At 47.8% G+C, this 104191-nt stretch overlaps 3 protein-coding genes across 10 annotated transcripts in view; 1 reads left to right on the top strand and 2 right to left on the bottom strand.

Moving 5' to 3' along the window:
- Positions 1-6280: 6280 nt before the first annotated feature.
- Positions 6281-66982, bottom strand: HNF4A (hepatocyte nuclear factor 4 alpha). Of its 7 annotated transcripts, none has more exons than XM_072801124.1 (10): positions 66788-66982; positions 27884-28058; positions 26490-26584; positions 21468-21574; positions 20581-20736; positions 17051-17138; positions 15769-15924; positions 13464-13730; positions 10502-10654; positions 6281-9440 (listed from the first exon to the last, which is right to left on the bottom strand). In XM_072801124.1, the coding sequence occupies exons 1-10, from the start codon at positions 66834-66836 to the stop codon at positions 9298-9300; spliced, it is 1389 nt and encodes a 462-aa protein (XP_072657225.1). In that variant the 5' UTR covers positions 66837-66982; the 3' UTR covers positions 6281-9297. The 7 variants fall into 7 exon arrangements, with proteins under 7 accessions (XP_072657225.1, XP_072657226.1, XP_072657227.1 ...); XM_072801125.1 differs by lacking the exon at positions 66788-66982 and adding an exon at positions 42192-42782; XM_072801126.1 differs by lacking the exon at positions 66788-66982 and adding an exon at positions 40920-41055.
- A 7560-nt stretch (positions 66983-74542) lies between these two features.
- On the bottom strand, positions 74543-84547 carry R3HDML (R3H domain containing like). The gene is made up of 5 exons (XM_072801127.1): positions 84263-84547; positions 81408-81526; positions 81157-81289; positions 79538-79653; positions 74543-75733 (listed from the first exon to the last, which is right to left on the bottom strand). Exons 1-5 carry the CDS (start codon positions 84518-84520, stop codon positions 75601-75603), a joined length of 759 nt encoding a protein of 252 aa, XP_072657228.1. The 5' UTR covers positions 84521-84547; the 3' UTR covers positions 74543-75600.
- A 15669-nt stretch (positions 84548-100216) lies between these two features.
- Positions 100217-104191, top strand: part of FITM2 (fat storage inducing transmembrane protein 2) — a 6557-nt gene continuing 2582 nt past the window's right edge. For both annotated transcript variants that reach the window (XR_012018621.1, XM_072801118.1), the window contains exons 1-2: positions 100217-100451; positions 102931-104191. The exon at positions 102931-104191 is cut by the window's right edge. Coding sequence is in view for 1 of the 2 variants with exons in the window: in XM_072801118.1 (XP_072657219.1) it covers positions 100279-100451; positions 102931-103546 (789 nt within the window). In the remaining variant the exon portion in view is untranslated. The remainder of the gene's footprint in view (positions 100452-102930) is intronic.

The following is a 104191-nucleotide window of genomic DNA, read 5'->3' as shown; positions in this document are numbered from 1 at the left end:
AAACTTAACTCTCTTTAATGCAGGGTTCTGCAACTTTTGACAAGTGTATATGGCCATGTAACCACCACCAGAGTCAAGATACAGCACATTTCTATGACCCAAGCCCCCTCCTCTAGGAAGCTTTTTTCTTTTTTTGAAGATTTTATTTACTTATTCATGAGAGACACAGAGAGGCAGAGACATAAACAGAGGGAGAAGCAGGCTCCCTGTGGGGAGCCCAATGCTAGACTCTATCTCAGGACCCCAGGATCACGACCTGAGCCAAAGGCAGACCCTTAACTACTGAGCCACACAGGTGTCCCTTCTCTAAGCTCTTTTGTATTAGACACTCCACCCCTGCCCTACCCCTGGCAACCGCAGTACCTGACTCAACAATTTTGTCTTTTCCAGCATATCGTATAGATGGAATCCTCTTGCATGTAGCTTTTGGGGTCCTACATGTCACACTCAGAATAATGCATTTGAGATCCAGTTTGCTCGAATCGGCAGTTTGCTCCTTTTCTTGCTGAGCAATATTTCTATTTGGCTTTTAAATTCCATCTATGCTTATGACTTGGACTTCTTCTCTCCAGCCCAACTTTGCCTTGAGCTCTAGGCTTATATATCCAATGATTTCTCAGATGTTTCATTGGCATCTCAAACAAAACATCCCCAACGCACTCTTTCAAACTCAGATCTACATCCCCCCAAGTCTATACTGTCCCAGATGTACAGCTCCCCAAATCTATAGTTCCCCAAATCTACAGCTACCTAAATCTATAGTTCTCCAAGTCTATAGGCCCCCAATTCTACAGGTCCCTAAATCTGCAGCCCCCAGGTCTATAGTTTCCCTCAATCTACAGCTCCTCCAAATCTATAGCCCCAAAACTACAGCCCCTCAAAAATTTAAAAAAATTTTTTTTATTTATTCATGAGAGACACACAGAGAGAGAGGCAGGAGAGGCAGAGGGAGAAGCAGGGTCCATGCAGGGAGCCCAACGTGGGACTCAATCCCAGGTCTCCAGGATCACACCCTGGGCTGCAGGCGGCGCTAAACCACTGCGCCACCGGGGCTGCAGCCCCTCAAATTTACAGACACCCAAACCTACACCTCTGCAAATCTGCAGTTTCCTCATATCTATAGCTCCCCCAAATCTATAGTCCCTAAATCTACAGATGCCCAGACCTACAGCTCCCTAAATCTACAATCCCTCCAAATCTACAGCTGCTGAAATGTATAGCCCCCAAACTGTAGCCCCTCTCAAATCTGTAGCTCCTCAAATCTACAGACTCCCCAAATGTTAGACCCCCAAATCTGTAGCCCCCAACTCTACAGTTACTCAAACCGTAGCTCTCCCAGTCTTCCTCATTTCAATAATCAGGACCGCCCGTCCACCAAGCTACTTCTCTTCTTTGTTTCACACATCCCACCCATTAGCAAGCTCTTGGCAGTGCTATTTCCCTGAATCCCAATCTGGCCAACTCAGCCCTTCCACCACCTGTACTCCTCTTCAGTGTCATATAATGCATTATACCAGATTTAGTGGCTTGAAACAACACTCACTATCTCAGTATCCAGCCAAAAGTCCAGGCATGGCAGGACGGGGTTCTCTGCCCGAGGTCTTACGAGATTGTATTCCTACCTGAAGGGTTTGGGGAAGGATCCACTTCTAGGCTCCTTCACGTTGTTGCCTGAATTCGGTTCCTCGTGGCTATAGGATTGAGGTCACCATATCCCAGCTGGCTGTAAGCTGGGCATCGCTCTCAATTTCTAGAGTCTGTGTGCATTCCTTGCCATGGCGGGGACCCCCTCCATGGAGAATCTCCCCTACCTCAAATCCCTCTCACAATCCTCATTTCATTTGCCAGAAAGACAGCAGCTGCTTTTAAGGCCTCAGCTGTTTAGGGCAGACCCACCAGGGATAATCTACTGGTCACAAAATCTAGTTTGGGACCTTCATTACATCTGTAGAATCTCTGCATAGAAGAACCTGGATTAGTTCCTGATTGAATAATTAAGAAACAGTGTATATAGACCAGGGGGAAGGAGTCTTGGGATCCCCTTAGAATGCTGCCCACCACCCCGTGCTTGTCCAAGCTGCCATTCTAACTCCCCTGGACCACTGCACACACCACCTCTGGGCCTTGCTGCTTCCACTCTTGCTCCATATTGTCTGTTCTCTATACAGTAGAGAGTGACCTTTTAGGAACACAGTCAGATTGCATCACCTACCTGTTTAAAAAATTTTGAGCTTCCCATTGTACCTAAAATAAAATCCAAGATCTTTCTCATGGCTTAGAAGGCCCGACCTGGTCCTGCTCTTCCCACCTCTCAGACTTCATCTCCTAATTCTCTCTAGCTGCATTGACCCTTTTGCTCATCCTCCAGTGTGCTCAGCTGCTTCCCACCTGGGCTTTCACACCTGCAGTCCCTGCACCTGGCAGGCCTTCCCTGCCCATCCCCAGCTCTGTGTGATTGGCCCCTTCTCACCCTCCAGACCTCAGTCCAGAATCCCCTCCCAGCCTGATACGATCCCATCCCCAGTCCTGTCAAATTGTCCTGTTTTGAGATCTTTATTTTATATGCACACTTTCATATTACCTTGCTTCACTTTTAAAGAACTGGGCTGTTTCACTGACGGTCTGACACTCGACTGTCCGAAATCAGCTTCATGTATCTATTCACTGGAACTCTGTCTGTTCCCCGCAGAAAGCTAACTTCATGGAGTCGGGGGCTCCATCTTGCTCACGTGTGCACAGCACATGGTAGGCACCCACTAAGTACGTGTTGAGTGAGTGAATGAAAGGACATGAGTGTTTTCTGGATTGGCTCCCTCCCCTCCATCTCTGCTCTCCATCACCCTCTGTCCTCTGGTCCCTCCCACCTTCACTGATCTCCCTGCCTATACTTGCATCTCTTCCAATCTCTCCTCCATGAAGCTGCCAGAATGATCCTTTAAAAATACAGATCTGGGATGCCTGGGTGGCTCAGTGGTTGAGCATCTGCCTTCAGCTCAGGTCATGATCCTAAGGTCCCTGGATGGAGTCCCACATTGGGCTCCCCTCGGGGAGCCGGCTTCTCCCTCTGCCTAAGTCTCTGCCTCTCCCTGTATGTCTTTCAGGAATAAATAAATAAATATTTTTTAAAAATTTAAAAGATAAAAATACAGATCTTGGAGTGCCTGTATGGCTCAGGGGATTAGGTGTCCGACTCTTGATTTCAGCTCAGGTCATGATCTCAGGATTGTGGGATTGAACACCGCATCAGGCTCTGAACTCAGCCTGGAGTTTGCTGGTCTTTCTCCCTCCGCTCACTCCACACCTCCCTCCCCTCACTCTCTCAAATATATAAATAAATAAAATCTTCTTTTTAAAAAAAAAAAAAAACAGATCTGGCCAAAGCCTTCTTCTGATTGCCAATCGCCAGTGGTTTCCTGTTTCCCCAGAAGAAATTCTGTTTGCCAGCGGGTGAGCGACCATAGTGCACATGCACATCGCGGTGTGGGATGAGGACTTCAGTGGCCTGCTGAGTGATTTTAGGGATACGTAGGGACAACATTAGGGGGTGTGTACGATGCCTGTGGTGGGTAAAGTGGTCCCTGCCCTTCCTTCCACCTACAGGCTGCACTTCCTGCTGCCAGCTAAGCTCTGGCTCCTAACCTTGAATGTGCTTCTGTCTTTTCTCTGCCTTCCAGCCCCGAATCCTTCTCCTGCAAGAGCATGCCAACCACTTTCCCCACCACAGCAGTCACTCCCGCAAACTACCATCTCACTGCCCATCAGTCTCACTCCTTTGGCTCTTAGTATTCAATTGCTTGTTTTTTCCCCTCTACAAAGGAAAATTTTAAGTTCCAAGACCTAGGCACCTTGTGGTATTGCTTCATCATAACCCCCAGGATGCTTTGGCGCGAGGCTTTGCCCATTGACTATTCTGTGTCCACCATGCAGTGACAGAGTCATCGACGTCCTCCCGATTCCGTCAAGGTGGCCCCTGGTGTCAGACAACTGGCAGTTTGAATCAAAGCTATCGCATCAGTTATCGCAAAGGGCAAGTCCTTTCCTCATTTCTAAAATAGAATGACAAGATGCCCAATTCAGGGGGTTATTGTGAGGATTAAGTCCTGTCCAGCAAAGTCTGGTGAAGAGGAAGGAGTCAAATGTTGTCCTTGGAATCGGGATTTGGTTTTTAGTTCCACCATCATCAATCCCAGGATTCTGGGATTCTGGTCTCTTAGGTCACATCTTGGAATTTACATATGACACTCTGATTTGAGAAATGTAGATCAAAGATGATCTGGGTTCTATGAAAGAGGAAGTGGGGCATCCCCATCAATTTGGGGTGATGGGTCATTCACACTTCATGGTTTCCCTATGGATCCTCACGCAGCCTATCACCTTCCACTTCTCATCCTCACTCTGAGCAGTGGGGTGCTATTTGGAACAATGGGATAAAAAGCTTTGAGCATCATGGCTTTGGAAGCAACCTCTGCAAGTGGGGGTGGGCAGTTCCCAATTCTCAGTGAGGCCACATGGGTTGGTAGAAGCCGTATGGATTCCAGTTCTGGCTCAACTGCTCCCTAGCTATGCACCTTAGGACAAGTTCCTTCACCTCCCTGAATCTTGGTTTCATCAACTCTAAATCGAGAATGATGGGATTTGCTGTTTGTCACCCAAGCTGATGTTGTTTTGCAACTGAAATGGAAATCAAACTGGAAGCTCTGGCCGCCCACACTGAGATTTGAGATTAACTGGGGCAAAGGGCTGATGAGGTGGAGGAGCCAAGGCCAGAGGGATTTATGGCAGCCCAGGGTTTATGGTTTTGATATGGATTTATTAAGCACAGTCTGGGGCTGCAGTAGCCTCCTCTGGCCTCTAACCCCCTTGTCCATGCTGGCTGCCACATGGACAAGGCTTCTGTTGCAACATTATGGAAAACATTTCCTGGAGCTCAGGAGGTGAGGGAGGAGATGAGGGAAGGCAGGAGCGGGCCCCAGGGATCTGCCTGCAGCTAATGGGTGCTCTTGAGGCTGGAGAACTTGATTAGCTTCTCATCAGAAATGGTCTGGAGAGTTCACACTGAGCCCCTGGTGGTGGGCACCTCATACCCAACAGCCTTAAACAGTTACTGTGGACTCATTCAATTTAATCCTAACAACACTCCCGGAGGGAGTTATCATTCCCAGTTTACAGATGAGGCTCAGAGGAGTGAGGGACCTGATCAAGGTCACACTGATCTGCGACTCCCAGACCAGAACTGCTGTCCCCTCCCTTGGGGCAGCTGAAAGGGTTGCCCTGCTCCACCTTCATCCTTGAGTACCCCCACTCTGGCATCCAGAGTCCAGCCACCCAGCAGGCCCTACCCCCCATCACTGAATGCCGCGGTGTGCTTTCCCCAGGGGAAATGCCTTGATTTGTAGCTCTCACCTGTTCTTGTGGTGGAAACGCTCCCACCGCCACCATCAGTGTCACATTGCCACACATGAGGCTAAGAAGGGAACCTAACAATTGGCTCTCCAGTATAGCCCTGAGTGAATACGAGGTTGTGGTGTGTGGTGGCCATGGCATGAGCCCATCTATCTAGTTTATCAGGGGAAAGGACCAAGGTGGCTATAGACCTGGCTAGAAATTCTTGAGTGCGTTCTTGCCTCTGTTCATTTTTATAACACTTGCCTTTATGGGGTGTCTGGGTGGCTCAGTCAGTTAAACAACTGCCTTCAGCTCAGGTCATGGTCCCAGAGTCCTGGGATTGAGCCCTGCAACCTCAGGCTCCCAACTCATTGGGAAGCCTTCTTCTCCCTCTCCTCCCTGCTCGTGCTCTCCCTGCTATTTCTGTCTCTCTCTTTCAAATAAATAAAATTTTAAAAAAATGAAAAGACAACACTTGTCTTTATGAAATTTCCCCATGCCTACTCATCCCGTATTGCTGGCAGTTGGTCCAGGTCCCTGGAAATGATCCAGGATAGGGCTCCATCTTGGACCCTCTTGCCAGTCTCCCAGATCTTTCCATCACTCTCCCACCACATCCCTCTGCTCTTCAAGAGGGAGGATTGACTTTCACTCTCTCTACATAGTGAGCCCTTGGAATCAGGGATCAGAGTTAGAGTCCCGCTTCTACCTCTACTCTGAGCCTGTTTTCTTGACTATAAAGGCGGGCAGAAGGCAAGGAAAATAATGTCTAACCTGCTTACCTCTTGATGTGAGATTAAAAAGTAATAATTTTGCACACTGTCAAGGACCAGCTGACTATTCTCATTCTTACTTCTAACACCTGACAAGGAAGAAAGGACACCCATCCAAGGACTTAGAAAACATATGTGCCATTTATTTTGCTTTATAAACTTTTGTTAAAACACACAAGAGTAAGAAATATTTTTTTGTTTTTTGTTTTTTGTTGTTTTTTTGTTTTGTTTTGCTTCCTTGCCCCATTGGGTGGCAGTGACGGGCTCAGGGGTTAGCACAGGAGCCGGTGCATTCACACCTGCAGGAAGCAGCCTGCTTCCGGAATTGCTTGGTATAAATTTCACAATTCATCCCAATCAGGGAAAATCACAGAACAATTTGGCAAAAGTAATTGGCTTGGTCATCACAAAAAAACCAGGAGCATCTGTTTCCTAGCCTTCTCTGTCCATGCTGCAGGGAGTCATATGGATTCTGGAAGCTCCTGAGAGCTGCCCAGAGAAGAGGCTGTCTCGGGGAAGAACTGTAGGGTCCATGTTCACCCTCCCAATCCTTGTTTAATTCTCCAGATTTTATATTTTAGGACCAGAACTCATGTGCTGTAAGAAAAAGAGAGAAAGAGAGGGAGAGAGAGAGAGAGAGAGAGAGAACTTTCCAATGCCATGTCCTCAGAATTAGAAAACTAAATTGCTCTTTGTTTTGTGCTTTGTACATTACAATAAAATTATTAAAATCGAATGGATTTCTCCTCCTGGATGGGTTAATTTGGGGTTGAGGACTGAGCCCCTGACCCAGAAGGCTGCTACCGTTAAAAGCCACCCCTACCCTACTCCAACCTCCAGAAAATTCTTATTCAACTTCACTCTCACAACAGAGGGCTGAGCAACACTGGAGGCTGGAGGAGCAAAGAGTGGAAATGACCAAAATGACAGAATGATTCCAGCTTCCTCACCTCGCCCCAGATGAGTCTGGTCTCCCTGACTGGGATTTCTGGGGACTTGGAGTAAGGGATGACTGGGGAAGGCTTGGGAGCTCTGAGCAGGAAAGTCTCTCCTGGGCCTGGGGACTTGGTGAAGCAGCATGGCCAGGCTGCTCCTGGGACCACTGGACATGGAGAGGTCTCTCTTGGACATACTGCCCTCAAACCGCCTTATGTGCCTCTTTCACAAAAAGGAGCGATCACTAATAGTGGAATTTGGGGGTACTGGGTCTTGCCCCTGTCCACTCAGAAGGGTCAGCCTAGGGTGTCTAACTGTTCACTCTCCTCCCTCAGCACAGCTTTGGCCCCAGGACACATCTCTTTCATTCCCACTGGTTAGTGGCATTTTCCAGAATTTTCCCAAAGCCACCAAAATTCTGCATGGATGATGTACTAGCTGTTACATCGTGGGGCTTAGTATTTCCAGAGCAGTGCTCAAACCCAGGTCTCATCTCTCCCTGGCCCACCAGAACTATCCCACTTCTGGACTGCCAGCACACATCACCCAAGAATGAGACTCCTGCTACCCCTCCCCCAGGCTTGGGGAGTGAGGAGAGAAAAGGGGTCCAGCAGTTATGAATTCTCCTACTCTTCAGCAGACAGGATGCTGGACCCTACCTGGACGTTAGTATAACTCCAAGCCAATTTTAGTCCAAGATGTTGGCAGGGCCCTGGGAAGAATAAGACTTTGGCTTCTGAGGCTGGTGACGGGGGCAGGAAGTCCCTCAACCGATCACAGGGAAGACAGAGGGGCCCTTTTCAGCCCCCGAGGTTAAGAGCTCCTGTTCTGACCCAGGCACCCCAGGATCAAATCCTGACTCAGCCCCTTATCAGCTGTGCTAGTTGCAGGAAAATCGTGTAACCACTTAGATTTCAATTTCTTCTTCCGCAACAGTCTCTGGGTAATAGGACAAAGGAGATGTTGCATGTCAAGTGCCTTAACACAACGCCAGAAAAGAGGCAGAGTTTGAGATCGGCCCTGGGGTGGGGGTAGAGGACAGATGTGGGGGTTCCTCCTCCCTAACCTCCTTCTGAGCTGAGCATGCACCCATCCATTCTCATCTCCAGGTCTCCTCACTCTCACCTGGATCACATCCTCAGCCCCCATCTGTCCTCCCCAATCCCCCCACCCCCACCCCCTGCATGTCCTCCCAGCTGCTCTCGGCCTAGGAGCCCAAACCTCAGTGCCTCAGTCTGGCATTCAAGACCTCTGTGCTGTTCCAGCCAGCCTGGTCTTTCCATCGCCTCCCTCTCAGGCCCTTCTTCCAACCTGAGGTCTTGCCAGACTGTTTGCCCTTTGTTGGAAAGTCCTTTGTCACCTGCTCTACCAGCTGGAATCCGGCCCTTTCTGAAAGGCCTAGTGTAGACTCTGCCCCTTTCCCAGTGGTTTCTCTGACCACCTCAGCCCCTCCAAGTTCAGCTGTCCACCTGGGATTGTCCTCCTGCTGATAGCCTGTGGGGAGCATCACCCCTGAAGACCCCGCCCAATTCCCTAAGAAGGGAGGAGCCACGCATCAGAGGTGGAATGGTGTCTTCCTTCTCAACAATCTCCCACGTGGTGCCTCATCCAGCTAGTGCTGTAAGAATGCTTCTGGAATGACTGGGGGATTGTTTGCAAGTCTTCGGCAGCCTCTGGAGAGGTGGCTATGGAGAAATTAGGATGGCTGAGAGGAAGGTGAGGTGGCAGGTACAGGGAGCATTGGAGGGGGTTGGCAGCAGAACAGGGAAGGGTCCGATGCCCTGGTCTGACCCAGCCTGGAAGGGGTCTGTGTTGGGGACTAGGACAGTACTTGGAAAAAGGAGTACCGGTCTGAAGGGGAAGGTTTAAGTGAGGTCCCCTGTTGTCTCCAGACAGCTGTCCTTCGGGGCTGAAGCAATTGGCAGTAGGTATGATGAAGGGGAAGGCAGTGGCTTCAGTGAGAGAAGTTGTCCAGAAGATTTTCCAGCTGGGGTCTCTGCAAGTCAAAGCCCCATCATCCAGAGCAGGGGGTGGAGGACAGCAATGGGATGCGGCCCACAGCCCGAGTTCTTGGTCTCCTGGCCTTTCCACTGCTGCCCTGAGACTGGCCTTGTTGTCATGGCTTCCTTCACTGTGAACAAGTGACCACTGGGGCTCTTGGAGGGGGCTAGGGCCAGCAGAGCCCCTGACCCCCAGCGGCTTGCTAGATGACTTCCTGCTTGGTGATGGTCGGCTGGGGGATGGCGGAGGGGGGCTTGACGATTGTGGCAATGGCTCCTGGCAGGAGCTTGTAGGGCTCAGACCCTGAGCCACCTGGCGGCGAGGGCTGTGGAGTCTCAGGGGTGGCTGGAGGGACAGAGAGACAGACAGAGACCACTGAGAATTCCAGCACTTTGGGGAGTAAGTTTCTTTCCCCACCTCTGACTTAGTTTCCTCTTCTGTAAAATGAGAGAATTAAACTAGACAATCTCTAAGGTCTCCTACGGCTCAAACCTTCTGAGTCCCAGATCAGGAAATCTAAGTTTGATGAGGTCTAGAAGGCTGTGGCTGGGCCAGGTGTGGTCAGAGACTTCTGCCCAGGTCCTACCAACCCCTACCTCCCCCACCATGTAACATGGAGATCTGGACTGCTTCTCCCTAACCAGGGCCCAATTCTGACTCTCTTCAAGGACAATGGGACATGTGACAACAATATCCTTTCTTGGAGAGAAGGAGCAGCAGCTGATGAGACTCAAGGGTCTGGCCAACTGGCTCCAAAAATATCATTCCTTTGATATTTAGGTAGATGAATAATAGAAACTAATTGGCCTCACAGCATCACGTATTTGAAAGTTAACTTTGACCATGACCCACTTGGCCAACTTTATTCGATGGACAACTTCTCCAAAGAAAAATCTTAATGAAACACAATCTCTTTTTAGTGGATCACCTTATCCCAATGATAATCCTACTTTTTAGAGAACTTTGTCCAATGCCAAACTCACTCTTGTGAGATTTCACTTCAGAGGACTATCTTGACCAGTGGCCATCCTCACCCAGTGAGTAGTCTCACCCAATTGTCTAACGGATAGTCTTACCTAATCTGGCAGTCTTACTTCAAAGAACAATTTTACCTGATAGGCAACATCACCAATTGAAATTCTTATCCCAATGGACATCTTCACCCAATGGATCCCTTATCCCAAGGACAGCTTCATTCAGTAGAGGCTGTTAATTACCTCACTGAATAAATGGCCTCACTGAACAAATAGCCTTATCAAATGGACAATCTCACTCCTCTTCCTTATCCTCCCTGGAATACAGAGACCTGTTATATCCCAGGTCCCATCCTCTAGATCCATCCTTCTCCTGGCTCCTCTCTTGGGCCCCAATCTCATCCTTTGCTGAGTAGAGTTCAAATTGCCCACCTGCCTGCCCCCTGGGTCGGGGCCACTCACACATCTGTCCATTGCTGAGGTGAGAGGGCATCGTGTTGGCAACAATGACATTTGTGCCCATGTGTTCCTGCATCAGATGAGGATGCAGGGGATGATGGGCATGAGGTGCATCACTGGAGGACCCTGTAGATAGAGAAGGAGTCAATCAGGATGGAAAGTCTAAGATAAAGACCACGGGCCTGGGGGCACATCTTCCTCGGGTGTGGCCAATCAATCTGTGCATCCAATATTGACAATGCTTGTTGGCTACCTATTTCTGGGTTAGTAAACTGGGGCTTACCATTCCTATCCATAGGTTTTATGAGGGTATTGAGACAAACCAAAAGAACAAAAGTTTAAAGAAAGAAGGAGTGTGTAAAAGCTGTGAGATCTAAATATTAAAATGAGTAGTGTATCAATTAAATATTAATATAATTGATTTAATCAATGGCTCTCAAAGCTCCTTGGCATGCATGTCCTTCAAGCATTTGGTACCAACTCACCTTTAGCCTTGTTCCCCTCCCCACACCTCTGCTTCAGTTAAACTAACCTATTCATAGCCCCTAAGTGTTCCCTGTCCTTCCCTATCTCTGCTTTTGCTCATATGTTCCTTCCACAAGAGATGCTTTCTCCACACCCCCATGTCCACCAGTCCAAATTCCAGCTCAGAGAGTTCCACCTCTGGGAAATCTTTCCTGATTCTCCAGGAGGAAATAAACCTCTTCTTCCTTGGAATTCCTATTGTAATTTATCCCTAACCTAACTTTTGGGAACATCTACTTTTCTGTCCATGAATATTAAAATTACAGATGTACTTTTCTTCCTTTTGAGGGCCTAGCAAAGTGTCTAGGACTCAGTAACTACTTCAAAAAAGCATCAGAATAATAACACCATATAAAGTATAGTTTGGTAATAGCCATGGTCACTGGTGTGCCATGATGGGATTTTAAGGCTTCCAAGAGGCCTCTAAAGTTTCGATGACAGCTATCAATTATTGAGCATCTAATATGTGCTGGGTACTGTTTTATAGCACTTTTCTGATTTGAAATAATTGAATTCTCTTAACAGTCCTATAAGGTGGGTATTGTTATCATTATTGTCCCATTCTACAGATGAGATTACAGGGCCCAGAGAGATTAATTATTTTATCCAAGTTTATTGGCAACAGAGCACAAGCTCCATACTTTTTTTTTTTTTTAAAGAGCTTACTTTAAAGTAATCTGCACACCCACTGTGGGGCTTGAACTCACAACCCTGAGATCAAGAGTCACACGCTCTTCCGACTGAGCCAGCCAGGCACTCATGTCCTAATCTTGATCTCAGTGACATTTGATTCATAATTCAGAGTCAAAGTAAAAGTGAAGTGAGTTAGTAGTTCTCAACTGGGGAAGGTGTGGGGCTGTCAGGGGACATCTGACAGTATCCGAAGGCATTTTTGGCTGTCACTCCTATGGGAGTGGTAGTGGCATCACATGGGTAAAGGCCAGGGATGGGGCTAAACAGTGTACACAACAGCCCCCACAATAAAAGGATTATCCAGTCCCAAATATCTGCTGAGAGGGGCCTTAGCCATACCATCACCAGTGACCGCATCACCTCCAAAATCCTGAGTTCAAGTATGTTCATTTAGATCCTGACTCATATCCTTCTAGCCTACTTCATCTAGTACTATCACTGTAAAAATTCTTCACCCTACTGCCGCTTCAATTCACTGACCCCCATTTCTTAATGTCTATCACCACGGTCCCTAATTGCTAGAGCACCACAGAGCTGCCTTCTGTCCTGAGCTTCGAGCTTGTGCTCAAGCAACAGACTCAAACATGAAAGATATCCAGGGGGATATCTACAGTCATCTCGAGCTTTGCCAAAGTCTAAATGGTCTCTTGGTTCATCTCCACGACCACCGCCATCTCAGCCTCAACCTGTTTTCCCTCTGTCTTCCTCAGTTCAGTAAGTTACTCTGTGATCATGCCTGTCACTCAAAGCAAAAAAGTGGGTTTCATCCCTGACTCTTCCCTTCCCCCGCTCCCCATATCAGATCTATCACCAAATCCTGTGTGTTCTTCCTCTGCACAGATGATCCAGTTTATCTAGGCATGTCTTCACCTCAGCCTCCACTGTCCTACCCCCGCCTGGTGCCAATAACATTCTCAGGGGTCTCCTGCCTCTCCTGTGGTCCTCTGAAATTTACTTTCTAGCTAACAATCAGAGTAGTTTGTTGAAAACAGGAGTCTGATTTTCAGTCTTCTTATGAAGGTTGCAATGAAAATGAAATCCAGATTTCTGACCGTGGCCTACAAGGCTTTCCGCTCATGATTTTAGTGCCTGCCCAGATCCATCTTCATCTCACGCCAGCCCCATCTCACGACCTTATCCTTTTTTCTTGAATACACAAACCTCTCCTGCCTCAGGGCTTTTGCATGAGTTACTTCTGACTGCGCCTGGACCATTTTTCTCTTGGTTTTTAAATGTTCTATTTTCTTTCACCCAGCACAAAAGTCACCACTTCAGAGAGGCCTGTCTCTGTTGGCCAAACTATTAAAATAGGCCCCTTTTTACTAAAATAGTGTAAAATAGAGTTACACTCTATCCTATTACCTGCTTATTTCAAAACTGTAGTTATTCCCTTTATTGTATACTTAGTTACTGCTGGTTCCCATAAGCCCTATGCACATGCGCACGCACACACACACACATGCACACACACTCACATGAAACCTCCAGGAAGGCACAGTTCTTATTCTCTGCTCAATCTGCAGCACTTAGAGCCATGACTGGCACACATGAGGCTCTCAGTGCCTGAATAAATGGACCATCATCCCCATTCTTGATGAAGAAACTGAGGCTCAGGTAGGTTAAGGGATCTGGCCAAAGCCACAGAGGAAGGAGGTGACAGAGGCTGAGAGGTGAGCCTAGGTGTGAGGCTTCTCTCTTGCCAGGGAGCCCCGCCCACCTCTCAGCCCCTCCTGGGCCTGGCACGGACCTCCCAGCAACATCTCCTGCAGCAGGTTGTCGATCTTGGCCATGCCGAAGAGCTTGATGAACTGGATCTGCTCGATCATCTGCCAGGTGATGCTTTGCAGGGTGGGCAGCAGGAGCAGCAGCTCACCGAAGCGGCCTCGGGAGTCATACTGGCGGTCGTTGATGTAGTCCTCCAGGCTCACCTGCACCTGCGAGCGCAGCCGCTTGATCTTGCCCGGGTCGCTCAGCCCCTTGGCATCTGCAACGGGAGGGCATGGGCAACCTCCTCATTACTCACAGGGAAGATGAGGCAGGGAGCAGGGAAAGGATTTGGCCCAGGTCATACATCCAGTTGTTGGCAGATCTGTGATGGGGATTTGGGGCTCCTGATCACAGCTGAGATCCCACTGACCAGACCTCAGCACACCTGCTTCTGCTGGCTTAGAAGAGTCTCCCCGTTTCCCTCCTCCCTTGCCTGTGTCATCTTGGGGTCTCAACAGGTTTCACCTCCTCCAGGAAGCCTTCTCTGTTCCATCCTCTCATTCTTGCTTTATGAGTGTCCATCATGTCCTAGATTTCTGCAGCTCTCTGTCACTACTGGCCACACAGGATGTAACTGTCTCTTCCACTAGACTGTGAGCTCTGGATGGACAGGCATGTCTTATTGTCATTTTAAACCCACCACCTAGCACCATGCATGATCAATATTTGTTGAGTAGATAACTACATACAGGGATGGTTACATGGATAGAAAGAGGAATCAATGGGAAAAAAATCAATACATAATCAATACATAGATCCTTAACCTAGAAGGGGATTCAAGTGATTGTCCAATAGTTAAACTCAGTCTTCATCGAGGTAACGCATTTACTTCTTCTTTTATGGACAAAGTAAGTGGTAGAAGAAGAATTTCACCCACACTTCCAGTCCAGGGCTCCCTGCACTGAGCCACATTTGTGCATGCCTTCATTCTGTCAACAAACATGTATGGAGCATCATCTACATGCCAGGCCCTATACTGGGTCACCTGCTGTTCCAAGCCAGGTTGCTGACCCTGACTCAGCATCAATAATTCTCCCCATCTTACTGAACAATTACTATCTGTCCAGCTCCATGCTGAGCACTACAGGGGATACAGCATGGGTCAGGCTCTCAAGGAAACTGGAACCAGAAATCTTATTCTTCAAGAAATGGAGAACAGTGTGTGGTAGGTAAGAATATAGGCTTGGGAGCTAGATAGTCTGAAGTTCAAATCCAAGCTCTGCCATTTCCTGGTTGTGTGACCTTGGGCAAATTAATCAATTTCCCTGTGCCTGTTTTCCTGTCTGCGAAATGGAGATAGTAACGATTCCTACCTCATAGGTACCATGCTGTAAGTGACATAATCCACATAATGTATTTAGAATGGTGCCTTAGTGAGTGTTCCATAAACTATGGTCATCTCCCTCTTCATTACTATAATTACCGGAGGTCCTCTCCACATAAATGGAGCCTAGTACTAAGGGAGGGCAGGGCCTGGCACATGTAGGTCCCCTCTAATATGTTAGGAGGAAAGGAAGTAACCAAGCAAGGCTTTGGAGTCCAGCCATCTTGATATTGTGAAATGAAATCAGGCTTTGCACAAAGACATAGCTAAAAAGGCATTCTGTAAAACTGCGGGTGGAGAGTCAGTAGATGGAATGGAGAGAGGAGAGGCAACAACATAGACAATCAGTAGAAACACTAAAATCACAGTGAAAATACAGGAAGAAGATGGGAGAGAAAAGATGGGAATGGTGACAGAGAAAAGGGAAATCCTCAACCAGGGCAGGAGGAAATATATGATTGAGAATAGCTAAATCCAGAAAGAGAAGACTTAGCATTTTATGTAGAGCCCGAAGAAACACTTAGAAGACTCAGAAATGGTTCCCCCATGGGAGTAGGCTTTAGCAGGGAAAGTGGGGTGGGGGGACTGTTTGCATTTTAAGTATGTGCAGATCTTATTTTGATAAAAATGTTTTGGGAGTAAGAAGAAAAGATGAAAGGAAAGAAAAGAAAGAAGATAGGAGGTAAGGAGAGGATAGGAAGGAGGAGGGGACAAAAGGTAAAGGGGGGAAAGAACAGAACAAAGCCTTTGGAGTCTGTATGCCTTGTCAAGTCACATCATCCCTCTGAACCTAGGTCTTCCTCATCTGTTAAGTAGCTCACACAAACGGCCTCTCCCAGTTGAGCCTGGGAATGCAGGGTACTTAACCCAGTAGGAGAAGTTTGACAGAGGGTCTGGAGCATCAGGGGTGGGTGAGGGGTGTAGACTGTACCTGGGTCAAAGAAGATGATGGCTTTGAGGCAGGCATACTCATTGTCATCGATCTGTAGCTCCTGGAAGGGCAGCACCAACTCGTCGAGGATGCGCATGGACACCCGGCTCATTTCGGCCAGCTCTGGGCAGTGGCGAGGGACGATGTAGTCATTGCCTGGGTGGGTTGGGAAGGAAAGGGGATGACAATGCCATCTTGGATGTACTCTTCTCCCCAGCTTTGGACAGGCCCTGCCCTTTGCAGTTGCAATGCCACTGGTGCCCATGGGAGAGGGCCCCATGGGGATTGTCATGCCCATTTTTCAGATGAGGAAATGGAGCCCAGACTAAAGGAATGAGTTGCTTGAAGTCATTGGACTGGGCCTGGAGTCTGGTTTTCTAGGAACCTTTCACAACCCGTTCTCTAATACAACCTGTAAGACTAGTGACATTCAAGGGCCACTTGGGAGGCACCAGTGCATCAAGGTTAAAGGCTCAGATTCTAGAACTAGACTGCCTGGGGTTGAAATCCAGTTCTAAAAAAAAAGAAAAGAAAAGAAAAGAAATCCAGTTCTACCATAACTAACCATATATATTTGGATAAATTGCTTTCTGTGCCTCAATCTTTTCATCTGTAAAATGGGGATAAATAATAGAGCTTACCTCATAGGGTTGTTATATTAAAAGAGTAATGTTTGCAAAGTACTCAGACTAGTATCTGGCCCGTAGTGTGATCTCTATAAGCATTTATTCTTTTTAAAGATTTTTACTTATTTATTCGTGAGAGGAGAGATAGAGAGCGTGAGACAGGCAGAGGGAGAAGCAGGCTCCATTCCAAGCAGGGAGCCTGAGAGCCTGATGTGGGACTCAATCCCAGGTCTCCAAGACCACACCCTGGGCTGAAGGCGACACAAACCGCTGAGCCACCCGGGCTGCCCATCTATAAGCATTTAAAATAATACATAAACATGCCATGGAAGCATAAATGACATAGGCTGGGGGGGGGAGGTTGTGCCTCTCCTGGTGGCCTCTTGCCCCTGCTCCAGAAAGCAGACTAGAGTGCACGGACAATTCCATGGATAACCCCAACTGTGCTCTAACTGTAATGCTAGAGAATTTCCATTCCTTGCATCCACATTTCCTTGCATCTGAGGAGAGGATCCAGTTGGGAGCACTGAGAATGGCCATTCTTGATCTCTCTCCCTCTTCCCTGCATGCCACCTTGGAAATCTCCTGTGCCTGGGTGCATCTCCCCTGGGGCATGCCCTCCTCGGAGCCCTGGCTGGGGCAGGCAGGCTCCTTACCTAGAAGCAGAACATCCTTGAACACCATGGATCGCTTGGTGGCTCCGAGTAACAGGTGCTCACCGGCATGGGCTCTGAGCAGGGCCACCTGGAATAGAGAAGGGATGGTGTCCAGCAGCTGCATCCCTGCAAAGGTGTCTGCACCCCCTGGGAAGTTGCTCCTAGCCAACCTTGGACAAGTCGGCTTAATGCCTCCCTTGCCTTTACCTGCCTGATCAATAAAATGGGCATCAGAAAACTGCTGCCTTCCTCCCATAATCAATAAAACCTGGAAAAGATTCAGCAGGAACCTGGAAGGGCAAAGAACATTTACTCCGAGCTCACTTTATCTGTGAACTGCTACATCCTTGGGCAAGTTGCTTCTTCCCTCTGGGCCTCATTTCTGTGCCTAATGAAACTTAACAACATTCTCAGTGTATTTTTTTTTAGCAGAGGTTCAACGCCTTTCATCAGACTCTCAAAAGAGTCTATGAGCCAGAAAGTTCTAAATCTGTGGCCTCGGGCAGCCCTGGTGGCCAAGTGGTTTAGCGCCACCTTCAGCCCGGAGCAAGATCCTGGAGACAGGGGGATCAAGTCCCACATCAGGCTCCCTACAGGGAGCCTGCTTCTCCCTCTGCCTGTGTCTCTACCTCTCTCTCTGTGTCTTTCATGAATAAATAAATAAAATCTTTAAAATAAATAAATAAAACTGTGGCCTTGAATTCCTACCCATGGGCCACCAGCTACAGAAGATTATGAAGAGTACTTTATAAAATGCAGATTCTTAGGCCCTGCTCCGAAAGATTCTGAGTCTGTGTGTACAGAGGTGGGCCCAAGGATCTGCATTTCATAAGCTCCCCAGTTGATTCTGATGTGCAGTTGGGTCTGGGAAATCATTGCTCTGGAAGGTCTCCAGGGCACCTGCTCACTTGACATTTTAAGATTCTAGGGTTTGGAGAGCTAATTCCAAGAATTTGAACATGGATGTTGGTTTCCAAGGCCAAGGTATGAGCGCTGGTCCTTGGCAAGGGATGAGCTTGACGTATCCCTTCCCTGCAGAGAAGACAAAGTGGCTTTGGCAGCCTGAAGTCCCAGGCAGGGGCCCAGCCAGGATGACACTGTCTGTCCTTTCTGAACCATCATCTTTGGTGCTTGCATCAGGCCAAAGGATGGCAAACATAGCAGCTGGTGAAAAGTAGTAGCAGACCGGTAGCCTCAAGGATCCTGTCTGCAACATCGGGTGAGAGAATTTTGGAGATCTTTTGGCAGGCTAACCTAGGAAGTAGAAGTGCTTTTGTTCATTCTATTCATCTGATTGTTCATTCTTTTGGTCGTCAAATGTTAAGCGGCTACTAGGTGACAGACACTTCTTAGGAAGGAAGCATTAGAAGGAGGGATGGAGAGAGGAAAGGAGGGGGATGAGAGTCATGGAATAAAGAGCAACGGGACAAGAGGGGCTACATTAGATGTCTCTCTAAGGAGGAGACATTGTCGAGGGCACGAAAGGTAGTTGGCATATAGTAAACATTCAGTAAATATTTATTTGAATGAAGAAAGGAAGGAATGGGTGAATAGATAAATGAATGAAAAAAAAAAGATAAATGAATGAATGGACAAACTCATTAACTCTCTCTCCAGATCCAGCCCCTCCTGGGCAGTCACCTGCCCTTCATCTATTCTCCCCAGGTTATACCTTGTGAGGATGACAAGAAAGAGGAGAATGGCAAAGAGCCTTGCAGATGAGAGACCACTTTCCATGACCAGGACAAGCGAGGCCAAGGACACTTAATGCTGAGCACTTCCCACTCACCAGGCACTGTGGGAGGGCTTTCATCTCAAACCCAGGGGCAGAAGCCTGGGAACCAAATCCCCACCTGTGGCTGCCTTGCTCTGCCACCTGGGGTGGATCCCTTTCCCTCTCTAGACCTCAGCCCTTTTATTCGATGCTACTCAGCCTCCTAGGTTTCCATGGATGGAGGTGAGGCCCAAAACAAATCAAGAATCAAACAAACTTGGAAGATGGTTTCTGGGGCAACTATCTTGGGCAAGATGGGCTCCTTATACACCATGAATGGGGAGCTGGGAACCCTCCTGACATGGCGGCTATTCCAGGGGTGGACAGGCGGGGTGGGGGTGTTAATGATTGCCCTGTGTTGCTGGCCACCCATCACTGCTCTCTAAGAATGCTCTGAGCCCCAGCCAGGGAGGTTTGGGTGGGAAATTGAGGTTAACAATTGCTCAGCTTGGGGGTATCTTATTGCCCTGCTGAGCCCCTGGGAAGGAACAGAAGGGATTAAATATTAATACAGACTCTCCAGCAGAGGAGACCAGGGCCAGGACACAAGGAGCAAGGGGAAAGGCAGGGGCAGCTTGGCTGACATCCCCGGCCTGTCATCCCTCCCAAAGCAGCGAAGGATCCATAGGACAAAGCCTCTGATCCAGGGACCAGCCAAACCAGTGAGAGGGACCAACCAAACCAGCGTTTCCACAGCATGCACCACCATAGGATGCCAACAGGTGTTCCAAAAGAGTCTGGGGGTTACCGGAGTTTGAGAAGCCCTGGGTCCCACAAAGTTCAGCAGCTTCCTGGCCTGAAGGAAGAAACCTGAATTGTCTAATATACATCACCAGGGTGTTGTGTACATGTTCAAAGGCACTGATGGGTCTGGGGTGCTGTCCATCAGCGCCCCTGAGCTTCCATCTGAGCTGAGAGGGTGACCCAGTCCAGCAACCCTTTGCCAGACAGGAGAGGCCTACGAGGTGCCTGGTCAGGAGTGATCATTTGCAGTATCTTGGAAACTTATCTGTCCTCAAACGTGCACCTCCGTTGCCCCAGTCTCTTTCCCTGTCCCCAGGACGTTTTTTGATTCCAAAGAAGATACTTTGGGAAATAAAATGCAGAGTCAAACCATCTTGGTGGGATACAAGAGTGAAAGTGACATTTAGGGAGGCCAGCTGTGGCCTGGGCCACAATGTCGGTGCTCTATTAGATGATTAATGCATTTCAAATGGTGATGTCCTTCATTTTTTCTGAAACAGATATTTTAATTCCCACTTTACAGATAAGAAAACAGAGGCTCGGGGAGAGGAAGCAATTTCAGTCTCAGAACCAAGGCTCAAACTCAAATCTAATGATCCCTGGCTCAGGGGTCCCTGTCAACATGCCTCAAGGAGAGCTGTGTGGTGCAGGAGTGCAGTGGCTGGGTGCCTGGACTTTGGAGCTTGCCGATCAAAGTACACTTGTATGCACAGTGTTCTAATCCCAGCTGTGCTGGATACTAGCTGTGTGACCTTGAGCAAGTTACTTAACCTCTCTGCGCCCCAATTGCATCACCTGTAAGATGGGAATGACAATAGCACCTAACTCATAGGGCTGCTGGCTGGATTAAATGAGTTAATATTTGAATAGTGATTTAAAATCTCTGGGCACACATGAGCTCCATGTGTGTTCTGTTAAATCAAATCAAATCAATCCAAGGCTGTACCCTAAGTGGGCCGCAGGACCCACCTGCCCAGTGCTCCCCCTGCCTGCAGACCATGTCTTCTCTCACCTGGTCATCCAGCGGGAGCTCACAGAAAGCAGGAATGTACTTGGCCCACTCAACGAGCACCAGCAGCTGCTCCTTCATGGACTCACACACGTCTGCGATGCTGGCGATCTTCTTCGCCCGAATGTCTCCGTTGATCCCAGAGACAGGGGAGGTGATCTGGGGGGAGTGAAGGACAATGCTGGGGATGGCCAGGCCCTCCTTACAGTCTCTGTCCCCTGCACAGAGCCCCCCCGCCCCCAGTAGTTTCCCTGTCTGGAAAAGGGGAGATGGACTGTGGATGCCTCCCAGTTCAGGAGGAAGCTCAGGGGCAAATGAAGAGAAGAAATGATGCCAAAGAAGGCAGATATGAGGAAAGAAGGCTCCCCCTGGGCCTCCACCTGCTTTCTGCACCCACCTCCTCCTCTCCTAGCTCCTTAGAACCCCAAGAACCCCTCAGCCTTATAGGAGAAGCAGGGGGATAAATCATCATTCTTGTCTGACAGGTGAAGAAACCACAACCCAGAGAGGTGCTGTGACTCGCCCAAGATCACATAGCAAGGGATAGCCTGAGCCCCTCTTTGTGGGGCGGTCCCCAATTTATGGGGACAATCTGTATGCTTGTCCACTAATCTTTTCTCTCGGGGCTAAACTGATCTCAGGCCCTCAATGGAAGCAAGCTCTGCTGGGCCTGCAGATGCATGCAAAAGGATGAACTAGAAAGTGCCACAGAGTGCTAGACCTGGGTTCAAGTACTGTCTTTGGTACTAAGCTGGCTCAGTTTCCCTTCTGTGATATCCCAGGGCCCCTCCAGCTGTTGCTCTAGGGCCTGGCTAGGGAGGACAGGGGTGGAGGTGAGACCCCTCTCTGGTGTGGGGGATCGCCAGGTGGGTAGAGGGTCATCCCGATACCTGCTGGGACAGGACCTCGGCCTGCAGCAATGCATTGATGGAGGGCAGGCTGCTGTCCTCATAGCTTGACCGGCGAGTGCTGATCCGGTCCCGCTCATTTTGCACAGCTGTGAGGAGGCAGAGAGAGGTGAGGAGGGAGGACAGGGATGGAGTGGAAGGGAGGGGAGACTGCTCCCTTCCTGACTGCTGAGGAGTGGATGAGGTGTGAGGGGAGAGAGTCTGACCCACAAGGAGTACTGCAGGGCTGATCTGGAGTAAAGGAAACACGTTTGGAGGTGGGAGTGTGGGGGGGTACAGTTCAGGGGGGCAGAGCCTGGACGTAGGACTAAGGGGAGATGGATTACGACCCAGGGCATGGAGGAACCTTCTAAGCACCAGAACTGCCCTCAACACAGTGGGGTGCAGCAGGAGTGATCCACCTGTCCCTGGAGGGACGCAACACAGTGATGCCTTGGCAGAGGGTTCAAGATGGGTCTTGAGTATTGAGTAAGAGATCTGTCTAGATGACAGATTCTTAAGTTCTGTTTTGGAAAAGGGTCCCTTTTGTTCTAGATGAAAGTGTGTAAAACAAGCAAAATGAACTGCTCTGGGTGACACAGATCTGGCCCGGGTGTTCCTGAACAGGAGACAGAAGGCCCGGAGAAGGGGATCTGGAGGTCCCACCTGCCCTGACACTCATCCATCAGCAGGAGCTGCATCTGCTCTGGGCCAACCCTCTCAGAGACAGCAAGAAAAAGCCCCAGCTCCCTCCTGCCCTGCTTCGGGCTCTCCCCCAGGAGCTCAGAGCTGCAGGCCTCCACCTACTAGGGCCCCACTCCTGCCTGTGCATCCCCGTCCACGTCAGTCCTGGCCTAAGATATAAGACGGACTTTCTGCTGCCCTGGCCCCGTCTCCTGGAGTCCAAGAGGCCTCACTGTGGGACGAGGCTTTGCTGAGGCCGGTAGGAGGGAGGGCGAGGCAGCACGAGCCCGGGGTACCTGTCTGGAACTGGCCACTCGCTCTCCGTGTGCTGGTACGAATCACATCCTCTCTCAGGGCCTGTTTCCCCGCCTACAAGCATGCCCCTCTCTCTCTCAGGGGCCACCCCTGCTCACGTCCACCTGCTGTCTGGAATCCCCCCCCCCAACTCCGGGCTGGGCCCCGCTGCCTCTTCGCAGGAACTGCCAGGCTCCTTGCTTCTGGCCTCGCCCTGACCGTCTTGGCAGCTCTCTGAAGACAACGGGACCTGCTAAAACTGATCGAAGTCACATCCCCCCACTGCTCAAGACCAGGGAGGCCCCATCTCATGCTGAGTGACATCACAACCCCTCACCATGGGCCTTCCTGTCTCATCCCACTCTGTCCCCCAAACTACCACTGCTCCACTGCTGGGAGGTCTGCTCCCCCCACCGCTTAGCTGCTTCTTCACTCGGCCTGGCTCCACGCAGACGGCACCTGCTCAGAGTCAGGCCCTCTGACCACCCTGCCTGATGCAGCATTCCCTCCCTTGTGCTCTGCCCCCGATTTATCCTGCTTTCCTTTTCTTCTGGGCCCTTATCATAGAATCTCTTGTTCATTCTTTTCCTCTCTGTCTTCCGATGGGAAGGAATGCTCCAGAAACCTAGAACTCCGTTTCTGCTCACTGCTGTAGCCCCAGCGACTAGAAGGGAGCTGGGCACACAGTAGGTGCTCAAGAAATGTCTGCTGCGTGCATGAAAGAAGCTCTGATTCCCAGGTGGGCCTGAGGCCCTGTTTCTCGATGGCACATCCACAGGGCAGCCACTCAGCTTTCTCATGATTTCACACCTTGCTGAAATCAGAAAATGAAAGCCAGACAGTCTAAACCGAGCCCTGGCGTGAGTGGGTCCCGAGGTCAGGGATCTCTCCTGAGACCCACCAGCCGGGACAGGGCCAGCCCCCGACCGCTCCCCAGTGCACGTGGCAGCCCTGCCCGCCGACACCCCTCCCTGGTTGCCAGGGCCCGCACCCACCAGGGCGCCGAGGGGAGGCGGGCCCAATAAAAGGGCTGCTGTCAGCAGCTGCGGATTGGGCTTCCCCAAGGTTAGCCGGTGTTATCAGTGCCCAGCGCGAGCTCAGTCACGGAATGATGTTTTCCAAATGTTTGCTCAGTATTAGCAGGGTCGGGGACCTAATGTAACTTCTATTGAATATTAACCGACCTGGCCAGAGGCAGAGAGGAGGACAAGCCTGTCTTCCCAGAGAACCCCTGGACGGGGCCCATGGGGGGGTGGGCCAGGGTTCTGAGGAAGGGCCCATCAGACTGTCCCTGGCCCACCGCCAGCCTGTACCTGCTGCACCCTTGGGCTCTGCTTCCTGGGTAGGCTTCTGTCCAGGGGCTGGGCATTTGTCCCGGGTCTGCCAGCCAAGCCCCAGGTAAATGTCATCTCAGGTTAGAGGAGAGAACTCAAGACCCGCAGTTGGGCCCACTGACCCCCAGAGTCTTTCCTTCCAGGGAACCCACTCCGGGCCACTGTGGAATCTCCTGGCTGAGACTCACAGGCCTGTGGGACCTGGAGCCCTTTGCCGTGGTCAGGAGGAAGTTTCAGGAATCTAGACCAGAAAAGATGCCTCCAAGCCGAGCCCTCCCAGTTTCAGCTGGTGTGTGCCCAGCTCGGGGGAGCCTGAGTCCTAGTCCTGACTCCACCCAATCATGTCGCCTGTCTGGCTTCAATTTCCCCATCTGTAAAGTAGGGAGGGGGTCGATTTGGTGACCTTGCCTCCACCCGGCCAGCCCATAAATCCTGCTGGCAGCACAGGCCTTCCTGTCGTTGGGGACCACTTCTTGGTTTCAATTCCTGAATCCTAAGGCTATCAAAGAAGAGAAATGAAAACTTGTCTCAACTCTCCGGATCATAGAGGCTTCCACCGAGAAATCTCTCTTGGCTTTAGGGACTTGCCACCAGGCTGATGAGGGGTGTTGAGACTACAAGACTTCCGCAGAACTGGTAATATTCTTTCTTCCCAGAGCTTGCCCTCCATGGCAACTGAACACCCTGCCGCCCTGACCTATTCTGGAAGCAACCAAGTGACTGCTGGTGCCATGATCTTCAGGTTGCCTGAGGCATGCAAATCAGGAACACTTACTAGCTCACACTCACTTGCCATCAGCCAATGCTCCTATCCTCCTGGCATAAAGCCTCCTTCCCTGAGCCAAGAAACGCAGGCTATTTTCAAGGCTACACTAAGGCAGACTGGTCTGGGGCTCTTTGTCCCCTTGCAGGAGCCAGGATATGGGTCTGCTGCCTCCTTGGCAGCTCGGGGGCAGGACCAGGGAACAGACACACATGTCCACATGTCCCCGTGGGGTCAGGTAAATCTGTGAGTGCATAGCTGGACTCAGAGCTGGAAGGCACCATTGTCTCCTCCTCATTTTATAGACGGGAACACTGGAGCCCAGAAGAAATGTCTTCCAAGTGACTGACACTTGTGTCAATGACTCTGGATGTTAAGCAAGAGACGTATATAAAGACTGACCACATGCGGGCACCAGGCCACATATAGCCTAGGAAGGCGGCCAATCCTTTCCCTGCCTGTCTGTCACAAGGCCTGAAATTTTACCATGGAAGATTCAGCTCTTGAATCCAAAACCGTAGGCTGTTGGGGAATAAAACCACTGGCTGGGAGACCCACAGAGCGTGAGGCCCCTGGTTCTCAGTCTCTTCCTTGCCTCCAGTGGCTCAGACGTGTGTCACAGTCCCATTTCTCACCTTTCTCATTCTGCAAAGTGGTACCCAGTTTGGAGGAGAAAGACTCAACCCCACTGAAAGGGGACTTTCATTCCCCACTGAAAGGAGGAGGGGACTTTGCGCTTTGAAAAAGCCCCTTCTTCACCTGAGGCTTCTCACCCCCCTCCCCCACGATCTGGGCGCTACCATTATGAAGTTGGCAGCAGGAGGGGGCCTTGGAGCCCACCCAGCGCTTCGTTGAAGTTAGCAGGGTCCAAGTCCCCTACAGGACTTGTGAGCTCAAAGCAAGGCCCTGCGGGCATGACCCACAGACACATTCCTAGGGATGGGCCAGGCAAAATGGGGTGGGGTGTGGGGGGTGGTGTTTGAATAGGACTAGACCAAGGGCTGGGCTGGTGTGCCACAGCTGTGGGTGAGGAGTGAAGGTCTGGGGCCAGAGCAGGGAAGGTGAGCAGAGGGGAGCAGGAGATGGAGTAGTTGGAGGATTCCTGCTTCTTGAGCTCAGGCTGCAAACATTTTAAATCTCCTGAGGTCTGGAGGTCATAAAGGAGGCACTGTTGAGGTAGTGCCAGATAGTTGTGAACTCTAGTCCGAGGCACGGGGTGCAGACCTCAGGTCTTGACCAGCTGTGGGGCCTCAGGTAAGCTGCTGAACTACTCTGGACCTCAGTCCTCTCATCCAGGAAAAAAGGGAATGACAATAGTGGTGGCCACATAGGGTGCCACGTCACTGGTCACTCTTATCAAAGCCCAGCCCAGTGGCTGGCATCTGCTGGTAGAAGAAGGGAGGCCTGGGGAGACCTTCACAGCTATTGTGCTCTGGTCTTCCCCTCTGCCTCCACCCAGGGCAAGTCTGACACATTGTTCCCACGCCATAGAACGTGAAAACTTGGGGTCACCCGATACTCAAGAGTGAAGACTACAGAAGGGGGGGCACTTATCCCTGGGACTGGAAGCTCAGGAAGAGAGCTCCCCCCACCCACACCTCACTGTGCACATTGGCTGAGTCTAGGTGGTGGGCACAGGGGCATCGGCAATGTCATCCTCGGCTCTCTTCCTGTTTGAAACAGTATATTAGAGCAAACGCCCAACTGGGCTGCCCATGGTGGTGGTGGCGGCTGGGAACCTGAGTAGCCCAGAGTGAGAGCTTATCTCTTTCTCAAGACCAAGCCCAGCCCCTCCCTGTGGTCAGATTGCCAGGCCCTCCCTCCTCTCAGCCATTAGCCATTCACCCTGGGGCCTGTCACCGAGTCATAAAGTGTGTGGCCCCAGTTGTAAACGTCCTCAGACTATGGGTGGGGGTGGGGCAGTGAGGTGGAAGGGGGGCCGGGGCTCACCTTCCTTCTTCATGCCAGCCCGGAAGCACTTCTTTAGCCTGCAGTAACGACACTGGTTCCTCTTGTCTTTGTCCACGACGCATTGCCGACTAAACCTGGGGAGGGTATGGATGGTTGGATGGAGAAGGGACAGCCCGCCTGAACGGAATCCTGGCCATCCCAGCCTTGACTCCCAGCCTCCTTGCCTCCTTGCCTTAGGACTCATGCTAACCATGAGAAAGGCCCAATGGACTCCAAAATTCTAGCCCTGTCCTGCTGAGGCTCAGAGAGGTGACACGAAGTCTGGGATGGCAACCTGATGGCAAAACTGAGCTGGAACCTCTAGCCCCTTGAGAACCAGGGACAACTCTTTCTACGACATTCTAGGAAAGTGCAGAGCCCATAGCAGGCTCCTGGTTATGGCTCAGAGTCCATACTTGGTCCACAGAAGTGACTCTCTGGAGGGGACTGTAAGCAGTAGTAGTACCCCACAGTGGTTAAGGGTGGCACCCTGAGCGTCAACATGGGTCTGCCATTAACTCAAGTTGGATGACCTTGGACAGATTCCTGGCCCTTTCCAAGCCACAGCTTCCTCATCTACAGCAACCATGTCAGAGGCGTGTTGATGGGTAGAAATGAGATAATATGTGGATGGGACTTGGCACAGCATCATTCTGTAAATGACAACTACTCATAACTGAGTGCTATTATTTTATTATTGTTGTTACTCAGAATGGGAGGTGTTGTCAAAGGAAGCCTTGGAAAGTCCTTGGGATAGGTAGAAAGGCCCAATGGACTCTAAGAATCAGAGATTGGCCCCAGGAAAAGCTCCAAGTTAGGGGGATGGGCCCCATCCTCTGAAGCTTCAGAGGAAGCTTGATCCCAAATGGATCCTCATTTGCTAAATAGGAAAAATAGGGATCCCTGGATGGCTCAGTGGTTTAGCGCCTGCCTTCGGCCTAGAGCATGATCCTGGAGTCCCAGGATCGAGTCCCACATCAGGCTCCCTACATGGAGCCTGCTTCTCCCTCTACCTGTGTCTCTGCCTCCCTCTCTCTCTCTCACTCTCTCTCTCTCTCTTTCTCATGAATAAATAAATAAAATCTTAAAAAAATAAATAGGAAAAATAATGATGGGCTTGTAGGGCCAGTTAAATACACGCAAAGACTCAGTATATCTGGCATATAGTAAACGCTCAATAAAGGGCAGTTGGTAGCTTTATGAGTGAGGCTCCTAGAGAGGATGTTCCCATCAGGATCCCTGAGGCACAAGAAAGCAGAGGAAGCTTAAAGGCCTCAGAAGGCAGATGCTTCTGGGACCCAGTCAGGGAGAAGATAGATTCTGGGGAACATCATTAGCCTCAGTGCACCCATTTCCCAGCTAGAGAAATCGGGCTCCAAGCAGGGGCTCCTCACCTGCAGGAGTACATGTGGTTCTTTCTCACGCTCCTCCGGAAGAAGCCCTTGCAACCGTCACAGCTCGAGGCACCGTAGTGTTTCCCTGTGGCCCGGTCCCCACAGATGGCACACAGAGCGCTGACCCCCAGGCTGTTGGGTGCGTTGAGGTTGGCACCTTCGGATGGGGATGTGTCTGCACCAGAGGAAACAAGAGTAACACCTCAGGACAGGCAGGAATTCACTTCCCAGAGGCTCTGCTCCCCTGATGGCTTAGATCCAGAAGCCAATATGAGCATTGTGGGGATCTCCACCACAGGGCTTCAGCCTCATCCAGACCCAGGTGCTGTTCCCACTCCCTCAATGACCTTGAGCAAGTCCCTTGGCATTTTGGAACTCCTATTTTGCATCTATTACTTAGTGATGGTTGTGACATGGCTTCAGAGTCCCTTGCGAGGGTGTGCTTCTCCATGGTAGAGGCTGCAAGGCCGTTTCCTCTGGGAAGTAATGAGAACCTGGCCACCCACTAGGATGCATCTGACTCTTAGGGACCCCAACTGACTGGGCAGAGGGTGCCGTGGAAGGGACAAATATTCCCCTATCATCTGCTCAGAACCTGCTCAGGTCCTGTCCCTCATTTCCCAATGTACCCAGAGGCCTCGAAAACTCTCCCAGGGAATGGGAAGACGCACATAATGGCCCATTTGTCCTCCTGGGAGGGTCATGGCAAGGTTCTGGGCATCTTTCAAATACCACCTGTCTCAGAGGCAAAAGCTTGCATCTGTATGAGAAGGGTGATAAGAGGCAGGTGGCAAAGATCGTGGATGAGGTGCTTAGGGTCCTGGGTGCTAGTCCAGATGCTGCCCCTAACTCACCTGTGACCTTGGGCAAGTTCCTTTTCCTTGCTTCAGGTCCCCCTAGGCCTCAGTGTCCCTACCTGTAAAAGGCAACCAGTTCAACTGGTCTGGTTGTTTGCCTTTTGCCTTTTTTTTTTTTTTTTTTTAACTTTCAGTAGCTGAACCATACTTTTGTAAGTAGATCTTCCATCAAGGATAGACCTCTTGGAGAAGATGATAAACACCATGGACCATCTCCTCAGAAAAATGCGTGCATATGCACACCATGCAGGCATATGCACACATGTTTTCATATATCTATGACTCCGACCTTGAATTCCTAGGGAACACCCCACTGAGAACTGGAGGGGGCATCATGCTGCAGTCAAGAGCACACACTCTGTAGTCCTTCTGCCAAGCTTAAGTCTGAGTTTGCCCACATCTTAGCCGTGTGACGTTAGCTGTAGGAGTTTACTTCTCCATGTCTTTGCTTCCTTGCATGTGAAATAGGGAGCATAATAATCCCCTAAGACTGTTATGAGGATTCACTGAATCAATGTATATGACATGCTCGGTACATAAAAAGCACAGTATCAACATTCACGAAAGAAAATCTTTTCTGCAGAATCAAACCGCTGGAGCAGATGATGTTCAGCCTCCAGGAATAAACGGACACCGTCGCATCTCATCTCTGCTGTCGCCTGGCTGACATCTCGTGGATTCCTAAGGGTGCCCAGAGCTCAGCCCCCTCCACTTGGTGAATTATTCCCGGAGATGGGGATAATTGTTAAGCCATGTTGGTGCCCTTTCTCCCTCAGCCTCACCTCCCTCAACCCCGGGGGAGATATGACCCCACAACTCCTGGCCATTCAGGTGGAGGCTGGGGGCAGGCGTTCCTACATCCTGCGCAGAAGGGGCTGGGTGCTGCCAAGTGTGTCACCTCACTGCTGTGTTCAGCAGATAGGTCCCATTCTCCAGGAGAGAATGCCAAAGCTCGGAGAGGACCAGTGATGTGCCCAGGGTCATCATACTCCTGTTGAGTAGAGGTGCCAGGTTTACAGCCCAGGTGTGCTGGATGATTCTGGCCCATGCTGCCCTTCCTGGGGTGGCAATGCCAGTGGAGAATGCAGACCTTTCTTACAGATGCCCAGTGTTCTGGAGACGACCCACGTGGGGCCAGGACCAGTTACCAGGGCTGAGTACCAGGTGCTTCATCTTACTTAATCTTCTGGTGAGCTCTGGGAGGCAGGTGCTATTATTCATTCCCATTTGACAGATAAGGAAACAGAAGCTCAGAGAGGAAAACCTCTTGTGGAGTTCACACAGGAAGGAAGGGTCCATGCCAGAATCTGAGCCCAGATCTTTCTGGCTCCTCAGTTGGAGGCTGTCCTATCTATGGGACGCCCAGCGGTGGCCTCCACCTCAGGCGCACACAACTCCTGGGAGGTGCAGGCTCTGCAGGGGTGATGGGGCTGGTCCCAGGGAGTAGTCTGGGGCTGGGCAGTGGCCAGGAGTGTGACAGTACATAATGTCCCTGTGGGGTCACACGACACCCTGCCTAGTACAGAAGCATCTTGTGTACCATTTCCTGTTTCTTTTCCCCTCAACTCCCTTACATGGACACCCCAAAAAGCTGGCCAGCCAGCAGGCCTGAAGTGATTAAACCCATTCTGCAGAAGATAGAGAGGCTAAGAAAAGGGATATGACGTGTCCAAGGTCACACAGTGAGTGGGTGGCAAGGGCAGGTTAGCACCAGGTGAGGAGGCTGACATGGGCAGGGCAGTCACATCTTTCTGACTAAGCCAAACTAACCACAAGCATTACAGACCTTGGCTGAGCCACAGAAGGAAGGCAGGCGGCAGGCTGACCTCGGCCACCTGCCCCCCACCTCTCCTCTGAGGCTGGCCTCTGGAAGCTACCTGGCTTCCAGGCTTCCTCCCTGCCCCTACCTCCTTGGGGAGGAGAACCTCCCACCCCTGCTTCAGATGAGCTCTTGGTGATGTGGGAGCAAATATATAAACCTGGGGAGAGACACAACGTGGGCAACAAAATCTGCGCAGAGAGAAATGGACGTGTGGCTCCTGTGAATCTCCTTTGGCAAACGGCAGTATCAAACCCCTGCGCGTCATGTGTTCATGACCATGTTTACCGGACAGTACTGATCACTCCCCAGTCCAGGAATGCACGCCTATACACAAGCAGGTATAAACAGGGGCCCAGGACAGAATGCCCATCTAGGACACATGTCCAAAAGGCAGAGGGCGCACCAACACAGATCCACCTCCGCAGCACAGCACATGTGTGCGAACATCCACAGATACACGTACACACGCTCACTGCTGCTCACATACATAAGCAAGACAAACACACAGGCACCCCCGGGGACACCAACCAACACAGACACGGTAATCAAATACGCATGGAAAGTGACACAGAACAGGCACACCCAGACAAACTAACACAGACGTGCAAATGATCCCCAAAGGTACATACGTGTTTGTCAACACAGCACCCCCCACCCACACACTAGTGCCCAGAAACATGCGCGCACTCCAAGGAGAGGCCATGGGGACACCACAGCACACACTGCTGATTGGCATCTCATTGAACAAAACTTCCCTAAGAATTCCATTTTATCCTAAGTGGGGCGTTCACCCCAGGAAAGTCCCAAAGACACCCAGTTGTGCCCCCATCCAGCATCTCTAAGGACATAACATACCTTTCTACCTCTCTGGACCTAAGCCCAAAGGGTTCAAGAAGGGGCCTTAGTCGGGCCCAATTATTGGAGCCAGACACCAAGAGGGAGTTCACCATCATGTCACCGCCCGCTCCCAGGGACAGGCTGAGCAGAAGTAGCCTTGGGGTAACAGGGACCAGCCCGGCCAGACAGGAGAATACCTGGGATCGACTGTAGCTGGAGAGCTGCCCACGCAGGCCTCCCCTCACCCAGAATGCCTCTGGTCACTGTACCTGAGCACACCTGTTTCACCTGGAGACACCTGTACTGGCCTACAGGCCCGACCTGCCGTTTTCGATCACTCTTCTCCCAGCCCAAAGCTGAGTGCCACAGATCTGCTCCCGTGTCTGGCATACCTGTTCCCGAGCGGCGCACCTGGGCACACTCGCCCCCACCTACCATTGCCCATCGTCAACACCTGCACGTTCTCGAACTCAAGGGTGGTGTAGGCTGGGTCCAGCGCGGCACTGTAGTCAGCCATGTCCATGTCGACGAGGGTTTTGGAGAGGCGCATCCTCCCCTTCCACACCTCAGCCGCTCGCCCTGCCCAGGATGACCACCCCAGAGGCTCGGGGCAGAGCCCTGGCCCCCGCCCTCCGCCCTCCCACTGCCTCCTCCCAGGGGCCCTCTCTGCCTTCCTGCGTTTCAAACCGTCCTCTGGGAGGATCTGCCGGGAGTCCTGGCCTAGCCCCTGCGGAGGGGTGGAGGCTCTGCCTGGGAGGGGTGGGGGTTAATGGTTAATCGGCTCCCCCACTGGTGGATAGGCTGGGCGGGGCTGCCGGGATTTGGCTGTTTGTTGGTTTCTGGTGGACACGGGGGTGCTATTACAGCACTTGGGGCCCCGATTCCCTGACATCCAGTTATGGATTTCTGTAAGACAGGCACACGAACTCGCCGCCACTCCCTTGACCCCTGACTCAGCCACCCCCCGTCGAGTCACGGTCACCCCAAGTCAGGCATCCTAACTGATGCGCTCAGACACTGACAGCCCACCGCCTAGATGCCCTGACTCAGTAACTTCCCAAATCATTGGCTTCTACCCTCAATGCTCTTGCAAGAGAGAAAGCTGCCTTGTGGCACATGAATTAAAGACCTAAATCCCAGGCCCCAGACACCAATCTTCTAGATCCTCCTTCCGGGAACTCCCAGTTGCCCACCTTCCGGGGGGGGGGGGGGCAGCACGGACTCACCTGGGGTTCTCCTCCCCTGCTCCCTACCAGCCCCCCACAGCTTCTCAGGGCCCGCCAGATACCATCTCCCATTGCCATCCCGACTCCAGCTTCCTTCCCCCGCCCCCCTCAACAGCCAGAGACCTGGATTACACTCAGGCGCCTACCCCCTACCAAATCATGACTTTGGGTCAATGATTCTCCTCTCAGAGACTCAGTTTCCTCCCCTGTAAAAGGCATAATCGACCTCAAAGGATGGCTCGAGTATTAAAGGAGATGGTATCAGGCAGCACTTATCAAGCATCCAAGCCTCCTCCCCCCACCATTCTGTCTCTATCTCCCTCTTCTCTCCACCCATCGCCTCCTTCGGAGGAGCCTTTCCTTGTGGGCCTGTCACCTGAGCGGTCGCACGGGGCCCCTCACTTAGGTCCCCATGTTTGGTTTAATGCTTTGCAATCAATTCTTCAGGATTTCTGCAAGTTCTGCTACTGGTCCTGCCTGCCTTCTACGAGCGTTCCTGGGAGGTGAGGTCGCAATGCAGGACGTAGAAAGCATGGGCAAGGGCAGAAGGGCCTAGACTCGGGATCCTGGGAGCCTGTCCTCCTCTGCCAGCTGGAGCAAGCTGGTGAGCGGGTTAGCAAGCGGTGAGGGGGTGAGTTAGTGATGGAGGGGATGGAGGAATGAGCCAGTGAATTAGTGAAAGGAAATGAATCAGTGAATGAGTAAATAGGTGGCAGGGTTTCTCTGTGGGTAAATCAGGGGGAGAGGTGGTGTGTGTTCGAGGGTGGGCAGAGGCATCCTCCTCATTCTTCCAATTATTAGAAGTCCCTTCTCTGCCCTGGGTAGCCTTGTTCTGTCCCCTTCCATCTACCCCTCCAGGGCTGAGATAGGGAAGTGATCGTTCTGGAAGAGAAGAGAGACTTGATTTGGTGTCAGGAGACTCAGGCTTAGGAGCTAGCTCCGTCACTATTCGGATGACTTTGTTCAAATCACATCTCTCTCGGGGCCTCAAGTGCTACATCTGTAAAATGGGGAGATCTTGGCCCACTTGTCTGTTGGTCAGGACAGGACCCCCCAAGGAGGGAGAACCCAGAGAGGGAGGAAGACAGAGCCCCCCACACATAATCTGCATCTAGAGATTTGATAAAGGCCCGAAGGAGACTTCAATTCCTGGCAGGTCCCTCCCGTGCCCACTCGGGGACATCTGACTCTGGCTCCAGTAGCCAAGACAGAGCTCAGCTGGGCAAGAGACCTGACTAAGGGATAAACACAGAGGAGGAAGGACAGCTCTGAGGGCTGGCCCCAGGTCCTGCCACCTGTCTGGCACCTGTGATGGGCCAGACACAGCTACTCCTCTCACAAGCCAGCAATATTTGGCCTCCACACCTAGAGTCTCGTCAGTTCTCAGAGGCACACGCTCTCGTTACCAAAAGTGAGATGTGATTATTGGTGTGTCAGAGTTTCGCTGGTAACAAAAACAGCAAGTTTTCAATCTCAATCGATGACATTTTAGATTGAATTAAATAAAGTCTATGGTCAACTGGGGTGAGTCATGTCATGCCACACACAGGACCCATTACACATAAGAACCACCAAGGTAGACAGTCCATATATGACAAGCTACCAAGTACATAAAGCATGACATGAACACTTCACCAAACACACAACACGCATGATCCTCTGCTTCTGAGTTACAGTCTGGAAACCTGTTCCATACCCTGCCCACGTCCCACACATCACAACCTCCTCTGTATGCAAATCTATCCACTCTTGGACTATAACTACTGACACATGAGCTTCCGTAATTAATTATATACATGATTTATTTCACCCTCAGCCAACCCCAAACTGTATCTTCTAGATACATTCCCTCATATGAACAACACACCGCCTGTAAGATCTACTAGCTCTGTGATCTCAAGTAAGTCACTCTATTGAAGCCTTGGTTTCTCCTTCTGCAAAATGAACCTAACTTGTAGTTTATCGTGAAGGTTAAATAAAATAATATAAGGGTTGTTAGCCCCCCATTCCCTCTCCCCCCCACCACTCAAGAGGGTAAACCACAGGCCTTGAAATCAGAAGGAGCTAGGTCAAAATCCAGGCGCTGCCAACTTCCCAAAACTGACATCAAGTTCCACTCCTCCTAGCCTTGGTTTTGGCATCAGATAAATGGGTTGATAGCTTCTTTGCAGGGATGGTGTAGACATTAAATGACCAAGTGTAGGCATCTGGTGCAACAGGGGCAATTATCATCGCTGGTGGTTGACTCCTTGACCCACTAGTCATACAATTGGTGGCAATCAGGACCCCTGCTCAGGAGAACTCCTGGGGATGGCCTGTCCAGCCATGGACAAACCCTTGCCTCGGTGCCATCAGCTCAGCAGCCACTTTTGCTCTCTGCCCTGCCCCATGGGCTATCTGACCCCACTTGACATATGGTGGCTCTTAGCAGATAACAGAGGACTTCAGAGCTCATGGAGAGGTCCAGCTCCTTCATAGCATAGATGGAGAGATGGAGGCCTCTAGAAGGGCAGGAGGGCTCATTTAGGGCAGCCAGTGGGGAGGGGTTGCCACAGACCCAGCTGTGGGCAGGGTGCTCAAGCCTCTGGTGTGGACAGTGGTTAAGAGCGCTGCCACTCTGGACCACTTCATTTTCCTTTTAAACTATAGTAATGGCTAATGTTTCTGGAGAGAGCCTGTGCTAGGCCCGGTGCTAAGAACCTTCCACTCTTCCCATCTTATCCACTCTGCTTTACAGATGACAAAACTAAGGCCCAGAGAAAGAAGGGACTTGCCTAAGCCCACACAAGGGGGACTGTGATCTGAGCCCAAGGCTGACTCCAGAGCTTAATAAGGGCTTCACCCCCTATGTACTGCCTCCCTCTGGGAATTCCAGAAAGAACACCAGAGTTCTGGAGCCCTGGAGCTGGGGACTCCATCACATTACTGTCCGGAGCTCAGGGATCTGAGGAGCCAAGGAGCCTGTCCCTGGTCACCTGCAAGTTCAGAGGCATCCTCCAGACACTGGCCACCCGAGGCTGCCTGGCATCTCAGCTTCCTCTGGGCTCTTACCACCCCACTATCTCTGGTCTCTCCTCACCCCGCCCCCACCGCCTGGGGAGTGGTGCAGGGAACCCGGACTTATCAAGACAAAGAACAAAAGTCGTGGGGGAAAGAAGCCAAGAGCCATCTCCACTCTGGGGTAGGGCCCTCCAGTTTCGCCCCTTTGAAATTTCAAATTCCAGTTTGTGGACAAAGTCCTAAACTTTCTCACAATATAGGTCCCCAACCACTGACCAAACTCCAGTCCAGGCAGCCAGCAGGCCCCGGGGCTGGTGTGGCCCTGCTGTTTCCCTTGGCAGTGCTGGAGTCCAGGGGAAGGGTCCTGGGCCAACCAGGGTTTGCCGGTTGCAGCCTCACCCCACAGGGACCCCTGCCTCCCATCTGAGAGGACAGCTCTCTTCCTGGAGCTGGGATCTGTCGCTTGCTGGTGGCAACAGCAGAAAACAGGTAGGCCCCTTCCCTGTTCTGGGCATCTTCTCTCCCCCTTGAATTCCTAAAACACTGCCCATACCACCCTCCTTGCCTGGATAAGGCTACATTGGCTTAATCCAGTCATGACCTCCCAGAACCTCAAGACTGAAAAGGGTGTCTCAGCCAACCCACCCATTCGGTGGATGGAAACACTGAGGCCCCCAGGGTAGTGGCAGCTGGCTGTAGGTTGAGCCACAGACCTCAGGCCTCTCCCTGAGCCCCAGAGGGTGGAAGGGACCTGCTCAAGGCCGCACAGCGGTAGAAGGCTGGGTGGAGAGGGGCTTTGCCTTCAAAAGAAGACCTCAAGCCCTGTGAGGACTCCTGTCCTTCATCCCAGCCCTGGCAGGTGCCTCCTGGGGACCCGGCACGGTAGACCGTTAGTTCTCTCAGTCGCTGATGGCCCCTGGGTTGCCACGGGAGGACTTCCGAGAGGAAGATGAGGGAGCTCGGGGCTGAAGGCCAGTGGATTTGGAAGGAAACAACATTCATGTGGTTAACTGATAACCCAGCCCCATCCTTGGGCCCCCAGAAGCCTCCTTCCTCCCTGTCCTCAGCACGATTAAGACGAACTTACTTGCCTGCTAATCATTGCTGAGCCTGTTGATTTTGCCTTAAAAAATTAACTGGGCATGAGTTTGCGGTTTGCCTCACCCCTAACCCTGAAAAGGCCTGGGTGGGCAGGAGGCCACCCGGGTTATGCAAGAGGCTGCTGGCCTCCCCACGCACATCCAGCGCCTCCTCTCCTGCTCTCCAAAGGGTAGGTTTTGCTCAAGAGTCAACAGTCTGCTTGTTGCCCCTGCTCTAGGTCCTGAGCAAATTTGCTCTGTTACCAAAGAGAGAGATAAAGGCAGCTGGGGGGGTGGGGGGGGCTTTACAACAGAGATGCAGAGCGGCAGCTTTGAGCACGGGATTCTAGAATCCTGCATGGTCAGAGCCCGGGGAGTGCTTAGGAGGATGTGCGCCCACGGCCTTTAAATGAGATTCGAGGCTCCCAGGAGCTGAGGGACCAATGCCCAGGCCCCACCTCACACTGGCGCCTCTTTGCTGTCCTCCTTTTAACATTTCCTTTGAAAGGTAGAGCCAGAGCTGATGACAGGACAGGAAGGGTGCCGGGCCAGCCTCAGCCCCTCACTCCCGATGCAGATGGGGGGAGGGGGGCAGGATGGTCCAGGGACAGGAGGTTGCCCAGGTGTTTAGCGTCTCCAGGTAGCCTGAGGAAGACAGGGGCCGTCTCCGGACTCAGTGGTGTGTTCTGGACATGAGTAAGCAAGCCGCCCTGCTCTGCCGTGCACCCCCTTCCCCTGGCTGGCTGGAAGCAGGGTGGCCGAGAGCCACCTAGAGCCTGGGGAATCCACCCGGCCCGGGGCCTGCGGGCCCTCTGAGGAGCAGCCCTGAGCTGTAAACCAGAGGCTCCAGGTTAGAACCTCCTCGGCCACGTCCTCTCTCTGGAAGCCTCAGGCCACAGAGAGAGACGCAGGGCCCTTCCCTGAGTCGGGACCTCTCGTGAATCTGTTCCCTCACCTGTGATTGGGAAAAATAATACCTACCTCCCAGGCTGGTTGTGAGGATGAAGCGGAGCGCGGACAGCCACGACTGGGGCTGATGCAGCTGTTTGGGGGGCTTTACACGGGTCAGTGCATTATCCTTACAACCAATCAACAAAGCAGGCAATAGTTTTAGCACCATTTTACAGACCCGAGGCACAGAGGTTTGGGCCGTGTGTCTGAGCTCATTCAACGTATAAGGAACAGGAGCGGGGATTCCAACCTGAGTGGTCTGGCTCCAGAGTCTGTGCTCCCAACCCCGGGGCCACCCTGGCCTTCCAGGGCTGACACTCGGTGCCCAAGGCAAGTTGGCCAGGATGATGACAAAATAGGCTCCATCCTGAGGCCCGTGTGGGCTTTGTGCATGGACTGTGAGGGCTGGAGAGGCCCTGAGAAGGAGGGCACGTCTCTGGGCTGGGGTGGTCAGGGATGGATCCTTGGGCAGAGGGAACATCCAGAAGCGGACAACGTGGTGGGTGATGACAGGAGGACAGGGAAGCCGCTCTGGCCAGAGAGCAGGGCATTGTGGGAGACGCTGACCACAAAGCTCAAGAGTTAGGGTAGAGTGGATGGTCTGGAGAATGATCAGGGGGGAAGCCAGGAGGACTTGGGTCTGTGTGGGCAGGGCCTCCCTGAGGGCTGCCTCCTGCTAGGTGGCTTGTGACTTCTGGGCTGAGGCTGTTGTCATCCCCCTGTTTATGTCCCTCCTCCCTCCTGGTTATGTTCCTGACTTTATCTGCACAAGTGACCTTCGGAGTTAGATGGGGCCTACTCAGCCCCTATGGGGCCTGAAGGATGATAGCAAGCCCCTGCCTGGCCCAGACCTTGGTCATGGTGTAAGGAATGAACCCCTATCCCAGGAACCACCTGGGTCTCCCTGCCCACCCTCCCCTTCCCCTGCCCCTTGTACTGAAGGGCCCCAGGGATTTGCCTGAAGGTCACTGAGATGTAGTGTTTGGGAGTCCTGAGACTCAGGCTAGGGTTGCTGCATACAGTTGTACAGGTTGCTCACTGCACAAAAGTTCTTTGTGCAAGAAAGTGAATCAGTGTGGAAATCTGTTCCATTTATCAAAGCAAGTGTCCATGGAGATTTATCTGCCCAGAAGAGAGCGCCTCTTATTTTCACAAAGGCTCCATGAGAGCCCTGCCTCAGCATTGCTTCCAGCCACTGTGTGACCTTAGGCAAGGTCATTTCCCTCCTTGGCTTTGGTCTCCTGTTTGAAAGATTGTCTAGCGGGGATCCCTGGGTGGCTCAGCGGTTTGGTGCCTGCCTTTGGCCCAGGGAGCGATCCTGGAGTCCTGGGATCGAGTCCTGCGTCGGGCTTCCGGCATGGAGCCTGCTTCTCCTTCGGTGTCTCTGCCTCTCTCTTTCTCTATGTCTATCATGAATAAATAAATAAATCTTCAAAAAAAAAAAAGAAAGAAAAGTTGTCTAGCTTAAAGCAGAGATTCAAATCTGATAGTGAATCCGAATCACCTGGGACCTTTAAAAAAATACTGATGCTCAGGCTCCATCACAGACCAATGATCAAATCTTGGGATTGGGGTGGCTGGGTGCTAGGCATCCATATTTGTTAAAGTCTCTAGGCGATTCTGATGTGCAGCCAAGATTGAGACACACTATGGGAGCTAGAAAGGCCTAGATATGCATCCCCGTTCTGCGACTCACTAGTTGCAACTTCAGTGAGGCTCAGTTTCCCCAACATCCCCCATGGGAACGATGATAGCTTCCTGGTAGACAGAATCCCGATTCAGTGAGATGATATTCAGACAGCGCCTGGCACTGTGGCCGGATGCAGGGAGCTCCTGATTCTTGGTACCAAGGACCATTATTTTGCTACCGACAAAACGAGATTGGCTTAAAATAAAGGGCCTTTCCAGGTCAAAAATTCAGACTCAGAGGCAGGCTTTCTCTGTTCTTTGTGTCAAGTCCTCGTACTTTGTTCTCAGCTTTGGCCGAATGCCTTTCATATTATTGAGGCAGGTGCAATTATTATTATTACCACTTGATGTTTTACCTATTTCGTTAAAATTTTTGAATTATTATTTTTTGAATCCGTACTACATTCACGTGGCTCAAAAAGCAAAACAAAACAAAACAAAAAGGTGCACGTTGAGAGGTCTTGGTCCCCTCCCACACTGCCCACCAGGCCACTGCCCCTCCTCACCACAGGCCACCACTTCTCTCGCTTCCTTAGCCTCTTGCACACTCATTTCCTGCCAACCCAGCAGTATAGGAGGCCGTGTCTTAGCACCCTTGCCCCACACACTGTTCTGCACTTTGCTTTGGTCTCTCATAGCAGGCCGCACACTCTTCCACAGCATTGAGAACAAGCTTTGAGGAAGGAAGGGTTATTGTCTCCCTTCACCAGCGAGGACACTGAGGCCCAGATTGCTGAGTGTTTGAGTTATCTCTACCTGGCTCCAGAGCCGTGTTTATCCCCTGCCCCAATGTGGCCTTCCAGGAAACCTGGCCCAGTGAGCTTTGGAGCCTGACCTAAATCTCTCTGGAGCTGGCCTGGCAACAGGTAGGGTGGGAGTGGGTTGTCAGGGCCCTCACTGTGTCGGACCCCAAAGAAACAGAGGGGAACAAAAGAATGTCTAAAGTCATCCAGATGGTGACCCAGCCGGGAAATGTCCCCTGGATGGGGACAGTTAGGACCTGGTGGCCATGTCCTCCTTTGGAGTGGAGCCTATCAGGAACTCTGTGCCAGAGTCAGGCTGTGCAGGAGAGGCAGGGAGGATCAGGAGGAGGAGCGGGAGGGAGGGGAGGGAAGCATGGCCAATGGGACAGGCCCAGGGGAAGGAGACTGAGGGGACCCCCTTCCTGGAGGTCAGGGAGGAGCATTTAGAATTCAAGGAGGAGGGAGCAGTGCCATCTTTGCCAGTGTTTTCTGCTCAGGCAACCTCAGGGCTGCCTCTGGATTGTCCACCTGCTTCTGTTCACTAACTCCTTGACTTTGGCCAAGCACTCACTTCCCTTCTCTGTGCCTCAGTTTCCTAAACTGCAAAACAAAGATTAGGTAGTTGGTCTTTAGCTATAAGACTCTGTGAGGCTCTCCTCACCTGGATCTGCCACCATCAGAATGGCATCAAGGACCCTGGGCCTTCCTGGGTTGGGGGCTAAGGGCGCCAGGCCTCTAACTGCTCCAAAATCTGGACTCCTCCCCTTGGTCCCATGTCTCTCTTCCGCCACCCCGTCCTCCTCTCCAGGTAGAAGTGGAGTCGGGACCATACCTGGGGGGTGCTGGGGGAAGCCCTGGCCCCAGTCTGACATCCTCCTCCTGGTGCTATGGGGTCCCGCACAGTGAGCAACCTCTTCATCCTTGAGGGGGCTCCTGCCGCCACCCTGGCACCCAGTACCCTTTGAGGGCTGCCAGGCAATGTTAATCTCTTAATACTGGTCACAATGAGATTTCAGGGACGAGAGGAGGCGGTCTCCATGGAAACGGTGGACCCGCCCAGGACCCATGCAAGGAATTAGCCACAGGGCTCAGCAAGGGGGTCCCGGAGACCCAACCCAAACAGGAGTAGGAAATACAGCAGCCTCGACTCCTGGGTCCTCCCCGGCCCTCCCGTCGTCTCAGAGGGCTCGAGACAAGCCATACCCTTCATCCCACCTCAGTGTTCTCCTATTAAGTTGGAGGAGCCATAGTCACAGTGATGGCCCTGTCACCTTTCTGAGGCTGTTTCTTCATCCTCCAATTAGGGTTCCAATCCTTAACCCAGGAGCTTTTCCAGAACAGTACAGGCTTCAGAGTCTGTCAAACATGAGCTTGAAGCTCAGCTTTTCTCACTCTGACTGTAAACTCAGACCAGGCATTTCATTTCTCTGAGTCTCAGTCCCCTCATCTGTGCAATGGGCACAATAATACCAACCAAGCATCGCCACTGTGCCTGATCGGTGGGTAGGGATGCTCAGTGAACGAGTGTCCCTCCTCAGCTCTTTCTGACAGCCTCCCCCCCCCCCCCCCCCCCAGCCACTGGCAGCTTTCAGAATCCCACAGCCTCCCCTTGGCTCTGGCCTTTGCACATGCCAGGCCTTCTGCCCAGAGCAGCTGTCACACCTTTCTTTTCTCCCCTTCCCCCCCTCCAAGTCCCATCTTCATCATCTTCCTCCTGCAGGCCTGCAGGCTCCTCCTCTGTGCCCACACAGCCCCCAACACCTTACACCATCGCAGCGTAACCAAATGGTGGCTCCTGCCTCCTCCATTGGACTGTGTCCCATTTACTGTGCGATTCCCAGGCCCCAGCTGGAACTTCACATAATGGGCGAGTCGGATGAGGGAAGAGAGGAAGGAACTCATCCACGCCATCATTTACCATGTATTCACCACCTCCCATTGCCCTGCTGGTGTGGAGCCACAGCTGTGAAGCCAACAGGCAAGAGCCAGCCCCCGCTCGGTTGCGGTTTTAGCAAATAAGAATACAGGGTGGCCAATGACACTGAAGATAAACAATGCATTTTTAGTATAAATATGTACCAAATAAGGCAGGAAGCATACTTACACTTAAAAAATAAGTTGTTGTTTATCTCAAATGCACAAATGCACATGTCACTGGGCACCGTGGAGTGTCTCTGGGCCTCCCTCCTCCCTCCGTCACAGAGCTCGGATGTTGGTGTGGAGGCGTGATAGCCAGATAGTAAGCAAGGAAATACATTTTTTAAAAGACTCGAATTTCAAATGGTGATGAAGTGCAGTAGCAAGACCATCAAACAGCAGGTCGCGCCAGGGCCTGGGGATGAGAGCTGGTGGCCCCGAGCCGCAGGGCACAGTCCTAAGCTCCAGCGAGACCCTCCTCTGCAAAAGTCCTTTAAGGATCCGAAAGGGCGCGGTGGAGAGAGGGGGGCTCCGGGGGCCCGAGGGCGCCGTGGACGGAAGGGGCGAGGCGGCGTCTCCTCCCATAGACCCCACAATTTTGCATTTTGGATCCGGCCCTTCACAAACCCTCGCAAACGCGCTACCCCAACCCTCGCTCAGCCACAGTCCTCTGCGGAGCTGGGAGCCAGACGAAGGGGCCAAAGGGGCCGTGCGGAGGAGCGCGGCCACCAGCGCTGGAGCTGGGAGTCCTAACACGGTCCCCCACCCCGCCCCGCCGTGGCCTGAGGGCACAGCGCAGGAGCAGCGCCGCCGCAGAACCGGAGGGCCTCCGGGAGGAAGCGGCCCCGACCCGCGGCAGCGCCTCGCTTTGCGCATCCCGAGCTCCACCTAGTGGCCAACGCTGGACTGGCGCTCGGCAACTTCTCCGCTCCCTCGCGGGCTCAGCCAATCAGAGGGGAAGTAGCGCTACAACCCCACCAATCACAGGCCGAGGAGGCCCGACGACCAATCACGACTCGCTGAGTTTGCTGCCGAGCCCGCTCGCGTCCCGCCCATCACACCCGCCCTGGGCGACCGCCCCGACCCGGGAGTCGGGCTTTAACACTCCTCACGTCTCACAGCAGCTAGGAAACGTGTATTCCCCACGCGCCGGCGCCTGTAAGCAGGCTCCCAAGCTTCGTGCCGGCCCCATTGGAAGTCTGCATTTACATTCGGGGGCGTTTATGTATTTTAATATTGAATGATAGTAAAAGCATTAAATTAAAAAAAATTAAAATTAAAAAAGCATTAAATACCCCACCCCCCACCCCAGTCTAAAAATTAAGGTAGTTGTCTGGGAGAGTGGGGGAAAGTATGCTCTTTGGAGTAGACACACCTGAATTGGAGTTTAGTCACTAGGGTTTGAAGGCCAGTTCGCTCACGCCCCTTTCCTCATCCTTTGAAAAAGAACAATAGCAATCCCACCTACAGTTGTGGTTCATCACCCCATCCCCATCTCCGATATTCAAACCCAAACCCTGGGAGTCACTGTCTTTGTGTTCTTCCTCCCATCCCTTCTGGATCATCAGGAAATCCAGTTCTTGCCACCTCCAAATGGATCTCAGATTTCCATCGTGTTGTCATCCCCACACAGCCAACCTGGTCCACGTCAATGTAATTTCTGCGGGTCTGCAAAAGTCTCTGCACTTCTATTCTCGCAGGTGCTGGCTCCCCTATCACCCACTCTTCACCCAAGGGCCAGGGATGATCCTCACAGGTCTGATCAGATCAGACCTTACTGAAACTTCTGTGGTTTCTCATGCACTCATAATAAAACTGGTACAATGCAAAACTCCTCTAGACTGTGAGGTCTTGATGACCTTGTGTCTCTATCCTTACATCTCCAACTCCATTTTATTCCACTCACTCCAATCCCAGTGGCTGCTGCCACACTGGCCTTTCATTTGTTCGTTTTTCCATCTCAGGATCTTAGCACATTCTTTTTTCTTTACCTGGAAAATAGTCCTTTGGACCCTATCCTTGAAATCCTCTCCTTTCCAATTCCCTTCTCTGCATAGCTTTTCAAAGTAGTGACAAAACCAAATCCTATCCCTGCGGAAGCCCACACTGCTGCATCTACCTTCAGGGAACAAAGAAAACCAGACCACACAGTTCAGCCCACACTGCTTATGAAACAACAGCACTCCCATCTAAAAGAAAGCTTGAGTTGCTGCCTCGGAGCAGTATTGGCTTAACAGAACAGTGTTGTCAGACTGTCTTCTCGTTGGTAGACCAGAGTCCCTTGTCTGAGAACAGATATGAAGGCCACTTGGGGAGGCTGGTCATAGTGGTCTGACTAATCAGGTGACTCAGTCTACCTTTCTAGACCCGCTCCTTTATTCATAGCCTATCTGTGGGCTGTTCTCAACAGTTCTACTTCTCTCATCTCAGGCACATGACCACTTTCGTGCTTCCTTTGAAGTTAGATGTGACCACATGGCTTGTTCTGGCCAATGAAACAAGAGCAGAAAGAGGTGTGTCACACTTGGGCAGGAGCTTGAAGAGCCAGCGCTGGGGTCATAGTGGAAGCAAGTGTGGATATGGAGTCACCAGGATGAGGAGTGCACCCTGTGGGCCTCTGATGGGCAGGTACTGTAGGTGATCAATATGCTCAGCAGTGTTAAGCCAATGAGACTGGGACTTTTTGTCACTGCAACCCAGCCTCACCTAACTTGACTGACTCTGATCTTTCCAAAGATCACTGATTTTCCTGTGATCATTATGATTGTTGTCATATCTGAAAACCACCTGTACTATTACTTAATATTTTTCTTACATCAACTCACTTGCTTTAATTCAAATTTATTTTCAGAGGAAATGATTATTTCCAAATGAAACACTAGCATCATAAGTAGAAAGCAATGGGGAAATAAGCAGAATGAAATAAACCATTATATTATATAATACTGTTGCCTTTCAAGACTTTTGGCCCTTGGTCTATTGTCTCTTTGTTTAAAAAAAAAAAAAAAAAGGAGGTCCCTAGGTGTGTGGCAACCTTTTGGACAACCCCCCCCCCAAAAAAAAAAAAAAGCTGGCTGAGACTGTCAGATGCTTGGAGGCAGCACAGTATAGAGGCTGAGAGCACAAAATCTGGAGCCTGGCTTTCTGGGCTTGAGTTCTGGTTCTGCCACAGACTGACTGTGTGACCTTAGGTGAGTTACTTAACTGTTCTGTGACTATTTTTTAATTGGCAAAATAGGGATGATAATGATATGTATGTCATTGGGATATTATGGGGATTATCCGTGCTAATATACAGAAAAGACTTAGAACTATGCCTGGCACACAGTGAGTTTTGCACAGGTGTGAGCTATCAAATAATGGCAGGATCAAGATCCACATGGATTTGAGAAATGTTTGAACTCCATGAAGAGGAATAAGAAATCCTCCACATTGGTTGAAAATAAATCATCTGGACAGTGTGGCTGGGGAGAGCTGCCTTAGTGACAGATGACATGACTAAGTTCTAGAGGTTTCACTCGGCAGCAGCTGCCCACACCTCTCACCTGGTTTCATGTGACATCAGGGAGGAGGTAGTGCTCAGGTCAAAGGAGCTAAGAAGTCCTCTGTGTCCTCCCCTTAAAGACCATACATGTGACACCAAAAGCAAAGACAACAAAAATAAACAGGTGGGACTATGTCAAACGAAAAAGCTTCTGTCCATAAAAGGAAGCCATCAACAAAATGAAAAGGCAACTTATGGAATGGAAGAAAATATTTGCAAATCATATATCTGATAAGGAATTAATATGCAAAATATATGAAGACCTCCTGTGTCATAGGATGAAGCAGGATGAGAAAACCATGTCTTTTGAAGAATAATTAAAGAAACAAAGGAGGGGCGCCTGGGTGACTCAGTGGTTGAGCATCTGCCTTGGGCTCAGGGCATGATCCCAGGTCCAGGGATCCAGTCCCCCATCGGGCTCCCCAAAGGGAGCCTGCTTCTCCCTCTGCCTCTGTCTCTGCTTCTGTCTCTGCGTCTCTCATGAATAAATAAAGAAAGAAAGAACCAAAGGAGTTCTGGGCTGGCTGCTGGGGATGAGGAATGGGGAAGAGTGACAGAGTGATCAAGGCCACTGCTTTTTTTTTTTTTTTTTTTTTTTTAGTGTTAAGGGCCACTGCTTTTGAAATATCAGTGCTGCCATTTACATAACTGACTTGTGAAAATCATATGCTCTTTAAGCCTTATTTGCTTCATCTGCAAAATGGGAATCAGTGATAGGACTTGTTAATCAATTGCTTTATGGAATAAATGTGATAAACCTTATAACCTGGCATATAGTTCCCTATCATATACTTCTGTTACTTAAGTCAAAATACTTTGCTTTGGGAAAGAATGCATATCTCTTCTTATAGCCCCAGAAAACAGGCCAGGACCAACAAATGAATGCTCCAGAGAGGAAGGTTTTTGCCACAAATTAAGATTTTTCTGCTAGATACAGTAGTTCTACCAGGGGAGAAGCTGCTTTATTAAGTTGTGAGCGTCTTGTCACTGGAAGCATCAAGCCCAAGCTAAGTGACCACCTGTCAGGAAGGATAATGAAATTTAACCAAAGGTTAAATCACAGTAGCATCTCCCAGGTACAGAAGTCTTAAATAAAATTTGAACAAAACCAAATCCGTGTTGGAAAAACTGGAGATCCACCTGCAAACAAATGAAACTGGACTCTCCACTTACACCATTTGCAAATACTAACACAAAATGGATCAAGACCTAAACATAAATTCTAAAACTCTTAGAAGAAAACATAGGAGAAAATATTCATGACACTGGATCTGGGAGTGATTTCTTTGGATACCACACCAAAAGCACAGGAAACAAAAGAAAAAATAGATTAATTGGACTGCATTGAAATTAACAACCTTTGTGCACCAAAGAACACTATAACAATGTAAGAAGGCAATAGCTGGAATGGGAGAAAGTCTTTGCAAACCATGTGTCTGATAAGGGGTTCATATCCAGAGTATGTAAATTCCTACAACTCAACAACAATAACAAAAACCAGATTTTAAAGTGGGCAAAAGATGTGAATAGACATTTCCTCAAGGATAAACAAATGACCAAGAAACACATGAAAAGATGCTCGTACCACTACTAATCATTAGTGAAATGTAAATCAATGCAAAACCACAATGAGATACCACTTCATACCCATTAGAATGGATAGTATTAAAAAAAAAACAGATAATAACAAGTGTTGGCAGAGATAGGGAGAAATATGGACCCTTTTGATCAGCTGGTAGGAATATAAAATAACTCAACTACCATGGAAAGCAATATAGCAATTCCTTAAAAAATTAAAAATAGAATTATCATATGATTCAGTAATTCCACTTCTCAGCATACACCCAAAAAAATTAAGAACATGGTCTGAAAGATGTTTTATACCCATTTCATAGCAATGTTATTCACAACAGCCAAAAGGTAGAAGCAACCCAAGTGTCAATTGACCGATAGCAAACAAATATGTGTTTGTGAAAAACAAACAAAATGTGATGTACACACAAACCAAAAATGTGATATATACATATAATGGAATCTTATTCCCTTCTTTTAAAAAGAAGGGAATTCTGATATGCTGTAACATGAAGGAACCTTCAGGACTTCATGCTAAATGAAGTAAGCCAATCACAAAATGACAAGTTCCATTTAAATGAGGAACCTAGAACAGCCAAATTTGTAGAGACAAAAAGTAAAATGGTGGTTACCAGAACTGGGGAGAAGAGAGGCATGGAAGGTTATTTTCTAATGGGTACAGACACTCAGTAGGGGACTATGAAAGAATTCAAGGGATGGTTGCATAACAGTATGAATATACTTAATGCCTCTGAATTGTACAATAAAGAATGGCTAAAGTGGCAAATTTTATGTTTTTTGTATTTTACCACAATTTTTAAAGTCTCAGCAATGTATAAAATATATATCTATTGCATCATGACCAAGTTAGGTTTATCCTAGGAATGCAAGAATGGTTTAACATTCTGGAGAATATTTATTTACGAATTAGCAGATTTAGGGAGAGAAAAATGTGACTTTCTCAGTAGGTGCACAAAAAGCAATTAAAAATACTCAACACCACTTGAAAAACAGACAAAATTTCTAGCTTACTTAAAAAAAAAAAAAATTTAAACCTCGTAAAAGCTACCTACCAAAAATCCAAAGCAGATATCATGCTTAAAGAGGTCAAAGAGTCCCTTTAAAGTGAAGAATAAACAAGGTTGTCCACTGGCAGAGGCTGTGAATTGTCCAATATCATCTAGTCTCCTGATCTTCCTTTGTAATAGAACTTCCATTTTCCTTTGATGCCCTCCATCTATTTCACATAGATGCCCTCCCAAAAGATTAACGTCAACTTAGGTGAAACCACACACATATGTTTTGGTAAATGAAATACAATCAGAAATGTAATGTGGCAGCTTCCAGGATCTTTTCTTAAAGGACAGCTGCACCAGGACTTTTACTCCCTTTTCTCCTTTGTCCCCTTGCTTGGTCTTTCTGTAACGAGGACTTGTGGCTGGAGCTGTGGCAGCCATCTTGGACCATGAGGGTGAAGACCTCACAGAGATGAAAGAGCAGAAGCTGAAGGGCCTAGATTCCTGAGGGCTGCTGTGGGGAAGAGCTGCCATCCTAACCTTAGATATTCTACATCTGGACTTCCACAGAACTGAGGAATAATCTATCTTGTTCAAGCTATTATTATTTTGTGCCTCAGCTACTCACTGACAAACTAAAACCCTATCTGATATGCACATTATTACTGCTTCTATATGATATTTTACTGGAGGCCCTAACAATGCAATAAAACAAATTAAAAACATGCAATAAGAGAATTTAGCATTTTCAATACATTAAAAGCATTTGGTTTGTGTACACTAACATCAAGAAATGAGAAGATTCTGTTTTAAAAATTACAGTAACGATTATAAATTATCTAAGAATGAATCTAACAAAAGACTTTGGATTATTGAAATGATCTAACTTTATTAAAAAACATAAAAGCAGACCTATATAATCAGTGTGTCATATTCATAGCAGAAGGATTTATTATGTAGAGATGTCAGTTCTTCCCAAATTAATCAATAAATTCAATGGAGTTTCAATTAAAAGCTCAATAGTACAAAGCCACTTAGCACAGTACTTGGCAAATTGCAAGTACTCAAAATATGGTAGTTGCTTTTACTAAAATCCAGTGAAGGAGACAAATATACCATTGGTCCCAAACCTTTTTTCTGTCCTATTCAGCATTATCCTAAAATTTATATAAGTGAATAATGAGAATAGACAAGATGGTTTTTAAAGAACTATACTATGAGAAAGACATGCCGTATAATATAGAAAGCTGTAGGTACACTGTCAAACATGGTAGCTACCTACCAGCCACATGTGACCACTGAGTATTGGAAATGTGGCTGGTTCAAATTAAGATGCATTGTATGTATAAAATACACATCATATTTTGAAAACTATGTATTAAAAAAGAACAAAAAATATTGTTTTTTATTGACTAGATGTTGAAATGATTACTGAAATTATATATATATGTAAAATCCAATCTATATATAATTCAATATATATATATATAACCCAATATTGGATTGTATTGGATTAAATGAAATATATTAATCAATAATTCCAACCATTTCTTTTGGGGGCTTTTTTAAAAATTAAACTTTTTATTTTAGTAAATTGTGGATTCACTCACTTGGGTTAAAAAAAATTTTCTTTATTGCTTAACTGTGGCTATTAGAGACAGGTAAGTGGAACAGTATACAGAGCCTAGAAACAGATCTACGCATATTTGGAAATGGAAGAGAAAAAGAAATGGCATTGCATGCCAATCAAGAAAGGATGTCTGGAAAGAAAGAAAAAGAAAGAAAGAAAGAAAGAAAGAAAGAAAGAAAGAAAGAAAGAAAGAAAGAAAGAAAGAAAGAAAGAAAGAAAGAAAGAAAGAAAGAAAGAAAGAAAGAAAGAGAAAGAAAGAAGGAAGGAAGGAAGGAAAGAAAGAAAGAAGAAAGAAAGAAAGAAAGAAAGAAAGAAAGAAAGAAAGAAAGAAAGAAAGAAAGAGAAAGAAAGAAAGAAAGAAAGAAAGAAAAAGAAAGTCCTATTTAATAAATGGTGTGGGACCAATTAGTTATCCATCTGAAGAAAAATATAATGGTGTCTCTATTTCATACCACACACAAAAATCAATTCCTATGAATAAGCATCTAAATGTGAAAAATAAAACTTTAGGGGGCAGCCCTGGTGGCTCAGCGGTTTAGTGCCGCCTTCAGCCCAGGGCCTGATCCTGGAGATGGAGTCCCACGTCGGGCTCCCTGCATGGAGCCTGCTGTGTCTCCCTCTGCCTGTGTCTCTGCCTCTCTCTCTCTTTGTGTCTCTCATGAATAAATAAATAAAATCCTTTTAAAAATTTTTAAAAAAGAAAAAGAAAACTTTAGAACTTGAAGAAAATATTTAGTATAATAACTTTATGGTCTCAGGGTACTGCAAGATTTTATGGACAAGATGCAATAAGCACAAACCATAAAGTAAAAGATTAGGAAATTTAACGACCTGATTTGTAATTTAACCAGAATGTAACTTCCGCATAACTCTAAACTTCTGTACAACAAAAGAGACTCTAAAGAAAGTGAAAAGACAAGCTGCAATCTTATCAAAGATATTTTCAGCTAATATAACTGAAACAGGATTTGGATCAAGAATAAACAGTGCCTGGGGCCCCTGGGTGGAGCGTGAGACTTTCCACCTCTGGGTTGTGAGTTTGAGCCCCATATTGGGTGAAGGGATTACTTAAAAAGAAAATCATAGATAGATAGATAGATAGATAGATAGATAGATAGATAGATGATAGATAGTTCCTTCAGATGATAAGAAAAGTTGAATAATGTAACAGAAAAATGGGCAAAGGATATGAACAAGTACACTCCCAATACAAACTCAAATGACAAAAAGAGCCTTTCTTTCTCTAAAGGGTAAATACAAATTCTCATATTACATTCATCATCTCTCAGAATCAAGTGCTAGTGAGAATGTGGAGCATCCAGAAACCCTAGACGCCGCGTTTTGTTTTATTAAGATTTTATTAATTTATTCATGAGAGGCAGAGACACAGGCAGAGGGAAAAGTAGGCTCCTGCAGGGATCCTGATGTGGGACTCGATCCCAGGGCCCTGGGGTCACAACCTGAGCCACAGGCAGATGCTCAACCACTGAGCCACCCAGGTGCCCCTAGACGCTGCGTTATTGAAGTGGTTAGTTGGTGGGCAAGATGGAGCAGTTTACGAATCTCTCATCAAAGTGAAAACACCCAAGGCCTGAGATCCAGAAATTCCATGCCTACGTGTCATCCTAGAGAAACCCGCAGCCACAGGTATAAGAATGTTCTTTGTAGCATTGGGTATAAGAATGTTCTTTGTAGCATTGTTCAAAGTAGCAAGAAATGGAAATAACTCCATTGTCAAAACCCAGAATCAATACTTGGGACGTTCAGACACAGCATTTTCAGTGAGTGACCCAGTGCTACTTGTGTATGCATGGGAAGATCCAAAAAGCTATTATAGGAAGGAACAAAAGGAAGGTGCTGAAGAATACGGACAACATACCATTAGAATACATTTTTTGGATTTACAGAATAATAGTATATATTTTTTACGCTAAACAGCACAAGTTGACAGTGGTCACCTCCAAGAAGGGTGACAGGAAAAATAAATAAATAAATAAATAAATAAATAAATAAATAAATAAATAAATAAAAAGAAGGGTGACAGGGTGATGGGATCAGGGAAAGGTACAAGGGAGCCTTCAACACTAAGAATAATATCTCACTTCTCATTAAAACAAAAAAAATGAATCCAATGAAAAAATGGTCATGCAGTAAGATTTCACAAAACTGAGTGATGGGCATGTCGGTTTCACAATGTCGTTCTCTATACTTTTCTGCATGTTTGCAATATTTCCAACTTAAAAGAAAGGAAGGATATTATGAAAAAAATAGCTTTCTATCTACTAGCAACAGACGATTTGAATGTAATTTTTTAAAATCATACGATTTAAAATACCTAAAAAGCTGGGACACCTGGGTGGCTCAGCAGTTGAGTGTCTGCCTTTGGCTCAGGTTGTGATCCCGGGGTCCTGGGATCGAGTCCCACACTGGGCTCCCTACTGGGAGCCTGCTTCTCCCTCTGCCTATGTCTCTGCCCCTCTCTCTCTGCATCTCTCATGAATAAATAAATAAAATCCTTTTAAAAACTACCTAAAAAGTTATTATTTTTTAAATCTAGGAGTGTATCTAAGCTATTGCATTTCTCTGCTTGTGGGCGGGGAGAGCTTTCATGGGTGTTAATGTTTTTTAAGGGGCTCTGTGATGAACCATTGTGGGCACTCTAGAGGCCTCTCTTGGAGTGCCCAAGGCACTGTCATGTGTTAAGGGCTCTGAGAAGTGCTCAGTAATGAAATCAGCGCAACTTCTTTCAACACTAAGAATAATATCTCACTTCTCATTAAAACAAAAAAATGAATCCAATGAAAAATCCAGCTTTTTCAAACAACTAACAATAGAATCTGTCTTGTCTGAGTGGCCTTGGGAAAGTCTGACCTGGTGACCTCCCTGGTCTCCATTCTAGTTCTGGCTCTGCCACTAACTTGCTGTAGACTCTGGCCAAATCACGTTTCCTCTTGGAGCTTTGGTTTAAGATATAACATGGGTATGTGTGAAGTTTAGACTCTAAGATTTCTTACCTATTTCCAGATCTAATACCTTGTATTGGAGCTCCGTGTTAGGATGACATTTCCTCTTAATTTTATTCCTCCTCTCTCTACTAACTTTTTGTTTGTTTGTTTGTTTCTTTTAAGCAGACTCATGGTAGGAAAATCATGAAAATGCACTGAAGCAAAATAAAAAATGATTAAAATGATCCCACCTTGCCCCTGTGGACTTTTTCCCAAAAAGTGTGATGATAGCCTCGCATTTATGGAGCACTGATGTGCAAAAGCACTGTGCTAGGATAGGTCTGTCCTTATCCCCATTTTACAGAGGAGACTGAGGGTCATGGAGGTCACCTATCCAAAGCATACAGCTTGCATAGCTCTAAGCCAGGTCTTCCTGACTCTGTAACAGGTTCGAAAGCCATTACCAGACAAGACCTCTCCATTGGAAGGGGGTTCTTCATTCCTGCCAAGATTCCTTTTCCCTCTTACTCCCTGAGTCCTTCAGGATTCTCTCATCCCCCCAGGGGGGCTGTGGACATTATCTCTTCCAAAAACAAAGTCTGTGCCTTTGCCATAGAAGGACCTATGTCCCTCCCCCTCAACCCGATCCCCCTTATCTCTGGGAAAACTATGACTTGCCCTGGAGAAAGGGGAAAAAATAAGCCTCTCCCCACCCCAGCTCCACCCCCAAAATCACTGGATTTGGGGTAAATTGGGCAGGCTGGAGACAGAAGAATGGGTGTGTAATTAAGTTTCAAATTGACTATTGTTTTATGTGAATGTCTGATAAAGAAAACACAATGGCTGCCAGATGAGGGCTGGGAGGTGAGATTTCCCAAGTGGAGACTTCTACAAGACAGGACTGGAGTCCTGGAGCCTGGGTCCTCCAGACGGACAAGCAGGCAGCAAGGGGTGGGGACACCGGAGATAATTGTGGGGAGGAGAGAAGAGCCAGCCAGGGACACGAGCCCAAGAGGTTTGGCTAGGACCAGTCTCTTCACTGTGGGACATGGAGACAATGAGTTAGCAGTGGCCTGGGTCACTGCTGTGGCATCCAGGGGGCTAGAGCAACTGTTCAACAGGAGTACAATGGGAGCCACGTATGTAATTTGAAAAGTTTCAACAGCCACGGTAAAAAAATCTATGAAATAGAGGAGAGTGCTCTCACAAATAATGAGCTTTCCCTTGGTCTTCGCAATCAGGGGTCCCCAACTCAACTGCCCTCAATGGTATATGGAGCAGATGGCACATATGCCAATCTCACACTTCCCTGAAAGATGACCAGGGCAGCGGACAATGGTTTATGTTCATTAGCATAACTTTATTGTAGGGGTATTAAGGAATGGTGGGGACTGCAGCAAGTTAGAGAAAGCACACCCAGGCCAACTTCTTCCAGTCGATTCTTGCCTCATGGCTCTGGGGGACCAGTGTTACTAGAGCCTCCCGTTTTTTTTTGTTGTTGTTTTTTTTTTTTTTTTTGCTTTTTTTTGAAAGGAGCAGAAAGTTGGGATTTTTAAAGGTGAGGGGTCAATTCAAATCATATTCAAAAAACCCCAAACTGGGTGGGCTGGATTGCAACCTCTGATCTCCATGAAACCCTTGACCATGTTTTACAGAGAAGCAAACTAGGTTCGGAGTGGTTAAATATTTTCCCTACTCATATAGCAAAGACAAAGAACTGGCTCTTCTGGTCATTTCTGCTACTTCTCCTACTGACCAACATTGATTTTTTTTTTTTTTTCACTATCCTTACTGAGAAATGGACTAGGTGCCCGGTTCTATGCTGAACCAGGAAACCATGAGGGAGGTACCGTTTATGATACCAGATTTAGAGACGGGGAACCAAGGCTCAGAAAGGTGGAATTAGATTGCCTGAGATCACACTGTGGGGCTTTGAAGCTCGGATCTCTGATTAGAAGAGTCTAGATGTTCCCTCTGGCAATACTTCTTCCACTCCCCAGCACTGAGGAAACTCAGAGACCAAGGAGCCTGGTAGTTTTTACCCTGGAGCTACTCCAAAGGGCCTGGGGGCTACAGTGTGGGGGGCTTTTTGCACCTCCACACTTGGTTTAAACCGAGTGCCTCCATCGTATCTTTCCTATGAATTGACTTTGGGGTAAAATTCTGTTTGAAGAGAGACTACCGCCATTTTTTGTTTGTTTAAATTTGGAAACCACTGACCTGCCACAGTGCCTTGATTTACAGAGAAGGAAACTGAGACCCAGACCCAGAGACCCCACAAGCAAGTGCCTGTGGTCCGTCTGCAAGTCAGGACCCGAGCTGGGACTAGAAGTGGTCCTGGAGGCCTGGTCTGGAGGCCAGGCCCCGCCAGGAAAACTGCCCCCTGAGTATGCCAGGGCCTTCCTCCAGCCTCTCTGGGCTCTGCCCAGGGAAGGGCCCAACCGTTCTCTCTGTGTCTCACCACAGACTCCGCCCTTCCTTATGCCTGTTTGGATAACTTTTCAACCTGTTCCTTCACAAGCTCTGCCTGAGGTGTGGCTCCTCGGTTGCTTGTCCCAGGGAATCCTGGGGCCTTGGCAGTGTGGCGGCCCAGGCTTGGCCGGTCCCACAGCAGACAGTTGTCAAACAGTGGCTGTCTGGGCAGAGGGAGGCCTGTTTACCCAGGGCAGAGCCCAGGCAGGGGCTGCAGCTTCCACCCCATGCCACTGGCCCATCCAGCCCCTCAGCATACTAACTCAGCTGTCCCTGGCTGTATTTGCTCATTCCATGAATTTTTATGGAGCTCCTACTGTGTGCCAAGCACTCTTCTACATGCTGAGGATTTAGCAAGGCAACAGAGGCCAGATTTCCTGCTCTAATGGAACTTACATTGTAGTGGAGGAGATAGATTTGTAATTCCAGAACTGTAGAAGATAAGAGGATTGATAGTGATGGGTGGAGGTGGGGCAGTCTTAGATTTGGGCAGTCAAGGAAGGCTGGCCACTCCAAGTGGGAAACTTTTGAGCTCAGACCCAGATTATAAGGAGAAATCCATTATGAGAAGAACTGGGAAAAGGGTGTTCCAGGCAGAGGGAATGACAAGTATCAAGGCCCTGGGGCAGGAATATGTTCAGCATGATTTAAAGATAGTTAAAAAAGGGTCACTGTGGCTGAAATAGAGTAAGCAAAGGGGACAAAGACAGGAGAGACCAGCAGAGGGGCAGGACAGACAAGAATCGGAGTGCATGGAACCTCTTAGGTTAGGGAAAAAGACTTGGGTGACACAAAGGTACCAAAACGTGTTCAGCAGGGATTTTGAACACAATTGTAGTCTAAATTTCTCCTGTAACTTTAACTCTGCTTTTTCCCCTCTGGGGCTTTCTGTTATTCAGGTATACTCAAGGGTGTTTGAAATAGCATTTCATTATTCTCTTTTCCTTTTTAATTTAAATTTTCTTTTCAAAAGTTTAATCAAAGCTGCATAGGTGCAGGTGTACGGTTGGAAAAAAGCAACTACTTTTACAAAGCTGATAATCAGTAACAGTAGTTGTCCACCTTCTCTCTCCTGAATCTAATTCCCACTACCCAGAGGCAACCACTTGCAACTCCTTTAGCTAGTTTTCCTCTCTTTTTCTATATATCATGGTTATACTACTACTTCTTGATTTTTCAGTCTTAGATGTAACATGTTAACTCGCTAATAGGAGAGATCCTAGGTAACTATGTCCCAGTTTGGAGGTAAGTCAATATTCATTGTTTTCCTGTATATAACCACATTGCTGTCATTACTGTTATCCATGGCTAATGTCCTGTATATGAACCAAGAGTTTTCCCTGCATTCTCTCAGTTAATCTTCACAATAACACTATCAGGTATGTGTTGGTCAACATAACAATAATACTAACACTTTACATCCAACAACATTGGTTGTACCTGCAGAGGTATCCTGAGAGGTAAGCAGAACTGGTATTATTCATGGAGCTCAAAATGACAAAGAAAGTGCAACCTATCACCGTGGAGTGCAGTGGTTAAAATAAAACTCCTCTTCCAGCCACAAGAGAAAGAGCTGACATCCCTGAGTGAAGGAGATAAACTCTTCTATCTTACATTTTGGGTTTGTTTATTACACCAGCTAGCATTGCCCTTCCTAATACAATGCCTGGGTTTGAATCCCAGCTCTGACTCTTTGTAGTCCGTGTGGTTTGGGGTAAGTCATATCTCTGGGCTTTGGTTAGCCCTTCTGAGAAATGGGTATGATAGCAGGACCTAACTCAATTGGCAGTTGTGAGAATTAAAGGAAGTAATTGTTATAAATTATTTAGTTCAGAGATGCCTGGGTGGCTCTGGTTGAGCATCTGTCTTCAGCTCAGAGCATGATCCCAGGATCCTGGGATCGAGTCCCACATCAGGTTCCAGCAGGGAGCTTGCTTCTCCCTCTGCCTATGTCTCTGCCTCTCTCTGTGTGTCTCTAATGAATAAATCAATAAAAACTTTAAAAAAAATTGTTTAGAACAATGCCTGGCCCATTGTAAGTACTATTGAAGTGATAAATCAGAACTAGAAGATGAATGAACATGGACCCAGATATGGGCCATGTATGGCCCAGAGACATGTATGAATCTTTAAAAGTATATTTTATATTAGTGCTTTAATATGCTGGTTATAAAATTTTCTAACACACAGTAATATAAAGTAAGTAAGATTTTAAAATGTTTGTCCATGTCCTCCTAAAATCAGCCCTACCCTGTGGGTACACCTAAGGAGAAGGACGCTATTTTTAGGTCTATAAAGAACCTTTGGGAACATTCTGTCCATGGCTTTGAAACCATTTTGACCATGACCCTATAAAATAGAGACTCTGAAGCCTGCCTGCCTGGTTTGGAACTTCAACATTTCCTCTTAATGCCTGTGTCACTTCCACTGAGTGAGTCAACCTCTCTGTGTCTCCATTCCCTCATTTATAAAACAGGGACATCAGTAATATCATCTACATCAGGGGGTCATTGTGAAGATAAGGAGTTAGTGTGTGTAAAGCTCCATAAGTACTTTATAGAATTTTGCTATGATCACAACCCCACACACACATCCATAAACATGTATAAATGAAACCAAAGTTTCACATAGGCAGAATTTATTCTCGCTGCAGTAGACAGACAAGGTAGGATGTTGTCTATTCGACTACTTCATTTTTCAAAATGTGATCATTGTGAAATTTGACTTATCCATTGTGATTTATAATTCATATTCTGGTCTGTGTGAATGTTCTACTTCAGTGAAACTCTTTTTTAACATGGTATGTTTTTCTTAAAGACTTTATTTATTTATTTTGAGAGAGAGCACACATGGGGGGAGGGCAGAGGGGGAGGGAGAAAGAGACTCTCAAGCAGACTCCCTGCTGAGTGTGGAGCCCTGATACAGAGGACATGGGGCTTGATCTCACGACCCTGAGATCACGACCTCAGTGGAAATCAAGAGTCAGATGCTCAAACAGCTGAGCCACCCAGGGGCCCCAGATAGTACATTTTTATTCAAAGAAAAGGCAAGAAATGGAAAAAAAAAAAAAAAACCCAGCTGATTAAGGATGCCTGGGTGGCTCCGTGGTTGAGTGTCTGCTTTCAGCTCAGGGCATAATCCCGGGATCCTGGGATGGAGTCCTGCATCAGGCTCCCTGTAGGGAGCCTGCTTCTCCCTCTGCCTATGTCTCTGCCTCTCTCTCTCTCTGTCTCTCATGAATAAATAAATAAAATCTTTAAAAAAAAAAAAACACAGCTGATTATATGAACAGCAAATGTGCTAAAATTATTTTGTCTAGCATAGTAAGGGAACATTAATAGACTCAGGGTCCCGGGTAGCTGGGACATGCTGATCTATAATTTCTAATAAAGACTGTTTAATTAAATTAATTATATTTTAAGCAGGAATAATATATCTGCTTAAAATTTTAAAAAATAGTGCTTCAAAGGCTTTTTAAAAATCATATATTAAAGCAAGAGTCATCAAACTAAAACCTCTTGGCCAAATCTGGTCCACTGCCTATTTTTGTAAATAAGGTTTTATTGGAACACAGCCACATTCATTCATTTACACGTTGCCTATGGCTACTTTCATGCAGTCAAGTCATCCAACACCAGAGCTGAGTGGTTGCCACAGTTCTATCTGGCCTGAGAAGCCCCAAATATTTACCATCTGGCCCATTACAGAAAAACTTAGCCGGCTCCTGTATTTAAGTTACAATTCAAAGCCCCTAAGCTTAAATTAAATCTTTTTCTATGTATAGCTTGTTCTATTCTATCCATAAGTCTAACAAATTTTAACAATTATATTTTCCACAACATTTTACTTTGAAAAATTTCAAACCTACTAAAGATTGAAAGAATAGCACAGTGAGCTGACGTATCCCTCACCAAGATTCACCAATCAGTAAGTAGCAATCTCTCACATTTGCTTTATCACCATCTATGTTTCTGTCTGTGCACATTTTTATTGAAATATTTGATGTTAAAAACTGCATATTCAAAAAATAAAAAATAAAAACAAAAAACTCATATATTCACATTTGCTGTATATATTTGACTGTGTGTGTGTGTGTGTGCATGACCCCAAGATAGAGGTGGTCAACTGGGTAGCAACAAATTCATATTTCCCCTTCCATAATTTAGAGCTATTCCTGGAAAATAGCTGGCCTATAGAAACCACACATGCCAGATTCCTCTGTTTTTGGCCAATGTCATATGACTAGTTCTGACCAATGGAATGTGAGCAGAAATAACAAATGCCATTCCAAGAGAGGGCCACTTCTGGGGTTCCTGGATGACTATGTGACAGAGGTAAATAAACTTCTAATTTCCATTTTGGTTTTTTTGGTTGCATCACCTAGTGCTGCCCTAAATAATAAACCTAATAAATTGCATGAACCATTAATGGGTCAAGATTGCAGCTTGACACACTAACTGGTCCTCTGGCTTTCCCAACACTGTTGAAACATGGAGTCCTTTCATCAAATGCTCCGTGCAAAGACAACATGCAGCTTCTCTGGTTGAACCAGAGGTGGTGAGTGGGGGAGGCTAGGAGTCTGGTCCATGTGAACACCCAAATTGGCCTCAAAAGTGAACCCTGGGGCATCACTCTTGACTCCTCAAGGTCTAGTGAATACAGCATGATGTCTCCTGAATAAGGAGCACACTCCCTTTTCTCAGAAGAGGAGGTAGAGAGCCAGTAGAAGGACGTGAGTGGGATCACAAACAGCTCTCTGGGGCCAGAGCCTTTTCCCACATCTGCGGCCAGGGCAACTCTGCTCCCACTATGTCCATGCCTCCCATCTACTTCCCACAGCCCCAGGCTCATGAACCAGGCCCCTGAGAACAGACCCCTCTGACAGACTTCAGAGGGCATCTGAAGGCTTGGAAGTAAACTTTGTTCTGACTCTCCACCCGGACAATCAAGTCCTGTAAACCAGTTACATAGCCCTCCTTCATTTCAGTGTGTTCCACAGCTTCTAGAAGATGCCCAGCACACAGTAAGCATTCAGTTATTTTCTCATAGTAGGTACACACTCTATAGGTATTGTAATAATCATTAAAACTTGTCTAGCAGTTTCCTTGCACATGACACTCAACACTTTCCAGATATAAACCTCATTTGATTCTCACAACAACCCTACAAAGTGGGTAGCACTATTATCACCTCATTTGACAGATGAAGAAGGTTGCAATTTGAACCCAGGCAGCCTGACCCTGGGGTCTGAGCTGCTAATCATGGTAGCTCCTAGATGTTATTGTAGGGTGATAGTTGTAGCTAAAAGAATGAAGATTTGGTGTCAGACTGACTAGGTTTTCATCATTTGTTTGCTGTGTGATGCAGCAAAACTTAGTGACTCTGAATCTCAATTTCCCTGTTTATAAAATGAGGATGATGCTTCTCACCTGATGGGTCATTGCAAGGATTAAAAGGGAAGAAACAAGGGTGCCTGGCTGGCTCAGTCGGTAGAGCATGCGACTCTTGATCTCGAGGTCATGAGTTTGAACCCCACACTGGGTGTAGAGATTACTTGAATAAATAAATAAGTAAGTAAATAAAACTTAAAAAAAAAAGGAGGGGGGAAGGGAGAAGAAATGTGTGGGAAATATCAGAAAGGGAGACAGAACATAAGACTCCTAACTCTGGGAAACGAACTAGGGGTGGTGGAAGGGGAGGAGGGCGGGGGGTGGGGGTGAGTGGGTGACGGGCACTAAGGGGGACACTTGACGTGATGAGCACTGGGTGTTATTCTGTATGTTGGTAAATTGAACACCAATAAAAATTATTTTATTAAAAAAAAAAGGAGGGGGATAAAACATCTACCATCTACAGTAAAGTCAGAGTCCTGCCTGTCACATAGGAAGGGCTTCAATGGGAACAGATTCCTTTCTTCTTCTCAGGTCCACCCTCATGCTAGAGGCATGTGAGTCAGTCAGAAAGAAATGGAAGGCATAGTTCCTACACGTAAGTATCTCCTAATATTTTAGGAACAAAATAAATCATTCCCAGAACAATCAGAAAACTCCCAAGATATTTTCAATAAAGGACAGAATCAATTGCAGTCAAGTGCAAGTAAAATCTGTGCGTGTTATGCCAGGCTCTAGGCCTTTGCATATGGTATTTCCTTCCCTCCCCTCTCTTGGCTGATTCCTGTGAAACCTTTGGGTTTTAGCTTAGATATCAGTCGACTCCTCCAGGGTCAAGAGGTCCCTGATTCCTTGCCCTCCTCCTAAGTCCCTTTGTGTCCCCACAGTTCCATATCTATGTATATCCTGTTGCTCTGTCTTTGATGATGGCTAGGCCATGTGTCTTCCCCACCAGATGAGGTAATCCCGAAGATCTGAAGCCATATTTTATTCTCTTCCATCCCCACAGTGCCTACCAGAGTGCCTGTATTCCATAAGCCCTAGGTAGAGGTTTATTGAAAAAATGAACTAGGGAACAGTGACTTAATGAATACAGGAGCCTCCCAGGTGGAGATAGGACCCACTCTGGGCATTGATATCCTCCCTTTATAAAATGGGATGAAATAAGATGATGGTTTCTGTACTTCAGCTCCTCTGGACCCAAAATCACAGAAGCAACTTAATAAAAAAAATTAAGGATTCTTAAAACTCACCCCAAAAGATTCTAATTCACCAGGTCTGGGGTGGAGCCTCAAAACAAATCATTTTAAGGAGGCTTTTATTTGCAGATAGGTTTGTGAACCAGTGAATCATAGAGGCTGAAATTGAGTTGAGGTGAAATGGGAAGAGGTGATAAGAGAGGGAAGACTATACTTGGGGAGCAAGGAGTGGGAGCAGCCATGCCTGACATCCAACACAGTCCTGTAGCTGGCCAGCATCTGACCCCAACCCAACTTTGGGCCCATCAACACTTCAGGGAAATGGAGCATTTTATAGTTTATGATACTTCCTCCTTCATTAGCTCATAGAATCCTCTCAACAACCAAGTTTCGTTTGATGGATGAAGAAACTCAGAATCAGATGGCTGAAGCAAAGTGTTAACTAACCATTGTACAGCTTTCAATGGGAGAGCCACATACTCAAACTGCCTCTGACAACAGCTCTGAACTGGCTAGAGACTGATGCTATTGGTCAAGGAACTAGACCTACCTCCCCAGGAAAAAACAGGCTCATCTGTCACTTAGATATGCTACCCTGCTGGAAGAATGTTGACCAGTGGCCAAATCACCCCGTCTCCTCATTTGTTTGGTCCTAAGCACTTGCAGGTGCTGCCAGCCCAGCCCAGCATATCTCATCCATCCATCCATCTATCCATTCATCCACCTATCCATCTACCTATCTATCTATCCATCCATCCATCCATCCACCCAGCCATCCACTCATCTATCCAGTTACTTATTCATCCACTTATACATCGTCCACATATTTCTTCATCCATCCCATCTATTTCTTTATTCATTTATCCATCATCCACCATAACTGCCCGTCTGCCCATCTACCCACCCACCCATCACATCTGTTCATTCATCCAACCATCTTCTCATTCATTCATTTATTCATTCAATAAACCTCCATCAAAATCAACATAGGGCCAGGTCCTGGGGTAGCCTGTAATAAAACAACAAGGATCAGAAAAATACAGACCTTGCCCTCAAGAGATTTGAAATGCTTGGAAAAATAACAAACTCCCAAAGGACCAAAACAAATAATTAAGGGAAGGTAAGAAAAGCATGTTAAAAGAAAAAGCATAGGAAAGGGTAGGAAAATAGTGGAGCCAGGAGTCTGGTTAGCACACAGATAAGCACACCAGTGCATCTTATACTCATAATTGCTAAGGGCAGCTCCAGATTTGCCTCTGAGCTAGTTCCTGGCACCCAAAGCAAACACTACCACATAAGAGTCACAGTATATTCAGTTGTGGCAGACACCATGCAGCACCTATTCCTGCTTCCTCATAACACAGTAGTGTTGTACATGCCCAGGGCACATTTAGAAATGTCTGGAGACATTTATGGTTGGCACAACTGATGGGGAGGGATGCTACTGGCTTCTAGTGAGTCAAAGCCAGGAAAGCTGCTAAATATCCTACAATGCATAGGGCAGTAGCCGCAATAAAGAATCATCCAAGCCAAAATGTCAATAGTGCTGAAGCTGAGAAACCCACTCTGAGAGAACCCTGATTTTCTTTGGAGCAGCATTGTGCCAGACTCCAAGAAAAGAATATCGTTGGTCTAAGCCAATCTTGGCTTTCAAATTTCTTTCTGCTAGATACTTAATCTCAGCTTTCCTTGAACCAGGGAAGTCTGCTGGGAGGTTTCTGGGGGAAATTTGCTTTTTGATAAAAGAAACAAATGCTTCAAGGAATATCCCTTCCAGCTTCAGGCACTTGAGGGTAGATGTGATGCTTGCTACTGTGCCAGGCATGTTGGGTCTGTAAAGCCACCACCGTGAGCACAGAGAGAGGAAGGAGGGAAGAGCATGATCTGGCTGACATTATTGACTATTATCATAGGGTTGTTTCTTAAAACCCCCTTCAATTCACTCATCCAACAAATGCTTATTGAGCATTTATTCTGTGCCAGCCACTGTGTGAGACGTGCAAGGCTGAACAAACCACTGAGAGTCCCTGACCTCGTGGAGTTTATAGTTGAGTGGGGGATACAGACTCCACAACGCACACCAATGCTATCTGATCAGTCATGATGAGAACTATAAAGAAGAAGCCAGTGTACCATGAGCGCATTGCAAGTCCAAGGGAGGGTCAAGTTCACCCAGCATCACCACGCCAAAGATCAGCCCCTCAAAGACTGTCCTACTAGGGTTCAAAAAATGTGAGATGGCAACTGAGATTTATTACATGCTTACTCTGTGTCCGGCACTATTCTGAGTACACAAGTACTCAGTACACAAGTTTTAACTCGCATGATCCTAACCACAACCTTGCCTGTCAGTGCCTCTCCTGAGGCTCTGCTATGTACCACATCCCTTACCCTGCAACTTACCTCTGCAATTGCAGCCTTAAGGGGTTTGGTATTATCCCCATTAGAGAACTCCAGGAGAAGGGGTGCTCCTCAAAGCACTTGTTTCTTTCCTAGAGCTTCCCAGTCCTCTTCCCTAGTTCATTTTATAGGTGAAACATGAGGACTCAGAGAAGGGTAGGCCACACAGTTTTAAAGGGAAGGGGATGCTAACCTAGATTTATTTTCTTTAAAAAGTAAGGTCTTTTAGCCTCTCTCTGTGTTTCTCTCTCTCTCTCTCTCTCTCTCTCTCACACACACACACACACACACACCAACAAACGCCCAACTGTCCCACGCCAACAATGTTCTTCTGTTGATGTTTGCTGCAAATCTGGCCATAGGAGCTCTCCTTTCTCTGTCCAGCCAGGTCTGTAGCTTTAGTCAACAGAGTCACAAATGGACTAAAGTCAGATAATTTTTTTTTTTTTAACAATCCTGAGCTTTAGTTTTTCTCCTATTCTTGGAGATAACAATATTGTTTATCTGGAACAACTGTTACAAGAATTTTTTTTTTTAATTTTTATTTATTTATGATAGTCACACACACACAGAGAGAGAGAGAGGCAGAGACACAGGCAGAGGGAGAAGCAGGCTCCATGCAGGGAGCCCGACGTGGGATTCGATCCCGGGTCTCCAGGATCGCGCCCCGGGCCAAAGGCAGGCGCCAAACCGCTGCGCCACCCAGGGATCCCTGTTACAAGAATTAAATGAAGTAATAGGCATAGAACATCCATCCATCTAACCATCTATCCACCCAACCATCCAACAAATATGTTTTGCATGCTTGCTTTGTGATGAGCACCACCGAGAGGTCGGGATGAAGGGGCGTAAGGACACTACAAAGTACATAGACCTGGGAGACAGTGAGAGGCTATCAGGTTAGATTATTACAGTATCCCCTGGGAGGAATGTGGGGCGCCTTCTATTCATCTCTAGCGTAGGGTTGTGGCCTGGGGCTCTCCATCCTCAGAAGCTGACTTTCTGGTCCCTATGCAGACAGCGTCTTCCTCTGGCTACAGGTCAACCAAATCTTAATTGTGTTTTAACCTTGGATGAAACAACTAAGACATACCTAGCCCTCCAGCTATGCTATCTCCTCTCCTCTCCTCTCCTCTCCCCTCCTCTCCTATCTCTGTGAGATAGGTCCCGTCAGGTCTCTCTATTTTGCAGGTGAGGAAATAGATGCAGAGAGGGGAAGTGACTTGCCCAAGGTCATATAGGGGGTGTATGGGGGTGGATCCCCAGGCTATTATTGGTTGGTCAGCCTCCTCTGCTATTACTCTCCCCGATCACATACTTCTTCTTGATGGCAGATCAAAGAAAAGATCCCCTGGACCAGTCAAGAGACCAGACCCTGATTCCTTAAGGCCATCCATCCTCAGCTAATGACAATGTTAAATAATATTTCTTGAGTCCTTATTATGTCCCTAGTGACAAGAGCACTTGGCCTCCTTTCATCCTCTGTGAGGGTCCATAAGACACCTTCTCTCCACCGCAAAGAGAAGGCAACCAAGGCATACAAATGTTGAATAATTTGTCTAAAGTCACAAAACTAGATCCTGGCTTCCAGAGGCCGAGCACTGTGTGTGTTCGTGCGATTTAAATCAATTTATAAAATGCACCTGATGTTTAAAAAAAAAAAAGTTAAAAAGATTTCTTGAACCTCCCTCCTCAGCAATAAAACTCTGTTACTGGTTTTTCTGTCCTTTTACTGGTTTTCTATGCAAATACAAATATGTGTATACATACACATGCGTATATCCGTTCTGTTATCAGAGATGCAAAATGCTACACACGTTTCTTCAGTTTATTTTTTTCACTAAGTGTAACCTAGAGGCCCTTCCCTATCTGTACACAGATCTGCATTTTTTAACCTTCAACAATAGGATAGCATTCCTTGCTAAAGATACATCATGCTTTGTTTACCCATCCTTTACTGTGGGACACTTGGGTTACTTCCAATTGTGGGGTCACCCCAGCAGCAGAGCCTGGGCTTTCACCCTCAGTAACACACTCTTCCTTAGCCTTGCACCTCAGTTTCAAACATCTAGCGCGAGATCATTTCCCTTTCCCGACGCCCCATGCTGTGTGCTGCTTGGAGCGGCTTCCCTTTGGTGAATCATCCAGAGCCAACGGCCCTCATCAGAGGGATCGGCCAACTCTCCCCTTGGGTCCCATCCCGCCTAGACCATGAGCCAGCTCTATGCTAGGCCCAGCCGAGCTCCCCGTCGGCTTGGACTTGCCTTGATAACCTGGGGTTGGCAGTTCCAGCCCAAACCTCTGTGGAATTTTGGAAAGACCCCTGGGATTTAGCCCCAGGAAAACAGGCTCTTGGCAGGCAAAATGAGCAAGCCCCTGCTCCGGGGCTCCTACAGCCCCTCCCAGCACTTCCCAGACCAAAAATGCATGCTCCTGTTTGGGACTTTAGTGAAGCAAGTCACATGCATCCCCTGGGCTTCCTGCTATTCTCCAGGAGACTCTAGAGTCTTTGGGCTTCTTAGAAATGCATAATGAGGCGTCCCATGGCCTCCCAAACTTGACCATGGTCCTGCCCTGTCCAGTCCTCCCCCAGCCCCACCACTGGTCCCACTCACCATAGGGACTCTCCACTGGAGCCCCGAGGGGCGCGTTCACACTGACCATGGCCGAGCCCACCCAGCCAGAGACGCGGGGGCATGGAGGAGCCGGGCTCCACACACAACAGCAGGGCCACCGGGAGCCAGTCCACCAGGAAGGCAGTGAGCACAGCCAGCTGCCACCGCCTGGTTATCTTATTGATTCTTCTAATCACCCAAGGTGGGTGGATACGTTAAAGAGTAACCAGTCACTTAGGGAACCTGCGGCTGAGGACTGTCACTGTTACCATGACAGCGGCAACCTGGCCAGACCCGAGGTCCACTTGGGCCCCAGTTCTGCACTCTGGGGTTGAAGACACCTGGAGCCAGATAGAAAGGACACCAGCCCCTCACCCCAACTTGAGGTAAGGGGACTGGCCAGGAGGGGATGAGGAGGTGAGAGTCCAACCTGGGTTGGGTTTTATGGCTCCACATAATGGGTGTGGCGAGTGGCAGGAGGGAGGGGTAGCAGAGAAAAGGAGGGGGTGGAAGACCATACATACTGAACACCTATCGATGCTGGGAGCTGTACACAGGCATCACCACGTTTAAATTAAACCTCAAGGAGGAAATTGAGCCACAGAGAGAAGTTGCTTGCCTGCAGTCTCACAGCTGGTAACAGAGGAGTTGAGTTAGCATTACAAACTACAATCTCCCCTTCATCTAATATCTATTTACTGAGCACCCACTGTGTATGCCAGGCCATGTCCTAGGCTCCAGAGATAGAGAAATGGGCAAAGTAGGCATCATCCCCGCACCCATGGAACTGTGGACTACTGGGGGAGACGGGAATTTGTCAGACTATATTGAAGATTATTCAAAGACCTTATGACACGGATATGATTACAAACTGGGGAGGGCTATGAGTGATGGAGAGACACAGGCCTGACCTCCAGGCCCATGGACCAAAGGCACTCTGCCCACCCCCTCCCCTGGTCCTTTGGCCTCCTTCCCATTCAAAAGGCAACCTACTGCTGAAATTCGCTTCCTGCCCTCCGACTGCAGAGCCCCCCTCTCCGCATCTCAGCCCTCTTGCATACTTACTGTACACCTGCTCTTTGACTTCTTTTGGAGCAGTCCCATTTCTTTCATCCCAGTGTTGAGTCTGACGGCTTGATTTGGATTCTGAAGTCACCTGCTCTGATTGAGCCCTCCATGCTGCCCAGAACTTCTACCCTGTTTCCCGTCTCCTGGCTTTTCCAGTTTATTTCCAGTATTTTCACTCCTCACACCTTTTCCATTCTCATTCTCAGCAGAGAAGAAAGAAGCCTTAAACCTGGTCCTGCCTGAATCCCCCACCAGAATTTACTCCCCTACTTTCATCCAGATCCACCCGGTATGCACCTGCCTCTTCCCCCTGCTCAGGAGCCCTGCGTTTGCACGTGGGGATGATTTCTCCTATATATTCAACCTCTTTAGACTTTTAAAATCAACTTTCTTGAGGTATATGTAACATATAATCAAATGTACCATTTTTAGGTGTACAGTTTAAAGAGTTTGCATAAATATATATACTCATGTAACTATAACCTTAATGGAGATACAGAACATTTCCATGACCCCCAGAAATTCTCTTTATTCCTCTGCCATTAATCATCCAGCACCTCCCTCTCTGGGAAACACTGACCTGCTTTCTGTCATTCTAGATTTAATTTGCCTTTTCTAGAATATCACAGAAATAGAATCAGACAATATTTACTCTTTTGTGTCTGGCTTCTTTTGCTTAGCAGGTTGGTGAGATTCATCTACATTCATGTCCCATTTTGCTAAGTTGTAGCCTACTGAATGGATGGATACACTAATTTGTTCACCCATTCACCTGGCCACAGTCATTGGGGTTGCCAGTTTGGGTCTATTATGAATCAAGCTGCTCTGTATGATCGTGAACAAGGCTTCATGGAGACATAGTTTTCATACCCTTGATTAAATTTCTAGGAAAGGAATCGCCACTTGATATATGTTTAATTTATAAGAAACTCTCAAATGGTTGTCCAAAGTGGTCATGCCATTTTGTATTCCTGCCAATGGGGTAAGAGAACTCGTTTTCTCTGCATCCCTATCACTATTTATTGGTGTCTGTCTTTTTAGCCTTAACCATGTGATATGATCTTTCCTTTTGCTTTCATTTGTATTAAACTAGTTTTTTTTATGAAAAAAAGTAATACATTCACATGTTAAAAATGAAAATTGCACAAACAGTGTATAATGAAAAATGAGCCTTCCTGCTACCTTAGTTCCCACATCTCACTCTAAGGAAATTTTAAACAAATTCTTGTATATGTATATATTTCCAGCACTTAAACATAACACTCACATACACACTGCTATGGACTAAATGGTGTCCTCACTGAATTCATATGTTGAAGTCCTAACTTCTCAAGGTGACTGCATTTGAAGATAGGACCTCTAAGGAGCAATTAAGGCTAAATGAGGTCATAAGGGTGGGGTCTTGATTTGATAGGATAAGTGTCCTTAGGAGCGGTGGCACAAAGAACTTACTCTCTCCCCCTCATGTGGGAACACGGTGAGAAAGAAAGTGGCTATCTGCAAGGCAGGAAGAGAGCTCTCACCAGAACGCAACTATTCTGGCTCCCAGATCTCGGACTTCCCTCTTCCAGAACCATGAGAAAATCATTTTCTGTTATTTAAGCCATTTGGTCTCTGGTATTTTTTTTTTTTAAAGATTTTATTTATTTATTCATGATAGTCACAGAGAGAGAGAGAGAGGCAGAGACACAGGCAGAGGGAGAAGCAGGCTCCATGCACCGGGAGCCCGACGTGGGATTCGATCCCGGGTCTCCAGGATCGCGCCCTGGGCCAAAGGCAGGCGCCAAACCGCTGCGCCACCCAGGGATCCCCGGTCTCTGGTATTTTGTGATGGCAGCCCAAGCTGACTAATACACACAAATGTAAAAGCACAAAACACACGGGAAGGGAACATGCTATACATGCTCTCCTGCCACTTGCTCTTTCCCCCTTAGTATCCAAGGGCTATTTCTATACCAGCATATCTGCCTCGTTCTCTTGAGTACTGACCCAGCTGTGTGACTGTCCCATAAGTGATTTGACTAGTGTCCTGTTGCTAGATATATATTTTTTAAGATTTTATTTATTTATTCATGAGAGACACAGAGAGAGAGGCAGAGGGAGAAGCAGGCTCCATGCAGGGAGCCTGACGTGGGACTCCAGGACTACACCCTGGGCCAAAGGCAGATGCTTAACAGCTGAGCCATCCAAGGATCCCCTGTTGCTAGACATTTAAGATGTTTCCAGGCTTTTGTCACTACAAGCAGTTGAATGCCTTCCTACACATGTCTTGACCCTCATGTGGGAAGTATATCTGTAGGACAAATTTCTACAAGGGGAACCGTATCAATATTTAAATATGCTATAGTATCTCTTTTATTTAAAAATAATCCTCCCCTAATAACTTCCTTCCCCATCTCTGCCACTACATCAATTCTCTCCTCCCTCTACTGACAAACTTTCAAAATAGCAGTTTACACCCAGGGCTCTCTTTTTCCCATCTCCCACCTATGACACTTCCCTCTTCAGTCTGGTTTGTTCCACCCCTCCCCACCGCCATCACACACACCACTGAGTCTTCATTAGTGAAATAGAATGGCTCCATACCTGAACATTCAAATGACATTTTACTGGACCCGCAACTACATTTGACAGTTGACTCATCTTCCTTTAGCATCCATACTACTATCGTCTTCTGGATTTCTTCCTCTTGACTGCTTTTTTTCTTCTTCTCTGTCTCTTGACATTTCATGCTTCTCTATCTGTCTCTAAATACTAAACTTCCTTAGAGCTGAATTCTAGATTTACTTTTTTTTTTCCATTCTGTTATATCTCCTCCCATAATCACATTCATTACCATGGTTTCAATGGCCAACTATACACTCGCGATTCCCAATTGTGTATCTCCAATCTAAATTTCTCCTCTGGAGGCCAGATTCATATATCCAGCAGCGTCCTAGATACCTCCACTTGTGTTTCACGGCTATCTCGAATATAATATGCCCCTAATTGCACTCTTGCTCCTCACTTCCATCGAAACTCCTTCCCTTACATTCCCCATTTGATAAAATGGCAGCCTCATCTACTCCACTTACTTCACACCCACAGCCAACCACTACAAAGTCCCCTTGAATTCCACTTCTTTTTTTAAAAAAGATTTTATTTATCTATTTGAGAGAGAGAGCGCGAGAGCACAAGAGTGAGCAAGTGCAAGTGGAGAGAAAGGAGATGAGGGGGAGGGGTAGAGGCCTGCAGGGGCAGGGGTGGGGGGTGGGGATGGGGATGGGAAGCAGGCTCCCAGCTGAGTAGGGAGTCCAATTCTGGGCTCTATCCCAGGACCCCAGGATCATGACCTGAGCTGAAGGCAGATGCCCAACTGACTGAACCATCCAGGCACCCCTTAACTTCCACTTATTTTTTTTATTTTTTTAAAGATTTTATTTACTTATTTGACACAAAGTGAGAAAGAGAGCACAAGCAGGGGGTGTAGCAGGCAGAGAGAGAGGGAGAAGCTCCCCACTGAGCAGGGAGCCCAATGACTCAGGTCTGGATCCCAATGGGCTGGATCCCAAAACCCTGGGAATATGACCCCAGCCAAAGGCTGACACTTAACTAACTGAGCCACCCACATGCCCCTCAAATTCCACTTCTTAAACATGTCACAGATGTATCTACTTCTCCCTGTCTTCAGTGCCACCATCTTGGTTCAAACCATCCTCATTTCTATTTATTTATTTGTTTGTTTGTTTGTTTGTTTTGAGAGAGAGAGCACAAGACAGGGAGAGGGGCAGAGGGAGAGGGAAAAAATCTCAAGCAGACTCCCCACTGAGCACGGAGCCCAACTCGGGGCTCTATCTCACAAACTCAAGATCAGGACCTGAGCCAACATCAAGAGTCTGATGCTCAACTGACTGAGCCACGCAGTGCCCTGCCATCCTCATTTCTACCTGGATGACTGAAATAGCCTTTTACTTGGATCGCAGCATCTACTCTGACCCTGTCAAATCTTTTCCACTTGAATGCAGCCAGAATTATCTTTCCAAATGTAAATCTGACATGTCATCCCACTGTTATAATCCTGCTATGCCTCCTCATTGTCCTTGAGTGAAGCTCCAAGATTATTCCTGACTTGGCCCCTGCCTCCTCTCCTAGGGTCAGTTCACTCCCTTTCCTTCTCACACAGTACACTTCTTTTGGAACCTGACCCTGCCCTGTGCTGTTTCCCCTAGCTCTTTTGCCCTCATTATCATCAATGCCTCAGAGCCTGACCAGCTTCTCTTCTTCATCAAAACATATCTTGCAGGGAACCTGGGTGACTCAGTCAGTTGAGCATCCAACTCTTGATTTTCACTGCATCATGATCTCAGGGTTGTGGAATTGAGCCCCGCATAGGGCTCCGCTCAGCACAGAATGTGCTTGGGAGTCTTTCCCTCTGCTTCTTCCCACCCCACCCTGCTTGAGCTGGCATAAGTGTGTGTGCATGCTCTGTCTCTCCCTCTCATAAATAAATAAATAAATAAATAAATAAATAAATAAATAAATAATTTTAAAAGATTTATTTATTTATTCATGAGAGACACAGACTGGGAGAGAGAGGGAGAGACATAGGCAGAGGGAGAAGCAGGCTCCCCGCAAGGGGCCTGATGTGGGACTTGATCCCGGATCCCGGGACCATGACCTGAGTCAAAGGCAGGCGCCCAACTGCTGAGCCACCCAGGCATCCCACAAATAAATAAAATCATAAAAAACCACACACACACACACACACACACACACACACACACATCTAGCTGCAAGAGACCCACGTGACTATCCATTCTCGTTTAGATCACACTCGTAATTCCTGGTTCTTCTCCCCATGGCACTTACTGCCATTACAGTAAGTTGTTCATATTCATCTTCTGTTTCATGCTGACCATTACACTAGAATTAAAAGCTCCAGAAGCATAGGTTTCAGGGGTCAATAAACATTTTCTATAAAGGGCCAGATAGTAAATATTTGGGGCTTTAGATATGTGATCTCTTGCAACTACTCATGTCTGTTGTGGAAGCATGAAATCAGCTATTGACAATACATAAACAAATGAGCATGGCTGTGTTCTAATAAAATTTTATTCATAAAAAACAGTCAGTGGGCCAGATTTGGCTTGTGAGCCATAGTCTGTCCACCTTGACCTATATATTAGTGACCACTGTGCTCAGAGCTGACACTTTTATAGCACTTACTATATGCCAGAAACTGCTCTAAGTGCTTTCTATGTACCCATTTATTTAATGTTTTGTATGATCTCATGAGGCAGGTACTGTCTGTCATTATGCCCACTTACAGATGAGACAGGCACTGAGAGTTCACGGTAACCTACCCAAGCACACTTAGCCACTAAGTTAAATTTGTACCTAGGCAATCTGGCTCCAGAGTCTATGCTCTAAACCTTCTTACTTGGTGAATGAATGTATGAACAAATAAACCATAAAATGAGATTGGGCTATGAAGATCTTCAGAAAGTGTAAAATACTACAGAGGCTTGAATGTTGTTTCCGATTTCTTGCAGCAAATGTTCTCCTTCAGTTAGAACAGCAGCTTAACAAAGCAGGATGCTATGAGCAACCCCCCTCCCCCTGAGCCCTCACCCCCAGGTCTGCAGCATCCAGGCCTTGGCTACCATGAGCAAGCCCAACCTGCTCATTTCTCTGTTGACATGTTCTCTTCTCAAGGGCAGTTTCAAAAGTGGGGAACCTGGGAAGTCATCCACCCCCTACAATGGCACTTTTTGCTTAATCATCCTTACCTTTGTCCTAGCTCTGAATTTCTGCTTTCCTTGTTGAGAGGCAGAAAGTAAATGGGCTTAAGACATTGGGCTTTTGAGTCACATAGTACATATTCAAATCTGACTTCTTTAGCCTCAGTTTTTATGCCTGTAAAAGGCAGATAGGAACGGTACCTATCTCTTAAGATGGCTGCGATAATTCAATGAGTTTAAGAGTGTACTAAGCAGTTCATAGATGCCAGTGGTTGTCATTGTCATTCTTCTGGTACTCGAGACACAGGAAGGCAATGTGGGGCAGTCAAAATAAGGTTATGAGGTCAGATGAAGCTAAATTCAAACTTTATGCCTGCTCCCTACCAGCTATATAATTTATGTATACCATTTAATTCAAGGGGTCAAATGCTACTTAAATCTCCAGAAAATTTTAGAAAATTGGCATGATAGCAAGCTTCCCCCCCCCCAATATAAGGACATTATTAATTTTTTAAAAAATCTAACGTGTTATCACTATTGTTTTATGAATGAAAATACTCCCTCAAAAAAAAAAAAAAAGAGTAGGAAGGATATAATCTGCAAATAATAAACTCACAACAGCATCCTTGTTTCTTTTCACTCATTTCCAGCATTTGGAAATGCTCATTTATCCCTAAGCCTCATTTATCCCAGCAATAAAATGGAATAGTAATACACACATATGCATGTGTGCACTGAACTAGTTGTCACGCTTGGCACAGAGTAGGGTCCGTGAGCCCCCTCTCCTGGCCTTTCTCTGGAGCTGGTTTTGCCTTTACTCCATCTCCCCCTACTCAGTTTCCTTCCTTCCTTTTTTGACCCCCTCTGAGAGCTGAGAGAGGGAGGGGCCAGAAAGAGCCACTGCATCAGATCTCAAAGGACTTTATTGAGGAATGGGGAGGAAGGGGTGGTTGTTGACATGCTCAGGTTATGGCCTAGGTGGGAATGACTGAGAGGGAAGAGAAATTCATTCCATCCAGCTTGGTGTAGGAACTCCAGGGAAAGGGGCTGGTTTTCCATCCAGGTCTTTGAATGGTGTGCTCTCTGGCCAGGCAGGGAGTGGGCCCCAGCTGGAGGGCAAGGTCTGAGGGGGAGATTTTACTATCTCTGGAAACAAAAGGACTTTTGTGTGTCATGATATCTGGGTGTGGTGGGGTGGAGAGAGAGGAAATGGTTTATGGGAATGAGAATGAGATCCTCCAGGGATGTGGAGGAGAGAGAGACGGATAGGCTCAATGGAGTGATAAAAAGAGAAAAAGACAGGCCCAGAAGACATTTCCCTCGGGCCAACTTTGATTTTGCACTCGCAGTCCTGGCCCTCAGAAAGGGTATGTCTGGGCCTGAGCTCTGACCTGGGTGCTGCTGGCACAAGCTGTGTAGCTATCAGTAGATCACACCCCTCTGCTGAGCCTCAGTATACCCATCTGTAAAAGGGGAACCTGAGCCCTGGAGTAGCCCCAGTAACATGCAGTGGGAATGGTCTGTCTACAAGTCAATTTAAATTATTATTTTTTTAAAAGCTTGGGCCTGAAATGTTCTCAACTCAGGGAACAAACCACAAGTCCTCCACGTTTGGCTGTTAGTGGATAAAGGAAAGTGGGTTTCAGGCTAAAGATTGCTTAATAAATACCCTTCACTGGTTGGACAAAGACTTGTGGGTTTGGGACCTGAGAGTCATAAAACTGCTGTCACCCTACAGCTCCATCCAGCTCTGACTCTGAGCACCTAGTCAATGAAAGAGACAAGCCTCTTTCCCGGAAGCCAGAGAGAAGAAAGCTGTAAGAAGAAAGACAGAAGGCCAGGAGGTTATTTTCTTCTGGCACATGCTGACATTTCGGGAATGGAAGGAACCAGGAAGGAAAAATTCAGATCGGTGGTGTGAGCCCAATAAAGTCCTTTTAAAAAAAACAATTATTCTTTCACCTGGTCTTTGGGGAAGAAGTCTTTGGGGGAGGGCCAGAGACACCACCGGGGCCCAGGGAAAATTTAAAACCACAGAAGCCTATTGGATTTGAGTCCAGAGAAGCACATGTTGCTACTGCAGGTACCTTGGTAACTCGGAGGGCAAGCAGAACATGGCCTCCCCATCTTGTATGGTGCCTCGCCGATCCAGTTCCCCCTGGAAGAGAAAAGATGCCAAGGAGACAGGGACAGAGGAGAGTTAATGTGGGCAACCTTCATATAGGTTTCCAAATCTCCGCACCGCCGCTGACTGGCTATGTGACCTTGGGCAAGTCACGTCTGCAAGCCTCGGTTTCTTCAGCTGTAAAACCATGAGAAGACTCCCCTGTCTCACAGGGAGGAGGCAAAGATCAAATAATGAAGCCGTGTGTGTGGGCACCTAGCACCGTGCCTGGCAAATACCTGACTCTTCAGTAAGTATTGATCTTCTTATTCCCTCCACCCTCCCTCCCATCCCCGACTCAGGCAGCTCTGAGATCTGGTCCTAGGTTTTGCCACCAGCCAGCTGGTGACAAAATAAGCCACCTTATTTCTTCTGAATAAAATAAATGAAATGGTATCCACAAAAATGATGTGCAAACGCTTTAGACCTCACAGAAGTGTTGTGCAAATAGGAGTTAGAATAATCAGATGCTGAGTATAATCCGATCATGGGGGCACATGCCATGAAGACTTGTCATGGCCACCACTGCCCATTTTCTTGATGGCCAGATCCCAATTCCATCCTCCCTGCTCCTGAGTTAGTCCTCTCAACAGACTGTGGCCTTTTAGGGGAAGTAGGGTAGAGAGTGATGGCTTAATAGTTACAGACCTTCTCTTTGGGGTGATGGAATAGTTCTGGAAGCAGGTAGTGGTAATGGTTGCACAAAACGATGAATTGCCACCGAGGTGTACCCTTCTAAATGATTAAAGTGGCAAATTTTATGTTATAAATATTTCATATCTATATGCATAATGAAAACAGATTAATAATCTAATATACCAAAACCCATTGAGTTGTACACATCAAATGGGTGAGTGGTATGGGATGTGAATTACACCTCAAGAAAGCTATTAAAAACAAACAAACCACCTTCATCACATTCTTCTGCTCAAAAACTTTTAGTGGCTTCCCCTTACCTGTGCAAGGAATGGCAAATTTCTTCAGGTAAAGGGCCAGATAGCAAACATGTTAGGTTTTGTGAGCCGGATATCTCTATTGCATTGAAAGCAGCATCGGATAGCATGTAAATGAATGGCATGGCTGTGTTTCAATAAAACTTTATTTACTAAAACAAGCAGCTGGTGAGGTTTTGGCCATGGGTCCTAGTTTGCTGATCTCCCTACTTACAGAAGCACATCTGTAGCTTTTGGTCAGTCATTCTAGACTGCTCTAGCAGCCGTGGATCCTGTTCACATAGCCCACCTTTCCACATCTCTCTTCTCTGTCCCAGTGCACAGATTTTTCTTTTTCTCCCTCCTCTTCTCAAGGCCTAAAATCATCTCCAAAACTCATGTTCATGGCTGCCTGGTAATTCACCACCAGCCTGTAGTGTTATCTTTGCAAGTCCAGGGTCTTCTTTTCTCACACTTCATATGAACACTCTTTATGGGCAGATATGGTATCTTTTTTTTTTCTCTAAAAGTGGTTGTTGAATGATTGTAAGTAAACTCAGCCAAAGTCCTTAGAAAAGTATGCATTTCTGGTTTTATATGGGGTTCATTCACTTATTCATTCAACAAACACTTCCAGAGCATCTTTTGGGCTTCAGGATTTGTGCCAGATGCTGTGAGTGCAGTTTTCAAAAGGTGCTCCCAGAAATTTGAGGGCAGGGAAGATGGGAAGTGGAAATATCTGGGGGGTAATGGAATAAAAGTCATTCTTTTTTTGTTCAACTTAACCACTTGGAAAAAAGTTTTGCTTAAAAAGGGGGGGGGGCGGGGGCGGAGATCCCTGTAGTAAAAGGATATAGGAATGAATCAGATATATTTCCCACCCTTAAATAGTTCCTAACCCAGTTATAACAACAGCCACCATTTATTCAGCACGTACTATGGGCTGAATAAATGTACAGTGACTATGTACAGTGATCCTCTGTGAGACAGGTAGGATTAGCCCTATTTTAAAAGAGGAAACCGAGGTCCAGAGAGATGAAACGTCTTATCCAAAGTCCTTATACGCACATGGGAGAGCTGGACATCACACCCAGATCTGGTCATAGCAGTAAGCAACAGCATGTTATCATGAGCCTGGGGGTGTTACCTGGGTCAGATCACTTCTCTTAACAATTCAGTGAGTAGGTACTATTTTATTCCCATTTTGCAAATGAAGAAACAGGCATGGAGAATTTAAATCACAAATTTGAACCTTAACAGTCTTGCTCCAGAGCATGAAAATCTTAACAACTATAGTGTTGATACTCAATGCTGCAAAAATTCAATGTATCCTCAAATTGGAACAGCCTCGTAAGCTATTTGTAACAAAGTTTGCTTTGTATTTTTGTATCTGATAAAGCTGGGCTGATACTTTTTATTTTTTTATTTTTATTTTTTAATTTTTATTTATTTATGATAGTCACACAGAGAGAGAGAGAGAGAGGCAGAGACAAAGAGGGAGAAGCAGGCTCCATGCACTGGGAGCCCGATGTGGGATTCGATCCCGGGTCTCCAGGATCGCGCCCTGGGCCAAAGGCAGGCGCCAAACCGCTGCGCCATCCAGGGATCCCATACTTTTTAATAGATATCACCATTAACAAGTAAATAGCTTGAGAATCTGTGTTCAAGCTACCAGTGACTTCTAGAGCATCCGAATAGTATAGTAGACAGAACACAGACTAGAAATCAAGACTTGTGTTTCAAACAGCTCTGCTACCTCCTGGCTCTGTGACTTTTATATATTACCTAACCTCTCTGATCGTCAGTTTCTTGCTCTTAAAAAAAGAAAACATTTTCCCAGTACCCCTCCTTCTTTCCTTCCTTCTTTCTCTTTCATCTCTTCAATGAGATAAGGAGGCAAAAATATGTAAGTGCTGAAAGGCTACTTGAGAGTAAAAGGTGGTTATCAGTATGTAATCTTGAAATTCTAAATATCATGTTTACATAGAACTTTTCTTATTTTTATATGAGAATCAGTAATGTTGGCAAATTTGTGTGTTGTACGTTGGATGGGAACTCCCATCCCTCTTTCTCCATGTTTCCAAGAGATTTGCATACAAAGGCCACTCATAACCTCTCTCCCACCAAGCTGATTGGGGAGCCTAGAGGGAGGAGCTGAGCACACTCATTCTATCCTTCCTTTCTTTCCTTTGGGATGTGCCTGGCTGCAGGGAGCCTGTGTTCTTGGTTGCCCCACTTCCTGTGATGAGCTTAGAGGAGCTACCTACACTTGTTGGGAGAGGACTGTGGTTGTCAGGTGTTGCCAGTCAATGGGTGTGCAGCTCTAATTCGAGAGCGAGATATTTGCCAACTCGCTTGTCTAGACATCTAAACCACATTCTCTACTGTTAACTTCATCAGCGAGGCTACGTGTCCACCTGACCTGGTCCTGTCTATCTTCCAGTCACTTTTGGCAATAGAAAAGGAAATTAGAGAATTGGGGGGGTGGGGGAGTAAAGAAAAATAATTATTCATTGACTCTAAAACTACCAGACTGTGGGACGCCTGAGTGGCTCAGTGTTTGAGCACCTGCCTTTGACTCAGGGCGTGATCCCAGATTTGAGTCCCACGTCGGGCTCCCTGCATGGAGCCTGCTTCTCCCTCTGCCTGTGTCTCTGCCTCTCTCTCTGTGTGTCTCTCGTGAATGAATAAATGAATGAATGAATGAATAAATAAATAAATATTAAAAAACAATTGTATGGTATCGAGTTTACTTAGAAGGGAAGAAGGCAGGGTGTCCTGGGCTTTTTTCCTTCTCTTGGAATTCTGTTCATTGCACTCAGGGTCCACCTCCTGCCCTTCAGCCCCATCTCAGTGCTGTACTTACTTAATGGCATAGTTGCAGACCAAGTACACCGCCTGATGCCAGGTGTTGCCCCAGACGTTGATACTGCCACAGGTGTGGATGGCACAGCCTAGCCGATTGGAGGAAGCCCACACCATCTGAGGAAGGACAATGACAGGGGAGGCTTTGAGATGGACTCGGGGTGGGGGCCCAGGTTCCTTGGGGCTGAGAGGCCCCTGGACATGGTTCAGGGTGGATGCATTAGGTGAGGTCTTCCCGTGGGAGACAATCTGCCTGTCCCAATGTTCCTGGAGACACATTGTGCTATAATGTTTCTCAAGCTTTTTTTTTTTTCTTTTTTTCTTTTTTTTAATTTATTTTACTACAACCCACCAGTAAGGAATAAATTTTGAATTGTTACTCAGCATACAACACGTAGGCACTTGGGACAAAAGTTCTGTGAACCAACATTTAATCTTTTCACATGCGATCTATGCTCTTATTTTCTGTACTGTTCTATTCATTTTCTTTCTTTTTTCCCTAGCAACTACCATTTGAAGATCATTATTGTGTTAGAGGTTAAAACACCAACTTTGGAGTTAAACAGGCTTGGGTCAGAACCTCAATATCACTAGTGTGTGACTTTGGCCAAGTCACTTAACCATGCCGTGCCTCAGTTTCTTCTTTGGTAAAACGAAGGTAATAATTTTAGGAAGAACATTTGGTTTAGGCCTCACATTTCCTAGAGGGTCTCCAATGTAGATTTCTGACATTAACTCTGAATGAATCACAGAGAGATGGACAGACCAAAAGAAAATATTTGTCCTACAATGGGAAGGTTTGGTCCCATTTCCTGCAACATTATATTGCATTATATTTTTATGTGTAACAAGTGGTAACATATTCAATATTAGTACTCAAAATATAGTACAGTTTTTGTTCTCTTATTTTAGCATTTCTTTTCTTCTTTTTTTTTTTTTTAAGATACTGGGATCCTAGGGGTACCTGGGTGGCTCAGCTGATTAAGCATTCAACTCTTTTTTCTTTAAGATTTTATATTTTATTTATTTATTTATTTGAGGGAGTGAGAGTGAGAGAGCACACATGCAGGGGTGAGGGGCAAAGGGAGAAGCAGACTCCCCTCTGAGCCCCTGTGGGGCTTGATCCCAGGATCCCAGGATCCCAGCCTAAGCCAAAAGCAGGTGCCTAGCTGACTGAGCCACCGAGGCACTCAAGTGTTTGAGTCTTGATCTCAGCTCAGATCTTGATCTCAGGGTTGTGAGTTCAGGCCCTGTGTTGGGCTCCACACTAGGTGTGGAACCTACTTAAAAATGATAATAAGGAGGAGAAGATAGTAGGATCCTTAGAAGACAGAAAATACTAGAAAATAGGTTTGGACCTACTGAATTCAAAAGCATTCTTGAACTTGTCAGATCACACATCTCCATTTTGGTGGTCAAACTATCTGGTGAGCCCACCCAAGACACTCAGATCCAGTCAGCTCAACTCAATATACACACAACTTTCCAGGAATACACTTATCATATGGAAGGAAGTCCCTAGGGCTTGTATGTTCTATAATTTCTGTTCCATCACATTCTTTTTCTTCTAAGCTACCAGGATTTGTTCTCCCTCAGCCCTCAGTCCCGACAAAGTGGTACCTGGGTATAGTGGGAGCAGACAGGGCCACTGCACCGCCAGGGGCAGTGCGGCTGACAGTCCCTGGGGGCCGGAAATGAGTAATGGCGCCTTTCCTCAGACCAAGACTTCACGAGATCCACCACCGAGCGGTACCTGGGGAGGCAGAGAAGATGGAAGATGCTGGCTGAGGAACGGAGAAGCTGCTCTGCCACCACCTTGCTTGGGGACTTTGTTGAGTGACCAAGAGAAGGAAGGGCAGAAGGTCACTCACCGGCCAGAATGGATGGAGAGGTTCTGGCCCACGTATCTCATCAGCTGTGAGGGCCCATGGGCCCAGATGCACTGGGTGGCCCAGGCCTCGGCAGACCTGGCCAGCCGCTCGTCCCAGACCTGGGGAAAGAAAGGCCATGAAATTCCCCAGGAGGGACATCACCAACATCCCAGCAGTATCCAAAGATGCGCATTTCCCTGGTGCCACTAACTCCATCTCTTCGGAACCCTGCACCAAATCCACTGGACAAATTAGGAAACTGAGTCGGAAACAGCAAGTCCTCACCAGAGCCAAGACCCACACCCAGACCTCTGACTCCTCTTCCAGCAACCTTCCCCCTCCACAACTGGACCTCAAGCTGGAGGTTCTCTGCTCTGAGCAGGTCCGGGGCTATTTGTCCAGGAGTTAGCAGTCCCTACAAGTGGCTGAGCCCAGGGTGATGGGGACGGAACTGGCTTTTTATTTTATTTATTGTATTCTTAAAACATATTTATTTTAACATTAAATATTCAAATTCAAAATGTTTTTTTCTGCATAGTGAAAACATGCACAAATATAATATATGAGATACCCAAAGGAGGAAAAGTGGAAAGTCTCTCATCTCAATCCTATACTTGTTCCTCCAGCCATCCTGCTCCTTAGAGGCAACCATCACTGTGATTCCTGGCATCCTCTTCCAGAAATATTCTATACCTGTACAAGTATATATACACACAAGTGTGTGTGTATATATATAATTAATAAATATATATAATTGTATATACATATATAAAATATTTATATATTTATAATATTTATATTATACACACACACACACACACACACACACACACACACACACAAATGACAGCTGGCCAAACTGTCTATCTGACCCCTTGCTGTTTTCACTCAATCAAACAGGTTATCTTATCTTAGTGGTTATCCCACATCAGCACATAGAGAATGCCCTCCTCATCTCTCCTAACAGCTTCATAATTTTCCAATGTGTGAATGCCCCAAGTTTTATAATTTGAAAAAGCATCACTTTAAAAAAATACCAATTTCCTTCCACTCTGACTTCCTGGGATTTTCAGAGATATGAGTCATGCATTCATTTTATTTGTTCATTCAGCAAATATTGAACAATATTTCTAGGCACCCAGGACTCACAGTCTAGTAAAGATGAGACATTAAGCAATCATTACAATCCTGGTGGGTGTGAAAATGTGAAACAGGGGACTGGAACTTTTGGGGACGCTGTGGGAGAAAAAGGGCTCCTTGAGCAAAGGGTACTTAGTCAGATGCCTGTCCTGCAGGCAGAAGCCAGCTAGCCAAGAAGACACAGGGATACCAAGGAACAGGTCCAAACATGTCCTCAGGGTTGTCCGATTCACAGTCTTAGGAAAAGCGAAGGAATATTTTCTTTATGCAACAAAGGGGTAAACTGAGGCAAGGGGTATGCTAACATCAAATCCACATTCATTGGCCCTACTGGGATCCATGGTGAGATATTTAACTCTCTCTGTTCTACCACACATGTTCTAATTAAACACTTACTAGGATGAGTGCCTTGCATGCACAGTAAATGTGTCACTGTTTGAAAAATGAAGGACCTTCCACGTGCCAGTCACTGTGCTAATAAATGAATGAGTCTTTCAATGAACAAATTAATAACCCCCACCTCCAGCTGCCTGCTATCCTGGCTCCTATCCCCACCCTTCTCCAACATCTAATTCCTACTTGACATTATGTTACCCATATCTTAACACCTTATTCCTGTTTGACATTATATTACCCATATCTTGTGTTGTGGATATTTGTTTTTTATCATGTCCCTGAAGGAAGACACTTGTTCATCCTGTTCTCAGCAGTGTCCACAAGGCTTAGCATGGTACCTGGCTCTGAGCAGCAGCTAGCACACAAGTGAATAGACACATTGTAAAAGCATAGGAATTTTCAGGCTGTAGCATGTATTTGTCTTGGAGGGGGGTGGACTGGCAACCTCTTTCCCTAAAGAAATCTGTGGGTGGGCTAGAAGCCTATCTCTCCAGGTTGGTCTGGGACAAAGGTCCTAGGGGAGGAACTGCGATAAAGAGAAAGGTCCCCTCTTCCATGCCAGAGTCTGACTTCTGGGGGATTGGGGTGACAGCCTCTGGCCCTGCCTCTTTAAGGAAACACATCTCAGCTTTTTCAGCTGGTCACTTGCAGGTTTTCCTCTGCTTGAGACCTTCAGGTGCGAGTCCCCACCACCAGTCCCCAAACTCTGCCTCCTAGAGGCAATCATCACTGTGATAACTGGCATCCTCTTCCTGTCTGTGTGTCCATCAGACCCTAAAGCAAAGAGACAATTGCACAGAAAGCTCCAGCCACCCACCCTGCAGGTCTCTAGCAGGAAGCCAAAACCCTGGGGTGGAGTATCGTGTCTGTTAAGACCACAATCTTAGTGTATGTGCTGCTGAAGCAAGCACTAAGACCACAATCATTAGCAGCAGGCAGACCTGGATTAGAATCCCAGTTGGATGACCTTTGGCAAATTAATTCTCTGTATCTCAATTTCTTTATTGGAAAATGGAGATGATAATCCCCATCTTGAAGGAAGAGGAGTCCCCTCAGGGTTGTGTGTAGGTTATGGGTAGGCACACAGTAGGTGCTCCATACGTAGCAGTTAGCTGACCCTGCTTCCCAAGAGGACCTGTGCAACTGCTTTAGTTTTCTCATCCATTAAATGCGTAGATCAATTCCTGCCCTTTCCTCAGGACACAGACCCCCAGATGCTGGCCGGTGGGGCCAGGCTGGTGATGGTCCAGCCCTTCCAGAACACACTGGGTTGACCGGCAGTTGCTAGAAAGGGCGCAGGGGAGGGCATGGGAACTCACCATATACTCCATGTTGGCCGCAGGTGGGTGCACACTGGCCCGGATGTGGTTGTGATAATCCAGTAAGGCACTCATGTCCCCAGCAGAGATGTGGCGCTTCCGCCGGTACCGGGGCACCCCCAGGCCACTCAGAGGCCACACAGCTGTGCCCTCGGTCTGGGCCAGTGCCAGGGTGGCATTGGGCATCAAGGCATTCACTGTCTGGCCTCCCCAGAAGAGTAGGCCTGCCAGGCCCACGGTGCTGGGCAGCAGGGGCATAGCTGGCTGGAAGGGTCACACGTCACCTGGTGCAGTCAGAGTCGGCTGCCTGGAGGGGGTGGGCATGAGGGCACCAAACCCTGAGTGTTCTCCAGCACTGCCACCCCGATGATGCCAACCCCTGGGAACTTGGCAAAGATCTCCCGACTCAGCTCTAGTCCTGGTGCCCAACACCCTGTCCTTCCTGCCCCAGTGGACTCAGTGTATTGAGGGATGGAAGGAAATGCCCGGATGGTAGCTAATCCTGATCGGGCCATGTGATGCAGATGGCACTACCACTTCAAAGCCAGGGCTCCATCCCACCAGTCCAGGAGACGGACACCAGTCCTCTCCAGCCTGGACACCCTCTTCACCAATCCTGCCCCAAGTGGGCTCCATCGATGCCCTCAGCAGCGCAGGGCCAACAGTCCCCGGGGCATCATGCGGCGGGACCCTCTCGTCTTTGAGGTGCTGCATTTTTGAGGTTGAGAGTGAGACACAGGAAGAACCAGATGGCAGAGGATGAGAGAGGAAGAGAAAAAGAGAAGCAGAGAGGAAGAAAATGAGAGAGACCAAAAAGGCATCTGGAAAAAAAAAGGTACAGAGAACAGGGATGAAGGACATTGGAAGGTGGAAAGATAAGGCGCGGATGGGACACGGTGAGGAGGGAAAGAGAAAGAGCATGGGAGAGACGGAAGCAGAGGGAAGGAGAGAGAAAGACAGGGGGAAAGACAGGGGAAGGAAGAACAGAGAAGACAGAGGGAGAGATGGAGTTAAGGAGAAGAGAGCCAGAGAGGGGAGCGCGGGAGACCGGGCGGCAGCCTCCCCGGGGCGCGTACCCAGGCCGGGCAGCCCAGGCGGGTGGCAGCAGGCGCCGAGGACGCAGGGACCTCTGTAGACACCCTGGCCCGCCTGGCAGCTCGGCGACTTTAATGGTCCCCTGGGAGCTGATGGCATCTGACGTCCGGGCCCCGCAGCCCCCTCCCCTTCCAGCCGGGCCAGACTGGGACAGGAGGCTCCGCCTGCCCGGTTGTGGGCTTTTCCCTCCCTCCTTCTGGCGCCTGGGCTGCTCCTGCTTCCACCGGGGTGTCGGGGTGTCGGGGGCTGGGGCCCAGCTGCTGCTCCGGGTAGGGATGGGACAGTGGCAGGGACTCCGGGGGGAAATGCCACCCCTCACCTCGGACACCCCAGATGCGGAGGCTTTTCTTTGCCTTCCAGACCCCAGCACTGGGGAGAGTATTCTCGGACTGCTTTCCCTACAAAGCCGACCAGCCTCAGAGCAGGCAATTAACTTGACCCCGCCTGATGAGCACCTACTATGTGCCAGGCCTGGGCTGAGCGCTTTGCGCATACAAGCTCAGCCAGCCCTGAGAAGCAGATACTATAGCTCCCCATTTCACAGATGAAGAAACTGGGCCTGAGAGGTGAAGGGACACACCCCAAGTCAAGCCAGTGTGTCTGCGATTCAAATTCAAGTGTGACCCCAGGACCCTGTTAGTATGTAAAAAGGATGCTACTTTTGTAACCAAACCAATATCAATGCAAAGGGGAAAAGCCTAGGAGGGTATTGACCACCATGCTGCTCTAACATAGCATTAGGCAGCTTCATTTATTAAGCGACGGCTCTGGGTTCAAGTCCTCATTTCACTCACTAACTGGATGTCCTTGAGCAAGTCAGTCAATCATTTTGTACCTCATCTGTAAAATAGGGGTAGTGATGGTACTTACCTTATAGCATTGTCATGAGGATTGCACAGCTCTTGTGGAGCACTTAGGACTGTGCCTGACACACAAGTGTGTTCTCCATTAAGTGTGTATGAGTGTGTGTGTGTGTTCTCATACAGATACATGCATAAGCAAGCAGATGTCTATACGCGTGTGTGTGTGTGTGTGTGTGTATTATCAAAGCCCCTTTGGTCTCCAAGTTGCTGTAATTATAGGCTAAGAAAGAGTTAAAAAAAAAAAAAGAAAATTTAATTTCTCTTCTCTGATTACTTGTATTCCTCACAAAGAACAAGCAATATTTCCGTAATGGAGGGGGTAGACCTACAAGAAAGATGTTATAGAAAAAAAACAAAGTCAAAGCATTTGGAAGCCTTCAGCCTTCTCTTCCAGGGACTTCTGAGAATTCCCAGGCAGTCTCCGGGTGCCAGGCTGAGCCAGGTGGCAGCGAAGGGCTGTGGGCTGGGGTTCTCCCCAGACACATGGAATTCCCAGCCTAGGCAGCCACCCGGCCTCAGCCTCCCGGCCCAGACAGTGCCTGCTGCCAAAGCACACACCTTCCTGCTGGACGCCGGGGGAGTGGGGCAGGCAGAGGCAGGGAGGGACGGGGGTGCTGACCCTGACCTAGACAGGCCCTTACCACCACGCCAGAAGGACGAGGGAGCTTGGCTCTGATCTAGCCCCGTCCCTGCCTCCAGAGTGCTGGGTGTCCTGAGGTAAGGCCCTGTCCTTCTCTGGGCCTCAGATGTCCCATGAGAGAAACTGGACGAAGGGCTTATGTGCCTGTGGCAGGCTGGGGCCTGTGGCACCCTGAGGGAACTCTGCAGCCGCCGGGAGGCACATGCAGTCTTGGCACTTACCCAGGAGTGCCAGCAATTGCACCCTACTCTGTCAGCATACTCCACAGAACTTCTCCCGTGTCACAGGCCCTTGCACGGGTATGGAGCTTCAACATCCATGACTCCATGGTTTTCATGGCTGCCTTTGAGGTAATAACCCCACCCATTGCACAGCTGGGGATATTGAGGTGCACAGAGCCTCAATGACTTGTCTTGGGGCCAGGAGCTTCTTTGTGTGGTAACTGGGGTCTGCAGTGAACATCCTCACATGTTTAGAGAATGCATATGCCTCCAGTGTACACAAATCACACACACCTGCATGCACACACTCCCATGAGCACGTCCTTCTCCTACAAACCAAAGAGAAGCTCATTCCCCTGGCACCTTAGATCCCTTCCACTGTGTACCCTTAGGTGCCCTCACATGCATATATAGGCACTCATCCCTTTACATCTTTAATCCTATAAAACACATATGTTGGACATATCTGCTCCTATCTCGGTGCCCAGCACTATTTTAAGCACTTACCTGGATGAGCTCATTGAATCTTCAGGAAAAGCCTATCAGGTTGGTACCATTACTGTCATCATATCAATTTTTATATACAGGAGGAAAATAAGGAACAAAACAGTGAGTCGTTTGGTGGGGTCACATGTCCAGTGGGTGGCACAGATGGAATGGGTTCCCAGGCAGGCTGGCCATGCTGCCTCTGCCCAGAGACAGACAGCTCCACACACAAAATCCTCATCTTCCACTGCACATGTTCACACATCCACAGAGACCCAGGTGATTGCCCTGGGCAAGCACCCTGCATCACCCCCTGGCTGCTACCCCAGGTGGGACCTTCTCTGCTGTCCTCATTGTCTAAACCTGTTCCCAGGTTCACTTTGGCAAGTTCAAAATGGTAGGGGTGAGGCAGGAAATAACCAGGGATGGTTCAGATTATTGCCCTGAGCCGGGATCTCATTTTAGAGTAAGAGTACCTCCTCCTTCTGGATTTTATCACGCTGGATTCAGCTCTCCTCACCCCTCTTGGAATTCCCTCTGGACTTAGGCAAGCAAAGGGGAATTCTTCTAGAGAGTAGTAATATTTGAGGCAAGATAGCTCAGTGGCTAGCAGAGTAGCTTTGGATCTAGACAGCCTAGGTTCATGACTATCTGTGTGACTCTGGGCAAGTTACCTAACCATTCTGTACCTTAATTTCCTCATCTAGAAAATGAGGCTGCCTCATGGCATTGTTGGGAGGCTTAAATGAGTCAATACATCTTAAGACATTTGACACGGTGCCTGGCACACAGTAAGCAGTCAATATATGTTAGCCTTAACAAGAGCCAACAGCAATAGCAGTAACAGTCAGCGATTGTTTAGCACAGGCTAGGTGCCGGGCACTAAATGATTCAAGGGCATGATCGTATGTAAGCCTTGGTCTGGTTTCCTGCATTGGGTACCAGAATCCCCATCCTGTAGATGAGGAAGTGAAAACTCAGAGAGGTTAATTAATTTGCCCACGTTCACAGGGCTAGTCCCAGTGGAAGCTGGATCCCAGAGCCAGGTCTCTCTGATCCTCACACTGTCAAGTTGCTTTTGAGCAGAGACTGTAGGACAAAAGCCTGGTGTTTGAAGGAGGAGACTGAGAAAGCTGGAAACTTTAAAGAGTGTCTGGGTCACTCTCTCTGCCAATTGAAGAAACAGATTCAAAGAGTGATTTGTCGGGATGCCTGGGTGGCTCAACGGTTAAGCATCTGCCTTTGGCTCAGGGCCTGATTCCCAATTTCCATCGATTCCCAGGATCGAGTCCCACATCTGGCTCCTTGCATGGAGCCTGCTTCTCCTCCCTCTGCCTGTGTCTCTGCCTCTCTTTGTGTCTCTCATGAATAAATAAATAAAATCTTAAAAAAAAAAAAAAGTGACTTGTCTAAGGTCATATAGCAACTGGCAGATTGGGGACTGGAACCCAGATCTGCATCACTCCAAATCCAAGGAGGAGAGAGAGGGAGCTGAGGGTGGGGGAGCACAAATGAAAAATAAGTGATGGTGCCCAGACTTTTCAAAACTCTCCAGGTCAAATGTTCCAGATTCTTCCAAAAGTTAAACTAGGAAAATGCAAGGAATGAAGTGGGAATCAGTAGAGACTTAAAAGATACATATTTTTTTTTTTATACAGACAAGACTAAACTATAGGGTTTAGGGATGTGTACTTGGGCAATAAAACTAAAGAAATACAAAGAAATACTGTAAAAGTCAGTCTGTGATCAGGGTGGGACATCTGAGCGGCTCCTTTTTTTTTTTTTTTTTAGAGAGGGAGAGTGGTGGGGTGGGGCAGAGAGAGAATCTTAAGCAGGCTCCGTGTCTGAGGTAGAGCCGCCACCGCCCCCCACCCCCATGCAGAGCCCGCTGATGCAAAGCCCCCCACCCCCGATGCAGAGCCTCTCGGTACAGAGCCCCATCTCACAAACCTGAGATCATGACCCAAGCTGAAATCAAGAATCAATTGCTTAAGGGACTGAGGCACTCAGGCACCCCAAGAGGCTCCTATTTCTTGATCTGACTGGTGGTTACAAGTGATTTGCCTTATGGGGTCCCCATTTGTTTTGTGTGACTTTCTGTACTTTTTAAATTTTACAAAGGCTTTTTAAGAAATAACAGTAGTCATTTATACAGTGACATCTTCCATCTGTTACCACCTTAACCTATGCATGAGGATTTTAATCTCCTTTTCATAGTTGAGGATGTGAGGTTCAAAGAGGGAGGCAACTTGCCCACAGTCACGCAGCGAATAAGCCTGGGAGCCAGGCCTCCACCCATGAGGTTTGGTGTGTCTCTGCAGCACAGCGGTGGTTGGGCTGCCAGTGGTAGATCCTGGCCCTCTCCAGCACCAGAGAGGCCTCATGACAGATGCAGAGAAACTGAGTCCTCAAAAGATAAAGCACACTCAGAAGCACCTCTGGGCTCCCAGATCTGTCTTTTTCTCTCTCTGCACTCAGATGGCAGTGTCACCTCTTTGGAAGTTTACCTAGGAGGAGGCAGGATGGTCTAGTAGTGAGCAAGGAGCAGAGCTATAGTTTCAGACAGGTGACCTGGCTCTGAGCACTCTCAGAACCTCAGTCTCCTCTTCTGTAAAATGGGAACAATAAATAGGTGCTAGCTTATTTGGCAATTATGAGGAATTAGGTGAGATATGTGAACAAAGCAAACTTTATTCAATGTTAGCTGTTAACCTCCCCAAGCAGAAACACTGTGATTCCATTGATAGACTTCTCAAGAACAGGTAAAACTAATTTAAGGTAATGGAAGTCGGATCAGTGGCTACACTCAGGGGCACGAGGCAACTCCCTATGAGGAGCTATATCTGCCTTATATTGTCATCCAAGTAGTGGGCACAGCATCAATATGTGCAAAAATTCATCTTGCAAACTGGAGATTTCAGCACTTGATAAAAAATTTAGTTATATATGATTTAAAAAACCTTTGTTTAATTTAAAAGAGTTCTTTCCACAAGTATAAAATAAAATCCTACATAAGAAAAAAAACACAGGCCAACAGAAATATCCCATTCTTGTCTCCCCAACAACACATACTTCCTCCCCCATACACCCACCAAAACCTCCAACACTACACACGTAGCCTAAGACCCCAAGATCAATGCAAACAGAAATCATCATCCAACAGAGCGGACACGTCTGGACTCCCACTCAACCTTACAGCACATCCATTTTCAAATATAGATGTTTTTCCACTCTGGGTGCATGGAAACACACCCTCCATGCAAACACACAAACAGAGACACACATAAGCCAAACCCATAGACCAAACTGACTCAATGAGTAGATTTTGTGAGTCAGACAGACTCCATTTCCTCACCATAGGACCTGAAGCAAGCCATCTAATGCCTCTGAGCCTCAGTCTCCTCATCTGCAAAATGGGCCCAATGAGATCTATTCTCATGAAATGAAATGAAATGAAATGAAATGAAATGAAATGAAATAAAATAAAATAAAATAAAATAAAATAATAAAATAAAATAAAAAAATGGAAGACAATGAGCAAATACGCTCTTTGAGGGAAGGAGCTGTATGATTTGTGTCTCTATGTTCAGTGACTCCAACACATCACATCATTATTAGTGAACTTGGGTGTGTTGTCAGTTCTCACCAGATTAATTTTTATTTATTTTTAAAGATTTTATTTATTTATTTTTTTAACACAGAGAGAGAACACAAGCAGGCAGCAGCAGGCAGAGAGGGAGAAGCAGGCTCCCCTCTGAGCAGGAGCCTAATGTGGGGCTCAATCCCAGGGTCCTGGGATCACAACTAATGATGAAGGCAGATGCTTAACCGACTGAGCCACCAATGTGCCCTCTAGATAAATCTTTAGATTCAATATAATTCTAACCAATATTCTAAGTTTTCTAGAGGAAGTTGGTAAGCTGATCCTAAACTTCATGTAGAAGAGTCATGGCCTGAGAATTTTCAAGACACTCTATGAGTGGTAATGTTAGTAGTACATGATGATTGAGCAGGAGCAGAAAAATGAGTGGAGGATGAAGCTGGGACAGAGGGGTGGGGTTGGGGGGCAGTAGTACAAGGTGAGGAACAGCATGGGCAAAGGCTCTGAGGCAAGCTGGAATCTGGCTCATGTGAACTGAAAAAAAAAAAGGTTAAGGAAGACTCTGGGGATAAAGTGTAAGAGGGAGGTTGAGAGATGGGATCAGAGGTAAGCAAAGGCTCTTTCTTGCAAGTAGGAGGCTTTGGATGTCACGGCAGCTGCAGAACGGGCGAGGACCTGAGATTCTCCTTTGTGCTTTGCCCTATGCCCAGTCCTACCAACCTGTGGGGGCCCCGGGGCTGAGAGGGAGGCAGGGAGAACAGACCAGGGCTTAGCCCTTTAGGGAGAGGGAGCACCTCACCCCAGTCCAACCTTTTGGGAACTGATTCCCCATGGATCCCCAGAACCCTGAAACCAAAGGGGTGCCTTTTAAGGGTCCTGCCTCTCCCACTTAAGATTCTAAGCAAGATGTTCACAGGGGCTGAGCCAGGAAGCCCCTCATCTCCTGGGTGTCGGAGAGGACTTGTCTCCTCCAAAAAAGGTGGGGGAAGCTGGAGGATGGGGCTGGCCAGGGCGCTTAAGCCGCTTAAGCCGAGGGGGGCGCCCGGTGCTCCAGCGCCCTGGCCCGCAGTCCCCGCGTGAGGCCGCCAGGGGTCAAGGCCGTGCCCTGCGGGGCCGGCGTCCAGGGGACTGGGGAATCGTCCTCCGGGTCCAGCCTGAACAGCTGCACAGCCAGGTGTGGTCGCGGAATTTGCTGTGTCGCCGGCTGGCGCAGCTGGAGCGGAAAAGCCTCAGTGTCAGCGCCCCCAGCCTGGCCACCACGGCCGAGGCGCCCCACATTCCTGCGCCAGGCGGAGCCCAGCCCCGCGGCCACATCCTGGCAGCCGCAGGACCCTAAGAGCTCAGCAGGGCCAGGGCAGGAAGGGACCAGGGAGGGACCAGGGGGAGTCGCTGGGCCTCCTGGCTCCTCTGCGCCCTGAGAACTGAGTCAGACCTCTCATCTATTCAGGGGGGACAGTGACACGGTGCTGGGCCTGTCTCACAAGTTACTATGAGCGGCCAAAGATGAGCATCTTTATTTCAGATGTGACCATCTATTGTGCACCTACTGTATGCATGGCATCTGGTACAGTAAGGTCTCGCTTATTTATCCGGGCGAGAAAGCTGACACCGTAGGGTTCTCATTTTTTCAGATGAAGAAACAGAGAGGTAGGTGACTTGTCCTACTGGCGTCCGGACCCGGGTCTGAATCCCAGGTCTGATGCATTGCTAGCTGTGTGACCTTGGCTAAGGTCCTTAGCTTCTCTGTGTCTCAGTGTTTGCATAATGAGGTAATAGCAGTACTTACCTGTGTGGTTGTGAGAATGAGTCAAAAACAATAAAGCACCTAGCACAGTGCCAGACAATTAGGGTTCAGTTAAACTAGGGGCACCTGGGTGGCTCAGTGGTTGAGCACCTACCTTTGGCTCAGGTCATGATCTAGGGTCCTGGGATCGAGTCCCACATCAGGCTCCTTGCAGGGAGCCTGCTTCTCCCTCTGCCTGTGTCTCTGCTTCTCTATGACTCTCATGAATGAATTAATAAAATCTTTAAAAAAAAAAAGTACAATAAAACTAGTTCTTCTTAGAACCTGGGTATTTTATTCCCTGTTTGGTGTTCTTTTTAAAAAATATATACCATCTCATAAATTGTGAAATATAACAAGTGTAGTAGATTTATAAAATATAAATATGTAGTTTAATCAAATTTTTAAAGTAAACATCTGACTACCTCCCCAGGTAAAGAGCTAGAACACTGCCTGTACTCCTTCTGATTCCAACGCCCTCCTTTTATCCTACAGGTAACTGCTCTGTGACACTGGGATACTCCGTTTCTTGCTTTTCTTTCTAGCTTTACCAGCGTTTTTTCAGACAACAAAACCTTAGCCCTGTGACCACCTGAGATAGGAGGGTCTGGGGGCTGCAGGAGACTGTGGGGGTGGTGGAGGAGGGAGTAGGGTTGGTGAGGGTGGTGCAGAATCCAAGGCAGCCCCTCCTGCTGCTCTCCCTGTGGCCTGCAGATGAGCAAGGCCGAACCCCACCCTCCTGCACCAGCCCTTCTGACTCTGTGCCCACAAGAGGAGCAGCCTGGGGCTGTGTGTGTTGGGGGCACCGCCAGAGGATACAACCCCCTCCCTGTTAGCAGTCAGGCAGCCTGGCCTCTGGCAGACACTGGCTTTGCTCAGCTGCCTCACCCCAGGGAGTGGCTAGTCGTCCCCTCTGGCCAGAAAGAGGTAGCCAGAGGTTAAGAATGGGGGAGGCATTGCAGAGGAGAGCTCAGAAGGAAGGAATTGTTGCTGGCTGGCCAGGAGCTATGGCCAGTGAGGGCTGCCCGCTGGGAGAATTACTGGGCTGCCTGCCCCCTCCCCCAACCCACAGAGAATTATTTCACACACACACCAGCCAACAAAAGGGCACCTGCTGGTTGCTCTTCCTGGAATGGCTGCTTCCCACTGTTCTCCTGAACAACCCCTGGCTTCAGGGGCTCTACTGCAGACGTTTACACTTACATAGAGGTCATATCCTCCAAGACCTTCCCTGACCTTTTCTTGGTCCTATGGGGTCTTCTCCTCAGTGGCCCCAAGCATCCTCTACTAAATCCACTGTCATTCCACTGCAGCATCGTTCACACTTTATGGACCAGAAAATCCCTTTCCTGGTGATTTGTAATCTTGGAAATCCCATAAGATTAGAAAATAATAATTTCATAATTATTATTCTATCTTCTCTTCAGTTTATTAAAAAAAAAATTCACTTTAAAATAACTTCCTTGGGATCCCTGGGTGGCACAGTGGTTTAGCGCCTGCCTTTGGCCCAGGGCGTGATCCTGGAGACCAGGGATCGAATCCCGCGTCGGGTTCCCAGTGCATGGAGCCTGCTTCTCCCTCTGCCTATGTCTCTGCCTCTCTCTCTCTCTCTCTGTGTGACTATCATAAATAAATAAAAATTAAATAATAAAATAAAATAACTTCCTTTACATCAGCATATTAATAATGATTCATTAATTTATTTGACAACAACAAAAAGAGTGCTTAGTGGGTCCCAGCCATCGTTCTAGATACTCGGGATCCTTCAGTGAACAAGAGAGGCAATGTTCCCTGCCTTCTGGACTTGACATTCAAGTAGTGAGGACAGAAATAAACTAGTGTGGGGCACCAGGGTGGCTCAGTTGGTTAAGCAGCTGCCATAGGCCCAGGTCATGACCCCAGGGCCCCGGGATTGAGCCCTGCATCAGGCTCCCTGCTCAGTGGGGAGTCTGCTGCTCCCTCTGCTTGTGCTCTCTCTCAATCTGTCAAATAAATAAATAAAACCTTTAAAAATAAACAAGCGAGTAAGTAAATTGTAAAGTGTATTTTATTTTTTAAGTCTTTAAAGTGTATTTTATTTTTAGTTTTTTTTTTTTTATTTTTATTTTTATTTTTAGTTTTTTAAAAAGATTTACAGAGAGAGGGAGGGAGAGAGAGAGGTTGGGAGGGGCAGAGGGAGAGAGAGTCCTAAGCTGACTCTTCGCTGAACATGGAGCTCAACCCGGGGTTCCACCTCACAACCCCAACATCACAACCCCAGCTGAAACCAAGAGTCAGATGCTTCACCAACTGTGTCACCTGGGCGCCCCTAAAGTGTATTTTTAAAAAGGATCTTTAATGATTCTCCTAATTCATAAACGCCTCCTGTTCTTTGCCATTTAAACAAGTGATTCAGGCCAATAATACTTTAAGACAGACCAAAGATGATTATTAAAATAAAGATCTTTTTTCCAGGGCAGCTCTGGTGGCTCAGCGGTTTAGCGCCGCCTTCAGCCCAGGGTGTGTTCCTAGAGACCCTGGATCAAGTCCCATGTCAGGCTCCCTGCGTGGAGCCTGCTTCTCCCTCTGCCTGTGTCTCTGCCTCTCTCTCTGTGTCTCTCATGAATAAATAAATAAAATCTTAAAAAAAAAAAAAAAGATATTTTTTCCAATGGAAGCAAACACTGAGATTTTTATGTATTCCACTCTGGAAGAATGTAATCTCTATAAATCAAGGGCACTATAGTGTAATGTGATAATAAAGAAGAATACTTTTTTTTTTTTAAGATTTTATTTGTTTATTCATGAGAGGTACAGAGAGAGGCAGAGACACAGACAGAGGGAGAAGCAGGCTCCCTGCGGGGAGCCAGATGCAGGACTCCATCCCGGGATCCTGGGACCCCTGGACCACGCCCTGAGCTGAAGGCAGAGCTCAACCCCTGAGCCACCCACCCAGGCGTCCCCAGAAGAAAATTGCATTATGAGAAGGCAGCACAAACTTACATTTTGCTTTTATTGAATCTTTAGCTTCTATATATGCATGTCCAACCTGGCCAAAGCACAATGGTAACCTCAGATGATTTCCATGCAACCATTCCACAGAGTTAGTGATTCTGCCTCCAACGAGGGAAATTGTGTTTTTAAAGGGTGATAAATCTTCAGTTATTAAGGAAACTCACCTATTCAACACATTGGAAGTCCTAACCTGTAGCCCAGTTGTTGGTACATAGCAAATTAATAAATGTTGCTTGGCTGAGTAAATGAAGGATTATCACCTTCACTAGATTTTAAGTTCCTTGAGGTCAGAGACCATATACTTGTAACAAGTACTTGGTAAATAGGTAAAAAAAAGGAATGAAACGAGTAATTGGGTGCTACCATGGTAGCCTCCGGCGGTGAGAACCCTGTTATTCATGGTCTTTTATCACCCTCTGGTGGGGAAGGGCAGGGCATGGTCCTCCAATGCCTTGAAACCTCCTATTTTTCAAACTACAGAACCCATTTGTGAGTTGTAAAATCAGTTCGATGGGTCATGATCAACATTTCTAAAAATTGAATTTGTAACTCAACAGAAAATATCAGAACATCTCATACATAGCAGAGGCAAATTCCGTCAGTAACTATCATAGAGTTATATTTACAGCTATGTCTTTGTATCTCTTAGTGGGTGTCTTCACTCATATGCTACATATACATTTTTATGTGTATCCTGGATTACAGCCAGTGATTTATTGCTAAGTGTTTAACAGCTAGCTCTCTAAGAAAATGTATAAGGGTATATGTGCATAGCTCTATCATAGTTTTCTTAATATAAAGTAGCATATAATTTACAGACAATAAAATACACAAATATTGTTTACTGTAAATTTTATATAGTAAATTGATTCTCACAGAATGCTTTCACTGATTTTTGCTGGACTCTTGTATCTATAAACAACTTAGTTTGAACCATACTTGACAATGGAGTTGCATCTCAATCTAGACAATCAACAGACCAAATGAAGCCCTGATTTATAGTAATTGCCAGTTTCACTGGTGTAAAGACTTCCATCATGGCTAGTTTCAAGCTACCAGGGTAATGCTGCTGAACTCACAATTGGGAAAATTGCACTGTAATATGCCCTACAGATACAATGGATGTAAGTAATCCCAAGAGCATAGGTAAATAAGGGCGTATAGTAAAAAGATTAAGAAATAATGAGTTTGGAATATTTATGTTGAGTTTGTTAGTTTATATAATGTAACTTTAAATAATGGCTGTGTTTAACAGTCAGCTTGAAGAAGTTCTGAAAGCCTAACAATCTGCTCTCCTAGGCCTGAATGGGTTGGCTCCAGCCTACCAATGGACTCACAAAAGAAACATAAATTTTCTAATATGGGTTGAAGTTGAAAGAAAGGAAGAAGAAAGACAGAAAGAAAGAGAGACAGACTTCTCTAGAGACTTACAATTTTTCAGGTCTGGGTTTAACCTAGTCTTCAAAATTCTCCAGGGATGAAGTTACATAGGCTCCTAAGTGGAAACCCAAATCCTTTCTACAGAAATACAAATCCTGAAAGTTTCAGGAGGTGTATTTTTGAAAGTTCATTTGGGTTATGTCTGAACAGAGTTTCTATTCACCCAGCACCATTTCACCTTTTCTTGGGTTGGAAGGGCAGCATCTGGATTGTCACTGATGAAACCATTTTATTTTATTTTATCTTTTTTTTTAAGATTTTATTTATTTATTCATGACAGAGAGAGAGAGGCAGAGACATAGGCAGAGGGAGAAGCAGGCTCCATGCGGGAAGCCTGACGTGGGACTCGATCCAGGGTCTCCAGGATCACACCCCAGGCTGAAGGCGGCGCTAAACCGCTGGGCCACTGGGGCTGCCCTGATGAAACCATTTTAATAATGTTCAGTGTACTTCCCTGTTCTTCACCATTATGGAGTTTGCTATGCAAAATAACAATAATTGAGCACCTGCCAACCTTCAGAACATAGAGATGGTTTCAGATACTATTTACAAGCTGCCTTCACTAATAACACCTTTCAGTTGTGTAGTTTTTATTTCCAATCATGAGAAACCAAAGTGGTGTGATCACCATTATATTTGCTTTTTAAAACATAACTTTTTGAAAACCCAGAGACATCTTGCTATGGAAGAACCCTGATTAGATAAATGCAAATTTACAGATATGAAGATCATCTTAAGATGGTTTTAAGGAATTAATGCTTTTAGTCTCATTAATTAATTCTCTGCGTGAGAGTTTAAACATCAGTCCATGATAGGTATAAATCAGGCCAGTGTTTCCCAAAGTTTGGCAGCTATCATTGATTTAGGGGCATGAGATTATCCTAGGCAGCTAGCGATGACAAATACTTCAATATAAATGTTTTATTGTAATAGAATAAATATAACTGGCATACACAATCCATGATTTCAAGGATATTTTTGACTTGGGAGGCTATTCAGTAGGCATTTAAGTTTGAAATGTGTGCTGTTTAAAGAAAAGCTTTAAGTAAATATAGTATTGATGGTGTATGGACATAGCAAGAGCACTTAAGGTGGCTGTAATGGCTTGAACAGTGATTCCCAAAAAGATATGCCTTAACCCCTGGCACTTGGGAATGTGACCTTATTTGGAAATAGGGTCTTTGCTGATATAATTAAGGATCTCAAGATGAGATTATCTTGGATTTAGGGTGGACCCTAAATTCAGGGACTACTGTCCTGATAAGAGACAGAAGGAGAGAGACACACAGAGGGGAGAAAGCCACATGCTGAGGGAGGCAGAGACCGGAGTTATACAGCTACAGGCAAGAAACAGCAAGGATTGCTAGCAGTCACCAGAAGCTAGGAGAGAGGCATGGACAAGAGGCTCTCTCAGAGGCTCTGGAAGGAACCCACCCTGTCAACAGCTTGGGGCTTCTGGCTTCCAGAACTGTGAAAAAATAAATGAAAAAATAAATTTTGGTTGTTCTAACCCAAGCAGTTTGCAGCAGTTTGTTAAGGCTGTCCTAGGAGACTGATACAATGGGGGAGGGAGCCTGAAGTTTGGGAAACCCTGAGTCAAGCATCCAGCCATGATGGGGGTGAGAGCTTAGCTCTGTGATAAACTGAGTGACTGAGGCACTGACACCCTCATCTAATCTTTACCCCCAGAGTCCAGCATTTTCTTTCTTTTTTTTTTTAATATTTTAAACATTTTTTTAATTTTTATTTATTTATGATAGGCACACAGTGAGAGAGAGAGAGGCAGAGACACAGGCAGAGGGAGAAGCAGGCTCCATGCACCGGGAGCCCGATGTGGGATTCGATCCCGGGTCTCCAGGATCGCGCCCTGGGCCAAAGGCAGGCGCCAAACCGCTGCGCCACCCAGGGATCCCTAGCATTTTCACTCAATACAATAGTTGTCTCAAAAGTTTCTACAAAGGGCACCTGCGTGGTTCAGCCCTTGAGCCCTTGAGGGTCTGCCTTTGGCTCAGATAATGATCCCGGGGTCCTGGGATTCAGTCCTGCATCCCTGTTTGGTGGGGAGCCTGCTTCTCCCTCTGCCTATGTCTCTGCCTCTCTGTGTGTGTTTCTCATGAATAAATAAATAAATAAAATCCTTTAAAAAATAAATGTTTCGGGATCCCTGGGTGGCGCAGCGGTTTGGCGCCTGCCTTTGGCCCAGGGCGCGATCCTGGAGACCCGGGATCGAATCCCACGTCAGGCTCCTGGTGCATGGAGCCTGCTTCTCCCTCTGCCTGTGTCTCTGCCTCTCTCTCTCTCTCTCTATCATAAATAAATAAAAATTAAAAAAATAAATATGTTTCTTAAAATTTAATAACGTAACATTTAAATTGGGTTTGTTTTACGCACTTCTATTAAAAAAAAAAAAAGTAAATCTCATTTCCCTATACCTGGGTCACCGTAATGACCTGGGCTTCTGGAGTAACTCTCGGGAAGTGCTGAACTCCTCCTGTCTCCCCATTCTACAGATGAGAAAACCGAGGCACAGATGGAGCAGGTGTCTCCCAGCTTCCGAGAGAGACCTAACCGATGCCGATGCCGTGACCACTGCTCTAACTCCTACAGTGCTGCAGTTCTTCTTCCCCATCTCCAGCAAATACTCCCTGGAGCTTTTTTTCCCCCAGCCCCAGGGCAAGACTCCGCGCCTGCCTGCCGCCTGGCGACCGCGCTGGGCGAAGGGAGAAGGGAGGGCCGCGGGGTTCGGAACCGGACGCGCTGCAGAGGCGGCCGGTGGCCGGGAGGGGGAGCGCGAGCGCTCCTCGGGGGGCGGGGCTCGCGGGCGACGCGCATGCGCCGGGGGGAGGCCGCGGCTTCGGGGCGAAGCGCTAGACGGTGGCCGACGAGGTCCGGCATGGAGCACCTGGAGCGCTGCGCGAGGCTCCTGCGGGGGACGCTGGTGCGAGCGGCGGTGCGGCGCTACCTGCCCTGGGCGCTGGCGTTCTCCATGCTGGCGGGCTCCGTCCTCAAGGAGCTCTCCCCGCTGCCCGAGAGCTACCTCAGCAACAAGCGCAACGTTCTCAACGTGTAAGTGAGCCCCGGCCCCGCCGCCGCCGCCGCCCCGGTCCGCAGAGCCGGGCTTTAGCGGCCCCGACGCCCGAGCCGTGGGCCGGGGAGCAGGCGCGTGGCGACCGCAGGGACCCGCGAGCGGCTGGCGTCACCCGCAGCTGGGGTTGCACGCCCGGGCGGGGAGCGACGGGCGGGGCCGTGTGTGTGTTGGGGGACGGGGTGCGGTGGGCGTCGGGGGAGCCTCCCCTTGGAATCGGAGGCGGCCGGGACCTGTTGGGGGTGTCAGGCCTCCCCCTCCTCCCCTCCCCCCCCCCCCACCCCGCCTGTGACCGTATCCATCACCACCCAGGCAAGGACCTGCCTTCTCCTGGCCCCCAGCCCTGGCGACCCGGCCCGGCCTGCGAAGGAACCCTCGCTCCCAGCTAGTCCCGGAGGAGGGGCACCCTCCGGCCTCCGACCTTTACCCTGCATGACCCTGCATCTCCTTGGACCTTCTCAGCCGCCCAAAGTCCATGGCAGTAGCCCAGGAAAGCAACCAGCTGGGCTCTTTGAGACATCCTAACTCCACCCACTCACGCTCGCTCTCTCTCTCTCTAACTGGTGGCTTTCAAGAGTTTTGCACAAAAACAGTGTTGCATTAGTGAAGTTATAAAACTGCCTTGAAGGGAGCTTAGATTCCTCCTTAGAACGGCAGACTTACAGCGTCTCCCAAAAGGCAGCCCAGCTTTGCTTCATCTACTCAAAACCCTGGTTTCTCTCCCCAGCAGTTTTGTCAAGTGCCTGGCAGGTCTGGCTCTGGCAAGGTCCTTGCATATATCATCAGCCCCAGGGAAGATGTGAGTGACAGGCTCTGGAGTGGTGTCCGAGCGGCGATTGGAACCCAGGAAAAAGTCGTCCTGTCCTTGACTCCCCCTTCCCTCCTCACCCGCCCCCCGTGGCTGCACTAAGAATAGATGATGATGATGAGTGTAGTTGTAGCCCCAAGTCTCCCTCCCGTGTGTTTTCCGTGGCTGGTCCCCAGGTCAGCCACTTCTGATGAGCAAGGGGGGCAGACAGGCAGCTGCCACTTCATCTGGCTCCGGGTGAGCTGGGGACCCAGTGGCCTGGCAGACAAGTCCCTGTTTGTGGGTAGCCATGGATTCTGACATTTTGTTCCAAGCCTCTGTGATGATTGGAGGGAACCACTGAACCATTGGCTGTGGGAGGGATTTTGTCTTTATTTTTATTTTTTATTATTTATGATAGTCACAGAGAGAGAGAGAGGCAGAGACACAGGCAGAGGGAGAAGCAGGCTCCATGCACCGGGAGCCTGACGTGGGATTCGATCCCGGGTCTCCAGGATCACGCCCTGGGCCAAAGGCAGGCGCCAAACCGCTGTGCCACCCAGGGATCCCCCTGTGGGAGGGATTTTTTTAAAAAAAATCACTGGGTCTCCTTAGCTCTATTTTACAGCTAGGAACACTGAAGCCTGGAGAAAGTCATCAGAGCAAGTTGAGTCAGAGTCAAGACTTGAACACAGTCTTTTTTTAAAAAAATTTTTTTAGAAAGATTTTATTTATTTATTCATGAGAGACACAGAGAGAGAGGCAGAGACACAGGCAGAGGAAGAAGCAGACTCCCTGCAGGGAGCCTGATGCGGGACTCGATTCCAGGACTGCGGGATCTTGCCCTGAGCCAAAGGCAGACATTCAACCGCTGAGCCACCCAGGTGCCCCGAACCCGGTCTTCTAGCTTGAACTCAAGCTCTGTTCTTTTTTTTTTTTTTTTTTAATTTTTATTTATTTATGATAGGCACACAGTGAGAGAGAGAGAGAGGCAGAGACACAGGCAGAGGGAGAAGCAGGCTCCATGCACCTGGAGCCCGATGTGGGATTCGATCCTGGGTCTCCAGGATCGCGCCCTGGGCCAAAGGCAGGCGCTAAACCGCTGCGCCACCCAGGGATCCCTCAAGCTCTGTTCTGAGATCATTGCTGCCATGTAAGAAAGAGCCACAAGTAGAAAAATCACAGGCTTTGGGGCTGGCCAAACCTTGATTTACTCCGGGCTTGCTGGTGGTGTGATTGTGACCCTGGGCAAAATTACTGAACTTTCCTGACCCTCACCTTCTCTAGAAAATGGTGGCAAATGAGACCTTCTTCTCAGGGTAGCCATGAATATCCTGTGTGTCCACCATCCCAGGGCCTGGATCACAGATTAAGATCACAAGCCCTGGAATCCAATCCTAGCTCCACCGCTTATGATCTCTACTTTGGGTATGATACTTCTGTACCTCAGCTTTCTTATCTGTAAAATGAGTATCATAACAGTACCTACCTCGCAGAGCTGTTTAAGGAGTAAGGAGTTATTATATTTGAAACTTAGTAAGTGAAGTTGTTATCTGTAGTTTTTATCAGCTTTTCTTATTTCCCCTCCCTTGAGACTCTAGAGACCCGAGTCATGACATAGTTTCCTCTCTACCGTGTCCCCTCTCTTCACTTCCACTTTCCTCTCCTGCCAGATATTTTGTCAAACTGGCCTGGGCCTGGACCTTCTGTCTCCTCCTGCCTTTCATTGCCCTCACCAACTACCACCTGACAGGCAGGGCTGGCCTGGTCCTGCGGCGGCTGAGTACCCTGCTGGTGGGCACGGCTATCTGGTATGTCTGCACAGCCATCTTCTCCAACATCGAAGACTACACGGGCAGCTGCTACCAGTCACCAACCCTGGAAGGGGTCAGAAAGGAGCACCAGAGTAAGCAGCAATGCCACGGGGAAGGAGGCTTTTGGCATGGCTTTGACATCTCAGGCCACTCCTTCCTGCTGACCTTCTGCGCCCTTATGATTGTGGAGGAGATGGCCGTGCTGCATGAACTGAAGATGGACCGAAGCCACTGTCTCCACACTGCCATCACCACCCTGGTGGTGGCCCTGGGCTTCCTGACCTTCATCTGGGTGTGGATGTTTCTGTGCACGGCCGTTTACTTCCACAACTTGTCCCAGAAAGTATTTGGTACCCTCTTTGGTTTGCTGGGCTGGTATGGGACCTACGGGTTTTGGTATCTGAAATCTTTTTCCCCAGGACTTCCTCCCCAGAGCTCTAGTTTGAATTTGAAGCAAGATAGTTATAAGAAGTAAAAGCAAAACAAAAGGGGTGATAGTAGGACAATGGCTAATATATATATTTTTCATTATTTTATTAGTTATTTGACTAAATTATCAATCCTGCTTCAGAGAGGAAGCTTACCAGGCAGTTTTGGGGAGCGGTGGTGGAGGCTGGGGAGTGAGTTTAATTCCCACACTTCTTGGCCATGTCACTTTGTGTCACAAGCACCACCATTCCCAGTCAGGCACTTTCTGTCCCTGGCAAGACTTGACCTTAATCTGGAATGTTCCTTTTGTCTCTAGAGGGCAGAGCTAAGGCTCAGTGAAAGGACAGAATCAGGAAAGCCTCTGCTGTGTGGCCAAAGTGGAGGCCAGGGCCTCAAGACCCTTCGCTGCTGTCATTCTCTCCCTGATTCTGGGTGTCTTGTATTGTAATGGCTGTTAACACTGTGGTTTAACAGTATTGCCCTCTGGTCAGTTTTGCATAAGCACTTATTTCCAGCAGGGTTTTTTATAAAACAGCCAGCTGCCTGAAAGACACTCTCCAGTCATGGTATTCATTTATCCTCAGAATGTTATGTATTGCAACTGACTTGTGATTAGTTACCAAAATAGTTAAACTGGAGTGCCTCTCTGGCTGAGTGTTGGGTGATATTTATGTAACGAACGTTGCCGGTT

The sequence above is a fragment of the Canis lupus genome, chromosome 26, assembly GCF_048164855.1.
Source record: "Canis lupus baileyi chromosome 26, mCanLup2.hap1, whole genome shotgun sequence".
Classification (NCBI taxonomy): Eukaryota; Metazoa; Chordata; class Mammalia; order Carnivora; family Canidae; genus Canis; species Canis lupus.
Note: the sequence above shows the minus strand (reverse complement) of the source record. Positions and strands in the feature narration are given on the sequence as shown.

What these genes read in the sequence shown, in the direction of transcription:
- HNF4A (XM_072801119.1), bottom strand. Translation starts at nt 31,949, where the DNA reads ATGCGCCTCTCCAAAACCCTCGTCGACATGGACATGGCTGACTACAGT. An exon ending in GGCTGGCATGAAGAAGGAAG is followed by an intron (nt 21,575 to 26,489) that starts GTGAGCCCCGGC and finishes GCCTCCTCACAG; the next exon opens with CTGTGCAAAATGAGCGGGAC. An exon ending in CATCATCTTCTTTGACCCAG is followed by an intron (nt 13,731 to 15,768) that starts GTACAGTCTACA and finishes CTCCCGTTGCAG; the next exon opens with ATGCCAAGGGGCTGAGCGAC.
- R3HDML (XM_072801127.1), bottom strand. Translation starts at nt 84,520, where the DNA reads ATGCCCCTGCTGCCCAGCACCGTGGGCCTGGCAGGCCTACTCTTCTGG. An exon ending in CTCTCCATCCATTCTGGCCG is followed by an intron (nt 81,290 to 81,407) that starts GTGAGTGACCTT and finishes CTGCCTCCCCAG; the next exon opens with GTACCGCTCGGTGGTGGATC. An exon ending in TCTGCTCCCACTATACCCAG is followed by an intron (nt 79,654 to 81,156) that starts GTACCACTTTGT and finishes GTCCTTCCTCAG; the next exon opens with ATGGTGTGGGCTTCCTCCAA.